Source organism: Microtus pennsylvanicus, chromosome 1 (assembly GCF_037038515.1).
Source record: "Microtus pennsylvanicus isolate mMicPen1 chromosome 1, mMicPen1.hap1, whole genome shotgun sequence".
In the NCBI taxonomy this organism is placed as follows: domain Eukaryota; kingdom Metazoa; phylum Chordata; class Mammalia; order Rodentia; family Cricetidae; genus Microtus; species Microtus pennsylvanicus.
Window position 1 is genome coordinate 136,725,771 of NC_134579.1, and position 140,628 is coordinate 136,866,398.

General features: G+C 50.5%; 5 protein-coding genes and 1 long non-coding RNA gene across 12 annotated transcripts in view; 1 reads left to right on the forward strand and 5 right to left on the reverse strand.

Moving 5' to 3' along the window:
• Positions 1-18,472: 18,472 nt before the first annotated feature.
• Positions 18,473-26,347, reverse strand: Dyrk1b (dual specificity tyrosine phosphorylation regulated kinase 1B). Of its 5 annotated transcripts, XM_075987325.1 has the most exons (12): positions 25,413-25,650; positions 24,223-24,386; positions 23,421-23,540; positions 23,135-23,323; positions 22,713-22,860; positions 21,254-21,540; positions 20,571-20,717; positions 20,349-20,489; positions 20,033-20,068; positions 19,753-19,948; positions 19,293-19,393; positions 18,697-19,209 (listed from the first exon to the last, which is right to left on the reverse strand). In XM_075987325.1, the coding sequence occupies exons 1-12, from the start codon at positions 25,489-25,491 to the stop codon at positions 18,838-18,840; spliced, it is 1,980 nt and encodes a 659-aa protein (XP_075843440.1). In that variant the 5' UTR covers positions 25,492-25,650; the 3' UTR covers positions 18,697-18,837. The 5 variants fall into 5 exon arrangements, with proteins under 5 accessions (XP_075843443.1, XP_075843440.1, XP_075843442.1 ...); XM_075987328.1 differs by lacking the exons at positions 20,033-20,068; positions 25,413-25,650 and adding an exon at positions 26,185-26,347 and having other exon boundaries at positions 18,473-19,209; XM_075987327.1 differs by lacking the exon at positions 25,413-25,650 and adding an exon at positions 26,185-26,323 and having other exon boundaries at positions 19,753-20,068.
• A 209-nt stretch (positions 26,348-26,556) lies between these two features.
• On the reverse strand, positions 26,557-35,490 carry Fbl (fibrillarin). The gene is made up of 9 exons (XM_075987329.1): positions 35,399-35,490; positions 30,917-31,108; positions 30,711-30,818; positions 30,521-30,615; positions 29,600-29,770; positions 28,379-28,511; positions 27,334-27,446; positions 26,766-26,911; positions 26,557-26,667 (listed from the first exon to the last, which is right to left on the reverse strand). The coding sequence occupies exons 1-9, from the start codon at positions 35,406-35,408 to the stop codon at positions 26,643-26,645; spliced, it is 993 nt and encodes a 330-aa protein (XP_075843444.1). The 5' UTR covers positions 35,409-35,490; the 3' UTR covers positions 26,557-26,642.
• Positions 35,491-41,912: 6,422 nt separating this feature from the next.
• LOC142854237 (IgGFc-binding protein-like) lies at positions 41,913-73,774 on the reverse strand. Its single transcript, XM_075979562.1, has 18 exons — positions 73,720-73,774; positions 70,581-70,930; positions 68,608-69,178; positions 66,174-66,778; positions 63,841-64,402; positions 61,676-62,268; positions 58,102-58,687; positions 57,796-57,995; positions 54,720-54,861; positions 53,168-53,505; positions 52,355-52,928; positions 51,439-52,055; positions 50,562-51,099; positions 49,448-50,016; positions 48,345-48,918; positions 47,002-47,201; positions 44,016-44,390; positions 41,913-42,188 (listed from the first exon to the last, which is right to left on the reverse strand). The coding sequence occupies exons 1-18, from the start codon at positions 73,772-73,774 to the stop codon at positions 41,913-41,915; spliced, it is 7,725 nt and encodes a 2,574-aa protein (XP_075835677.1).
• Positions 73,775-81,413: 7,639 nt separating this feature from the next.
• Positions 81,414-117,766, reverse strand: LOC142858117 (IgGFc-binding protein-like). Its single transcript, XM_075987333.1, has 20 exons — positions 117,754-117,766; positions 117,371-117,433; positions 113,227-113,576; positions 109,538-110,108; positions 108,307-108,911; positions 104,067-104,634; positions 102,289-102,881; positions 99,032-99,617; positions 98,740-98,939; positions 97,466-97,607; positions 96,208-96,545; positions 95,105-95,678; positions 94,189-94,805; positions 93,159-93,705; positions 91,608-92,179; positions 90,701-91,274; positions 86,928-87,127; positions 83,958-84,341; positions 81,661-81,932; positions 81,414-81,551 (listed from the first exon to the last, which is right to left on the reverse strand). The coding sequence occupies exons 2-20, from the start codon at positions 117,423-117,425 to the stop codon at positions 81,542-81,544; spliced, it is 7,758 nt and encodes a 2,585-aa protein (XP_075843448.1). The 5' UTR covers positions 117,426-117,433; positions 117,754-117,766; the 3' UTR covers positions 81,414-81,541.
• Positions 117,767-130,916: 13,150 nt separating this feature from the next.
• Positions 130,917-135,125, reverse strand: LOC142841447 (uncharacterized). Of its 3 annotated transcripts, none has more exons than XR_012909074.1 (4): positions 134,863-135,125; positions 134,258-134,387; positions 133,850-133,931; positions 130,917-133,601 (listed from the first exon to the last, which is right to left on the reverse strand). It is a non-coding gene; the product is annotated as an uncharacterized LOC142841447 (long non-coding RNA). The 3 variants fall into 3 exon arrangements; XR_012909073.1 differs by having other exon boundaries at positions 130,917-133,604; XR_012909070.1 differs by having other exon boundaries at positions 130,917-133,931.
• A 40-nt stretch (positions 135,126-135,165) lies between these two features.
• Psmc4 (proteasome 26S subunit, ATPase 4) overlaps positions 135,166-140,628 on the forward strand; it is a 9,324-nt gene continuing 3,861 nt past the window's right edge. Inside the window, exons 1-5 of the mRNA XM_075987339.1 lie at positions 135,166-135,418; positions 136,200-136,298; positions 136,423-136,609; positions 137,974-138,230; positions 138,320-138,413. Of these exons, the coding sequence (XP_075843454.1) occupies positions 135,383-135,418; positions 136,200-136,298; positions 136,423-136,609; positions 137,974-138,230; positions 138,320-138,413 (673 nt within the window). The 5' untranslated portion in view covers positions 135,166-135,382. The remainder of the gene's footprint in view (positions 135,419-136,199; positions 136,299-136,422; positions 136,610-137,973; positions 138,231-138,319; positions 138,414-140,628) is intronic.

Here is a 140,628-nt window from a genome sequence, read left to right on the forward strand (position 1 = left end):
ATGTTTTACCAAGTCCTCTAGTTGAATTCATTGCCCAGTAAGTCTGGGAATCACTGATCTCCCTTTGAAATTGACTAGATACAAGACACTGCTTTGAACATTTGCCTCTGTGAATTCACCGACTTACATAACAACACTGTAAACCAGGAGTCCCGTCATCCCTGTCTCCTGTCCGCTGGGCTTGTGCTATGTCCATATGCCTACACCTTCTCTCTCTCTCTCTTCCGACACGGGGTTTCTCTGTGTAGCCTTGGCTGTCCTGGAACTCACTCTGTAGAGAGGCTGGCCACAGAGTGGCGGAGATCCGCCTGCCAGTGCCCACTGAGTGCTGGGATTAAAGGCAAGTCCCACCACCGCCCGGCCACCCGCCTATTTGCCTTTTCTAAGATAAAGCATGTCTCAGCCTGAGGCTCTTAGGGCGTGAGCACCTAACAGACTGCTAGCAACACAGAGCCCACACCTGCATCCACCTGCGTGTACACCCTTTTCTGAACAAGGGGGTCATTTTTTCCTGCCCTTCATCACCGTCATAATTAGATTCTGTTCAATTGTCTTTTTCTTACGTCTTTGTATGAGACCAGAAAGGCCTAGCCAGCCTGAACTGGTGGGTCTGGGTATATGAGGGATAAGGGGGGAATAAAAGTGTCCACAAGTGAACACTTATTAGGGAGCATCTTCTAGTTACTAACAATTCTGCAAAAGCTGAGAATGCACACGACTAAAGTCAGATGCATCATGGGACATATGCAGTAGAAGAATTATCATATAACCTTAATCTATTAATCAAATGGGCGTGCTGGTGCCAACTTTTAATCCTAGCACTTGGGAAGCAGAGGCAAGAGGACCTCAGAGTTCAAGGTCAGCCTAGTTTATAGAGTTTCTGAACAGCCAGGACTAGGCTGAGAGACTCTGTCTAAAAAAGAAAGAAAAAAAGAGCCAGGCAGTGGTGAACACACCTTTAATCCCAGCATTTGGGAGGCAGGTGGTTCTCTGTGAGTTTGAGGTCAGCCACCTCTACAGAACAAGTTCCAGGACAGGTTCCAAAGCTACACAGAAAAACCCTGTCTCAAAAAACAAAAACAACAACTAAAAATGACAACTAATTCACACCCTTTAGTAGCTAACATCTCCTTCCTTTAGACCTCATTTAAAGAGCCCCCAGGCTACACTCTAGGAATCTTGAGTAGCTTTAAAAATATTTATTGTTTTTATTTTTTTTTAATTTTTAAATTTTTTTCCCATGATTTTTTTGGGCTCTACATTTTTCTCTGCTTCCCTCCCTGCCTCTCTCCCCTCTCCCCTTCAATCCTCCCCCAAGGTCCCAAATTTACTCAGGAGATCTTGTCCTTTTCTTTCTACTTCCCATGTAGATTAGATCTATCTAAGTCTCTCTTAGTGACCATATTGTCTAAATTCTCTGGGATTGTGGTTTGTAGGCTGGCTTTTTTTGCTTTATGTTTAAAAACCACCTATGAGTGAGTACATGTGATAATTGTTTTTCTGTGTCTGGGTTACCTTACTCTAGTTCCATCCATTTTCCTGCAAAATTCAAGCTGTCGTTATTTTCTTCTGCTGTATAGTACTCCATTGTGTAAATGTACCACTTTTTTTTAATCCATTCTTCCATCGAGGGGCATTTAGGTTGTTTCCAGGTTCTAGCTATGACAAACAAAGCTGCTATGAACATAGTTGAGCATGTGTCCTTGTGGCACGATTGAGCATCCTTTGGATAGAAACTCAAAAGTGGTATTGTTGGGTCTTGAGGAAGGTTGTTTCCTAATTTTCTGAGAAATCGCCACACTGACATCCAATGGGGTTGTACCAGCTTGCATTCTCACCGGCAATGCAGAAGTGTTCCCTTTTCCCCACAACCTCTCCAGCATAAGTTGTCATCAGTGTTTTTGATCTTGGCCATTCTTACAGGTGTAAGATGGAATCTCAGAGTTGTTTTGATTTACATTTCTCTGATGACTAAGGATGTTGAGCATTTCCTTAAGTTCATTTTAGATTTCTCTGTTGAGAGTTCTCTGTTTAGGTCTGTACTCCATTTTTTTTTTATTGGATTATGTGATCTTTTGGTGTTCAATTTCTTTAGTTCTTTGTATATTTTGGAGATCAGGCCTCTGTCTGATGTGGGGTTGGTGAAAATCTTTTCCCATTCTGTAGGCTGTCATTTTGTCTTGTTGACTGTATCCTTTGCTTTACAGAAGCCTTTCAGTTCCAGGAGGTCCCATTTATTAATTGTTTCTCTCAGTGTCTGTGCTGCTGGGGTTCTATTTAGGAAGTGGTTCCCTGTGCCAATGCGTTCAAGAGTACTTCCCACTTTCTCTTCTATAAGGTTCAGTGTGGCTGGCTTTATGTTGAGGTCTTTGATCCATTTGGACTTGAGTTTTGTGCATGGTGATAGATATGGGTCTGTTTTCATTTTTCTGAATGTTGATATCCAGTTATGCCAGCACCACTTGTTAAATATGCTTTCTTTTTTCCATTTGATATTTTTGCTTCTTTATCAAATATTAGGTGTTCGAAGATGTGTGGATTGATATCTGGGTCTTCTATTTGGTTCTATTGGTCTTCCTGTTTGTTCTTATGCCAATACCAGGCTGTTTTCAGTACTGTAGCTCTGTAGTAGAGTTTGAAGTCAGTGATTGTGATGCCTCCAGAAGTTCTTTTATTGCCCAGGATTGGTTTGGTTATCCTGGGTTTTTTGCTTTTCCAAATGAAGTTGAGTACCGTTCTTTTGAGGTCTTTGAAGAATTTTGCTGGGATTTTGATGGGCATTGCGTTGAATCTGTTAGAGCTATACATTTTTCTCCGATCCCCTCTTTCCCTCCCCTTCCTAGTCTGCCCTCTCCCATGACCCCCACACTCCCAATTTACTCAGGAGATCTTTTTGGGTTTTCTTTGCTAATTCCTACTTTTTCATATGAATTTGTTCCTTAAGGGCACAGTTTCAATAATTGCTTAAGGACGGCTTTGCTATACAATTTGAATTAGATCATGTGACTAAATCATATGCCCTGTGTTCTGATCCTTCCAACTCAACAAATGATGCCGGGATTGATTGATAAGAGGGTAATGGTGATGGAGAGAGACCGTGGATATAGGCCTTCGAATTACTCTTTACTAGTGCATTCTAATGTGTGTGTGTGCAGGTGGGCACAGGTGTGTTGACCCAGACGTGGAAATGCATGCAGAGGACACTTTTGTGGCTTTGTTCTCCGTGTGGAGACACGCACCTTTTCTTGCTGTGCCATCTCTTCCTACCCTCTTACGCCTTTTGCTTGAACACGTGTCTGTCATGTTTTGCTCCGCAGCACGTCTTTGTTGAGGCTGGGAGGGAACTGCTGTGCTTGGTTGGCATTGTTGGTAGCGGACATGGGCATGTTTGAGGAAGCCAAGCACAAAAGAAGAAGATCCAATGGACTGAGTCAATTTAAAAGCCACTTTTGTTGCATCATTTTTTTTTTGGTTTTTTTTTTTTTTGGTTTTTCGAGACAGGGTTTCTCTGTGGCTTTGGAGCCTGTCCTGGAACTACCTCTGTAGACCAGGCTGGTCTCGAACTCACAGAGATCCGCCTACCTCTGCCTCCCGAGTGCTGGGATTAAAGGCGTGCGCCACCATCGCCCGGCTGTTGCATCATTCTTAATAAGAGATTTTCACATGGAATTCCTTGTTGTAACAACATATCTAGGATTTATATTTGAATTTATATTTAAATCCCTTAGAAGCTTCAAAACCATTATTATAAGGTATAATTAATCACTTCTATACATAAGTATAATGAAATAGCTATTTTAAGCATACAGATTTTTTTTTCTTTCTTTCTGAAACAGTGTTTTTCTCAGTAGCTTTGGAGCCTGTCCTGGAAGTTGTTCTGCATACCATGCTGGCCTCAAACTCAGAGAGATCTACCTGCCTTCTTCCCTGTCAGTGCTGCCATTAAAGGTGTGTGATACCACTGCTTGACTAAGCATACAAATTTTTCTATTTTATAGTAGACATTTTTTACATTGATATCCATAATGCATGCTACATGTGTCTTTGTTAGAATGGACTGTTACGGATGAGTCATATGGTTCTCCTTGCGCACACTGACTAACAATGTAATGAACATCATCTTGTTCACATTTGTGAATATTCTGTATAAGTGGAGCAGTCTCACCAGCGAGAAAAGCACTATTTTAATGTAAAGAGTCATGGTCATTTGGTCACATCTGTATACATGATTTGTGGGATTCCAGTCTCATTTTTATTAGCATGTTCCAGGAAATGAGTTTATTCCCTCTTGTGTCCTTTCTGCAACAATTTTGGGGACATTAGTCTCTCTCTCTGTGTACATGTCTGTGTGTTTATGAGCATGTGTGAGTTTCACTTCCTAGTCCTTCTAACTGGGTTGTCATTCTGAAAAGCTAAGCTGTAGTTTTAGTCAGGAATCAAAACATTGTAATGTACTAACAAACAGTAACACCTTTGAGGAGTATTCATCCTTTCTGGTGGAGCTATGATGAAGTTCAATAGATTCTATATAACTTGTATTCACTTGTTTCTAATGTATTTCAGACTGTGGACATTCTGAGTCATTATTTCCTGCACTGGGCCTGTTTTCCTCTCTGGACCCCTGTCCATTCCCTCTGACAGCTGCCAGACCCTGACTTTATGCCCCAGGCTCCTGCAGGCTCTCTGGCCTTTGGCTCTTGCTCAGGCTTGCTGAACTCTCAAGGCTTCCAAGTTCACTTAGCGTGGACAGAAATTTCTGTCCCGCCTGGTCCTGCAGCCCTTCAGCCCCAAGGAAACACACAGAGGTCTACATTAACTATAAACTGGTTGGCCTATTAGCTCAGGCTTCTTATAACTTTTATAACTTGTATTAGCCCATAACTCTTGTCTGTGTTAGCCATTTTTGGCCTTTTGAGAATTATCCACACTAATATCCATAGCAGCCGTCCCGGTTTACAATCCCACAAACTGAAGGAGAGCTCCCTTCATCAGCATCCTTTCCAGCATCTGTTCTCAGATGAAACCAAACATTCTTAACAATTTGCATTTACCCCAATTGTTAAGGACAATGAACAAAACGTATTTCTTAGCTTTATTTATTTAGAGAACTCTGTTCAGTTGAATAGCATGTTTTCCCATGACCCCCACACTCCCAATTTACTCAGGAGATCTCTCGTCTTTTTCTCCTTCCTACGTAGAAAATTATTATTATTTTTTTCGAGACAGGGTTTCTTGTAGCTTTGGAGCCTGTCCTGGAACTAGCTCTTGTAGACCAGGCTGGCCTTGAACTCACAAAGATCCGCCTCTGCCTCCCAAGTGCTGGGATTAAAGGCATGCATCACCACAGTCCAGCAAGAAAATTAAAATTTTTTAAAAACTTAATTTCTGTGTATAATTGTTTTGTTTGCAAGTGTATATGTGAACCATGCGTGTGCCTGGTGTCCTCTGAGGTCAGAAGAGGGCACTGGAACCCTGAAACTGGAGTTAGAGGCAGCTGGGAGACACTGCGTGGGTGCTCTGTCTTCTGTGAGAGCAAGAAGTACTCTGAACTGCTGAGCAATCTCTCCAGCCCCATTTCATTGTGTGTGTGTGTGTGCGCGCGCACGCGTGTCGGCTTCTCTGTGCTATACCATGTACTCTATGTCTAGCTGGCTGGGTGAGAAATGGATTTCCTTTGGTTTGAACCTTTTGGAGCTTGTAGGTAACTGGCCCTGTGTTGAGGCCTGGAAACTGGGCAGAAGGACTGCAAACTGTGACATAGGTAGTTCCAGGACAGCACGGGCTACATAAAGAGGCCCTACAGAATTTTTTTTTTTTAAAGACAGGATTTCTCTGTGTAGCCCTAGAACCCCCTTTGTGAAGGGTCCAGAAATAAGAATATAGAAATGTAGGTACCAGAGATTAGCATGTAGAAAGAAAGACATAGAAAGTCAGAAACCCAGACAAACTACCAACAGCTTTCTCAGCAGTTTAAGGATCGATTGTCCACAGTGGGTCATTTTCTCAGCTGCTTAAGGATCTATTGACAGCAGTGGGTCATTTCATTTTACAACTGGCTGCTCTGTTTACAAGACCAAGCGTCGCTCTGCAAACTGAGAGTTAGCCCTAAGATAACACCCCTGCCATCCCCACCTGTCATTAACAACACATATGAGCTGAGTTAACTTTTAAATGATGGGGTCTACCTGACTTTTGGGTTGTACATTGTCCCATACCCTTCCCTACTGTACGGAACCGGCAGTGTCAGGGGAAGTGCAGAGCTTTGGTAAACACCACCAGGGAGTGCCAGGGAAAAGCAATAGACTAAATACAAACACCAGTAAAACTCTGGAAGTGAAAATTGTAAAAAAAAAAAAAAAAAAAAAAAAAAAAAAGGCAATTTGTATCTGAGTTTTACCTCCAGATTGTAAACATTCCTTTGTTCATGCCTAATGCTCTTGCATCTTGCTATAAAAAGGGGGAGTTCAGAAACCGGCCTCTGCCACAGCCTTACAGAAGCCATCTCTGGCTGTGGTCTCAGCTAGCTGATGAGCTTTTTGTGCCCCATGGAGATTTTTTAATTTTTAACTTTTTTCCTGGAATAGAGTTTGCTTCTGGTTTAATAGACTTTGGTGGTCTGTCCCCATCTTTGCGTGACCCCCATAGACACAACACTTTGTAGACCAGGCTGCCCTCAAACTCAGAGAGATCTGCCTGTCTCTGCCTCCTGAGTGCTGGGATTAAAGGCGTGTGCCACCACACATTTTATATATTTTGTTTTGGTTTGGTTTTTCGAGACAGGGTTTCTCAGTAGCTATGGAGCCAGTCCTGGAACTCGCTCTATAGACCAGGCTGGCTTTGAACTCACAGAAGTCCACTCTACCTGCCTCTGCCTCCTTCACTGAATAATTTCTTTAAAAAAAAATTTATGTAGTATGCAAACACGCATTTCCATCACCTAATACATGCCCTGTTGCACTGAGAGGACCAGTCACTCAGCATCACTCAGTCTTCCTGGGAAATGCAAATGTGTGGGCCCTGCTCCAGGTCAGTCCAGGGCTGTGAGGTCAGAGCATCCTTTCAGGAATGAGCACAGTGACACCTCCCACTGATTTCATTTGAGCTAGCTAAACTTGCCTGCATCTCCACTACAATTGCTGTTGGTGTCTGGGGTCTGGGTTGGGTGTTTCCCGGTTGTTAGGCTTCTCAAAACTGACATAGGCTGGAGAGATGACTCAGTGGTTAAGAGCACCACATACATTCTGAGGACCTGCATTCAGTTTCCAGCACAAACCAGGCAGCTCATAACCTCCTGGAAGTTGAGCTCCAGGGGAGCTGACACCTCTGGCCTCCATGGCTCTTGCACTGGTGCTCGCTCATGCATACCATCTCCTTCCTCAACAATGAAATAAAAGCCTACACAGATTTCAAAGTAGCAAGGAAACCAATCAAAGCAAAGTGACAGCGCCCATCAAAATACACTGCAGGACAGCAGTGGACCATAAGAGTTAAGACACTCAAGGGTGGGGCTGCTAATGGGCTAGCTCTTACCAAGGATCTAGGTTGGCTCACAACTGCCTAACTATAGTTCCAGGTGATCCAATGCCCTCTTCTGGCCTCCACACTCACATTCATAAAGACACATAAATAATAAATCCAGAAAAATAGGTGGCCAGCTCCTGAGGAACACCTGAGACTGAGATTGTCTTGTACACACACACACACACACACACACACACACACACACACACACACACACAGTGAATGTAACTGGACATATGTCAATGACTAACAGAATATCAAAGGAAAAAATGGATATTATGCATATGAGTGCTCTGCCTGCATGTATATGTGCCTCGTGGTCAGAAGAGGCTATCAGATCCCCTGAACTGGATTTACAGTTGTTAACAGTCATGTGCGTACTGGGGCCAAACCTGTGTGTCTTCTGCAAGAACAATTGTTCTTAAACACTGAGTCATTTAACCAGCTCCTAACTGGCAGGTTATTTTTTGTTGACTTTAAACTGGGTGACTGTTCCAGGGACTGGAAGGCAGGGAAAGGGATCCCGGGAGCAAGCTGGGTTCCAGTGAGAGACCCCTGATGTTAACTCATGTACATGAAAATACATGGACTTCTCCACACGTGAAGACACACAAAGATATTGACACTCATGTGCATGAAAATGGATGGACTCCTCCACACATGAAGATAAACATTGACATACATGAAAGTGCATGGACACTTCCACACGTGATACACAGATGCTGACAGAGGGCTGGAGGGTAGGGGAACTCAAGTCCAGTACAAGCTCCTGAGAGCTTCCTTGGGAAGACTGCGGGGGAAATCTCTGGATGAGACCTTTTGTTTGTTTTGAGACAGGATCTCATGTAGCCCATGGTGGCCTCAAAACTGTCATCTTGCTGTCCTAGCCTCCCAGAGGGCTGGGAGTACAGGCATGTGTCACGCCTACCCAGGAAGAGACAGACTAATGGCAAATTCAGACACCTGGAACGAGCAGCTGGGAGGAGAAACAAGAAGAATGCACTGAAAAGAACAGACACCAAAAGCAGCCACGACAGGGAGTCCAGAGTACCCTGGACCAGCGTGGCTCAGCAGAATAGCCAAAACACAAACGGCCAATGTAATCCCAATTTTATTATTAAAATTTTGTTGATTTAAAATTTACATTTTTGGGTGCGAATGTCATGTGCCACAGCACCTGTATGGACGTCAGAGATAACTTGAGGGCGCTGGTTCTCTCCTTCCATATGTGGGTCCTGGGGCTTGAACTCAGGTCCCCAGGCTTGGCAACAAGCATTGTCATCTTGCTAAGTCATTTTGCTGGCCCTAATTTTAAATTTTCTAGTAGCCACATAATAAAAATAAAAACAATATAAGTAAAGTTAATTTTAATAATATATTTTATTTAACCCAAGATATCCAAAATATTACCATATCAACATGTGAGCAATATAAAAAATTATTTTTTGTACCACATCTTCCAAATCAGGTGGGTATTTTACACTTAAAATATATCTCAATTCACACAAGCCATATTCTCAAGTGCTCCAAGCCACACTGATCCTGGTGGCCAATGACTGAACACTACAGCCAGGCCCTCACTATGCCAGGCCGTCACATCCTGGGCCCCTTAGAAGTGTGGTATCTTGGGCCCTTTCCAGATCCCAGAGAAGTCAAATGCACATTCAAGACAGAGGAAATGGGCCAGTTCTGCTAACACTTCTGTGGCTGCCCATTGCTCTCGTGCTAAGTGCCTAGTTACTGAGCGTGGCAACCATCCCTCCATCCACCACCCTAATGTCACTCACTCCACACCGAGTGCCAGGCCCCATGGTGGGTGGTTTGGGTGGTGCTGGGGACACAGCAGGCAGGCAGACAACAGTGATCACCCATGCTCCCTTTGACCAGTGTGGATGCCATGTGCTTCACAGTTACCGTGAGCGAGGGGTATCCCAGGAGGCCTGACCTGGCTAGGGTGGACAGGGACCCAGAAACTAAGCCAAATAAGGGAAGAGGCCCCAACTGTGGCAAGCAGCCATGAGCAGATGAAATGTCCTACTGCAGGAGACAGGACTGCCAAGCAACCTGGCCTGCTGTTAAGATGGATCACTTTCAGGCCGTACAGAGGCAAGGAGACAGGCCCCAAGCATAAGATTACAGGAAGATCTCCAGGGCGACATGACACCATGCTCAGAAAAGTGGGATAAAGGGGACAGAGGACTAGGAAGGTACTCAGCTGGCCAGCAGAGGAGTAACTTGGGTCAGAGAATCCTGGTGAGCCTTTCTTTAAAAAGTCCTTCCATTATCCAGGCATGGTGGCACACACTTTTAATCCCAGCACTTGGAAGGCTGAGGCAGGCTTATCTCTGTGAGTTCAAGACCAGCCTGGTCTACACAGTGAGTTTCCGCCATGTCTACATTGAGACTGTGTCAAAAACAAAAACAAACAAAAAAAAGATTCTTCTATGAAACATACGTGAGTTTGCTCTGACATCTGAGCAGGGGATGAAGCAGCAGGAAGAGATGAAGGGGGCTTTGGGGACACAGGGGTGTGAGGCTTCTGTGTGTCTGAAAGTTTCCCTAAGATGAAGGGAGTATCCTGTTTTCTTCAGGACAACTGGGGACTCTGAAAAGTTCCAGCCACTGGTGAAGGAAGGCATTGAAGCTCCTCTGAAAGGCGACCCCTCCTCTCACAGGTATCAAGGAGGGGAGTGGCTAACTGGCACCCAGGACCCAGAGAGCTGCCTTCAGATTCGGAACCTGAAAGCTTGAGCCTGGTGCAGTGGCCCAGGTCTGGGGCCCAGCCTGCCCAGAGGCAGAGGCAGGAGAATCCGGAGGCAAGGTCAGACCACACAGTGAGCCAGGCTACAGGAGACCTTGTCTTTTCTCTCCTTTTGGAGACAGGTCTCACTGGGTAGCTCCCAGTTGGCTTGGAACTCTCTGTGTAGACCAGGCAGGAACTGAATTCAGAGCTCTGCCTGACTCTGCCTCCCAATCACTAGGATTAAAGTTGACCCACCGTATCTGGTTTTTGAAAAATATTTTCTGTGTATGAAGGTTTTGCTTGCATGTATGTATGTGCCCCACATGTGTGCTGGGCCTGCAGAGGCCAGCAGAGGGCACTGCGCTCTCTGGAAGTCGAGTTATGAGCTCCATGAGGCGCCTCCATAGAGCGGCAAGTGCTCTTCTTAGCTGCAGTCATCTCTCTGCCCTCTCTCCAGCGAACAGACAGGTGATAAGTTTAAACTCCAAATGTCTCACTGAAAACCAGGAAAGGAAAGGTGAATACCCACTGGGCTGTTTCAAGGTGACTGAATCTTGGCTGTGGTGTGGCTGAGGCTCCAGGCCCGGGTTCTATTCCCAGTGTGTCTATGGGAAAACTAAGCAGTGACTGCAAGCTTACGAAGGGCTCAGGACTACAAGCTTACGAAGGGCTCAGGACTGCTTGGTCTGGAGAACCTGTCCTGGAGTAGGCAGTTATCAATGCAATTTGGGCTTCTGAGACCAGCTGGCCTCAACCTTATGACCTTCCCACCTCTGCCTCTCAAGTGCTGGGACAGGCCTGATTCACCACATCTGGTAGGCAGTCACTGTCCACCATGCAGATCACTCTGAGACAGCCCAAGTGGCCACATGACAGTCATGGACACCAACCTGCTATCCTCACAGTGGCCAACACCCAAAGAACCCGTCAGCTATCCAGATGCTGCGACACTGGTGCAAGCCAGGTGACATCTGGAGATGCTTAGTGGGACAGCTGGCATGTGTGTAAGGGACAGGAGCTGCAGCGTAGATGTGTTTCAAGAGGCCTTGCAGGCCTGACTGTGACAGACCGCCTTCCCCTCCCACTCTAGGGCCTTGCAGTAATGCAGCAGTTCCTGGAGGCTCTTATCCTTGTGGCTAAACACTATCCAACTTCTTCAGTTAACTCTTCCTTACACCAGTTATACTGGGCCGGAAAGGGGGTTGGGGACGGGAAAGAATCGCAGTGGATGAGGTTGAGTGACAGAGGGAGGTGAAAGCTCCAGCGGACAGGCTGGGTGGGCTGGTGAGCATGCAAGGGCCACTCTGAGAGAGGGTAGGGTGAGGCAACAGGTAGAAATTAGGGCCCAAGGACCAGCAGGGGCAGAGGCTGTTTACCAGGCCTCAGGGCCAGGAGAAGACAATACCAGTAGAGGCAGGAAATGATGGCCCAGGGGTGAGGAGAGCCCTACATGGGAGAAACTGGGGAAACAGGGATTTGCTGGATGCTGTCTCTGGGACCAGCAAAGGGACAGAGTGTGGTTGCAGGGAGAAGCCTCAAAGTGCAGGCCTGGCCATGTTGCCAGGTTCCGCAACACAAACTCCGCAGAGTAGCCAGTTCACTGTAAAGAAAGGACAAAGGAAACAGGAGCCTGTGTGGACCCTGGGTGCCGACCTGGGTCAGAGACACGCACACGGGAACACAGCTGTGCTTGTGTGGGCTACAGATGCGTGATGTTAGCTGACAGCAGGACAGGAGGCAGCAGCACATCCCAAGTCTAGACCCGAGTCTAACACCGCTCTCCTGTAGAAGGGCTCAGAGTTGCCTGAGGAAAGACCGAGAGCTTGCAGCGTGATGCAGCACAGAGAGGAAGCTCAAGAAGAGGAGGCAGAGAGAACGCAGCAACTTGAACAAAACACACGGAATCACAAACAGTGCTCTAGACCAGATGGTAAATGGATACCCTGAGTTCATGCTGACAGACTGTTGTAGAAACAGACAAAAGGAAGACAAATACAAGAATTCTCATTAGAACGCCACAGTGGTTGCTACAGGCCAGGTCCCTGGGAAGCACCAACAGCATCTTCCTGAGTTTGTTAGTTACTGCGGACTATGCCCTGGAAGGTGTGAACGCAGCTCAGGTGCATGTGTTGGAAGCTTGGCCGCCTGGCCTTCACTGTGATGAGGTCACAGGGTGTGCTCTTCAATAGAACTAAGTTCTTGTGAGACCCCAGTTAGTTCTCCTCACTGTCTGGCTCCCTACCTCACCATTGACCCCTTTCCCACATGGTCCTTGCCATGATGACTTCTACCTCAAATCATGAAAAAAGGGGGGCATCTGGTCTTGGAGTTTCAGTTTCCCAAACTTAGCTCTTCTCTTTATACATTACCCAGTCGCAGGCATTTCGTTAGAGCAACAGAAAGCAGACTACTGCGCTCTAGTTGTAACACACGGGTACAAATCCTCGTGACAGCTTCTTCCTTCGGGAACTGGAGCTTAATGCTCCTCACTCTGAGCGTGGACTGAAGTCAGTGACCACTTCTTACAAAAAGGATGGAAGAGGAGAACAGGAATCCTACAGCTGGGAAATCTGCAGACTGAGGTCATGGACGACACCACCTCAGCAGACTCCAGAATTTAAATCCCAACCTAGCCATGAGAAGAATACCTAACAGACAGACAGAGCAGCATGCTGTGAGCTCCTGACCACCATCTTTAGAAACCGTCACAACGGAAGGATACTGCGATATGGCCTCCTGGGCTGGGTCCTGAACAGAAAAAGGGAGAGGTGTGACTAGGTCATGAGTGAAGTGAGTGCCAGTCAACGGGGGGAGGGGTGTCTTATGAAAGACACCGACACCAGGGGAGCCAGGCACGCCAGGGGACAGCCTCTGCATGACCCCGACATTTTCCCACAAGGCTAAAGTGATGGATAGTAAGTTCCCCCTCTACTGACTTGGCTACAGTGGTCCTGTGCCCTCATTTGACTTCTGTAGACCTTACCCACGTCTCCTGGTGCAGACTGGTCCAGGTGTGGCCCCTGGGTTTCCGCAGCCCCCTGCCACCATGCCTTGCCCAAGCTTGTTTTCCTTGCTCAGCCTCGAGCACTTGCAGGCGGGATGCCGCCCCGACTGGTGAGGTGTGAGCTCAGAGGCCGGCCCTGCCATCACTGTTTGACTCACAGGGATGCAGGTAAGAAAGAAGAACTGGGCCAGGAACGCTCCTGACCTAATCTTGAGCCCTTCTCAGCTCAGAGCCTGCTAGACTCTACTTTGCTCCAGGGTAAGTGTTTCTCACCCACTTCTCAGGTCCACACACCTGAGGCAACATCAACAGTTCATTCCACACACCCCTTCCCCCAAAACATGGCCAAATCCTCAACCTATTACACCAGCTGTCAGCACACTAACTGTGAGGCTTGGGGTGCCTGCCGAGCTCGGCGCCCTCTGAAGAGGACACACATCACAACAGGAGCCCTCCAGCGGCAGCAGGTCTAACTGGGCTGTAGTGCTGGCCCCTGCATTTCAACTCCTGCTGGCCACATTGTGACCAAGAATGGAGGAGCTGTAGGGAGCTGAGCAGGAAGGCCACATAGGGCTGGGGCAAGAGTTCCCTCCAGGGCAGCCAGCCACCTGCGCAGAGGGGAAGCAGTAAGTGCTGAGAAGTGGGGGGAGCCTCGGCCTGGCAGCCGAGAGCCCAGGCGCCGTCACAGGTCCTGACTCTACTCACAGGAGGGCCTTCAATTCTCTTGCTGTCACTGCTCATGACCAACCCATGAGGCAGGGTGTTCTGAATTCAACACTACTCAGACTTGGCAACCGCTCACCACTCCGTGCCCTGGCCCCCACTAGTCAGCTCACAGAGATTACTGTGGCCGTCCAGGCTGGGCCCCTGCTCTTATTCTCATCTCCACTTCCATCTTCCCCATTCTGATCTCCAGGGCTCTCATGTTAGCAACATGGTGACCGTTCTCACACGCGCCTACCCGACTGCTCTTCCACATTCAGCGGCCAGCACGCTTCCTCCTTCCTCCTCCACTCAGGCTGCTCCGGACTCATGCAAGCCAACACCTTGCATCTGACACCTGACCTCTTCTGCTACCACCATGACCAAGCCACAGACACCAGCGCTGACTAGACTGTCTGTCCCACTGGAACGTTCCATGCCTCTAATGCACGGCTCTCAGAGGCCTTTGAACACCGCACTGCTCCCCGCTAACTGAAAGGAATGATGCTTTCCATGACGCTTGGCATCCAAGTCAAGGCCTCCCATGGCTGCTCAGGGACCTTGCCCTTGTCCATTTCCCGACAGGGATGTCCTTCCTTAAAGAACACACGGCTTCCTCCCTTTTGGCCTAGTCCTCTAATGCTTTCCTTACCGTTTCTGTCCCCCAACCAGTGTCCATAGCTCATCTCCCTGGCATTTCACTGAAATCTACCTTGTCCCGGGATGCAGGCTTTGGAACAACAGGGTCTCTTGTTACTGCTGTAGCACTGGCACCCCCCTCCCCGCCCCAACAGTGCTCACAAAGTGGCAAGCACCTGTGACAGGATAAATCAACAAGCAGTGAACAGGAACCGGGTTCAACCAGGACTTCATGCTTCCTAGTAACAGGAGGCTCCGTCTGACTTGGCTCGACAAGCCGCTGGATTCCCTGGGAGCGAGTCAGAAGCAAGCGGACTCCACGGCGCTAGTGCCACCAAGGACTCGCTGGCCTCTCCATCTTGCCAAGGAAGCGGGCTAGAACTACATTCCTAAAATGTGGTTAACAATGCTTTCATTCACCTGCGCACCATCTCTTCAACATCTATGAAGAACTTAGTTCTCATAAACTCCTTGCTGTTATTAATGCTTGAGTACCCAGGACAGACTAAGGCTAAGGAACCCACAATGCTTCAGGGATCTCTCGTGCCTTGATTCTTTATCTGTACGATGGTCACAACAACACTATTTAGCTGAGAGAGATTCAAGTAGCGATCCCATAGTTAGATGACATCACCATTGAATGATTTGGAAAACACTGCTTTACCTCAGTTAGCTATTGCTAGTAGCAAATCATCCTAAAACAGTGTCATAAAATTCCAATTGTTTATTTCATGATTCTGGAATATGAAAAAGGTTCAGGGGGTGTGGCCTGAGGAGGACTCAAGTCTGTTCCAGGGTAGTGCCAGTTGGGTCAGAAGGTCCACGAGGTCATGCACAAATCTGGCCCAGCTGCAGTAGGTGGGGCAAAGACTGGACCTCTCTCTCTAAAGACGGTCAGGGTACCAGGGTGAACAGAGAGGCTGACAGACCCGTGAAGGCCACTGGGCTCAAGTTACTGGCCCAGTCATTACTCCAGAGGAAGGAGACTTCCCCATCTCGAGTATAGACAGCAGAATGAAGGCTGTCTTTAAGTGTAGCCATGGTAACACCTGTCTGGAACCTTTTAAATATACAGCTGGGCCTAGAGAGTTGGCTCAGTGGTTAAGAGCACTTCCTGCTCTCCCACAGGACCCGGGTTCAGTTCCTAGCATCCACACAGTGGTCCACAGCTATCCCTAACTCCAGTTTCAGGGAATCCAATGCCCTCTTTAGCACCAGACATGCTCATGGTTCAGACATACCTAAAGGCAAAATACTCATACACATAAAATAAATGAATCTAAAACAAAAGAAACAGAATCCCAACACAGCTAACCTTGCTTTCTGTCCTGCTGTTTAAATTCTCCTGCAACTCTCTGTATACAGTCAGTGGGGACTCACGGTCCTCCTGAGAAGGACAAGGTATGCCCTCAGCCTCTGGGTGTCAATCATCACATACATACTTTTCTGGATGGAGCCGATGCCAACCCTATGGGCTGGAATCTCTTACTTGGAGCCAAAAGCACCTATCAAGTTTTCCTTCGATGCTCTTGATCCTGGTCACTTCCCATAGCTGTGCTATCTGAGTTCTTTCATGGCAGAGACATACCCTTTCTCCTCTGTTGTTTCCACATTGTGTACTGCAGAAGCAAAATCCCTGCTGACTGCCTTGAGCTCTCAGAAAGGTTCAGCTATTCAGAAGGGGATGAGTGGAGTCCAGATCTACGCCCTGCTGGTGCCACATATTCTTCTGTGTGGGAGAAAAAGCATAAAGTGACCCAAATGCTTGCTTCCAAGGAGTTCAAGGGCTCCTGGAAGGGGAGGCGGTTGGTGACAAGATACATTTCAGCGTGTGCCAGCAATATGCCTGACCCAAGGAAAAACTTAAAGAAGGAAAATGGACAGGGCCGTCAGAAAGATGATTCAGAAGAGTGGTCAGGCTGTGCTGTCTAGAGACAAATGATGCAGGCAAAGAGAACAGCACGCACCACGGTCCTGAGGCTAGCTAGTGTGGCTGGAGCAGAGGCGGGTGATGAAGGGCCCGCAGGTCATGAAAGGACTGGGCTTTCACCCTGAGTGAGATGGCATCTAGGAGGCTTCTCAGCAGGGAGGGACAAGTAGGTGCTCAGAGTTTCTTTGGTTACATGGGGAACGATGAAGGCAGGAAGACCAATGAAGATGTCATGGACGTTCACCAGTGTGAACTCTGAGTACCCTCCCTGGAGACACCCAAGGAGGTATCAGGTAGTCAGCCAGCCTGGAGCAGTTCTCAACTACAAACAGAAATGGCATCCCACACCCATTCTACATTCCTCACAGGGCCTACATGATTTGGTCCTGCTGAGGCTTCCAGGCTCAAATACACTTTGCTAAATTAATTTGGACTGGTAAACACACACACACACACACACACACACACACACACACACACACACACACACAACCTGAGCCCATCTCCTCCTAGTCGTGTGACCCTAGACAAGAAGTAACTTAACTTCCATCTGCCCTCACTAGGCCTAAACTCGGAGAGGTCACCGCAGTTCTGGTCTTCTAGGACTGTTCAGTCAAAGTCTTTTACTGGGAGGCTGGGTGTGTAGAACACTTGCCTAGCATCTGGGGTTCCTTGGGTACCATCTCCGGCACCACAAACACACACACACAAACAAACCAAACCGAGACTATTAATGGGGCAGGAGACCTCCCTTCCCGGGCCCTCTCTATCTCATCCTTCTACTCAGCCTGTCAACGCAATCTTCTAGAAAGTTCACCTGTCCTTCCCTGGCCTCCTCAGCACCGCCCCTGCCCAGTTACACCGCAGACAGCTCTTGCCTAGGGGCCTGCCACAAGCCGCCAGACCCGAGTCTTTTACTGCAGCCTATTTATCATGTTTCAGAAAAACTGGGCTGTACTACTTCCTCTCATTGTGCCTCAGCCCCTTCGAAAAAGTCCAGCTCTCTACATAACCAAAGACCCCCAATAAATCTTAACCGGCATTCTCAAAAAGATCACTGTCACCAGTGACCCACAAGCGACCAGGACCTTGCTCACCGCGGCTTCTGCGTGTGCCCTCCATAGCCCCGCCCAGGCCCTGCAAAGTGGATTGACAACTTCCAGCACCACCACCCCCCGCCCCGCCCCTGCACACTATCCAATCACTGACCCGCCAACATCCGGGCCCTAATGCCGAAAGCTCAGCCAACACCAGGCCCCAGCCACGTGCGCAGAGACTTCTGGGTTTTGTAGTTCCCCAAGAAACGTGAGCCGAGCTAGCTTAGCAGAACTCCATCTCCCAGGAGTCACCGCGCCCGCCCATTGTGAGTGCTAAACAGTTTGAACCAGGTGGTTCTTCCAAGACTGACTGGGAGACAGCTGGTTCTAAATTGCCATGAAACAAAATTCACTTACCTGAAAGTCAGGGAGCGTCTTTTTGCCCGAGAATCTCAATATTCTGCAATGACTCCAGAATGGGGCTGGACACAGGTGGGGTAAAATCTGTCCCCATGGCCTGTCTGGATAGTACCAAGGAAGGCCTGTGGAGTACACCCAGAGCCTACTGGGTGCCTGCCTGACACAAAAAGCCACTCCTTGATGGACTCTATGAGAGCCCTGACAGACGAGTGCAGGACATTACTATTTCCAGCAATAGGCCAGAAAGCGGCCTTTTATCCTGGAAAAGGCAAATGTGGGCCAGGATCGTTGTATCCAGGATGTGTCTATGGTTCTAAAGCCCGCCAACTTCCCGCTGCCCAGTGCCTGCACCAAGTATGATGTCCCCAGGAGGGATATACCCACGCCACAAAGCACCCTTTCCCACACAACCTTCCCCACCATGCCTCTGAGGGTCAGGAGAGGGAGCCAAGGCCCTGCAAACGCTCAGGCAGGCATGTGAGAAAGCTCTTTACTGGGGGGTACAGCAAGGAGGAGCAAGGCCATCTCCCCCTACCTGCCCCCACCCCCTCCTAGGGCCCTAGGGTGAGGGGCAATCTCCCCTCTACCGGACCACCACTGTCTTTGGTACAATAAATAGAAAACAAGGGGGGAGAGGGGGCCAAGGGTCCAGTCTTAGTGGGGAGGGTGCGGCCAAAACCCCTCTCCCTTGACCCCCTGCCCTGGGCCCCAATCAGTGCAGGCCTCACCCACCCCAGCTGGGTAGCAGCAAGTCCAGTCAAGGGGAGAGATGAGGATGGGAGCCCAGGGCCCCCAGATGGGGGGGTATGGCTTCAGGAGGGGCCCCAGGGAGGGGGCAGGGTCATGAGCTGGCTGCTGTGCTCTGGGGTACGCCATGGAGACCCAGGCGAGGCCCCAGAGTGGCAGGGTCATCAGGGGGTGGGAGAGGTGGTCGACCTCCCGTCATCCGAGTCCGGAGGGCTGAGGCAGCCGGGTGCTGGGGGGCAGGTGCTGGATGAGGTGGAGAGCATTCTGGAGGACTGCCTGCCAGGCTCACATCCATCAGCTCCGGGGGTGGTGGTGATGTTGGTGATGGGGGACGTCCAAGGCATCGGGGTTGGGGGGGTAACTGGGCCCCAGTCCCTGGCAATGTCGAGGCAGAGGTAGGGGCTGGATGTGTCTTGTGGGGCACATCACCCCCTGCCCAGGGGCGCAGAGGCTGGGAGGGTATAACCTGAAAACAAAGGAATGGGGAGTGTTGAGATCCTGGAGCCCCAGGCACCTGCACCCCTCTCCAAGGACTCAGAGCTCCAGTACCTGGGGGCTGTTCATCTCACAGTCGGTGATGGGGGGCCCAGGCCCCCCACAGTATCGGTAGCGGTAGGCCCTGTTGTCACTGGAGGAGCCACTGGAGCCTCCTGGAAACACCGGGATGGAGAAAAGAGGGCAGAGGCGCTAAGATGTGTGGAGTCTGTTCAACACCTAGACCCCAAGATTGACCTTTGAGACCAGAGTCCTTGTGAAGGCTCTAAAAGCCTAATTTTGAAATCTAGGATCTGAGATTGTGTGGGAGGCTAGAGTCAGTTTTAGGGGCTAAATCCCAAGCCTGGATTCAGAGATTCTATTGGTCACGTGGGACTGTCCCACTGGGACTGTCCCACCCACCCCCTTACTCTGGAGCTCAGAATCTGGTAGCTCTAAGGCTCTAGGACAGAGGACCAGTAGCAAGGCCTCCAAGGCTGGGCCCTGCAGCACACATCTGACACTGGGCACCCACCAGAGCTGGAGATGGAGCTGGCGGTGCTAGAGGAGGGGCAGGTGTCGAGGCCCGCCGGCGAGGTGGAGGCACTGCTGCCCGCCGGGCCCGTGTTGGTGGCCTCGTCGGCCGTGCGGCGGAAGAAGCCGTGCTGCAGAGCGCCCAGCGGGCTGATGCGGGCGGCGGGCTCATATTCCAGCATGCGCAGCACCAGGTCCTGGAAGCGGAGGTAGTCGGCGGGGCTGTGGCCCGGCTCCCCCGCCCGCCGGCCCCCGGGCCCGCCCGTCTGCACGCCCAGCACCTCCTGCAGCCGCCGTGTCCCGGGGCCCTGGTAATCCTGGCAGGGAGGGGGTGGGAGGGGGGGCAAGAGAGTGGCCGTCAGTGGGCAGGAGGGGCAGGGAGACACACATGGGGAAACAGAGGCACAAGAGAGGAAGAGGAAAAGAGAAGCTAACAAGAGCTGTGGGGTGGATGGTAATGGGGTGGGCAGGGGAGGAAGGAAAGGACAGACAAGGGGGAAGAGAAAGACAGGGAAAGACACAGGGAGAGGGGGGAGCCCCAAGTGTGAGTGAGGGGCCACCCAGGGAGGGAGAAGTGGCACAGGGCAGGGGCCGCACCTTCCTGAGTTCCTTTGTCCTTCGCAGGGTCCAGCCACCCCCAGGCAGCCGCTCAAAGTACTTGCGAGCCTTGGGTGCCTGTTCCAGCATGGGTGCAGGCGGGATGCCCAGCACCTCGACAATTCTGCTCATCTGGTCCACCTGCGGGCAGGCGGCGGTCAGGGGCGCCGGGTGGCCAGGCTCCACCCCTCCACCTCCAGCACACCCCTTCCAGGGGCACACCTCATTGGAGCCACTGAAGAGGGGCTCTCCGGTGTGCATCTCCACAAGGATGCAGCCCAGGGACCACATGTCGATGGCCAGGTCATAGGGTGTGCCCAGGAGCACCTCGGGTGAGCGGTAGAAGCGGCTCTGGATATACTGGTAGATCTGGGGAAGGGGGCAGTAGTCAGGGCACTAGCTCCCCTGCTGGTTTCACTGAATACTCAACTCAAGACAAGCCCCTGCTTGAGAACAGGATGGAGCCTCTAGGCTCTCAGCAAGGCTGCACAAACCAGACACTGTCTTGCTGAGCTTCCAGTCTTCATTGGCCTGCCTTAACCCTGGCTCCATTCCCAGCTCTGGCCCCTTTTAAGAGAGGCTGGCTATCCCATACTGAATTATACTAATAGTGTAACCCCTGTCTGCTTACACAAGGTCTTCTACCTGTGACCTGAAGAGCACAAGTAGGCAGAGCAGAGCTCAGGCTCAGATCTCACTCAGCTTTACTACTCTGAGGAGCTGCCTGCCCCTCGGGGTCACCCTCTTTCTTCCTTGCTTGGGTCTCCTCTGCCCTTCATCTCTGACTCCCTCCCTCCAGGGGGCCTCCAATGTCATCTCTCAGATATCAGCTCCCAGGACCAAAACAAAGCCACCCCATGCCATCCCACCCAAGGCACTGGCCCTGCCCAAAGTCAGAGCCGCACCCGCTGGCCAAGCTGGCAGGAGCTGCCAAAGTCCACGATCTTGATGGCACTGCGCTTAGGATTGCAGAGCAGGATGTTCTCAGGCTTGAGGTCGCAGTGGATGATGCTGAGCTCAGGTGTGGCCAGAAAGAGCAGCGCTGTGCAGAGCTGCTGCGCCAGCTTCCGAGTCAGGTTCAGTGAGACACCTCGGAAGTGTGTGTTGCGCAGGAGGTCGTACAGGTTGTAGGACAGCAGCTCAAACACCAGGCACAGATGATTCCGGAACATGAAGTGTCGCTTCAGGTGCACTGTGGGGAACCACAGGCAACAGCTTAGACGACAGGTGACAGGGCAGATGGCCTGGGGCCACACAGCAACCACCTCTGCTAAACCGCAGCGAGCCCTCAGGAGTTTGTGCCCTGGGCTCAGCGGACTGGCAAAGCATGCTAATTCTCCTGGGGCTCTCACACCTCCTGATTTTTACCAAAAGGAAGGTTTCTGCCAGCAGGGAATAGTAAACACGACTGTAATCCCGGCACTTGGGAAACTAAGTCAGAGGATGGCTGAGTTCAGGGCCAGCCTGAAATTGTAAATAAAAAAACAGAAAAACCCCAAAGGGTGGTATAACTTGAGGGTTATATTAGCATAGGGCAAGGATGACCAAAGAAGGGTTGGAGCATGTTTGCCTAGCAAGCACAAGGCCCTAGGTTCAAGCTCCAGCACCGCAAAGGGAAAATCAAACGCACTATCACCTTCTAATAGAGCTGCAAAACAATTCCAGGCTTCCTCATTTCACATTACAGCACGGAGCCAGGCCTGGTGGTGCAGGCATAGAGACCAAGGTCTTCAGATGCAGAAAGAGTGGAGCTCAAGGCCTGTCCGGATAACTTAGTGAAATTCTGTCTCAAAATAACTTAGTAAAAAGGGGTCTGGAGATGTAGTTCTGGGATGAAGCCCCTGCCTTGTGTGTATGAAGCACTGGGTTTGAACCCTAGGATGGCAAAACAAAACCCCAAGAAGTACCACCACCACTAAGAGCCCAAATGAACAAACGAACCTGCCTTCCTTTTAGCGGTATCTATCTTTGTGGCAAGGGACACTGGTTGTCCTTTTAAGAGTCTATTAGTCCCTTTCCAGAGGAATGGGACACTTCTCGAGAGTCAGAGTTCCAGAGACCACTGTTTCTCAAATTATTAATTCTGTTGTGTATAAACTATCACTTCATGTACGTGACAGCACTGAGTGCCTCAGTTTCCTATCTCCAACATGTGCACAAAACTGCCCTCTCCGTCACTGGCAGGGGTGAGGTAATTCATGTGGAGTGTTTGCAACAATCTGGCCCTAGTGAGCACTGGATCAACACTGACCACTGCTGATGAGGTAAGCAGAAGAGCAAAGCCATGACCAAAGCATGGCCACTGCGGTGGAGAAGCCCAAAGACCCTTACTGGTGCTATCTCCCACAGGCGCCCCGCACTCACCTATGTAGTACTTCATTTCTGTGTCATGCTGGTTCATCAGCTCCAGCAGCCGCAGCTCAATCTGTGCCTGGTTCAGGAAGGCCTTTTTGTTCTTGATGATCTTGATGGCCACCAGCTCCTGGGTCTGGTGGTCATAGGCTTTCACCACCTGTAGAGACATGAAGAGTTACCCGGGGAGGTGGGAGGACCACCAGCCACAACTTTCCAACTAACAACTCACAGCCCAGGGCTCACATCCTTTGTACTGGATACAAAATAACATAGTTCCCTTATGTGGAGTCTTGTTTTTTATACTTCTACAGAAACTGAAACAGAGGGATACTAAGTGGCCTGAGAGACTGGCCAAGTGAACACTGGGGGTAGAGAAAATGTAATGTGGGTGAGGTGCATCCAGACAGTGGATGAGTGGCGGAGTCCCACACCTGGCCAAAGGAGCCTTTGCCAATAAGAGAGTCAATCTCATAGCGCTCTAGCCAGCGCTCGCCACTGCGCACAATGTAGTCATGGTTGTCGTCGTCATAACCGTGGTTCAGGACCTTCTTCTCCTTTTTGGTGCTCGAGTCCTGGGGTGGTGCCTGTTGGGCCCGCCGCTTCTTCTTCGCATAGTATACCTGCTCAGGCAACCAGGAAACCGGACCCCTGAGTGACCCCAGCAAGCAGCCAGGCCCCTGGATTTCCAGCACCCAGCAGGGAATCCCATCCCCCCACCTCATTGATGTGCTTGTAGGTCTTGATGAGGTCCACTGAGAGCTTGCGCAGTGGGGCTGAGGCTGCGTCCCGGAAGGCCAGGGGTAGTCTCCGAGGCAGTAGCCGCACATCAGGCAGTACCTGTGGTGGAGACAGGCAGACACTGAATACAGGCCTTCACCTCCAACTTTCAGGGAGAGAACTGTAGGGCCTGTCACACATTGGGGTCCCCCAGATATCTGTTCATTGTGTGATGAAGTGAATGATTTACCGCCCACCCAGCCCCTGGTCAGCTTATCTGCTCTCTATATTTTCTTCTGAATCTCAGTGAACACCCTGAATGAGAAACTTGGGGTCTTTGTACCCGAGAGCAGTTTTGGGGACCCAGGCCATTGATTTCCCTGTAGCTCCATGTCCTCACCCTCAGATGAGTTCCTAAAGCTCTTGGACCAGGATTAGACTTCTTGGGTTTCCCACTATCCTCAGCTCACTTTCCTTCCCATCCCCTTGATTTCCCTTCCAGGTTTTTCACTCCAGACCTCTGGCTCGGTGTGGACACTAAGACCTGTGTTCTGGGCTGTTGTGTGCCAGTGACAGTTCTGAGCCTGACAAACATTAACCACTCCGTGAGAGACAGAGGGTCACAGAGAAGCGCAGTGATTTGGTTCCCCATAGCATGAGTTAAGTGTGGACTTTCCACCCTACCTGAAACCCTGCCAGTATCACCAGGTCTGCAGCATCCTCAGAGATCAGGCTGTCTGAACCCTTTCATCCCCAGTCTCTTTCGCCCCCCAGGCAGGTGAGAAGCCAGGTGAATGCCTACCTGTGTGTGTTCCTGGGACCCCGGAAAGCCAGAGAAGGGACCATGGCCTGGTGGGACGGCCATGGTGGGCTCAGAGGGCCGCAGGGGTGTGAGGCCTGGAGCGGGAGCCCGGCCGGGGGGCGCCTTCTCGCATCCTGCACCTCGGCTGCCACCGCCGCTGAGACCTGAGAGCAGGTAGGAAGTAGGGAGACAATATGGAACAAGAGGGTATGTGGATCAGAGTCAAGCAAAGAGGTGGGCATGAAGAACACAGGGCAAGGGGGAGGCACCAGGTAGCAATGCAGAGGGACAGAAACAAGTGGTGTAGCAGTGTTCCTCAACACATCATCAGTCAAATAAATGAGATAACATAATGACAAAATATAAAAGGGAATGGTTAGAGTCACACAGGGGTGGGAGAGAGTGCATACAGGGCCAGGGCAGGAAGGACAGAGAAAGGCCAGTAATTGGGAGAGCAAAAAAGAAGACAGAGACCCAGCAGAGTCTGGGCAGTAGAATTCATTTTTCTCTCAATTTCTGCTGGTGCCCATTTGGAGTTCCTCAGAAAAAGACCCAACCTTCACATGGTCTTCCCTCAACATCAGGGTCTTCTGGGCCACAGTGAGGGCCCCATTTCGAATCGAGTCTAGAGAACTCCAGGATCCCTCACACCATAACAGTCCTTGTGGAGTGCCCAGCAAAGATCAAGGTTATCTGAGAACTCCTTTATGTGTGAGTGCTATGGGTGTTTCAACCACCAGGGCACACTTTCCCCTGGGACAGCTCCCTAGGAGTCTCCCGCACCAGGGACTCCTTTCCCACTAGGACTTTCCCACATAACCCAAGACCCCTACTCCTAGGAAAACAAGAGGGAGATGTTCGTTCTCGACAGTTTAAGAGTCACTGTCTTTTTCTCCCTTGCACTGGGATCCTTGCTATCCCCTTTATCAGATATTTCTAAACCGGGTCATTCCGCAATTGAGCCTGTTCCTAGAAGGGCCCAACAGCCAAATCCCTAAATAACACACAAGACGTCGCTCCCTCAAAGTGTCCTCCAGAACAAAGTCTTCTCCCTAAGAGCCTTCCCCCGTCAGATCCCTTCTACCCTATGACTCGCTACTCCAGGTCCCCTTTACTGGGGCTTCACCGACAAACAACCTCTTCCCCGGCCCTCCCACACTAGGACCGACTCTCCCAGCTCCCACCCCTACCCGGGTCAGGGCTGGCGCTGGGCCCACGGGGGGCTGGGGAGCGATGGGGCCCCCAGTGCGGTGGGCGAACGGCCAGCATGGCGGTGGTGGCGGCGGTGATGAGAAGGTGGCCGCCTGTCCCCAGCCTGGCCAGTCCCGCGGCGGTGAGGGCAAGCGGGACAGGCGGCCCGGTGGGTGACAACAGCCGCCGCCGCCACCGCCGCCAGGGGGGCGGGGAGAGGAGGGGACGAGGGTCAGATCGGGGCACGCGGGGGAAGGGGACAGCAGGTGGACGGGGGAGGGGCGGGTTAACCCTCGCCCTACGGCCCAGCCCCGCCCCGCGTGGCCACCCGCCCCCAGGGACCCTGGCGTCCCGCCCCCCACCCGGCAAGCCCGCCCCGGCCGGTGGAGTCCCGGCGGGCGGGGCCCAACTGAGTTCGGCAGGCCGCACCTCCCATGGCAACAACCAAGCCATTGGTTGTTGCCGCCAAGAGTTTAGCCAATCAGCACTCAGGGCAGCTGTTGCTAGGCGACAGTGAAGCGGCCAGCACAGCCGAGCCCAAACAAAGGGCGGGAGTGGGGCCGGGCTGCCCCCTCCCAGACTCCCTCTCAAGACGGCTCCCTCGGGCTGGGCCCCTTCCAGGAATCCGGCCGTAGAAAGCCGGGCTCCGCTGCACTGGCCCGAAGCCCCCTCCTTTCCCTTGCTAAGTCTCGCGGGGATGGGCAGGGCGGATCCCGGTCTGCCCCCCACCCAAGCGTGCCACCCCGCCCCACCCGTCACCGGTACCGTTACCTGAGGGCGTGGGTAAGGGGACTCAAACTGCTCGGGGAGCCCGAGCTCAGACCTGCCCACTGGCTGAGGGTGTCCGGCGGACGCGGCAAGCCAGGGCCCGATTACCCAGTAATGCAACCAGCAAAATGGCGACCACAACAAACCGGCCCCCCTGTCCCGGCTCCGCCCCCACACCGCTCACGTGACTTAAGAGATCACTGTGCGCCTGCGCCTTCAGAGCGCTGAGCCGCGCACATGCGTAGCAGATATCAATGGAGCATGCACCATGTGACCGGATGAAACTTTCCAAGGCACCCCCCCACAAGAGCACACAAAGTTGGTCAAGGGCGCATGCGTCTTTTGGCCACTGAGCAAACAGTACCAGACAGGGGAGACAGATGAGTCTTTTAATAGAAAAAAAAAAATACACGTGCAACAGTAGCAACACACATTTCTTCGAATCCAGACAGCTCGGAGTTTCAGTTCTTCACCTTGGGAGGTGGCCTGTGAGGAAATCAGAGGGGGTCCAGCTGTCAACATTTTCGGCTCCCAAGGCCCAGGGGAGCTCAGGCTGCAAGGGAGAAGTCTAGTTTGGTACTTACCTGTACACACCTACAACCACAGCGTGGTCCCGTTCGTAGGGCTCAAGTGTCAGCTGCTCCTGGGGCTTCATATTCTCCTGTTGCATCTTCTTCACTTCAGATGCAAACACAGCTTCTGCCGAGGCTGTGGAGTCAATGCAGTTCGCCTACAGAGAGAGGAGAAAGGACGAGGTTAGAGATTTGGAGACCCAGGGCTGGGCAATTATAAAACTCCATTACAGAAATTTTAATTTGGCTTGGACTGGAAACAGGATGTCCCACTTATCTAAGGCAGTGTTTTAACTCCGGAATTTTCTTTCATGTCCTGGTAACAGTAGAACAAATGCCCCAAGAGGCTAATTTTGAACACAGTGAAGAAATACAATGTTTCTAAAAATGCACTTTGTACTTATTTTCTCTGTATCAGAAATCTGTTCTAAGCACTTCACATATATCAAATCTACTTCAAACCTTAAAGAGGGTTGACCAATAAACGAAGAAACAGAGTCTCGTAGGCTAAGTAGCATGCTCAGACACAGAGATCAAGCACCCACTGTTGCTGCCCCAACTTACATTCCAAGCCTCATACCTTAATGGAAATCACAAAGTGTCCTCCATTCCTCAGGAAGGTGTGGGCATTCAGGGCCACAATCCGGGTTTGGTCTGGCTGTGCCACATCGGCAAAGATCACATCCACCATGGCTAAGGAACAAGGGACAGCAGTTACCAAGTAGAAGCCACCAGAGAGCTACCCAGAGCCTCCCAATATGGGGCCTGTGCTCCATCACCACCAGGTTCCTGGGAGTCTCCTGCCTCCAGTCTCACTCCCCACCACACCCTCCCTCCAAAGCACCCCAAAGGCGGGGCCAGAACCCAGACACATCACTCATCCACTCCTCTTGTAAAGCATGGTTGCCACCTACTCTGTGGCCAGCCCTGGGCTGGGCGTGGGGGACACAGAGACGAGTCAGACCCTGCCCTCGAGATGCTCCCGGGTCTGGGGGGAGACAGACATGTCATCAAAAAGACAAGTAAAGGTGAGCAGTTAAAGGCAAGACGTGGGCAGGGCTGTCAAATGAGGGAAGGACCAGAGAAGGGGCCAAGTGAACTGAGAAAATGCAAAGAAAAAAAGGAGGTGGGAAAAACCACTCCCCCCCAAACCAAATCAAACCAAAACAAAAAAGTGCAATGAAAAGGCAATGTTTTTAGGCAGTATGATTTAAACATGAACACATAAACCAAGTGATGGAATGAAAACATCTTTAAGGATTTGGAAAGCAGATGGTTAAGTATCAAGTACCTCTGGGGGAATTCATGAGGCTTTCCATTTTTATACTAGACCTTTGAGGTATTAAAAAAAAAAGAGCCATTGGGTCATACTTGCCATGCTCAGGGCTGGAATGTCATCAGATAATATAAAGAAAGGCAGGAGACAGGGCAGTGTAAAAAGGCATCAAGTGTTGGAGGGGAGCAGAAGTGCATGGGACTCAGGGAGGGAGATCAGAGATGACCAGCACAATCTCCACCTGCAGCTCCTTACTCTAACTCCATCTGAATTTAGGCTCCACTGGCCTCTTCCGGGAAATATGCAGTGGCTTATCCTACCTTCCCTGGGCCGCCCCCAGGCCCCTCACCGATAAGCATGCGGTATTTGTGTGGGTGTCGGGCATCTTCAATCACAGGAATAATGTTGGTCCTCTTCTTGGCCAAGTTGATGAGGTCCCGGCCAGAACGGTGGGAGAACTCAACTGCATAGACCAGACCATCCTAAAATAAACCAACAGCGATGAGCACACACTTGTTCTCCATTACGGGCTCATATGTCACTTGTAGCAGGCCCTCAGACCGTTATCACTCAGCCCATGGTCCAGATGAGTAAATGGGCCTGGAGATGAGTCTCCTGCCATGGTTATCCACAACCAATAAAGGTACAAGATCCTAATTTATCTGGCCCAAGAGCCCAGGCTCCCAACACAGGCTAAAGTCCAGAGCAGAGGACAGAGCCAAGGGCATTTGCAATGGGCCAGCACTCACAGCAAGCATACAATTTTCCAAACAACCTTATTCTCCATAGTGCTCACCTCTGGCTCAGAGCTCAGTGTCTCACTGAAGCCACACACTATTAAATACCAATAGAAGTCTGAGTTTTGTTGCGGTTTGTATTTAGACAAGGTCTGACTATGTGGCGCAAGCTAGGACTACAACAGTGTGTGCTTTCACCCACCAAATTAAAGAGTCCGTAATTCAGCCAACAGCAAGAGGCTGTGAAGTGGGACATCCAAGAAGAGGCAGGTGCTCTCTGCACTGCCATCACCACAGAAAACACATGCCCACCAGCAGAAACCAAGGGCTGTGGATGTAGGCGTATCTGCCTAACATCCAAGAGGCCCTGGGGTCAACCCCAATATGGGGGGTTGGGGAGAGAACAAACTAGGTTTGGGGGCCATGAGTATTTTGTGTCTATGTATGTAGAAGCCAGAGAACAATGTAGGTGTTATTCTCCAGGACTCCTCCCATCCTATTTCTGAGACAAGATCTCTCACTGGTGTAGAGCTTATCCATAGACGGCAGCCGATGTCCAGCAAGCTCCACGGCTGCTGCTGCCCCTAGGGCTGTTACAGGGGTACACACACCACCACACTTTCACATGAATTCCGAGGATCAAAATCAGGTCCTCATGCGCGTGTGATAAGCACTTTAGTGACTAAGCTACCCTTCCAGCCCTGGGACATCAACTTTTCAAGAGGGCAACCAAAATAGTTTGGTATCTATGTTCCCAGCTCTGGGTCATTTTAACAGTGCAGGTAAACAGTCAGGCTCGGCTCCCTCCATCTCCACCACCCCCACCCACTCACCGGGCCAACAATGTCAGAGACGTGAGAGACGGTGGTGCCTGAGGCTGCCCCGAGGTAGAGCACCTTGGCTCCTGGCTTGATGTGGATCTGGTCTACACCGCCCAGGATTGCTGCTGCCAGCTTGGAACGGAAAGGGTTCCAGGCTCGGTATTCAATTTTGTCATCTCCCTCCTGACCCAGGAGAGATGGGAACAGAAGTCAGTGCTGGGTTCCTGTGCAGGATACCACCCCATAACCGTAGGGCCCTCAAAAGAAATGTTGCAGCCCAATCACTGTAAAAGAACCAAAAGCAGATGTACAATAGGGACAAGAACAGAACACAGACAGTAAACACAGAGGTGACAGAAAGACCTGGGCACTAGGCATTACTTCCTGCTCTAGCTGTTTCAGGTGTTGGAGACAACCTTGACTAGGACATGGATCCTGCCCCGAGCAGTAAGTGCCCACTGAACCAACACACAAACTACCTCAGGAGACAGTGACAGGCTAGAGAGACCAAGCCAGGAGAGAGGAAGGCAAACTAGAATGGACCAGGAAGGGCTAGGGACGTTTGAACTACACCTAGAAGTGAGCAGGTAGGCCTCTGGCCAGCTATAGAGAAAAGGACGTAGGAGAACTATGGCTGGGGTTGTGAGGATACGAGAGTCCTGTCAGGACCAGGAGGAAGACAGGGAGCCGGTACAGTATGGAGCTGGGGAACAATAGGGCAAGGCCAGGGAATTGGGAGGGGAGCTGGGAACTGAAGAACTGGAGGCTATGATGGGCGGGAAATCTCAAGGCGCATGGGACAGTGTGCATGGCCTAACTTATACACTAACACCCCAGCCCCCCACTGTCACAAGTAGGACACAACAGCAAGCCTGAACTGCAGGTGGCACCATCAGCTAGAGCTGGTACTTAAAACAAGGGTGTAGAACTCACTGAAATAGAGACTCTCTTCTCCCCATACACAGACTCTCCAGGGACCAGATTCTTTGTGACAAGGGCATCCTCCTTTCCGCGACAGATAAAGACGCCTGGTGAAGGTAGCAGAGAAGAATGGGGCTGAGGACTCAGAATGCGGCCACGGTCCACTTCTAGCTGCAGCTGCTGCCCTGCCCACCACACTCACCTTCATGACGATGTGGTTCCACCATCACATTCTTCCCTGACTGGTTTCCTCTCTTGCCTCCCCGGCCACCACCTCGACCCCGGCCGCCCCCAGACTGGAAGCCTCCACCTGCAAGAGAAAGCTGCAGGTGGAGAGGGAGGTCCCTTCTCTCCCCTCCCTGCACCCTTCAGGAGCCTGCTCCACCTCCCCATGTCAACCTCACTCACCTCGTCCACCACCTCCTCCTCCACCTCCTCGTCCCCTGAAGCCTCCACCTCCACCTCCACCTCGACCTCGGCCTCCGCCAAAGCCTCCTCGACCTCCGCCAAAGCCTCCTCGTCCGCCTCGGCCTCCTCTACCACCTCTGTCACCACCAAAGCCTCCTCTGCCACCAAAGCCACCCCCACGGGGGCTGAAACCTGTAGTAGAAACAAAAACAGGGAAATGAAGGTTAAGACGTTTAACCTAACTTACCCGGCAGTTCTACAGAAGAGACATCAGCAAAGCACATGGCTGTAAGCTCCCGGAGGAAATGTCCACTGCAGCCAACAATGCACACCAAGGCCACCCAATGTCCCACCAGCAGAATGGACACATAAACCAAGTAACAGTAATCAACAATGTAAATGATCTTCAGTTGTGCAGCACAGATGAACAAACCAGACCCCCCCAAAAGCAGAGAAACAAATTCCTATACAACTACACCCAACGACACACACTGCTCTTCTGAAATAGGCTATCGAACCCCAGGCTGGCTTTGAAGTCACCATGTAGCTGCTGATCCTCCTGCTGCCACCTCCCAAGTGCTGGATTTACAGGTGTGCACCCCTGGACCAGGCACCTTATCTATCCTTATGAAGCATACCAGCAAGGGACCACTAAAAGCAAAACACGCCATAGACGATCTAACGGGATAGGGTTGAGAAAGAATGCAGACATTCTGGGCTTCTTGGTGGGACAGCCTTTGTATCGGTGAGCCCTGCACATGTGCTGAGTGCAACGGGACCTCCTATGCCCTCCCAGCATCTTCCCATGAGTCTGCGTGCATATGGGGGTGAGGGGAGCTCCAGCTCCTAATCTGATGCTCAGTTTCTCCCTTCTTTCAAGATTGTAACATTCCTGGGGGGGGGGTGTTAAAAAATCCCCAAATTTAAGGATGGGCAATGGCCTAGATGGGCAGATTAGAGCTCATCAGAAATCAGGCACGGGAGCACAGATTTGTGATTCCCGTACCCCAGGAGGCAGAGACAGAAGACTCTAGCCTCCTCCCTTCCCCCTGATCAACACACACACACCCGAAAAGAACAAACCAGCTCCAGGGTGAAGCAGCACTGTCCACTCAGCAGCGAACAGTGGGTGGGACTAACAGGTGTCTGATGCTGTTGCTGCGTTTGCTATTTTGCTTTTCTATGATGGAAACTTTTGAGTACTATGGGCAGGGGCACAAGAGTTGATCTGAAAACATGGTTTGAGATTAGTATTGGCTTAAAACTATCTCACTTGATCTAAGACGTCAGATATAAATCTGCTTAAGTTTTGTCACTGTGCCTTGAGACCACACCTATCACCAGCTTCAAACAATTTTTTTTTGTTGTTTTTTGAGACAAAGTCTCACTACGTATCCCTGACTAACCTGGAGTGATGTACACCGGGCTGGCTTCAAACTCAAGAGATCCACCTGTCTCTGCTTCCTGAGTGCTGGGATTTATTTAATGGTATTAAAAACAAACAAACAAGAAACAAAAAACAAACCTTTGCTGATTCTCTTCTTACTTTTTTGTTTGCTTGCTTTTTGCTCTCTTTCTATGACACTTAAGGGGCTAGATACTGAGCTCTAATGTGTCAGGCCAGGGTTCAACTCCCCAGAATCCACAGCAATAAAAATACCTTGAAACTTGGTATCTATTCCTAATTTACTTTATTTTGGGGGGGGGGGTCCTCTGGGTAACAGCTGGCTGTCCTGGAATTCCCTTTGTAGAACATGCTGGCCTCAAACTTACACAGATCCACCTGCCTCTGAGTGCTGGGATTAAAGCTGTGCACCACTACCGCTAGGCCCTAATTTAATTTTTAAAGTTAACAGTTTCCTCTTCAAAACTCTCAAACAATCCCAAGCCTTACACCAGATTCCATCCTGCTGCTTCCAACCTCCCACTTCACAATCCACAATAAACTCAGAATTCTTCTCTTTACAAAGAATCTCCGAGCCAGATGGTGGTGAACACCTTTAATACCAGCACTCTGGAGGCAGAGGCAGGCAGATCTCTGTGAGTTCAAGGCCAGCCTCATCTACAGAGTGAGTTCCTGGATAGCCAGGGCGACACAACGAAACCCTGTCTTGAAAAACCAAAACCAAAAATAAATAAAATCTGAGAAGGGCATTTTTTTTAAAGTTTTCCAGAAGACCATAATTTATAGACCCAAACCATCATGCTGAAAACACGTCCCCTACCCCGACTTCAGGCTCTCTGCTGGGCCCTACTCAGCTTTGAAATCCCTCACTTGAGTTGTTCTCACTTTCCAGCTCCTGCAAACAGGGCTGTGCCCATGCTACTTGGGTTTCTGATGAAATGGTGCTGACGCTACCTTGTTATCTCGTCATATTGCATTGGATACTGCCTGGCACGCTCACAGGCCGGTACAAGTTCCAAATGCACGATTCGCAATTATTCTGGTTACCGCAACATCCCAGCACCCTGCACAACATGAAGCTCAATAAACACCAGCAAGGCTCTGGTATATCCCCAGCTCTGTTGACGCAAGTCTCTAGGTCCCTCTTCACAGAGAAACCACTGGAAAACCACCCTGTTCATTCAAGAGTGGATGGTGAAGGGGGAGTCCTGGTTCCTCCTCTCCCAGCCACCCAGGAGGACCGCCATGCCATTGTTGTTCAGGACCCTAATGGAGGCAAGGTGCATGGGAGTCTGTTGTAAAATCAGGTGACTTTGTACCCACAAAAGCACTTAAAAGAGAAGCCACCCACCAGGGCCTGACAGAACAGAGGCCTGGTAAGTTGTGGGAATCTTCATGGGGAGCAGTGGGCCAGGGTCAACTCTCAGTCCCAGATACTCAACGAGTATCTTGGTCTATTTCAGGTCCTGGAGTTTTTAAGGAAAGGAACAAAAAGGACTCATTACTCAGAAAGACTCCATGCCCAAATATAGTCCGCTGTTTTAGAATCTGCTTCCCCCCAGTGGCCCTCCCACCTCAGAACCCCTAGCCAGGTGAGGGATCCCAGGCCTGCAACCCCACTGCTGGGGAGAGTGAAGCAGACGGCTGAGTGTGAGGAGAGCCCGGGCTACACAAGATCCCATTTCAAAACAACAAAGGACCTTGTTGGAAGGTCCACTAGAGCCTACAGCATACCTCTGATTAAAAATCTCCCCCGGCCGGGCGTGGTGACAGGAGAGACAAGCAGCTCTGTGAGTTTGAGGCCGGCCTGGTCTACAAAGTGAGTTCCAGGACAGCTAGGGCTGTTACACAGAGAAACCCTGTCTCAAAGAACCAAAAACCAACCAAACAAAAACAACTCCCCCAAAGCTGCTTCCGCCACTCAAGGCTCAAACTGTCAAGGCAGAGTCCACAGCTAGAAATTTCTACAACTTTTCATTCTATCATTTGCCAGAGCAAGGCTGGAGGGAAAAGCACAGACCACAGAACGGCAGTAGAACACACAGACTAGCAATCCCTCCACCCTACTTCACCAGACTCCCAGATATTCCACAGGTGGGACCGGGAGCATGGGTGATTATCCCCTGCAGCGACTCTCATCTGTCCACAGGAACATGTGTGCACACATCAGACAAAAGCCTACAGTAGTGAAAACTGATCCTTGGGCAACGGTGACAAGCTCACGTTATCATTACTGTAGCACAGACTGGTGTCAAGCCTCAGCTTCCCGAGTACCGGGATTGACAAGCATTGCTATTGCCCAGAGTAACATTTTGCCAAAAGTCCCTTATCCAGTAAGAATCCAAGAAAGAAAAATCAAACCTTCATCATCATCCACCACGTAGTGGATTCATTAGAAAAAGGCGGGAAATAAACGAATACATTTTTGTCGGGCTAGGTGGCACACGCCTTTAATCCCAGCACTCGGGAGGCAGAGAGGTGGTGGAGCTCTGAGGTCGAGCCAACCTGGTCTACAGAGAGTTCTAGGCCAGCCAGAAGCACATGGTGAGACGCTGTCTCAAAAGTTAAACCAAAACCAACCCACTCCGCTAAGGCCGGGCTCGTACCGTTTCTCAACACAGAGCAGGTACACTCAAGTCCCCAGATCGTCGACTCCAGCAAGTCTAGGACCCCGCCCCTCCCGGAAGCGCGGCATTCAAGACCCTCACCTCACCTACCCGGAGGTCCTCATCCCCCCCGCCCTCCCGGGGAAGTTGGGCTGGGGATCAAGGTAGCGGTGACGGTAGGTGACAGTGGGTGACAGGGAAGGCTTGAAGTGGGGAGAAGGGCCCCTGGCCTCAGGCGGAGCCGTTCCATTTGCGACCCAAGTCAGATCCCCCGAAGCCACGCGCAGAGAGCGACCCGAGCCCCAGCTCTGGGCTGGGGTCAGGAGGGCCGCGCCGGCCGGCCGGGAGCCGCGAGCCTGTAGGCCTGCCTCTGGGAGCCGAGCCACCGGCCACATTCCCCGGGTCCCGAGCAACCGCGGTGCCCGCCCGCCGCTCCTGGAGCCCCGCTCCTGCCCGTGCTGCGGTCTCTACCTGGCTTCATCACTGCGTTCTGATCGCGCGGCTCCGGCAATCAGCGGCGTCCCTCACTCCACGAGTCTCAGGCTTTCGCACGTGGAAAGGAGCGCATGCGCGCGACGACGTAGGACGCGTGACGGAAGGACGTAGCCCCACCCCTTACACGCGCCCTTCCCCGGAAGTGTACGTCTTGGGCGGGAATTCTGGAGACTGGACTCTGCCTTGTTGCTCCGCTTCTGTCTCTTTCCCAGAGCTCTAAATTCTATCGCAAATCCGCTGCGGCTTTCCCCCTCATTAGCATTCCAAGAATAAAAGGTTGTACTCAAACTGTGCTTTTTAATTTTTTCGAAGATTTGTTTATCTTTATTTTATCCTTAGAAGTGTTTTGCCCGCAAGTACGTCTGTACACCATGCTCATGCAGTGCCCGCAGAGGTCAGAAGAGGGCGTCGGATCCTCTGGAACTGGAGTTACAGGCAGTTGTGGGCTGCCAGGTGGGTGTGGGACCCGAACCTACATCTTCTGTAAGAGCAATATGTACTCTTCACAGCTGAACTATCTCCAGCACAGCCTGTGTTTCTTGTTTTTTTGTTGTTGATGTTTGTATTTTGAGACAGGGTTTTGCAATGCGGCCCAGGCTGGCCCGGAACTGGGAATCTCTGTCTCCAGGTTGTACCTCGCTTTTCCTGTCTCTTTGTACTCTAAAAGCCCTCCTTCACTCACTTGCCCCAAGAACAGGCACCTCATTGCTTCTGTACCCTACCGCTGGCCAGTTTCTGGGAATCTTCAGTCACCCTAATGTTGCCGCAGCTGTCTCTGAGGCCACTGCCCCGCTGTCAGTGCCCTTACTACTGCTGGTTTGCAGTTGGCTCTGCGGTCTGTCCCTCCTCTTCAAGTCCTGGATTCTTTCCACCCCACGGATAATGATCAAAACCAAAGACGGAGTTGCAGAAGTTCCGAGGTTAATATTGCACCACCAGGGGGCAGCACAGGAACGACCTTCTCTCCAGGAAAAGCGTCCCAACAGCTATGTCACACAGCACAGCCTTCCAGGGAACCGAAAGGACCGTTTGCACTCATCACACACTTTTTTGTTGGGTTATCGGGGAAAGAGTTTACCCTCTGGCCTAGGTGAAGTGGCCGCCATGCAAATAAGCAATAGTTAGGGCTGGAAAAGTGCCTCCGAGCAGTAACTGTCTTTGAGAATTAAGTGGTTGTAGCGGTCTGACTTGGATGGTTGTCATTCATTCAAAGCTGCCAAATACCAAGGAAAGGCTGATTGTCATGGTGACAAATCACCTAGCCTCCAACACCCTTTTGTTTTTTTTTTCTTTTTTAAGACAAATTAAAGTGGATTCTTAACATGAAATCCTATCATAGACACTGACAATGCTTAAACGCACGCACACACACACAGACACACACACAGACACACACACACACACTGCATGGGCTCATGCAGAGGCCAGCTGATGTCCTGCTCTCCGCCTTATTGTCTTCACTGGCTCTGAGGACCAGAAAGCCTCTTGTTTCACCACTGCCTCCCCAGCCTTGGGCTTCCAGGCACACAGATGACCACTCAGTTTTGTTTTTTTTTTTTTGTTTTATTTTTTTTTTTACACGGGTGCTGGAATTTGAACCCAAGTCCTTATCCTTTCTCAACAAGATCTCTTACCTGCCCAAGCTCCTAGTGTTTTAATTATTTAATTTAAGATCGTTATTGATAAACAGGTCACATAGTATAATTTTCCCATTTATACAATTCAGTGACTCTTCGTGTGGTGTATTCATAGGAATTTCAAAACACTTGGCAATTCCAACATGCCTAAAACGTGTTGTGCTCATATTCAGCCCTTTAGCCTCTTCTCCGTTGCGTTCCTGATGCTCCTCCTGCTTCCATCTCCTTTTTGGTGTGACTCGTGTGCAGGTAGCCACAGCTTCTGTGTGTTGTCAAGTTCCATGGTCACAGCATGTCCAGGAGACAGTATTTCACAGCGTTCTTCACCGTCATGCAGCTCTTAGGATCTTTCCAGCCCTCTTCCTCAGCGTTGCCTGGGCCTTGGTTAGGATTGAACACTCCTCGGTCACTCACTCTCGGCACGTATGAGTGACTTCTGAGTCCACTCACGAGTCACGGCAGTATTGTCAGCACTGCGGAGGGATGATTCTTCGTCCAAGGCTGAGTGCAGCACAAATACTTAGAAGGCAGTTTTAGATGTCCACTTAGCCCAACCAGCAGTAGACCCCCCCCCCCCCGGCCTCTTTCAGAGTCTGCCATCTCCTCAGCCTGGACTTTTAATAAGGCTCACAGTGCTAGGCACGAATTCCTTCCTGTGGAGCAAGCTGTAGAGCCAATCAAACAGTGGTTAGCTGCCCCCCAAACAGTCATGCTGCTGTTGTGCCAACGGGCATAGCTTGCCTCGTCAGTTGGTCTGGTAACAGGCAGGACCCACAGTTGGGTGAAACAGTTGATGACTTTTCTGCCCCAGCAGGCTACAGAGCACATTCTGGTACCATTAAACTAGTTAGCCAGCAGGGAGGAAGCTTCCAGTTCAGTTCCAGCTTGATCTGTTTGTATTCTGCAACCGAAGTATGTGGTGCCTTCGGCGATATGAGTCTATCATCTAGTTTTGGTGGACAACCGTGAGAAACGGCCATAAACTGTATTGTTTGGAGGGCTTCCCTGATGAAAGACTCATTGGCGTTTTATGCATGGCACTGAGATTTTCATTTAGTGACTTCGGCTTCTAGGAGTATGCAGACACGTCAATTCATGTTTTTAGTTTTTAATTTTTTATAAATAATGTTTTCAGTTAGTGTTCATGCTTTTGGTTAATCATCCCTCATACCCCATCTCTTCCCCATCCCCATCTTAACACTTCCCACACCTCATATCCCTCCCCTTTTTAGCCTCACCTGTGTGTTCCTACTTCCCTTTAGGGTCTCTCCCTCGTCATGGTTCTTTTCTTGCTTTCTGACCTCTGTTTTTTCTCATTCCAGTTTGAACACAGAATCCTGAAAACATTCAGATCTAAGGTCCACAAATGAGAGAGCGTATGAGGCATCTAACTTTCTGTGTCCAGGTTGCTCACCCCGTAGGATATTTTCCAGTCCTATCAATTTGTGAGTTCTGAAGTACAGTAATTTTAGTATCTGTGCTGGGTAGTTTTATATAACCTGACACAAGCTATAGTTATCTGTAAGGAGGGAACTTCAATGGAGACATTGCCTCCATAAGGCAAGTCTGCAGGGCATTTTCTTCATTAGTGCTGGGGGGGGGCAGCCCATTGTAGGTGGTACCACCTCTCCACTAGTGGTCCTGGGTGCTGTAAGAAAGCAGTCTGAGCAAGCCATGACAAGCAAGCCAGTAAGTAGCACAGCTCCATGGCCTCTACATCAGCTGCTGCCTCCAGGTTCCTGCGTTGCTTAAGTTCCTGTCCCGACTTCCCGAATGATGAACTGTTATATGGAAGGATTAGTGAAATAAACTCTTTCCTCCCCAACTTGCTTTTGGTCATGGGGTTTCATTCCTGCCATAAAAACCCTAAGACAGAATACAGGGAGCTTTCATGTTCTTACAGAAATGTACCTATGGAAATTGAATACTTTTAATGTTTTCCTCCTATAATTCCTCAGCATGTAAATATCAAAAATATCAAGTTGGTATATCTTTGTATTGAATTAAATTTTTTTTTTTTGTTTTTGATGGGGCATCACTGAAGCCCTCAATGGTCTGGAACTCACTGTATTCCACAGCTCCCCTCCCCCTCCCCCTCCCCCTGCTCTTTTGTTCTTTTTGCCTCCTCTTTCAATTACATCCTGAGCCTTGGTGGTGGGGTGTGGCTATAGGTCTCAGCACCGCATTAGAACTTTGAAGTCTTAAAGAGACCTTGGACTTTTAGAATGCTGAAATTTATAAAGACTTAAGTGTTTGAGAGTTGAATCCTGATATTAACCCAAGAATCTGGGGGACAAGAATTGAAAGGTTAAGCTAAAGTGCTCTGTTTGTGTAGCAGGTGGATGAGGGATAGTAGGTCCTGGAAGAGCCCACTGTGGGTGGGACAATTCCTAGGCTAGCGGTCCTGCACTGTAGAAGAAAGGTAGCTGAGCATGGGCCTGAAAAGGAGCCAGCAGGCAGTGTCCCTCCGATATTTCTACTTCAGGTTCTTCCTTGAGTTCCCGGCTCCCCTCAGTGATTGGTGGCGACCTGTGAAATGAAGTCAGTCCTCCGCCATCCTTGATTGCTTTTGGCTGTGGTGTCTGACACAGTGGCAGAGTGAAAATGAAATCTAGGGTTAGATCCTCGTTCTCCTCGGCGCCGTTGCTAAACCTTTGTCTCTGCCTCCTGGCTAAGCCGATGATATTGAAAGCTACCAGGCTCTGCTTCCATTCTCGTGATCCTTCTCTGGGACTTTAGCTTGTCCCCACGCTGCAGCCAGTCAGAATCTCAGTCGTGTGTATCCATGTCCCACCCATCACGCCGTCTCTCTGCTTGACTACCTAATGTCCATGTCCCATTGAGTCACTAGACGGTTTAGATCTTCATCAGGCCCTACCCACTTGTCACCACACTGCCCTCAGCCGCCGTCACTCTCAGTCACACACACACCTTCTTCATTCATAGCCTCCAACCAAAACGCCAACTACAAGACCTACAACGCTCCAGCTGCTCCGCCCTGGTATCCTAGGCGGCTGGATGTAGAAGACGCTGCCTGGTTCCTAATAAAACTCTCGAAAGAAATTTTTATACTTACTATATTCTTGGCTCCATTTTTCTTGGGCCCATTCCAGTCAGATTTGCCCCTCCATCATGCCACCAGAAACTCAGTAAGGACTCGAACCGGCTGTATCATCTTGTTCTGACGTGTAATACAATAGAACGGGAGCTTAATATGCTCTTTCAGCCTGGCGCTCGGCACCATTCTCGGTTCTCTGGGCTGGTTTGAGTGGGAATGGTCCCCAGAAACTTGGGTCTTTGAACACTTGGTTCCCAGCAGGAGGCATTAGTTGAAGAAGTTTGGATGGGAGAGACTTGGTGGCAGAAGTCCCTCACAAGGTTTTGAAAAGTAAGGGCTTTGCCCAGCTTCCTGTTTTTTCTCTGTGTGTATTTGCAGTTGAGATGTGACTCTCAATTTCGTGCTCTGGCCTCCTGTTGCTGTGCTTCTCCCGCTATTGTGGACTCCCCTTCAGAGCCATGAGCCAAAGCACAATCTTTTTCCTATAAGTCACCTTTGGTCATGGTGGTTTTTTTTTTGTTTTTTTGTTTTTTTTTGTTTTTTCGAGACAGGGTTCCTCTGTGGTTTTGGAGCCTGTCCTGGAACTAGCTCTTGTAGACCAGGCTGGTCTCGAACTCACAGAGATCCGCCTGCCTCTGCCTCCCAAGTGCTGGGATTAAAGGCGTGTGCCACCACCGCCCGGCTGGTCATGGTGTTTTATCATAGTGTGATATTTTGAAAGAAAATGGCCCCCAAAGGGAGTGGCACTATTAGGAGGTGTGGTCTTGTTTGAGGAAGTGTGTCACTGTGGGCTTTGAGGCTTCCTGTCCTCAGGATACCACACAATGTAACTGTCAGTGGACTTCCTCATGCCTGCAAGATGTAGGACACTCAGCTATTTCTCCAGCATCATGTCTGCCTGCATGCTGCCATGCTCTTTGCCATGATGGACTGAACCCCTGAACTGTAAGTGAGTCACCACAATGAGATGTTATCCTTTATAAGAGTTGTCCTAGTCCCGGTGTCTCTTCATGGCAGTAGGACCCCTAACGACAACCCACAGCAACTGTGGAGTAACTGGTTCATTTCCCTAGCACCATCTCTGTTCATTTGCTTGTTGACTGAACTCAGGAACTAAATCCTCACTCCAACTCTGAGAAAATATGAGCCTTTGTTCTATTTCTATTTACAGGTGATGGGACCAAGTCAGGGAGGAAGCAGGCAACTCACCAGGCTTGTCAATGGTAAGGCCAGAATCTCCCTGCCTCCCTCCCTCCCTCCCTCTCTCCCTCCCTCCCTCCCTCTCTCCCTCCACCTCTTCCCCGATCCTGTCCTCCATCATTATTTCACCATCCACTCCTCTAGTCCCCTGTCTCTATGACTCCCGATCTCCCCAGTGCTTCCCCACTCTGGCCATCTGCTCCTTCACCTGCCGCGCCCCACACATGAGCCCCTGTCCTCTCCTAGTAGACACCCGTCATAGACGTCATCATCATCCATGTCTCCCACTGTGGGGAGGAAGCTGGGGCGACAGCAGGAGGCAGACACACTGGCACACAGCTTGGGTCAAGACATTTACTCAATGCTTTCAGATGTGGCCTCAGTGGCTCAGCAAGGGGGAGGGACAGGGAAGGGACACACAGGGCATCCTTCAATCACTGTAGCTTCTGGAAGATGCAGCTCTTGAAGTGTCCATCGCCAGTGCTGACTGATCAGCTGGAACTGCAAGAGACAGACACTTAGCACTTCATGCTGCAGACTAAGTACCCACCCGCCCACACTACCTCCTCCCCCGGTCCCCTTCCATTCTCCATCCTCACCATGAGGAGAAGTCCTGTGCTCTCCACTTCTCCATCGGCGTCTTCCCCTGAGATTTACGCACATCATTACTCTGATACCCATCGAAGTTTCCACAGGCCCCACACAGCAAGGCCGCATGGTCATCACCGACCATCACATCCAGATGCCCATCTGTTCCAAGCCAGACCTGGACCCCTGCCTTCTGGCGGACAAGCATGGAGCCATAGGACAGCCTCCTCACAGACACAGATGTTAACACGCTAGTTGGGAGATTCACTCGGAGACCGTTCACCTGGTGTGGGGGAGGGGAGATGGAGAAGTGAGACCTAAGTGACAGAAGAGCCGAGGGACCACCACGCTGGCATCCTCATCACAGTAATGATTCAAGCAAAGGTACAGGCAGGCGCGGGAAGGGATGGGGCCTGGAGAGGAGCCATACATGAGGGATGCACAGGTGGGAAGACAGCTGGAGCTGTGTCCACACAAGCTCACTGTGCAAGCTTAACCCCACTGCAATGTGACTCAACTTGACTTACTAATGCTTTCAGAATCTCTGGGTTAATATTTGCCAGTGGACAGAAGACTGGATCAATGGATCCTCCCCAGATTCCAAAGCTGGGGAAGAGCTCCTTGGATCAGATGGATAAGTAAGCAATTGAGCAAACCTGGGGTCTCTGCAAGTTCTAGTTTTTAGAATGATATAATGATCCAGCATGTCCTGGTTGATGCATCTTCCCCATGCACCGTTTCCTCATGTCCTCTCATTGTAACCATTCTCGGCTATCGGCACAACCATGTGCTGGGCTCTTAGAGGGATCTCAGCTATCGGTACAACCATGTGCTGAGCTCCTAGAGGGATCTCGGTACAACCATGTGCTGAGCTCCTAGAGGGATCTCGGTACAACCATGTGCTGAGCTCCTAGAGGGATCTTGGTACAACCATGTGCTGAGCTCCTAGAGGGATCTCGGCTATCGGTACAACCATGTGCTGAGCTCCTAGAGGGATCTCGGTACAGCCATGTGCTGAGCTCCTAGAGGGATCTCGGTACAGCCATGTGCTGAGCTCCTAGAGGGATCTCGGCTATCGGTACAACCATGTGCTGAGCTCCTAGAGGGATCTCGGTACAACCATGTGCTGAGCTCCTAGAGGGATCTCGGTACAACCATATACTGGGTTCCTAGAGGGAATCGCAGAACCTAGAAATTGACTTGAGGAATCCCAATACTTCCTGTGATGCCAGCTTGGCAAATCATAACATTCCACCCCCAATACGAGAAGTGGGCAGGCGGTCCAGGCTAGTTCAGTGAGATGCAGTCCTAGGCTTGTGCTGGGTCAGTTTCTGCTCAGTTTTGGTGAGGCAGGTGGCACGTCCTTCATGAAACCAAAACTATCTAGGAATGAAGTTGTAAGCCAGGCGTAGGGACACTCTTCTTTAATCCCAGCACTAAGGAGGTAGACCTGGATGGATCTCTGTGAGTTCAAGGCCAATCTGATCTACAGAGTGAGTTCCAGGACAGCCAAGACTACACAGATACATACATCTGGTCTCAAGAAATTAAAAAAAATAGGGCTGGAGAGATGGCTCAGCGGTTAAAAGCATTGCCTGCTATTCCAAAGGTCCTGAGTTCAATTCCCAGCAACCACATGGTGGCTCACAACCATCTGTAATGAGGTCAGGTGCTCTCTTCTGGCCTGAAGGCATATATTGTATGCTAAATAAATAAATATTTTAAAAAAAGAAATTAAAAAAATAGACATTGGCTTCAGGGACAAGTCTGAAACCTAGAGGTGTGAACTGACAGGGTATCTGGGGTTTCCCAGATATGGACCCGGTCCACTCATTTCCCCCAGGGCAGTTTGTGTTTGTTTCCTGCCATTGGTAACCAGCAGAGGCTTGATTAAGACCAACAACAAAGCTATGCAGTTACTTAGTGTAAGAACTCAGGCCAAGGAGAGGGGCCCAGGCTGACCTCGGAGACAGGTACAAATCCAGAAAAAGTGCAGAGACCTAGATGAGGGAAACACCACAAAACCACTGGATAGTCAGGATGAAGGATACCGTGATAGGAAGAAGGAAAGCCCAGGGAAGATGTCCGTGCCCTCTGTGCCCAGGCTTACCCACACGCCGTTGGTTCGGGTCACAGTCACAAGTCCATCCTGGAAGAAGATGTGGACTTTGTCCACGATCTTGTCATTGCCATGGACATCAGCAACCACACGGTACCAGGGCACAGTTTTCTCGAGTCCGGGGCAGCGAGAAGAAAGCTCATAGACACCAGGGGAGCTGATGGCATTGTGAACCCCATCGAAGGTGATAAGGTTGCCTTTCACAGAGAGGGAGCAAAGACCTTTGGCTGGCCAGCAGTTCCGGACTCCCGCGCGTATCTCACAGACTTGGCCAGGTGAGCAGCCAGTTGGATAGCATGTCAGGCCGGTGCTTGGGGAGCAGAAGCAGAGTTCGCTGCAGTCTGAGGTCATCAGTGAAGAGTTTATCTGTGCACAGAAAGGGGTGGGTGGTGTGCATTCACACAGGGAGCCTGTGGAAGCTCCTAGTGAGAGACAGTGTGTGTCCTCTCCCCAATGGTAGGCTCAGTGATTTGTCAATAAAACCACAGAGGCCAGCCTGTGACAAACTCATGTGTTGACTCAAGAGCCTTGACAGTGTACCCCATCACTAGCCTGTCTCAGATTATGCCGTTACTATGAGAACAAGCCTGGGCTAGTCCTTTGGAGGATGAACCACTGTATGATGCAGACAATGATTCCCGCCTAGGCCACTTGCCATGGTTTGAACATGGCTTGTTCCCCTGACCCATGCAGGACTTCAGTCCTCAAGGTTTTGTATTAATGGTGTGAAGAGATTGGAGACTTCATCCGACTATGGAGTTAAAAGTCAGGACTCTGGGTAGGTTGGGAAAGTATGAATAATCCTAGATGCTCTTGAAAAACTAGTATTAGCCTATGGCAGATGTCATTGTAACTGGAAGGGCATCTAGGGCAGAATGACTATTCGTGAGGCACGCAACCACCTGGAAAGAGAAGCCGGGGTGAAGTGTGTCACAAGCAGATCCAGTCACAAGGAGGCTGGGTAAGTTTGATTTATCCAATTAGCAGGAAATGTTCTTTTCAAATGAATATAAACAGTAGTTATTTTAGGGGGAAATGACTAGGGCTGAGCATTGTGGAAAACACCTTTAATCCCAGCACTCGGGGCAGAGGAAGGCAGATGTCTGCGAGTTTGAAACCAGCCTGGTCTGCATAGCGAGTTCCAGGACAGTCAAGACTATGTAGTCAGACCATGTCTCAAAAACAAAAATTCTTTTTCTTTGTTTCTGGTTTGCCAGAAGTTTGGCTGTGCAGATTCAGGCTCAGAGACCAGTGAGACAAGGCCATAAGGACGATATACATGGCTAAGTTTTGTAAAGAAAGAACCCATTCTCCCTGGCGAGGCTGAATGAGAAGGGAAGGGCCAAAGTACTCAGGATGAAGTGATGAGTATCTCATCACAGTCCTTGCCTCTAAGTCAGAAATAGGAGATGTGTGGCCTTGGGAAGCTGGCCGCATTGGTAAAGTCTCTAGGATGGCATATCCAAGATAGAGGTCTTATGACTCTTTAAGGAGAGAGAGTACATGTTGACGGGGACATGCAGCTGTTTCCATGATGACAACATGCAGCCGGGGGGCTTCCCCAGAGCCTGCGCCATGCACCTTGGTCTTCCAGTCTCCAAAGCTGCGAGTCACACAAACCTCTGTTATCCACGAAGTAGTCCTCCCTAGGCATTGGTTTACAGGGACAAAAGGCCAGTGGCCTACAGCAGCATCTTCCTCTGTCCTGTTAGCTGACAGATAACTCAGGACTGGAGGACTCCTACCTCAAACTTCAGTGACAGGACTAGACACACAAAAGAGGCCATTGTTTTTAATCTATTCATTTTGTAGTAATATAGTAACTAATTACATGAAGATATTTACCACTATAGAAAAAAACTAACTGGAGGAGAAAGGTAGGTGCTGGGGACATCTCCGAGTCTCCAGGGCCCATGGCAAGGCAGTGCCTCTCCCTGAACTGGGATCTCTTTTCTGATCATCTTATCCTGATTTTTCCCCCCAGACCCAAGACCCTTGACCCCCTTGCCCTGAGCTCCATCCTCAGGCCTCAGTCTTGCCATTCCCTCCCTGGAGAGCTCATCAGATGTTAGGGATAGAAAACGGTGTCTGCTTCCTCAGGGGCCCTGGGTCAGAAAGGGTAATGGTTACAGATGGTGGGAATGAAGTAACCGGTGAAATCTGGACAGAGTCAACTGATAATGATATCGAATAACCGGGAATTTCCCGGATTTGATCTATTATCGGTCACATAATCAGTCTATTTCCTTCTTCTCACAGCACCCACGCTTAATGAGCCTGGGGTACAGGAGCCGCTGTGTTTGCAAGAGAGTGGTTAGCAGGAAGTAACAGGCACACACTCCCGAAGAGCAGGCAGCAGAGCAGGCTTGGCATCAGTGGGTGAGCCTCAGGAAAGGGCACCCACACACACGTTTACACTCCTTCTAAAGCTTAATTAATTAAAAGAACAAAAAATTGAGAAAAGCCGGGCGGTGGTGGCGCACGCCTTTAATCCCAGCACTCAGGAGGCAGAGGCAGGCGGATCTCTGGGAGTTTGAGGCCAGCCTGGTCTACAAGAGCTAGTTCCAGGACAGGCTCCAAAACCACAGAGAAACCCTGTCTCGAAAAACCAAAAAAAAAAAAAAATTGAGAAAAAAACCAAAAAAATGTTGAAAATTTGGCAAGAAAAACCTCAGTGTAGTTATCACAGCAGAGGCATCCATCCCCCTGGGGCCAGGAGCCTCTGAGGTACTGGATTGGAGGATGCTGAATCCATTCTATACGGTGGTGTAGTTTTTGCATGTAACATACCATGTCCTACTATACACCTTAAACCATGCAATGCTACATAAACAGTGGGGTACTGACTAGGAGGGGACACTTGTCACACAGCTGGGGACAGGTGGTGGTCCCCCATGACCGCATCCTTGAGCAGAAACCCAGAGCACAGTAACTCTGATTGTCCCTCCAGCTTCTCCTGCTTGGAGTCCCTGCTCACCGGTATATAGTGGCCATTGAAGGTGCAGCCACAGTGTTGGGCTGGAACGCACACACCCTGAGAGAGCAGAAAGTGATCGTCACACTCAAATCCTTCAAAGCACTGAGTGGTGCATTGGGTGAGGCCAGCGAGAGCAGCACAGGAATCCTGGCAGGAGCGTGTGCAGACAGAGTAGTGGCTGTGGGCAGGAGACCGGAGAGCTGTAGGGAGAGGAGGCAAGGGGGGTCACACCTGCTGCAGGACACTGACTAACTTGACGTACTGACCTCCCAGCCCTGGCCAGGATGGTGCTGAAGTTGCAAATGCTGAAGGCAGTCCCCGGTGCTGTCTTACAAAGCTTACATCCAGGTTTGTAGACAGCAACAGCTGCCATGCTGCATTGTGGGAGATCAGGTAGGGGGGTTGTGAAGGTGAAAAATCTGGGACAGTCCGGCCTGGAAAACTGAAATGGCTGGGGTAGGATGGGAAGGTATGGAGGAAGGTAGGGCATTGACTAGATAGCATCAGGAGGCTCGAGCTAGTCAGGGTGAAATGGGGAGGCTCTGACAGTGTGGAGTTGGTGTTGGGGGGCAGGCAGAGTATCGAGTTGAGATAGAAGGTGTAAGCAAAGGATCGGGATGGCACAAGAATGGGCTTGAGAATGGGGCAAGAGAAAGACACAGAGATATCAAAAATAAGGCACCAGGCTCCGACTAAGTGTGGCAGGTGGCCACTGGGACAGGAGAGAAGGATCAGGCTTGGGGTGAAGTCTGACTTTAGCTGGAAATGCAGCAGATGACCAGAGCACAGGGTGCACGGACCTAGCCTCCTGTTTTAGCTACAGACGGTGCCCACAGTCAAAGCCCGACTGATTCAGTGCTGTTAGATGGCGCCCGGGCACTAGGTCCTGCCTAGGAAACTGAAGGAGAAACCGCTCTTCGCTGGAGCACCAGGGACCATTGCTTTGGCATGGGGCATCTGAGGGGACCTGCTCCTACCTTGTAATTTGGAAAGAAGTGTATTGTTTTGGATTGGGGACCCATTGCCTGTGGCCTTGAACACTGAACACACAAGAGGCTACTTGGTCTGAGGGAGGGGTCAGTGAGCCACAGCTCAGGACTCTTGTGGGCTCTTAATCCATCCAACTCCCTTCCAGGTCACTGCAGGAAGCTGAGAACGGCCCTGGGAAGAGGTGGGTTTGAGGTCTGGGGAAAGTGGACTCTTGACTAGAGTCTGAGACCCCCGGGTCAGAAGTAGAGCGGAAAGCCACAGAGGATGCTGGGGCAGGGCTGGAGGAGGCCCTGTCACAGGCAGGGATTTCTCCATAGCCCAGAAGGTTCCAAGAGGGGTCCCCAGACACTCACGGCAGAAGTCTTCTGTCCTCCAGGGCTGCACGGTTGCACCAGCTGCCTGACAGGCTGCGGTATAGGCTGCCAGGCTTTGACAGAGGTATTTTTTGCTGCCCTTATGGGCACACAGGTCAAATACACATTGGCGGAAGTATTCCAAGGGACTCAGAACCTGGTGGCAGGCCGCGAAGGGGCCTTTGGCGTCCTGCATCTTCCCACAGGCTTCGTTTTTCTCATGCGCCTCTCTCTCCTTGGCTGAGCATACAGGACAGCCTTGGGCCCCACAGCCTTCACCACAGCCCAGCGGGGAGCCTGGAGCTCGCCAGGCAGCTCCAAAGGCCTCAGCACTGGGGGCTAAGGCTCCACTGGGCAATGCAAAGTCGTCACTCCGGTTCCCATTGAAGTTCCCAGAGAGGCCACAGATACGTCCACGGAAGGAACTAGGGATGGACAGAAGGATATGGCTATCACCATCGAAGAGAACCTTCAGCCCTCTCTTTGTCTGGAAGAACATGTTTCGGCTTTCAACAGTTATAAACATGGAGCCTACAACCACGGGCAGGTTCACGGCTTCACCGTCCACAGTCACCTGAGTGGAAAGGTCAGTCAGGTTAGAGGTCAGAGCATGCCACTTTAAAGGAGGCCCTTATTGTTCTGCCATAGAACTTCGTCTCTCTCAGACCCTCACGGCAGAGCTAGGGACTTTTTAGAGTGGAGTGAGATTAATTCAGGCTACCATGGTAGGGATGTCTCCAGTAGGTTACAGGTTGGGACCTTCAATTCCTAAAACACCTGGTTCTGTGGTGATCTCAGGACTCTTTTTTTGGGATTGTTTGTTGTTTGTTTGTTTTTTGAGACCAGGTTTCTCTGTAGCTTTGGAGCTTGTCCTGGAACTAGCTCCTGTAGACCAGGCTGGCCTCGAACTCACAGAGATCCGCCTGCCTCTGCCTCCGAGTGCTGGGATTAAAGGTGTGCGCCACCACCGCCCAGCCCGCTGTCAGGACTCTTTAAGTTGTCAGTGTTCCCTAAGACCTTCCAACGTAGGGGCCTGACTCCAGATGACCCTATATGGGCCTGTGTCCCTCTATCAGAACATGAACAGGTTTGTGTCTACTCACCTGTGGCCCTTGAGCCAGGACCACAACATGGCCTGCCACGATAACCACCACTCGCTGGGTTTCACCTGCCAAGTTCTTCTCAAGCACAATGGAGAACTCCTCATCTCCAGGTTTCGGGTGGCAGACTTGTGCCAAGATGTAGGAGCAGGAGCCATGAAGGTCATACACCAGTCCGTCGGGCGTGGCATAATGAATGCCATTAAAAACCACCATTAGCTTAGAGCTTCTGGGATGGCAGGCACGGATGCCATCCACTAACCGGCACTCCTCATGGATACCACAGGACTCTATCTGGCAGATGACCTGCCCGTCTGACTTACACACACAGAGCCACTCGCACTCAGGGCCTGGGTAGAATGTGGCACCCAGCTGGTAGTAGCGTCCATTGTAGAGGCAGCCACACTGGCCCACGGGCACACAGGTGTCACCACTGAGCACAAAGCCAGAATCACAGGCACAGCCTTCCCGGCAGGTGGTTTCACAGCCCTCGGGGGCCGAGAGGCTTGGGCAGCTCACAGGGCAGGAGTCACCACAGAGCTGGTAGTGACTGTTGGCAGGACACTGGAGGGCTGTGGGGACAGAGCAAGGGAGAGTCAGGCAGAGGCAGTGGTGGCAGCAGTGTGACCCTGCCAGTGTGTATGTGATTGGGTGCCATAGACAGGGTGCCCCTGACTCAGCAGATCTGCCTGAATGTGCTGCCCCCACCTCCTGACTCAGTCTGCTTGGATCTGCCCAGGACAGGTCCTGATTCCAGCTGAGAAGTCTGACATCTGACCAGTGTGTGGCAGGCAGTGTAGGGTCTCACTGGGCATAGCTCCCTTGGCCTCTGACACGCACTCCTTGCTGAGTAACTGTCAATGGTCATATCCAAGTCCACTAGCAAAATGTCCCTTCCAGAGTGGTCTGCACCCAGGCTGTGTGACTTTGAGTGTGTAGCTGGGTTCTTCCCTACCCCACTGGTGGTTTTCAGTATCAGTGCCAGGATGTATCTCTGACAGGAGGTGGTGGAGCTGGGCCTTGAGCTTCACTAGAACAACAGGGCTCTTGTCTTAGAGCCCCTGTAAAGAGTTGGGGGAGACCCTGTCTTTGTGGAGCTCCAAGGGTCAGTACTCACGACAGAAGTCTGGCTTTCTCCACTCTCCAAGTTGGGCTCCAGCAGCCTGACAAGCTGCCACATAGGTGGCCACGGCAGGACAGAGACCTCCTGGATGGCGCTGAACTTGACAGGCATCCAGCAAGCAAGCCTCGAAGTACCGCGTGGGTGGCAGGAGGCTGTGGCAGGGTGCTAGTGGACCTGCGGGGTCTGAGATGATGCCGCAGGCGTTGGGGCCACGGAAGGGTTTCCGTTGCTCAGGTGTGCAGGGTTTTGGGCACTGCTCCTTCATGCACTGGTCACAGCCTGGGGCTCCGCCCACCTTCCAGCTCTCAGGTTTCCCCACAGCTGTCTCATCGTCATTGGGATTTTTGTTGTAGTTCCCGCATAGGCCACAAAGGGCGCCCGCATAGGCTGCAGGCACACGCAGGCGCAGGAAATTGCCTTTGAAAGCCAGAGAGAGCCCCCAGGTGGTGTTTACCACCAAGCCCGTGCCGCTCATGTGAACAAGCAGTCTTGAGTCCAGCTGGAAAGGCAGCATTATCAGCTCTCCATCCACCTGCGGATGTGGGAGGGCGGCGTGAATTGAGTGCTGTCTATACAGGCTCCAATCCAGCCTACACCATTCTGTATTAGTGATCTTCAACATATGATTGCTGGTTATCAATAGTAAAGACACAAGTGACATTTGTTCTCTGTGCTACTGTGAAGCAGATACTTTCAGCACTCCTCCCTACAGAGGAATAACAGAAGGCTGAGTCTGGGGAAGCCTTTACTTCCAGCCGTCCTGGTCTCACAGTGTAGGCTGAACCCAGCATCATGGTCCTGCCAAGCTGGGAATGGTCTATCCCTCATCTCCCCTGTCCAGCAGAGGCTTCGTTTCCCACAGCCCACTCACCTGTAGCTGCCTTGGCCAGCGGGCACTAAGGGTCAGGCTGAGGCCGTAGATATTCAGAGTGACACTGCGGGTGTAGCTGACCGCCTGGCTGCCCCTGTGCTCATTGACCACAGTGACATTGAAGTATTCAGTCCCTGCGGGTGGTGCATGGCAGGGTGCGCTCAGCAGGTACTCGCAGGTGCCTTGGAAGTCAAACCAGTGCCCATCGAGGGTGATGTAATGGGGATCGCCCCAGGCTTGGCACTCAGCTATGCTTGTGGGTTGGCAGCTGAGCTGGCCGGAGGGCAACAAGGCACACTTCTCATCTGGCCTGCAGCTGGCAGACATGCACACCAGGGATTCACCTCCAGGTTCACAGCGACACCTCTTAGAGCAACTGGTATCAGTCCAAAACTCGGTGCCTGCTTCATGGTATGTGCCATTGACCCAGCAGCCACAGCCACTGTCCAGGGGAACGCACTGCCCAGCACTTAGCACGAAGCCCTGGTCACACTGGCACCCCTCCACACAGGGCCCGCCACATGCAGCTGGGGTTGTGTGGCGTGCAGGGGGTGGGCAGCTGGCTGGGCAGGGTGGGCCACAGAGCTCATAGTGGCTGTTGTCAGGGCAGGGCATCTCTGTGGGTGGAAGAAGGGCGGGAGAGAAATGAAGAATGGTGTTGGAGTGCCCTCTGGGCACAGAGTGGCATGAGTCATCAGCAGAGACAGAAGGGGACAGGGAGACTACCAGATCCAGTGATGCAGTCCGGGAGGGAAGCCGAGACAAAGTAGAGCAGATGTCGTGAGAGGCAGACAGAGATGATGAACTGGGGACACACAGAGACAGCCAGGAGACAGCGACAAACAGAAGCCAGCAGAAAGACCCAAAGGGTGGGAGTGGAGCCAGCCCAGCCCTTGCCCTGGTCCCCACCACTCACCACAGCCAGCCTGAGTCCTCCAGTCCTTTATTTGGATGCCAGCGGCCTGGCAGGCAGCAGCATAGGCAGCCAGTGACTGGCATAGAATGTCTTTGACTTGACCACCCATGCAGACATCCAGCACGCAGCCCTTGAAGAAGTTCTCAGGAGGCACACGGGCATGGCAGCTGGTGAAGGGGCCCACTGTGTCAGGGGCCAGAGGTCCACAGTAGCCAGGGCCCTCATATTCCTCTACTCGGTCCTCTGGGCACACTGGACAGGAACCCTGACATTCATTCCAGCAAAGAGGGTCCCACCCTGGAATCTGCCAGCTGCCACCCCAGGTGGGTATTGAGGGTGCCGTTGTGCCGTTAGGGAAGACTTGGTCATTTTGGGGGTTTTTGTCCATGTTTCCACAGAGCCCACACACTGCGCCATAATAGCTACTTGACAGTACAACTTCTACCCTCCAGTTCCAGTCATAGATGACTTGAAGCCCGAAGTCTGTCACCACAATAGCCTTGGAGCCCCCGTGGACCACTGAAATCCGCCCACCAGCCAGGTAGACAGGCAAGGCCGTCAGAACTCCATTCACCTAGAGAGAGGGAGCTAGTGGGGTCAAGGGAGCAGCGTGTGCGGATGGAGCTCTGCTGTCCCCGTTCCTTCCCTCCTCCTGCCACGGCTTCCTCCTGACTGACATGGTCACCACCAGCTCTTACCACTGGCTCTCAGGTACGAGCCCTGGCATCCGCATCTATTTTCAACCTCTCGTTTCGTCGAGATTCCCACTCCAGGCTCCGTCGGGAGCCTGAACAGCCATCTTACTGAACGTACCTGGACTCTGCCAATCTCCTTCTTGTGGATGGCGATGCTGGTGTTGTAGGTAGTCACAGTGACCCTCTTCACATTGGACACAGCAGGGCTGCCCTGGCTCTCATGCTTGGTGATGACCGTGAAGGGAGTCAGCCCTCCAGTGCTGACCCCAGGACAGACACTCCCTGCCAGCAGGTAACTGCAGGTCCCGTGGAAGTTAGTGTTCAGGCCATCAAAGGAATGATAGTGAGGGTCTCCCCACGCCAGGCATTTGGCTTCATAATTGGGTATGCACACACCCTTGCCACCTTTCTCTGTGCATGTTTCCTGTGACCGACAGGTAACACCTTGGCACGGGTCTGTGGAAACAGGAGACACGTTCTTGAGTGGCTGCCCACCACAAGCATACCTGTTCCCAGAATCTAACTCAGAACGTGCCAGGGATATTGACTCTGAACGTTGCTATAGGGGAGACCAGATTTCCAACAACTAAGTTGACACCTAAGTCCTAGGTCCTCGGGTTGCTGTGGAAGAAAAAGTCAGAGAGATAAGCTCTGCAGTCAAGAGCACTTGTTGCTCTTGCAGAAGACCTGGAATTGGTCCATAGCATTCTGGAGGACCACAGCCATCTGTAACTCCAGTTCCAGGGGACCAAACACCTCTACTCTAGTTCTTTGTTCTTCGGCTCAAGATCTCAGGCTTGGGATTTCCTGGTGAGATTTCTGGGTCCTGGGCCTCAACCTTTCACACTGGGACTCAGTCCCCAGCCTAAATCTCATGGCATGAGGTGTTAGTTCCATTCACGGGCCGTGGTGTGTTCTGTCTTAGGAATCTCATTACTTGGATACAGCGAGTGTCCATGTCCAAGGCTCCATGCTGGTGTCTCTATCCATGTCTCCACTTATGGGACACACATACACACTTAACAATTAGTTAGCTGAGCCTCGGGCCTTAGTCTGGGACTATGGACAGACTAAAGCTTCTGCAAGCTTTGGTTTGGAATCAGTAGACAACAGCTGGGAGAATGTCTGCAGGGTCAACCAGCCTGCTTTGAATCTGCCCTGAAGTTTAAAGTTCTGTTCCTCAGTATCATATAACGTAAGCAGAATCATCCTCTAGATCATCCACAGCTATCTGTGTGCCCTGTAAGTATAAGACGCACCCCCAAAGGGCTGTGGAAAGGACCCCACAGCTGTTTGTATTAGGGAGGCATAGCAGTGGCACCTGAGAAAGTTATGGAGCGAAAACAACCAGTCCTCCACAGTCAATAACACCACGACTTTGCCTAGTGGGGCTCCCCAGTGGTCCACCTGTTAAACACCAGCTGTCATTGCTGTCCAGTCCCACTGTTCTGTGCAGACCTCCACCATCAAAATCTTACCCTGAGGGTCCCGCAGCCTCAAATCCCTTAAGGCTCCTTGACACCCAGACTGGGTAACCTCTGCCCTTGGCTCCGAAGTCTGACACCTCAATCTACAGGTCTTTGCACCTCTCACCATGAAGTCATTTTCCCCTCAGCTCCCAGCCCCTGTCCTGTGTCCCCCCACACCAGCCCGGCTCCACTGTACAGCACCTTTGGTGACGCAGGTCAGGAAGCCTCCGGAGGGCTCGCACACCTGTCCTGGATTGCAGCTGTGATTCTTGCACACCATGCCTTCTCCTGAATGGCACACACACTGCTGCTGGCAACTTTCAATGAGAACAGACTCCTCTGGCTGTGGGGACAGAGAGCATGCCATCAGTAACCAGAGGGGTGAGGACTCCGGCATGCCCAGCGTCCCGGGCAAAGAGAGCACTGGGCTAACAAAGTGGCGACTCTGCAGCGTGGTCCGTGGTCCGTTGTCAGTGAAACTGAGGCACAGGTGACCGTGAGGCCCAGCTCATCCAGCTGCTCATTCACCATCCGTGTAGTTGCCCATTCATTCCAAAATGGGCACTGTTTAGGAGAAGCAGAGTTGAACAGTCAATGAAAACAAAGCAAGCGGGCAGAATGGTGCGTGCCATTATCTTATCGCTAGGGAGGCAGAGGCAAGAGGATGGCTGAAAGTTTGAGACCAGTCTGGACTGCATAGTGAGTCACTTAGGGCCACATACCAAGGCCATCAAAACAAAACAGCAAAGGCTCTGGTGCAGACTGCTCATTCCAGACCCAAGACAAGATGACTTAATATCTTTATGTCCCGCTTTCCTCATCTGCAGGCTGTAGAAATAATAGGACAGGATGAGGACAATACGACGGAGTTCATAAAATGCTTAAAGTACAGGTGAAAGCAGAGAGACGCCTGTTCAGTAATCCAGGCCCCTTCATAAAGGGGCAACGGTGAAGCAAGACTGGGGAAAAAGCAATTCTTGTTAAAGCTGAGTGATGCGCAGGGGTACAGTGATAGATGTCACAATCTATGTGCTCAATGAGCCCGGTGAAATATTTCACTCTTCTCGTAACATTACGTTTGATTTCATGATGAAAAGTGTCTGTGTGATGTGTATATGTACACAGGCCCGTGGACAGTGCCACCCACGCACTAGCTTTTATTATTATTGTTCACGGGAAGAGAAGTACAGGGTGGGTACTGCTCTCAGAATCTTCACAGTTCTATAAAAAAGGCAGAGTTTCAGCACACACACAGACACACGCAAACACACAGACAAAGACACACACACAAACACCCCACACACAGACGAACACACAAACACACATGAACACCCTTCCCCACAGACAAACACACACAAACACATACAGACACACACACAAATACCTCCCCACAGGCACACACACACAAACATCCCACACACAGAGACAAACACACACATACACAGACAAAAACACCCAAACACACACAAGCACATACAAACACATACACAAACACCCCACACAGGCAGACACACACAAACACCCCAACAGACACACACAGACACACACACAGACACACATACAGACACACAAACACACACAAACACCCCCCCCACAAACACATACAACACACCCACACCTACAAGTTAAGGCAGCGCTCTATGTGGGGGAGTAGGAGGAGGAAGCACAGGCAACAAGCAGCTGCTATAACATAAAATCTCCTCTCTGGTCATAGGACAGAGGAGAGGACACATCTCTCCTTGGGGCACTGGCAGCTGTCATAAACTGGGACTGGAGTAATGGCTCAGTGATTAAGAGCACTGGCTGCTCTTCTGAAGGACTGGGGTTTGATTCCCAGCATCCACACGGCAGCTCACAGTCCCAAAGGATCTGATGCCCTCTTCTGGCTTCTTTGCTGACACCCGCCAGGAACACACATGGTGCGCAGACATACAAGGAAACAGAATGCTTACATAAAAACTAAAAATAAATCTTAAAGACTATTATAATCTAAGATATTGGAGGATCAGGTAATCCGGTTCCCCGCTCGTCAGCTATCGGACTCTCTTGCTGTTGTAGCTTCCCTGAGCAGAAGGACTGCTACTCAAACGAGCCAGCCAGATCAGGCTCATGTCAGCAGCTGTGGTTTTGAGCACTCTACGGGTCTGCGGAGAAGGTTAGAGCTGGTTGTTCTGGCCCCTGAAGGTGCAGCTTTAGCCAAGACTTGGTTTTTACCAGCCCTTTCCCTATCACAGATCTTTGTGAACTCTCGGTGACCCTATACTCATTTCTACACTGGGGGCAAAGTGCTTCCCCTGCTGGCCTGGTGGTGACTGTCACTGGCTGGTGCTGAAGAGGCGAAGCTGTGATTGGTGCAAACACCCCGCTAGGCAGTGTGAGCATGCTGTCCAGCTCCTCTAGCGAATTAGCCGCGAGAGCTGGCAACATGAAGAAAGCAGCGAGACAGATGACAGAGTGCGGTGGCAGCAGAGACAATGGAGTGGCGGTGGCGGCCCAGCAAGCCTAGGTGTAAATGCTGCAAGCTTGACCGCTGAAGGAGAGATCAGCCAAATTAGCAGAGGGCTGGACTGCAAAAGCAGCAGAGCGGCTGATTGACAGCTGAAGGATGGGAGCTAACAGCTGCAGTGGGGATAGAGGACGTGGCAGGATTAGGAAGGATGAAGGAAGAGATCCAGAGAACTCCCATACCCCAGGCTAGGGTGGAGCACTGACCGCTGCCAAGGGCTAAGGAACCCTTTACCTCTTAGGCCTTTACCAGAACCGTCATACTTCAAAGCTAAAGGTCTTGTTACCCAAGCTTGAGCCAGAGCTGTGGCACAAGAGCCTGCCACCCACTCTTGCCTGCTTGCTGCTCTCAAGCACCTGCAGAGACAAAGTGCCCAGGACCACCACTTGAGAAGCTTTTCCTTTTTTCCACATCTTTATCTCAGTAGAGCAGGACTTCACCAAGCTGACTGACAACGGGAGAGCCACCTTGGCCCAGGCATGGTACCAAAAGGTTAAGTCTTGACTTCAGGAGCCAGGAGAGAGTTTAAAACATCACAATTCATAGTGACGTTTGGAAAGGTCTTTACCACTGCCGTGAGGAGGGTAGACCAGAAGGAGGAGAATTAAGGACGGGACGAGGACATGGTGTACCCAGTCAGGGTGAGGGGAGGGGACAGATGTGGGCAGAGAGATAGTCAGGAGGTTGGGTGGTGGGAAGGCTATAGTGCTGGTGGGTAGGGGTTGGTTCAGGAGAAAGTTCCAGGTTCTGTCCTGGTGGCTGGGTTCCTACCTCATAGTAGACACCATCGTGGTGGCAGCCACATTTCTCCATGGGCACACAGCCTGCGATGCTCTGCAGGTAGTCGGGGTCACATTCACAGCCCTCAGAGCACGTGTCCAGGCACTCTATCGGAGTGGTGATGGTTGAGCATCCCAGGGAGCAGGTGTCTGCGCAGACCTCATAGTGGCTGTGGGCGGGGCACTCCATTGCTGTGAGAAGGGGGCGCTGATGAGGGTGCCAGGGTGGGGGCTGGGGTCCTACCCCTTCTATTCCCCAAGTTTCCCTTTTCCCAGCCCTCAGTGTCCCATCACTCACGACAGAAGGTTTTGGTCCTCCACGGCTTGACGTGCCCTCCAGCTGCCTGGCAGGCGCTCACGTAGGCGTGAATGCTGCTGCAGAGAATGCTCAGGTTACTGCCACCCAGGCAGAGATCAAAGACACAGTCTTTCAAGGGATCCTGGGGGTCAATCAGCTTGTGGCAGTCGGCCAGTGGCCCTGTGAGGTTGGTGAGCAGCCCGCAGAACTGGTTATCATGATATTTTTTCTCCATGTCTGGGGAACACTTTGGTTTGCAGTCCTGTCCCGGTTTGCAGGCAGGCTGGGGCCTGTGGGAAGAGCCTGGCACGGTCTTCTGCCAGGAGTTACCCAGATCACTGGGATTGATAGCCTGTGAGCCATCCGGCTTCTGGAAGTCATTCTTGGGGTCTTCATTGTAGTCTCCACACATGCCACACATGTGTTTATAGTAGTTATGGGGAATGGTGACACGCACGTTGCTGTTGAGATCATAGGACACATGCAGGCCAAATCTGGTCTTGATGACCACATCTAAGCCATGCTGGAAGGCCTGAACACTGCCTTCATCCAGAATCACAGGCATCTTTGTGGTCACGCCATTCACCTGGAAAGTGGGGAATGCCGAGGTTCAGAGGGCACGCTTTGAGGCAGTCAGTCACTAAATATTCCTAGTCTGTCCCTAGATGTCCCTGTCTTGACATTGAAATCTGGAGTGACCCCATGTTTCGGGGCCTTAGCTTCCATATTTGTGAAATATGTATAATAACAGTGTCTTATCCTAGCCAGGATCTTTAAATATGACCACAATTGGGAAAGGGTCTTTGTTGGTGTCATTAAATGTTACAGTCTTGACATGAGGACACCATGGATCAGAGTGGCCTCTAAATGACAAGTGTCCAAGGAGGTAGTGGAGTAGGACAGAGCCCACAGTGGGGGCGGCATGGGAAGACCCAGCAGTCGGGATGGAGGGTTGACTCTGTAAGCCGAGGGACATCCTAGAGCCACCAAAAGCTGAGGAGGCAAGAAAGCTCCTCCTCTGCAGCCTCTGGAGGGGTGTGGCCTTGTTGCCATCTCAACTTAAACATATGTGATATTTAAAAAGTTGTTAAGTTACATTTTCTTTAGGTATTTACTTGTGAGAGGGAGCACAGTCATGGACATCGAAGGACAGGTTTTGAGAACCGGTTCTTTCCTTCCACCACGTGGGTCTCAGAGATTGAACTTAGGTTGTTAAGCTTGCTGGTCAGTGCCTTTACCCGGTGGGTAGGCTCACCAGCCCAACGTGTTGCTTTAAGTCAGCAAGCTTGTGGCATTTTGTCACAGCAGCCACCAGGGAACTGTTACAGGTCTCAGAGGGGTAGTGACCTCACCAGCCTGGGTGAGGGGATCCTTCCTTACCAGGTGACATGGTGACTGAGCCTGGAGGCACACGCTGGTCTGAAGCTCAGCGCACCCTTTACCCCGCTGAGCCCTTGGGCAGAGATTCACCTGTGTTTCTGCTTCCTGTCTGTCTAGGGGAATCGGGCGCTTTGTCTGCAGAGTGTCATCTAGGAACTCTGATACACAAAGTGTGCAAAGGCTTGGGCCGTGGACTGCACCCCAGGGAGCCCCTCCCATGGCCGGGCTGTGTTTGCAAGTGGACAGTCAAGGGCACTCAGAGTTGCTGCTGTCCCTGTGACTGGATGCAGTCAGGCTCCATCCCTCACCTGAAGATCGCCTGAGGGCTCTGGTTTTAGCCAGGTCTGGAGGTGCACACCCGGTCACCACATATGTGCCTGTCCTCACATACACCCCGCACACTGGGTTTACAGAGCTGTGAGGAGTCGGGGAGGGGGCAGGGGAAAGACATGCTCAGGCATGTCTAGAGTGTCCTAGACATCAACAGCCATTCCTCCCTAGCAGGCTGTCCATGAATAAGGACAAGTAATTTAACATCTGGGCTCAGTTTCTCCCTCTGCAGTGAGGGACAGTCATAGGGATGCTAGGGTTTGGTGAGACACAAATAATGGACAGAGACTGTCCCTACGTGTCTGGAGCTGCTTACTTGTCAGGTGCTAATCTGAGAGCTTGGGGCTCGTTAGGGAAGATGCTCCACTCTGTAGCCCATGCCCAGGGCATGTGACAGCTCTTGTACCTAGTGCTACCAGAACAACAGCTTGTGCTGCATGTCAGCGGGGGATACTCCCATGTATCTCAAGTGTCAGTCTCCATGTAAGACCCAATGCTTCCATTTCAGAAAAGCAACAGGTATGGGACAGGATCCAGTATGCTGTTTCTTAGCAACACACATCCTGTTCTTGCTACAGATTTTAACAGTCATGGGACCTTGTCTTCCAAACAAATGTACCTAATCATGGTGCCTTCTACAGCTACAATCTTGCGTTAAATTGATGGTGAGGGTGCCAGGTGCTTAGTAGCCAATGGGCCCTGGGGGCAGCATGCAAAATGGGTAGTTATTTTACTGTTGTTGCTATGGTTGTTAAGGGACAACGAGGTCACAGATTGTCCTTTGTCCTTGAAACTTACTTATCTCTGAACTTTTCTATGCTGTGACTGTATCAAGTGCTCCTAATAGGTAGGAAACCAAGGAGGTGGCTAGGGCAGTGTTGGATAGAAATTTCCTGTGAATACATTTCATCCTTGAGGGAAGCTCAGGAGAACTCAGAAGTTCTAATGGAAAGCTCTATAAGACTAAGAACATAATAAGGACTAGCAACTCACAAGTCACAGAAAGGTCCTAAAACTTAGCAGATTCACAAGGTCTCTCTTCCCCAAAGTTCTATAGGCAGCAGGGGCTGCTTGGCTTGGAGATTCTCCCACTTGCAGAACTAACTAAAGATGGTACAGAAAGCTCCAGGGTTTCCGCTTTCCTCAGTCATCACCCGTGCTTGAGTGGACTTTTGTTTTCCCAGCTTCCTTTTGGTTGTTTATGCTCCTTGAGTTTATATTCCTTTATATAATTCAATAAATTGTTGGTTCACCACATTAAACTTGGGTGGTAATTTTACACTGGTGTGTCCTTGGTTCCATCTAGGAGTGAGCAGTGGTGTGTGTGTGTGTGTGTGTGTGTATTGGGGAATCAACTGTGTCCACCCAAGAGTAAACATCTTTGATCTTGATGGCCCCTCTCTCTGTAGCAATACACTGCCCTCCTCACGATCACTATGAGCTGTATAATGAGGCTGTCCATTGACCGGTGGAGACCTGCTGGTGCCTAGAGGCTGCGGCTCAGAATGCCATAAGGCCTGTGTCTGTGATGCAGTGAGTAGTGTGTGTATCTGTGTCTCCCCAGACATGGTGTCATACAACAGGCAGGACGAGGGATGGTGTGAGCACACTGTAGGATGAGGAGAGGGTCAGTTAAGGATGGAGCAGAAGGAGAGACAAAGCCACACGGCGAAAAGCTCCAGGTCCCTGAGGCCTCCTTACTCTAGGCTTTCTATCAATATTTCCTCTTGTTGAGGTCATACTTTCTCCAATACTCTCTTGGGCCTCTTAACACCCCCTTTGGGACTGAGCACCATCTATGCCATTCCTCACACATCAATCCTCAAGACCCATATCTCCTCTAGGGCCCCACTTCCTCTCTAACCTTGACCTTCCATTGATTCTGCTCCAGCTGCAGGGTGTAGTTGGCCACCTGGACGGTGATCATCTTGGTCACGGCGACTTGCTCGTTGCCCCGGACCACATTCTCCTGCAGTACTGTGAACGGTTTCAGGCCGGGTCGGGTCCAGCAGGTTTGAGCCAGCACATACACAGAGGTACCCATAAAGTCAAAGTGACGGCCATCAAAGGTAGTGTAATGGATAGATCCTGACACCCGGCAGGTGGCCGAGTCCACAGCCACACACCTGAGGATGCCATAAGACACCTTACAGATCTCCTGTGGGCTGCAATACGAGGCCTGACAGGACACCAGGCCCCCCTCATGACAGTGGCAAATGGAATTGCATTCAGGTCCAGGATAGAAGTCATCTCCCACATGGTGGTAAACGCCCTGGTATAGGCAACCGCAGGAGGACAGCGGTATACACGTCTCACCACTAAGGACAAAGCCTTCATCACAGACACAGGCTTCATGGCAGTCTGTGCCGCAGCCTCCAGGCACTGGCAGGTCTCCACAGGTCAATGGACAGCCTCGTTGACACAGCTCATAGTGACTGTGAGGAGGGCAGTTCATTGCTGCGGAGAGAGGGGCCATCAAGATCAAAGATTTTACTCTTGGGTGGATACAGTTCACTCCCCAATACACACACACACACACACACACACACACACACACACACACACGCACGCACACACGCGGCTCTATTTCTAGAAACCACCATGTTCAGTAGGTCAAGGGAACACCCACTTCTCATCACAGTTTCTGAGCCTCAGAAATAAGATTCAGTTCTGATGTAATAGTGGGTTGTGGTCAATCTGTAGTATCTTAAATGATACTGCTAACATTGGGCATAAATGCTAATACATGCTACGTATTTTAAATAAGCTTATGCATGCGTGTATATACAATCTATGCAGTATGTGAGTAGGTTTAGCATTAGCTTCTTCATTTTACACTAAGAAAAGATTAGGTTAGTAATTTCAAATATTAAGTGCTGGGCTGGAGAGATGGCTCAGTGGTTAAGAGCATTGCCTGCTCCTCCAAAGGTCCTGAGTTCAACTCCCAGCAACCACATAGTGGCTCACAATCATCTGCAATGAGGTCTGGTGCCCTCTTCTGGCCTGCAGGCACACACGTACAAAGAATATTGTGTACATAATAAATAAATAAATAAATATTTAAAAAAAAACAAATATTAAGTGCTACTTAGTAATTAAAGATAACTACTTATACTATGGTGAAAGCATTTCATATTACAGCAAACAAACAAACATGAGTCTGGAGATATGACTCAACTGTTAAGAGCACTTGCTGTTCTTGCAGGGAACCTGGGTTTGGCTCACAACATGCATATAGTGGTTCACAAGGCTCTCTAAGTTCAGTTCCAGGGGATCGGATGCCCTCTTCTGACCTCCTTGGTCACTGTATACCCCTCAGTGCATAGACATATATGTGGGCAAAACACGCACACACATAAAATAAAAATAAATAAACCTTAAAAAACCTTAAATAAACTTTAAAAAACTCAACCAACCAACCAAATCAAACCATTTCTTATTTCCCTCCCTAAACCCTAGTCACTCAAACATATCTGTCAAGCACCTCCACGAAAGCAAAAGGAAGCTCCCAGCCAAACAGCCTGGCCTGAGCTCGCTGGCAGAACTTGCCAAACTTGTGCCAAGCTCTGTGGTCATACCTTAGCGCCACAATAAAATCGAAACTGAAAAAGATGTCCAAACCCCAAACCCACTGAAACTAAGCCAAAAGAACACCCCCCACCCTGTGTGATTGCAGCGCCCCGTGCTACGATACTGTGGGCTCTAGAAACATTGGTCGTTTCAATGGAAGTAAAGTAAATGAAGGAAGAGGGAAGATTCTGTCTCTGGGTCACAGCAGCCTCATTTCAGACATTCCTATTGTCATTGGCTGACAGCTGTCCCTGGCGATCAAACTTGGGATGGCCAGGTGTAGCTGGTTGTAAGTGCTGTTGTCTATGACTTCTTAGTGTCATGTTGCTATCCCCCAGTTCCATGGCATAAGCACAGCCCCTTCCTCATAAGACGTTGTAAGGGGTTAATACAATGTTACTTGTATATTAATGAACAAACACCAGATCCAGCCCCCTGGTGGCCACTTCTGGTACTCACGGCAAAGTTTCTCACTCCTCCAGGGATACACAGTGACCCCTTCAGCCTGGCAGATGGCGGTGTATGTGGCCAGTGTATCACACAGAGGCTTAGTCTGGCCCGGCATGCGGCAGCTATCATAGATGCATTCTATGAGGGCACTGTTGAAGGCGGGCACTTTCCAACATTCCCTGAACTGACTGTCCTTGTCACGGAGGATCTTGCACTTCTTTCTGTTCTTCATCACTACCTCGCTGCTCATATTAGGACACAGAAGTTGTTCGTCTGTTCTGCAGCCAGGCTTCATTGTCACCAGCCACTTCTTCCCGAAGTCTCGAGGGTCAAGGGCTTCCCCTTTACTCTGCAGACCCAGGTCATCACGAGGGTTCCCGTTGAAGTCCCCACAGAGGCCACACACAGCTTTAGCATAGTTGCTGGGCATCTTGGCAGTCACATGAGTGTCCCAGTTGAAACTAACGGTCAGGCCGAAGTTTGTGCGCAGGACAGCGTATTTGCCTTTGCGGAATGCCACGACTTTTCCCCCTGCGGCTTGGAAGGGCAGGTAGTGAATGATGCCGTCCATCTGGGCAGACATACAGGAGGACCGTCAGGTCAGGGTACCTGCTTCGCCCATCTCCACAGTGCTGATAGCACTCCCAACCTCTCCATTTAGTCTGCTCTCAAGACCTTGGTGTTTAGTTGTTTTAATACACGCTGTTAACTAATAGTCAAGCCTTAGTACAATGTCATCAACACCTGTTAATAGTTGTGCCCTCTCTTTATCTAGAGCCATTCCATACCAAACACTGGGGATATAGAGCCTGGTATATGGAAAGTTGTGCTTCCCACTTTTGATTTGTCCACTGTCCCTCTCCCCAGGGCACTGGCCATTACCCAAACTTCCTTCAGATAATTATATGCTATTGTGTGTGAATATCCAACAACTCATTTACACACACACACACACACATTTTAGACAAGGTCTTTCTGTAGCTTTGGCTGTCTTGTAGCCCATAGTCTGTCACTATGTAGACCAAGCTGGCCTCAAACTCACAGAGATCCTCCTGTCTCTGCCTCCCAAACGCTGGGATTAAAGGCGTGTGCCACTACACCAGGTACTGTCTGTCTGTTTGTCTATCTATCTATCTATTGAGACAGGGTATCACTGGAACTAATTGGTCTGGAACTCAATATGTAAACCACCAGACTGAAACTCAAGGATCTGTCTGTCTCTGCCTCCTGAGTGAGTGCTGGAGTTGGTATGAGTCACCAAACCTGGCTTTTACCTTTTTTTTCCCCCTTGTGGGCAAGAGCTGTCTGTAGACTTGACTTTACCTGTAGCAAGACTCAAGAATGGCAGAGATGCTATCTTTGATCACAGGATGGGACTTACAGTGGATTTGCAAACCCTGTTTGGGAAGGCTTGAAGCAGGACACTTGGCCTCTAGGTATGGATTTGTGTGTGAAGGGTTTTTCTTTATCCCTTGCTGAGCCAGCTGGTCCAGGGCTCTGGGTTTTCAGTCCTACCAAGTTATGAATAGTACAACCAACAGCTGGGAAAGGAGTGATGGGGTAGGACCCACCGGGGGAGAAAGAAGGTGCAGAGACGAGGCTACAGCCAGGCAGGCCGGCTTTTCTTTTGCTTGCTGAATTTTCTGAGACAAGATCTCAATATGTGTAGCCTTGGTGCTGTGTCTGGGTGGACAGACATTGGCTCAGTCTGAGGGGCTGAATGAGGACCTCCATTTATTCCCTAACCTAATGCTCGTTTTGCTCCGGACATTTCATGTTCCATGGTACCTTGCTCTGTGGACCATTCCTAAGAAAATGCATCAGTCTCTCATTCCAAAGTTTCTAAAGAACAAACCTAGGGACCACTAATACCTGCTGAGCATGAAGACCTCTTTTAAAGACCCTGCAGACGTGGATTCATCAAATCTCCACAACCACCCAGGAAATGGTGGCTCCTGGTGGCAAAGAAAGACAGGCTGGGGGACAGTCCACAGAACAGCTATCCCAAGAAGGGATAGCAGGGGCCTAAGTCTGGGGTCTGGACCTTAGCCATAAGATAGTTGAATGATGGTGCTGGAGAGATGGCTCAGCGGTTAAGATCATTGCCTGTTCTTCCAGAGGTCCTGAGTTCAAATCCCAGCAACTACATGGTGGTTCACAACCATCTATAATGAGATCTGGTGCCCTCTTCTGGCTTGCCTTCAAGCAAAATACTATATACATAATAAGTAAATCTTTAAAAAAAAGATAGTTGAATGAATCCCACTCCATCCGTCTTCACCCCAACCACTAATCTTTCAGCGGATTTTTGCCCTTCCCAGTCCCATGGCCGCTGCACGCACCAGCACTTTGCCTGGGTAGTCCCGAGGCACCTCCAACTTCACTCCATAGACCTCCAGCTGCACGGAGTGTACAAAGCTCACACTCTGACTTCCCCGACGTTCGTTTTCCATAACCACTTTGAAGTCGGGGAGGGAGGGGTGCTGGCCACACGCGGTGGTGAGCATATAGGAGCAGGTGCCCATGAAATTGTAGCTCCGCATATCCAAGCTCCTGTAGTGAGGGTCTCCGGACGCCTGGCAGCTGCGGAAGTATTCCGGGTAGCAACCCAAGAAGCCATCCTGTACCCCACAGTGCTCCCCAGGCAGACATCCTGCTGTGTCCCTGCAGATCACCTTCAGGGTGGCCGCATCACAGGTGCAGCGTTGCCGACATAGGTCATCAGCAAACACTTCCTGACCCGGGGCCAGCAGGCGGCCCTGGTAGGTACAGCCACAGGATGACACGGGCACACAGTGGCCACGATTGACCACAAAGCCTGGAAGGCACACGCAGCCCTCCACACATGGGCGCCCAGAGCAGTTAGTCGGTAAGGCTTCTGAGTTGCAGGAAGCTGGGCAGGCAGGGCTGCAGAGTTCATAGTGGCTGTTGGCTGGGCAGATCAAGGCTGGAAGGTTGGGGAGAAAGGGTTGGGTCACGCTAAGGTGGGGGCTCCCCCAGACAATGCTGCCTTCTCAGAGCTCCCCAACCCTCAGTTAATGGCACTCAAAACTTCTCGATGGATGCCCAGGGCCCAATGGGCTCCCCCACTTCATCCCTGAAACAAATCAGTGGGCAAATCCCGTGACTTTCACTGTCCGAGCCCACCCAGAATCTGTTTCCACAGCCCATGAACCCCAGCAGCCTCCCGCCTGGTGCCCTGGTCCCTTGTACCAAATCTGTTCCTCACAGCAGTCAGAGGGACTGGGAATGCAGGATCAGACCATGTACCCCACCCCCACCCTCCCATGACTCCATCTGGGGGCGGGGAGCAGAGTCTTCCCTAGGCCCAGGGGTTTCCCTCATCATCTCTTTGCCCACCATTCCCCTCTTGAATCACTCTGCCCCAACCTCAGTGGACTGGTGCCTGGTCCTGAGAGTCCCATCTCAGGCCTTTGCACTAACCATCCCTCTGCCATTGTTACCCTTCCCTCAGACAGATGCTGCAGGAGCCCAGACAGCCTGGACGCCAGCGCCAGCTCTCTCCTTGCCTGTGTGTCCATGAGCAAATGGCTCTGGGCTGTGAGTACCACAGACTTGCCAGGACTAAATGGGATGGCACGACCCTGGTTTCCCTGGTTAGACGGACTGTATGAGGGGTGCTCCACGCCATCGTTGTGATGGCTGGACTCCGTTGCCTGGCTGCGCTCTGGGATCTAGGGCCACTGCTTTCCAAAGTCATCCCCGAGCTTCCCGATACTGTCACAGGACCTCGCTTTCTTTGTCCTTTGAAGGTATTTCATAGTTGATCCGTCTGTCCCTCCCCTTCCAGGACATGGATTCTGCTGGAGTGGGGACACAGCCTGACTCAGTCACGCTGAGTCTTTAGCAGCCGACCACAGAGCCCGAGAGATGGAGCGGTGGGGAGGGGCAAGGACTCATTGATTTTTCCTTTGTCTTAAGTTTGGACAGACTCAGAGAGGGAGGCCTCCTAGACAATGGGGTATTGTAGTGATGCAGGCAAGTCCAAACAGTGTCTTTGTCTCCCCCTGGACTAACCACCCTTCTGAAGTCCTAGTCTTAAGCCCTGGGTCTGAGGCCCCTTCGTCCCTCACCATCCTTTATGATTCAGCAGCATTTCCCCAACCTGTCTACAGGCCACAGATGCTAGTGTGGCCTCCACAGCGCCAGCGCAGGAGAGGCTGTTGTGAAGACCCGGCATGTTTGCTGACTGACTGAATGACTGCGTTAATGGATGGGTCCCTGGCAGGTAGTCATCTGGGGCCTAGTCCAGGGGCAGGGGCATCACCAGGGGTGTAACACGCAGAGAATGAACACTGGTTTTTATCTTGTAACTTGGCAGCTACCTTTCCTGCCAAACCTCTGTGATTCCCTGGGTCAGGAGCCCACATCCTTCTTCTCGCCCTTCCTGTCTATTCTGGTCCCTCCCATAGATTTCAAATCGGAACTTCTTTTTCTAGGAACCTCCCCCCATAACTGCACAGAGACCTTCGCTGGCATCACGGATCCCTCTAGAATGCCCGCTGTCTCATCCTGTACCCCTCTCCACCTACTCTCCAGCTTTCCCTCAGTGCCCTCTCATGCCAACCATTGGATCCCGTCCCTGTTCCGAACTGTGAGCCTTGGGCCCGCTGTAGCAGAGCGGGGGTGTCTCGTCCATCAGTGTTCTCGTTATTGCCTGTCACTAGGCGGAAGCACAATCAGAGCTCAGTTACTACGCAGATTCAGTGGTCCCTGGGCCCTCGCCAAGACCTCCCTACCCTGGCTGTAACTCACGGCAGTTGGTTCGTGACCGCCATTCCCGCACAGAGATGCCCAGGTCAACACAGGCTCTGGCATAGGCGCTGAGGCCATGGCACAGGGTGAGGCGCTCCCCTCCAGTCACACACATGTCGTACACACACTCTTCCAGGAAAGGCTGGGGGTCCAGGAAGCCGTGACAGTCTGCAAAAGGGCCCATGGGCAGAGTTAGCATGCCACATAAAAGGTCTCCCTTAAAGAGCTCGGACTGGCTTGTTGTGCAGGAGGGACAATTGCTGTAACAGCCATCATCACATAGGAGGTCCCCATTATCCAGCTTCCAGCTCTTGGTGAAGTTCAGGACATCAGAAGCTTGCTTCCCGTCAGGCATGCGGAAGTCGTCAGCAGGGTCTCCATTATAGTTGCCACACAGCCCCCACACCTGGTCTTGGAAGCGCTTGGGCAGGCTCACTGTCAGCTGGTAATCCCAGTCAAAGGTGACCAGCAGCCCAAAGTCCAGCTCGATCATGCCTCGAGTTCCACTCTGGTACACACGCAGGCGACCTTCTCCCAGGGAGGCCGGGAGGCTTGAGTACTGGTAGTCGATCTGCAGAGAGGGGGGCGGAGGTCAGACCCCTGTGTAGTGTCCCCTTCAGCCCTCACCTCCTCCACTCAAGTCTCCAGCTCTAGGCATACAGGGCGCCTTCCTTCCTTCTGACCCTAGGGATGCTGACCCTAGGGATGCTGACCCTAGGGATCTTGCTCTTGCACCTCTAGTGGCCTGAAGTGTTCTTCCCCAAGATGCAGATGTGCACGAAGACCCCATCCCGCCCCATGAACGTGTGCTGAAACCCGCCATATTGCTGGCCCTGCAGAAAGGGATGATGTGACCCCAGATGGAGGCTGTTGGGGTTCATCTGAAGAAGGAGCACGGACTCCCCACTTAAAGAAACATTTTGTGTAACAGAAAGTGCTCAAGGGAACCCAAGCCACACCTCCAAAAGCAGTTTTAAAGTGCGGTTTGGTCACCTTGCTGGCCACCTTGCGATACGATACTCCCGTGTGACAGAGGAGGTCACTTTGTTCAAGACCCAAGGTGCTAATAGAATTGCCTAAGGCATCCACTCCACAACTGGGTCCTTACAGCCCTTGCAGGGTCTTACCAGCATAATGCTTCGCTGTGCTGAGTCTAAATGAGGCTTTTAAAAAATATTTATTTATTTCTTTTTATGTGTACGAGTGTTTTCTAAATAGATGTGAACCACAAACATACACAGAAATGCACAGAGGTCAGAAGGCAGCATCAGATCCCTCGGAAATGGGCTTAAGAGGCATGGGTGCTGGGAACCGAACCACAGTCATTTTTAAGTTCAACAAATGCTCTTAGCCACTGAGCCATCTCTCTAGCCCTCTTTCTTCTTTGGCCCCATTTTGCCTCTTAATTTTCACTCCCCTCCTCAGATGCTCTCTCTGCCTCTACAGATGAACAGCACCGTTTGACAGGGGACCAAAATGACTCCTATCAACAGCAGTGAGGTGACCTCACAAGATAAGTCACCGCATTGAGATCACCCCCAGATCAGAAAGACTGTCCACAGTGGCCAGGCCACACCTTTGGGTGGAAGTAATCACTTCATGGGAATCAGATTGCTCCCCTCAAGAGCAGACGGCAATATCAGTGTCTCCAGAACTGGTCTAGAACCAGAGTTGAAAAGATGAACATTCAAACCACGCCTAAGCACCAGTGCCTGCTCTCTCTTGGCTGAGCACGCTCAGCAAAGAAGCTCTTCTGTTTCCCGACTCTATAAGCTTGCAAAGTTCTTGCCATTCCTCTCAAGAGAGACTGCAAGGTTAAGTCTAATTGTTCTACCCCAAGAGGCCACGTGGAGTAAATCACCCTCCACCCATCTCTTCCCTTGGTATGTTTGGATCATAGTTAGGGCCAAGGGTTTAGCCCCCCCCCTTTTTTAAGGACCTGTAGTTTAAACCCGAAGCCATGGGGAACTCACCCGGGCAATGCCTATTTCTCCATAGGACAGGGACACAGTATGGTTGTAGGCATGCACGGTGACGAAACGCACGTAGGAGACTTTGCTGGTGCTCCGGTGCTCATTCTTGGCTTCTACTTTAAAGGCCAGCAGGGAATTCTTGGTGCTGTGCAGCTCAGCCAAGGTGTAGGAGCACGTGCCCATCATGTCATAGCGGCGGCCATCGAAGGTGGTGTAATGGGGATCACCCTGGGCACGGCAGACAGCTGTGGACTCTGCCACACAGCTGGCCTTTCCACTCACCATCTGGCAGCGCTGCCCAGATGTACACCGCATGCCTTGGCAGGAAGTCTCTGCTGCGGAGAGCTGAGCTGGGGAGGGAAGAGTCAGAAACAGAGTTGGAGATGTTCATGAGGTCAGAACCCCAGAGCCCTCCTTCAGTGTGGACTATGGGCAGTTGGCTCATGACCGCCCATTTTACAGGCATGGAAACAAAGGTTTGAGGTCTCATGGAGAGGGATTCTCTGGGTTTCTTGACACCCCATGGCTTCCTATTTCACTGTTTTTCACAGCTTGACCCAGAGGAATGGCAGGCGGTGGAGAGGGAGCAGGAGCAGCCATTGGAACATTCAACCGTTCACAGTTCCGTTTCCCTTGTCCTGATCTTCCCATCCAGCTGGAATGGCTGAAGGATAGGAACTGGAAGACAGGGCAGGGCGGTGTGGAAAGTGCTTTCTGTGTAAGCAGGGGAACCTGAGTTCTGGTTCCAGCCCCATGAAGAGCTGGGGTGATGGCACTGGGTCAGCTCAGTGAGCGGGAGGGAGCAGGACAGTCAGATCCCAGGGCTGGCTGGTCGGCCAGCTTAGCTGACTGAGAGCTCCCGTTCAGAATCCCAAAAACAGACAGACAAGATGGTAGGGATGAGAAGAGGACACCTGACATTGACCTCTGGGCTCTACACATGTGTGCTGGGGTATGCATGCCCGGGTGTGATACCTGCTTGCACACAGGTACACATGCATATGTGTATGCAAGTATTTGCCTGGGTGTGCAAACCTGAATGCACACATGCATGCCTGGGTGTTTATACCTGCTCTCACAGATACACACATGCATGCCTGGGTGTGTATACATATAGATACACACATGTTGTAAGTACCCCTTGAAGTGGGGTGGCAGTTTACCAGGATAAGGAACCCCGGATCTAGGTTCCCAGTCTGAGGAAGACCATCTGGGAAGAAATAGCCCTTCCTGGTCAGCTTCCAGCCCTCAAGAGCTCTCCCCTCTGACCCTCCTGGCAACAGCTCACCCTGCACCACCCCGATCTTTCACCACAAGCTGATCTAAGGAATTTACACACTTTCATTTGTTCCACTCCCACCACAGGCCTGTTGTGGTGTTGTGGTGTGTGTGTGTGTGTGTGTGTGTGTGTGTGTGTGTGTGTGATTATCCCTGCTTCAGAGTCACAGAAACTGAAGCCTAGAGAGGTGGAGTGACAGACTGAATGTCACACAGGAACAGCTGGGTTTAACCCCAGGCCCTCTGATGGCATCTTCTGAATGGGCTGAGCCTGCCGTCTCACTCAGGACCAGATCCTGTCCCTTCACTCTGCCAAAGCACACGAAGCACCCATGGGGCTGGAAGGCAGACACGCCCTCCCGGGTCCTCAGTGTTACTACTTTGGAGCCCCTGGCTTTGGGCATCAGCGCTCCTGCATGAGGCGCAGCACTGTGGTTAGCAGCAGGTGCAACTGCAGCAGTCGCTAAGGTAGCAAAATGCTGAGCAACCCCTTCCCAAAGAGCCCTCCGCCCTGGCTCCCTTCGTCTCCCTAGGACTCTCTATAACCTCCCCACAAACCAACCCACAAAGGTGGATGCTGGAACAGTGGGGAATTCTCACAGTGCCCTGCTTTTGCGTCACTGTGGGTGGTAAGTATTTTGAATCGTGTCCCTGGCAAAAAAAGGGGGGGGGGAATTAAGGAAGGATGCAAGGGCTGCTAATGGTCAGAGGTGGACGGGCCAGTTGATCCTGGGACCCAGAGAGGAACAAGCAGGAAAGGTGGGGAAAAGGTGGTCAAGAGAGGCATGGGCGGTGAGCACAAGGCCCTCGGTGTCCAGGGCTCCACAAGCGCACAACAGTGCCAGTTCTTCCAGGCTGGACTTGGCACCTAATTTCCAGTCTGCCACGGTGTGGTCAGAGTGGACCAGCACAGAATGCTAGAAGCTATTGTGGCTGACCATGATGTTGACCATGACTGACTCTCCAGGCTTCACTGTGACCTTCTGGGAGGTGCCATCGGCCTGGCTGAGGATGGTGACAGAGGTGGTGTTCTCTGACAGACTGGAGATGAAGACGCAGAGAGAGGCTGTGCTGTACCCGGGCCCGGAATTCTGAGGAAGGCTGTGAAGAATTCTTCCCCACCCACCAGTGTTCCTGGGTTGCACTGTGGCCTCCTGGGTCAACCCTTAAGAAAACGCAGTTGTGGGTCCACTTAGCTATTCCTCCCCATTTCAAGCCTGTGCCCGAGACCCTCTTGACATAATTCTCCCCCTCTGCTCCTATTTCCTTCCTTACCCGTGCAGCATTTGTTCATCTCTAATCCTGCTCCACTTTTGCTGCCCCGATGCCTGAGAACTTTGCACAGGGCTCTTGAACTCGAATACGGCAGGGCCAGACGAGGACTCGAAATGTATGGAATAGTCTAGGTGGCCAGTGTGGACCCTGGAGCACTGTGCTCCACCTAGAATAAGTTGTTGCTGTTTTCTTTCACTGACTGGGATTGTGGTATGGTGTCCCAGTTTTCATGCCTCCCCTTCTACCTTCCAGACGAAACTGGTTGGCTAGCTGAGGCTTACAGTCTGACTGGACTCTGTTGCCAGTGGGGTTTCTGTCTTACTAGGTCTCGGTGGTGTGTACAAGAGGAAGGAAGGGAAAATGAGGGTTGTGGAAGTATAGATGAAGTCTCCTAAAAGTAGAAACAGGTAGACTTCAACACTCCAAACATGGGGAAGGGAATCCTACCTATTTATTCCCAGGCTGCCACTTCCATGTCAGCTAGCCTGGGGGATACTGGCATGATCGATGGAAGGGTATAAGTGAGAGATGCTGACCCAGGCAGGCAAGTTTCCCAAGGACATGGACAGGGCTCAATCTGACTTACCCCACAGGAGGGCTGCTCTGGCCCAGAGCGCCCACCAGCTCCACAGGGATCCCATACCTGCAGCAGGGAGAGACGGAGACTCCTATAAGGCTATCCTGGTGGAGACTGTCATGGAGGTGGCAGAAGGGGACAGTCCTGGAGCAGGGCTACCTGGGTGCAGGAAGGCTGAGGAGGGAATGAAGTTGGGCAGGTGTGTGGATCAGGTGTGTGGACGGGGTGGGCAACTTCTAGCCAGATGTAGGGAGTAAGCTAGGGAGTTCAGAGTCCGGGAAAACAGGGAGAGTAATTGGATATCCCGATGTCCCGAGGATGCCTCAAGGGAAAACATAAGAGGTCTGGAAAGAGGGGCCAGAGGAGAATAGCTGTCCTTCTAGGGAGAAACCTGCTCCTTCTCACCTGCAGGTCCCTGGAGCTGCAGGAGCAGACCGTGGACTGAGCTATATAGTGGAGTTTCTTGTTCCCTCAGGCCACACCGCTGGCCACATGCCAGGCAGACAGTGCCAGCTTCCTAGAGGAGGCTGCTGATAGCAAGCCCGGTGGAATAGTGAGTCCTGACGGTCTGTGGAGGGATGAACCTGTAGCTTGTGCTCCAGGAGGGCTGAGATTAGCTGGCGCCTGCACCCAGGGGATACGGGAAAATTTGATTCAGAAAGAGTGGTGTCCTTAGGGGGACAGCTGGGGACTAGCGTGCCAGTGCCCTGGGTTTCTTGAGCAATGTAGTGGGGATGGAGGGTGAGCATTGATTGTGTTTGTTGGCTTGCTGGCCAGATTCCCATCTTTGGCCTCTACCTATAACAATATAAAGGTCCATATCCGGGTTCTGGCTCCTTGCAGTCCCCATGGGCTGATCCCTGGTCTGAAGCCACCCACATCTTGTTTCTAAATCCTAGTGAGGGAAACTGTCTAGGGATGTATGATCTGCGGCCTTGACTTGGGTTCTTGTGTAGGACATGAGGTTTTCAGCCCAGAGAATTATTTGGTTTGGTATTTGAGATACTCCCCTGCTTCATCTCTCTCCATGGAGAAAGGACTAATTCGGGGATGGATCTATGCCTTATCATCTCCGACGTTAGAATTTTCCTGAGCTGTCATAAGGGGCTTTCAGGATGCAAAAGTAACAGAGGGCATATAGACTTTCTGGATGTGATCCACGTCTCCCGAAAGGCTGGCACAACCCATACTCTGTTGGTTTAATCTGAAAGGTCTCCCACAGGCTATTGTGTTTTAACACGTGGTTGCAGCAACTGGTACTGTTTGATGAGGTTGTGGGATACAAGGTTTGAGGCACGAGGCCTCGCAAATTAAAACAAGCTACTAGGGACAGGCCTCGGAGGTTATACATGCCTCTGTTTCTGTCCTGCTCTGATGCTTGTTTGCTTGATGTAACCAACCACCCACGCTCCCGCATGGACGGAGATGCTCTAGCTGGAATGCCCTGCGCACCACGGTAGACTGCACCCTCTCAAACCATGAGCCCAAACGTTTTCTTCCTCTCTCATTACTTCTCTTAGGCATTTTTTTTTTAAATCACAACCGTAACAGAAGTAACAGATGAGAAAATTGGTGCAGAGAAGAGGGGTCGTTAGTGTAACTAAATCTGACATTATGGTCCTTGTATCTCTGGAACCAGTTTGTTACAAAGACAGCCGTGGAAGGATTTGGAGGCAGATGCGGATGCTGGAGAAGCCCCAGAGGGTGAAAACAGAACACTCAGGACTAATGTGGAAAATCAAAGGCCCAAATGCCAATAGAAATGTGGACAATGGAGACCGTATTTAAGAGCTTTCAGGCAGGAACAAGGACTTGGGAACAGTGGTAAAGACCATTTATGCTACATTCTGGCTAAGACTCTTACTCCATGCTGCCCATGAACAGTTTAATTGGGCGAGGCTGAATCTAACAGAAACGGAGTGATTCGTTCGGTAGAGGGATTATCGCTGGCTGGCTCTAGTCAGGCACGAGGCGGGAAGGGAGCGAGGAAGTGGGAACCATGTGTAGCTTGGCGCTCGAGAACATTTGAAGCCTCAGACAAGGTGAAAGCGAATAGAGCAGATGGAATTATTTTAAAAACCAGAGAAGCTTCTCACATAGGAAAGCCATAGGAGGCTCCCTTGGCGTGGTTGGTTTCCAGGGTATGAAATGCATGGAAAGGATCTTTTTTAAAAAGAGAAAAGTACATACAGCCAAAGGGGCATCTGGCTTGAAGTGTGCATGTAGGGAAATGTTTCTCTGGTTCCGAGGCACAGGGACTAAGAGCCAGGGTCTCTTGGGGAATATTATTTTAGGTTGTGTTGCTTTTGTTCAAGCTTCATTTGTTTAACTCTGTGAAGCTGTGTCTAAAACGCCTACGGTCTAATAAAGAGCAGAATGGATATAGTGAGGCAGGAGAGGGGAATGGGTGGGGCTGCTCACCTGGGTCCATCGATTTTTCAGCCAGTGGCAAGTCACCAGTGGCACGGCAATGGGACAGGGCAGAAGGAAACATTAGTGGGGGCTTTCAAGGGTATGTCCTCAGTGACCTTGTTTCCTCAACCAGGCCCTGCCTCTTAGTCTCCGTCACCTACCAATAACTCCATAAAATCATAAATGCGCTAACAGACTAACCCAGTGATAAAGTCATAAATTGCTTAGGGAGCTGAAGCCAGGAAGGCAGATGTGAAGTGAAGAAAATGGTGGCGGTATCCTGTAGCCTTGTCTCTGACACACACACACTCTTAAAGGATTCAGATTTCTTGCTGGGCAGAAGTGGTGCACACCTTTAATCCCAGCACTGGAGAGACAGAGGCAGACAGATCTCTGTGAGTTTGAGGCCAGCCTGGTCTAGAGAGTGAATTCCAGAACAGACAGGGCTAAGCAGAGAAACCCCATCTCTCAAAAAACAAAAACAAAAAAGAGCTTAAATTTCATAAAGTCAAAACACAGCATATTGACATAAAACAGGAACCTGATTCTTTATTTGGAACAAGGAGGTTTTCTTAAGATATTGATCTGTTCTTGGTAACATTTATAAGAACTGGCTTAAAGAACAAGTGTTTCATGCTTATCAAGATAATTACTTGTGTTTTCTGTTGTTTATCAGCCTTTTTAACTGTGTAGGACTCGTTTTCAAACACGTTCATTGCGAGTGGTAAGAGGAGCTTGAATGAAGGCCACTACCTCCTCCTCAGGATGAGTGCACGTTTCCTGGGGGCAGGGGGGTGTCAACCAAAACTTGGGGGGTCAAAGCTGAAGAGGGTAAGGGACCAAGAAGACAGCCAGTGTTTTGGCCCTTGCCCTGCAAGGTCATCCAGGGCCGAGGAGGACACGATGTCTCTAAAATGGCCCTAAAACTCTGATGTCACCTGTCCTATTGATCAGAGAGGCCGTGGAGTCACCAGGCCTTAGATGTCAACGGTGTCCATCCTGGAAAGAGGAGAGTCACCAAGGGAAGAAATGTCCCCTAGGTGTCCAAGAAAAGCCACATGGTCAGCAAGACCCTGGCACACCAGCACAGCTGAGAGAAGAAAAGCCATGGGTCTAATCAGGGGGCACCCCTGAGAGTAACCCTACTGGGTCTCTATTATCCTAACAGTAAAAGGTGGATTGTTGCCAGCTTCATGGTCTCCAGCACCCAGCAGGAAAGGACAACTCCAGAGGGCAGCGAGGGCCAGTGAGGGGCAGGGGCAGTGCTTCCTGCCAGCCCAGACTGCCTGAGCAACCCTCAGGGTGAAAGGGATAAGCAACTCCCACAAGTGCTCGCTCCCTTTCTTTCTCTCTCTCTCTTTCTTATGTAACAGAAAGTAAAGTTAACTGATAATAGTAAGGGATCTACAAGTACCCGACCAGGATTCTGACCTTGGCCTGGTTGAGCGGAGTGCCCCAGGCCCTCTGAGGATGGCACTCAGACCAGGGGTTACAGCCCACTAAGTCCTCCAGTGGCGGTCAAGCATTCAGGACATTACTAATTTGGTTCTCCTGTCCTTCAGAAAACCCTAGTTTTAGAAAGTCCTCATGGTGAGTGCTCTTCAGAGCAGGAAACCAATTGAGAACTTATATATCTTCTTTAAAAGGAACCTCAAGGGCCGACGTCAAATGAAAACCTATTGGCTCATATCCTAACTCCTGAGTTGTAGTGACATCTTGTTTGTAATCTAACAAATAAAGCTTGCCTGAGAGATCAGAGAAGCAGTGCAGCCAGCCACTAGAGAGACCTTATGCCTCTACCAACGCTCAGACCAAAGGGGTGATCCTGCCTCTAGGAATCCTCTCTGTGAAACCTCAGACTGAGTGCCCAGACTGAATCCTCAGACTGTATCTGAGCTCCTGTCTCCTCCCGCCTTATATTCCTCTCTCTGACCAGCCATATCCCTTCCTGTCTCCACCTCCCTAGTGCTGGGATTAAAGGCATGTGACTCCCAAGTACTGGGATTAAAGGTGTAAGCCATTGCTACCTGGCTCTCTTGCTGTCTTAGACTGAATCAATTTTGTGTAGCCCAGAGTGGCACTGAACTCACAGAGATCCGTCTGCCTCTGTCTCCTGAGTGCTGGAAATAAAGGTGTGTGCCACCACTGCCTGGCCTCTATGGCTAGCTAGTGGCTCTGCACTCTGATCTTGAGGCAAGCTTTATTTGTTACAGCACAAACAAGACATCACTATACTACATTTGGGGCTTCTCTCCCAGGGTGTGTCTGGACAATATTTGTGCCCACATGTACCCGCGCCTCACTAAACAAATGCTGCCTAGACTGCTTTGAGCATGCTTTTAAGATGCTGTATTTTTTCTGTTAAAAACTAATTTATCTGGCCACTCTCTGTTTAGGACCTCCTCAGCTGGGGATATTCTCTGGGAGGAATGTCACTCCCGCTAGGTCTGCCATCCTCATCCTCACGCTCAATCTACAGTCTCCATTTTATTCCAGTCTTCAAAATATATCCATTAACTTTCAGTCCAGGGACCCTCCGGATTTAACTGAGTAGCCAGCAATACTGAGTAGCTATACTCAATGGTCACAGCTCAATCCATCTCCCATCCTAGTTCCTTTTGCTTTATGAGGGCTTACAGGAAAACAAAACAAAACAAGAACTAAACATTTGGCTACTCCTGTGGTACAGAAGACTTTTAATTCCTGTTATCTTCCCTCCTGGGTATTCCTGTCCCCGGGTCCCTTTTTCTCACTGCTAGAATTTCCTAATCATTCTGTGGATGGCTATGGCCACTGCGGGCCTTTCTATTCTCTACAGTTCTGGTCCCTGCTTCCTCTAATGGCTACCCTGGTTTGGTTCTTCCAGAATTTAGTAGATTCAATTTCAGATGTCATACGACGAAGATATTGCTGCATCTTTCCTGGGCCAGATCTCAAAGCACCATTTTCTACACTAGATCAAACGGGACAGCATTTCTGTGGGACTTGCCGGCCAACAAAACAAGCAGGTATTTTATATCAATGATTTCTGCAGCTGCCTTGCTTCCTAACGTAGCCAGCGCAAGACTGGGGCCATAGGCAGGGTCTATGTCTTAGGAAGTGCTGAAGGGAGAGGCCTCTACTTTGCCCTCCTAGAAAAATATGAGGCTCCATATTGGCTGAGAGAGGAATGAGACCAGGTAGGCAGGGGTTAGACATGGTGGAAGAAATCGCAGCTGTGGCTTTTGATTGTCAAAAATATCCCTTGATGATTGAACATCCTTGATGTTACAATTAGGTCTTCCCACTGTATCAAAAACAGAGACTTTGGGGGAATTTCCCAGTTGCCACATATGCACGCCAGGGGAGGGTTTGCATGGTCAAAAGATCCTGGCTTCATTATAATATCATTTGCATTGCAACTTTGTCTTCTTGCCTCCCCAGACTTTTCAAGGGAATCATGGGAAGAAATACTTTTAAAGGGTGGACTGGTGCACCATGATTTGGGAGAGAAAAAAGGTCATCTTATTCTCATAAATCTATCTCCTACATATTCCTATCTCATATCACTTATCTCCAACATACTCATAAAAAACAGCCAATCTGCCGTCTCTTGCTGCTGCTCGCCCGCCTCGGGTCCGCCCAGTCTAAGCACTCAGATGTGTGCTCACTTTGCTTTGCCCGATATACTTCAGCTTAAAGGGTTAATGTTTCTCAGCTGAATTCTTCCCTTCGCGGAGAAGAATGAACTCTGCAGTGCAGTAACAGAGTCGCTGCCCTCAGGCCACCTCTGAACATGTGTTCCAGGTTGAGCCATGAGCATGCAACAGTTTGAGTGGCATTTCCTGCCCAAACAGTAACACCATCTGCAGCTTCTTTTCTCTCTGCTGCTCTAAACAGGCCCTGCTCTCCTTTGTAGAGGACTTTCCAGCCTGCCCCGCCCAGCAGTAACAATGTACCCAACAATGTACCCAGGTAGAAGAGATAAGACTCCCAGCCCTTGCTCTTCCTGGCATGCTGGCATCCTTCCTCCCTGGTTCCTTAGCCACAGGCATCCAGAAAGATCTACTCCCATCCTTTTAATTAGCATACTAACCCCCAAGCTTTCCCAACACACTCCTCCAATCATGATGCTTCTCCGAATTCCAGTAGGTCCCCTGAACACTGTGGCTCCTCAGTGCCTGGCTTTCCTCTCGTCCAGTGATCATGTCCTCAAGCCAAGCTGTCAATCCCATTATCACACTTATGCTTTATGGTGGGAATCCAGTGGTGGGGATAACCCTAGAGGTCCCAGCCTGTTCATCTCTAGGCGGCATCAGTTCCTGACCTACAGACGGCCCAGAGACTCAGCTCCAGGCACCTCACTTTCTGCCCACCAGCTTCTGCATCTCCGCCTTATTCTCTTTAGTACCAGTACTCCAAACATCCTTCTGTCCCAACCTCCATTAGCTGGCCGTAAACTCATGGTCCTGCACCTCTTTGTGACTGCGCTGCCCTCAGCACCCATCCAGATCCCCACCCCAAATCACACACCTTCACTCACATCCTCAAACTGTAAACTGACTCCAGCTCTCGGACTCTGTGCCAGCCCTCTAGAAGCCCGATATGGAAGGATAAAATACAGGGCCGCTCTGGCTACTTTGTAGCAAAGCTCCTTGAAAGGAACTTTTGTACTTCCTGTCTTTGTTTCATAGCTGCTTCTGGGACTCTTTCCAACCAAGCTTTCCCGCCCATCAGCTGACCAAAACCCGAGAGGCCTTTCCTGCTATCTTAAAGCAGCAGCCTTTGCCGTGTTCTTCTGCCTAGTCTTCTTGTTTTCCTCCTAGCTTTCAATGGCCTCCATCAGCTTCGCTGTTCATTTGCCTTGTTGACTGAACTCAGGAACTAAATCCTCACTCCAACTCTGAGAAAATCCGAGCCTTCGTTCTATTTCTATTTACAGGTGATGGGACCAAGTCAGGAAGGAATCTGGCGACTCACCAGGCTTGTCAATGGTAAGGCCAGAATCTATCTGTCTCCCTCCCTCCCTCCCTCCCTCCTCCACCTCTTCCCCGATCCTGTCCTCCATCATTATTTCACCATCCACTCCTCTAGTCCCCTGTCTCTATGACTCCCGATCTCCCCAGTGCTTCCCCACTCTGGCCATCTACTCCTTCACCTGCCGCGCCCCACACATGAGCCCCGTCCTCTCCTAGTAGACACCCGTCATAGACGTCATCATCATCCATGTCTCCCACTGTGGGGAGGAAGCTGGGGCGACAGCAGGAGGCAGACACACTGGCACACAGCTTGGGTCAAGACATTTACTCAATGCTTTCAGATGTGGCCTCAGTGGCTCAGCAAGGGGGAGGGACAGGGAAGGGACACACAGGGCATCCTTCAATCACCGTAGCTTCTGGAAGATGCAGCTCTTGAAGTGTCCATCGCCAGTGCTGACTGATCAGCTGGAACTGCAAGAGACAGACACTTACCACTTCATGCTGCAGACTAAGTACCCACCCACCCACACTGCCTCCTCCCCCAGTCCCCTAAAGTCTGGCGTCCACTCTCCAGCCTCACCATGGGGAGAAGTCCTGTGCTTCCCATTTCTCCATTGATGTGTTCTCCTGAGAGCCAAACTTATCATTGGCCTGGTCCCCATCGAAGTTTCCACAGGCCCCACACAGGATGCCCTCATGGTCATCACCGACCATCACATCCAGATGCCCATCTATTCCAAGCCGGACCTGGACCCCTCCCTCCTGGTGGATGAGCATGGAGCCATCAGGGAGCCTCTTCACAGACACAGACGTTAACACGCTAGCTGGGAGATCCACTCGGAGACCGTTCACCTGGTGTGGGGGAGGGGAGATGGAGAAGTGAGACCTAAGTGACGGCCAGGCGCGGGAAGGGATGGGGCCTGGAGAGGAGCGGTACATGAGGGATGCACAGATGGGAAGACAGCTGGAGCTGAGCATGCTTATGCTGCTCTAATACAAAATTAATTAATATGTACGCTCATGCCCTGATACAAACGTGGAGGTCAGTCGGGAGTTAGTTGTGGGTTCCAGGGATCAAATTCAGGTCCCATTAGGCTTGGTGGCTCGTTTCCTCACTAAACCATTTCACCTGCCCAATAGCAACTTACGAGTTTGGGGAGGATATCTTTCTGATACATTGATTAGGATAGGAAGAGGAGGAGTGGGGCATGGATCAAAGTTTCTCCACAACTTTCCAAGGTCTAGTGCAAAACATTCTGTACCAGACAGAGAAGCAAACCAGGAATTCCAGATGTGAAATATTAAATCATAATGTTCAAAGGGAACGACCCTCCGGGTTGTCTGCAAGTAACTGGGTCTCCAGCAAATGCAACCACATCAGCTCCTCTTCTGGGCTTGTGTCTGAATGAAGGTGACGATCCCGGCAGTGTAATAACCATGCGGGAAAATTCCAGTTTCTTGTCAGAGGCTGCAGACTCAGCAGCCTTGTGACTGTCTCCCAGCGTCTGTTTGTTCTCCCCAATGGGTTAAGCTTTCTTATGTTAGATTCCCCGGTGAAACTCTTTGGAAAGAGATGTTCCCACTCTTTCTCAAATCCCTTGAGTCGCTCCCTCATGGAATTGCGAATGTAGGTACATAGGTAGGAAAGACAGACAGATCTCAGAAAACAGAAGGGTGGTGGGTGGGAGGGAGGAAGGGTCAAAGAATGAGTAGGTGCAGACGTTGGAAGCGAGGAGGGGAACAAGGGATGACTGCAGCAGAGGGCACACAGAAGCAGCGGGTGGACAGTCTTGCTGGCTACAAACTCTGCAGTAAGAATTGGTTGAGTCGTTTCAGTGACCCAGCATGGTGCCTTGAGAAGGCTGAGCTTATTCACAAAAGTCAGGATTTCCTGGTACCTCCAGGCTGTCAGGCTGTGGTCTAGGTACTGGCAGGAAGTGGTGATCTGGACTGCTTTCTCATGATGGTAACAGTGGGAGCCATTTTTGTCCATGACATGCAGCCAGTGCCAATGTAACCAGCATCACTGGAAACTTGAAGTGATGCTTATATGAACTTCCCTAAAGATACTTCCCAGGCTTTGTCATGACTGTTGTTGGAGGATTTAAGGACTCCGTGATTCCAGTAGGGGACCCTTGGGAGCGAGTGCCTGGGTCTATAGGATTGTGCTAGGTGGCTCCTTCCTCTTGCTGGTTTGGCCTCATGTCCTTTTCACTGTGTTCTTTTTTAGTTATTAGCATAACTATATGCCGAGTCCTCTGAGGGAATCATGGCGCCTCTCTGAGAATGGCTCAGGGGGAATCCTGATATGTGACCCCAGTCTGGCCCATTATAGCACGCTATGCTTCAGATCTCAGTGACTAATTCCAGTATTGGGCACATGGCATACACCAGCCTCGTGAGATGCATCACAGGGACTTTCGTTAGATCACTTTGTACTAAGGTAGCAAAGGTGGCAGACTACAGGCCTGAGGCAGACGCTGGTCATCTTTGCTCTCCGGGAATGAAGCTGAACAATTGGTCAGCAAGTCTGAAACCTAAAGGTGTGAACTGACAGGGTAGGTAGCTGGGGTTTCCCAGATATGGACCCGGTCCATTCATTTCCCCCAGGGCAGTTTGTGTTTGTTTCCTGCCATTGGTAACCAGCAGAGGCTTGATTAAGACCAACAACAAAGCTATGCAGTTACTTAGTGTAAGAACTCAGGCCAAGGAGAGGGGCCCAGGCTGACCTCAGAGACAGGTACAAATCCAGAAAATGTGCAGAGACCTAGATGAGGGAAACACCACAAAACCACTGGATAGCCAGGATGAAGGATACCGTGATAGGAAGAAGGAAAGCCCAGGGAAGACGTCCGTGCCCTCTGTGCCCAGGCTTACCCACACGCCGTTGCTTCGGGTCACAGTCACAAGTCCATCCTGGAAGAAGATGTGGACTTTGTCCACGATCTTGTCATTGCCATCACAAGACTGGACATCAGCAACCACACGGTACCAGGGCACAGGCTTCTGGATTCCCGGGCAGAGAGAAGAAACCTCATAGACACCAGGGGAGCTGATGGCATTGTGAGCCCCATCAAAGGTGGTGAGGTTGGCCCCCACAGTGATGGAGCAAACACCTTGGGCAGGCTGGCAGCTCCGGACTCCGTCTTGGAGCTTACAGACTTGGCCAGATGGGCAGCTGGTTGGGTGGCATGACAGGCCGGTGCTTCCGGAGCAGCAACAGAGCTGGCTGCAGTCTGAGGTCAACAGTGAGGAGTTCACCTGTGCACAGAAAGGGGTGGATGGTGTGCATTCACACGGGCGAGAGATGCTGTGTGTCCTCTCCCCAACGGTAGTCTGAATGGCCCTCAGAGGTCAGGCAATTCATCCGGTCACCACTCTGTCTCTGCCTCAGATTGTACCCAGTTATTGTAGGAACAAGCCAGAGTTAGGCCAACCGGAGAATGAGAGACCACATGGCGATAATGTTACCGACTCTAGGCTATTTGTTATGGCTTGAATATGGCTTGTCTACCTGAACCCATTCAGGAGTTTATTCCTCAAAGTGGTTTGTATGAAGAGATTGGAAACATAATTTTTAGAAGTGAGGACTCCGCGGGGTGATTAGATTAATAGAGTCACCAAAGTAGAACTCCCAGGATTGACACGTGGTGGCCTTTAAAGGCTAGGGAGGGGCTACACCTTGACAGAGGCAGACACACGCTTCTGCTATGGCCTCATGGAGAGGGGGCTTCATGAGCGCCCACATCACGATTGCTCTTTAGACTTCTAGCCTCCAAAACTGTGAGCTTTATAAGCCCATTTCCTCCATGAAGTAGCTTGCATTAGCTGTTTTCTTACAGCGACAGAGTAAATTCATGAGCCTAGAAACCAAGCAAATGTCACGGGACCCATCAAGTGAGTATAACACCCAAAAGCTAAGTGAGGAGAGAGCAGAATCCTTGGCTCAGACTGGAAACACATGGCTATAAGAACCAAATAAAAGGGGCCTAAGTGACCCATTAGACGTGATCTGTAACGCTGTAAGAGCTAACTATATGTGTAAGGGTGGGCAGTGCACCCCCACAGGGTACAGGTAGTGACAGCACAGATACATGCATTCCCATGTAAGAGAAACCATTCTGACCTTAGAACCTAGCATGTAGGCCCTGAAACCTGCCAAAATGGAAACAAAGACCTAATCCATTGAAGTCCTGGTCCATAGTTCCAGAAAATTCCCTAAATGTACTGACCTTGCTTTCTGGCTTCTGCAGTTCTGCTTCTTGCTAACTGAAGTGTGACAACCAGGATGTGGTTTTAGTACACAAAAGAGACGAAGGACTGTAAGACTCGGGGCTGCATGATTTGGACAAGTTCCCCAATGCAGATGCGGCTGACAGTAAAGACTCTGATTTCAGCTTTGTGCGTGTCTGCATGGTCGCCCCTGAAGGACTCACCCCAGTCACACATCGACCTCCCCTGTGTCTCATCCCTCACCAGCTGCTCCTTCTCCATGCCCCTCTCAGGCTCCCTTGGCTCTCAGAGCCCCGACTCTGGTCCTAGGCTCTGCAGACAGTTTCTCTTCTACCGCCTTTCACTCTCTGGTGAGGTCATCAGACCCAGAGAGAAGTAACTGCTGTAGCCGACTTTACTGGAACAGCTGGTGAACTATGGTTAAAATCTACAGATTAGATAACAGTGTGGAGTCAACATTACTTTCCTGGTTTTGATAATTGTCGTCTGTCATATAAATAAATTTCCTCATTTTTAAATGTGAGATTAGGAGGTGCAGGTAGATGCTCTGGAATAAGCTAGAAGGTAAAAGAAGGGGATCAGCACTGGGATGGGGCGCACAGCTGATTGTGAGAGCACTGGGAGGCTGCCAAGCTAACCTAGGGGACCCTGGACGACTGCCAGGAAACAGTAAGACCCGAAGGAAGAAGAGTTTGGCTCCCTTTGCAAATGGCAGACATTGTCTAGGCAGAGTCTCTGTAAAATGGGAGGAACAGCCAGCATATCTATCTTGCTGGACTGCTACGATTAAAGATAAATTAACATTTCAAACAAACTTGGCCACACAAGGAGCTTCCGAGAAGCATCAACAAGGATAAATTAACTATTAAATCCCAGATCACACTGTTGAATGTTGGCAGCTGAGCCACCCACTGCACTGCTATAGATTCTATTCTCGTTGAATGTGATGTACGGGAGGATGATCCTGTGCTCACTGGGTACCAACTGTCCTGAGCATCAAATGTGTATGGAGCCAGGATGCTGACCCAACCATTCTGCAGGTGAAGAAGTTCAGAGAGGGAAGGGTAGTGGAGGAATGCTCCCACACCAAAAGATAGCAATTCCCAATTCCCGGGACCAAGCATGCTACCTTAAATGGAAATGTGTGTTTGCGGTGTGATAAATGTTGTTTAGATGGAGAATTATCCTGATTGTCTAGGTGGGGAATCCCGTGGACACTCATAAAAGGACTATACAGGGAGATGTCAGGTCACCCAGAGAAGTGATGGCAGATGCTGGAGTGGTGTGGCCAAGCCCAGGAATGACCAAAGCCACCAGAGGGTGGAAGAAAAAGGAGTAGATTTTCCTCCAGAACCTCTTAAGACAGTGTCAGCCTTCCGTCGCATTGACTTTAGTGCAGTGAGCCTGATCCTTGACTCTTGGTCTCCAGAACTGTGGGGAATTAAGTTCTCTTGCTTTGACCTGCTCAGTCTGGGGTGACTCAATACAGCAGACACAGCTGGGGAAAGGTGATGGTCCCCATGTCCCGTCCTTGAACAGAGACCCAGAGCACAGTAACTCTGAACAGCCCTCCAGCTTCTCCACCCGCACTGCCTGCTTAGAGTCCCTGCTCACCGGCATATAGTGGCCATCGTAGGTGCAGCCGCATTGTTGGGCAGGAACGCACACACCCTGGGAGAGCAGGAAGTGATCATCACACTCACATCCTTCAAAGCAGCGAGAGCTGCATTGGGTGAGGCCAGCGAGAGCAGCGCAGGAGCCCTTGCAGGAGCTTGTGCAGACAGAGTAGTGGCTGTGAGCAGGACACTGGAGAGCTGTAGGGAGAGGAGGCAAGGGGGTCACATGTGCTTTAGGATGCTGATGGCCTGCATTTACTGAATCTTAGGTCTGGGATGAGTGATTATTGTAATCTGGATGTGAGGTAGCCCCTCTCCTCATTCACAGAAAAAAGAGTGGGTCTCCAGCTGCTGTATGCAATGACTGAGAGGCCTCTGACCTAGTCAATGGATTCATGATTTGCACAGCGTACCCGCAGACTCAACAGCCTTTGGTGAGACACATACTTAATTGTATGTAGTTTACTAGGGTTCTATCTTGTCTCTGGTTTTCCTTTTCTTTCTGATTCTTGGCTACCATGAAATGGGCAACTCTGCTGGTCATTGCTGTGGGACCATGATCTCTACCCTGTCACTTGTAGTTTAAATAAACGCTGATTGGCCAGTAGCCAGGCAGGAAGTAGAGGCGGGGCAACCAGGCAGGAAGTAGAGGCGGGGCAAGGAGAATTCCGGGAAGAGAAAGATTCAGTCTAAAGTTGTCACCCAGACACAGAGGAAGCCAGACACAGAGCAAGCAAGATGTGACTGCCTCGCCAATAAAGGTACTTGCCATCTGGCTAACACAGACAAGTATTATAGACTAATATAATTTATAAGAGTTAATAAGAAGCCTGAGATACTAGCTCATCAGTTTATAATTAATGTAGACCTCTGTGTGATTTCTTTGGGATTTAACGACTGCGGGAACTGGGTAGGACAGAAACCTTAGTCAACAGGTCATGCCCTCTCTTCCATGATCAGCCTCAGCACAGGCCCCCTTGACAGACAAGTCACCCCCACACAAAAACCTGTGAGCCCACAAACCAGAGCAAAGCCACCCTCCTCTTCAGATGTCCAGGTACTTCTCATGGCTACAAGGAACTAACACAAAAATTGTTAAGAAGATGTAAGGCTGATGTTGCGACTCTGGCAATGTGACTCACATGGGAGGTGTTTGGAGAAGTGGGCTAGAGAAACCTGGAGCTCTGTGAGTGGAGTTCATAGGAATTCTAGTGTGAGCTCAGAACAGATAGTATGTTTGAGAGGTGTCGGGCGGAAAGCTCCACCTGACAGAGGACATACCAAAGCTGCAGAGCCTTCCGCCTATAGCATAGTGCTCCTGGCCGGTTTTGTCAGGTTTATAGTCAGTATCGAGAACAAAATCAGAGCATAAATATTTGACAAATGGTTTCTAATGAGATCAGAGGTTCTAGAATGAAACCAGGAACAATGAACTTGGAGAACAAGGACCATGGTCTGAGGATGTCTTGGGAGTCATCAAGACCGGGCTATCATAATCTGAAAAGGGGGAAGTGTGAACTTGAAAGACCTTTCCCTTGAGGAAAGAGAGCAACTGGGACACCTTATTCACTCAGGGCCACCTAGATGCTTGTTTACCCAGAGTTAATTTCACTACGCTCCCAGGCACTCCAAGACGACTCAGACAACTGTCTGAGCTGGTGATAGACACTGAAGTCATCTGCATGGAGGTGAGTTTGTGAAAATGTGGAGTGCAAGAGTTATGGGGGTCATGGCTTCCACCCACATTTAAAAAATATCCTTGAGAGGCCAGGCCATGGGTAGCGAGGATGGGATCTGTATGTGGACCCCTGAGCGGGTGAGGCAAGAGCTGTGAGGATGAAGCTGAAGATCCAGGGAGTTAGAGAAAACAGGGATGTGGGGCATGTGGAGGAAAGCAGCAGGAAAGAAGTATGAGAGAAAACTGGGCAGGAGTAGAGGCACTCAGGAGGCAGAGGCAGTCTGATCTCTGAGTTTGAGGCCAGGATGGTCTACAGAATGAGTTCCAGGACAGTCAGAGCTATAGAGAAACCCTGCCTTAAAAAACTAAAAAATGAAGAGGAAGAAGGAGGAACGAGAAGAAGAAGAAGAAGAAGAAGAAGAAGAAGAAGAAGAAGAAGAAGAAGAAGAAGAAGAAGAAGAAGAAGAAGAAGAAGAAGAAGAAGAAGACAGAAGCCATGAGGCCTGTAGCTGACAAGGCCTATAGACTATGGGCTCCCTCCCACATTCTTTGGAGCTCACACCGTGTCAATATTTCCCCTACTAGGTTTTGATCTTACTTTGATTCCATCTTTCCCTTATAAGTGTCCAATCTTCCTTTTTAGTACAGGAATGTGCACCCCATTATACCAATGGATGTTGGAAATGTGTAATTGTACTTTGTTTGCTTGCAGAAGCGCACATCTAAGGGTCTACATTGAGTCTTGTTTAGACTCTGGATTCGGACATTTAAGCAATGTGGGAACTATAAAGACTTTGGGGAGTTTTGGAGATGACACAGTTTTCGTTATGACATGGATATGAGTCTGCTGGTATCAGGGGTAGAATGTTTGGAGATGAATTGTTTCCCCAAAGACTCATACAGTCTTCTTGGTGGTCTAGTGATTGACTGGTACTTGAGTCACAAATGTCTGACCTTATCAATGGCCAATCCACTGATGGATATATGGTTTTATGTGTTACTGAGGAATAATGGAGATTTTTGGAGGTTGGGCTTGGTTGAAGAAAGTATATCAGCTAGACTGAGCCTTTCAAGAATATCTGTTGCCTGCTTCCGGCTTTGATCTCTGTGCTGTCTGGTCACCTCTATCTGTTTCTGCCATAACCCCATCCTACCTCAGGCTCAAGTGTGCATTCAGTCATGCTGAACACAAATGACTGACACCTTGAGCCAATGTAAATCCTCAAAAATGGTTGCTTTCAAGCATTTGCCACAGCACAAAACCTACCACAATGCTGCAGGGGACACAGCGCTGAGGACCTGAGCGTGTGTCCAGTGGGATGGACAGCTCGAGTGGCCATGGCTGGTGGCTGGTTGAGAACATCAGATACAGGCTTGAATGGGATGGGGAGTCATAGGCCGAGGCTTGAAGCAGGAGAGTAGAAAGATAGGCATAACTCTGGGTTCTAACTAAGCAATATCAGAGTGGTGTGGCTGTCATCGGATGGGCACTGGGATAGAGAAGAAAGATCGGGTTTGGCATAAAATGCTGTGCTCAGATTTAAGGATCACCAGGAAATAACCCAGGAGGCCGAGGCCATGGAAGTCCAGAGCTGGAGATGGTGTCTAGTGTTATCACTGGGACAGTTGCTATGCTGTGGAGGGGTTGATGGCACTGTGTTTAGTTCCTGCCCTCAGGAGACTGAGGAGAAATGACTCTGCCATGAAACAAACATCAGCCTTGTCATGCAGAGTCTGGCATGGCTTGTCCCTGTCCTGCAAACTGGAAAGAGGTGTGTGGTCCAGGATTGGGGGTCTATCTGTTGCCACCGTGTCTGTGGGAGGGGTCAGTGAGCCACAGCTCAGGACTCTTGTGGGCTCTTAATCCATCCAACTCCCTTCCAGGTCACTGCAGGAAGCTGAGAACGGCCCTGGGAAGAGGTGGGTGTGAGCTCTGGGGAGAGTGGACTCTTGACTAGAGTCTGAGACCCCCCGGGTCAGAAGTAGAGTGGAAAGCCACAGAGGATGCTGGGGCACGGCTGAAGGAGGCCCTGTCACAGGCAGGGATTTCTCCATAGCCCAGAAGGTTCCAAGAGGGGTCCCCAGACACTCACGGCAGAAGTCTTCTGTCCTCCAGGGCTGCACGGTTGCACCAGCTGCCTGACAGGCTGCGGTATAGGCTGCCAGGCTTTGACAGAGGTATGTTTTGTTGCCCTTATTGGCACACATGTCATACACACATTGGCGGAAGTATTCCAAGGGACTCAGAACCTGGTGGCAGGCTGCGAAGGGGCCTTTGGCGTCCTGCATCTTCCCACAGGCTTCGTTTTTCTCATATTCTTTTGTCTCCTCTGCCAAGCACACAGGACATCCTTGGTCCCCACAGCCCTCACCACAGTCTGGGGAGGAGCCTGGAGCTCGCCAGGCTTCTCCAAAGGCCTCAGTACTGGGGGCTAAGTCTCCATTGGGCAACACAAAGTCGTCACTCCAGTTCCCATTGAAGTTCCCACAGAGGCCACAGATCTGTCCACGGAAGGAACTAGGGATGGACATGAGGACATGGGCATCGCCGTCAAAGAGAACCTTCAGCCCATTCTTGGTCTGCAGAATCATATTCCGGCCTTCAGCAGTCACGGTCACACGGTCTACAGTCACGGGTAGGACCACAGCTTCGTCATCCACTGTCACCTGGGTGGAAGAGTCAGTTAGGATGAGGGGACAGCAACTCAGTTTAAGGCACGTCCTCAATTTCCTGCACAGAGCATTGTCTGTCTCAGATCTTCTTTGAAGAACTAAGTCCCTTTGGGGCTAAAATCAGGTCCTGTTAAACTCCCAGGATGGGGCCATGACTACAATAGACTCTGAGGTGGAAACTTTCACCCACAAACCCAGAACTGTCAGGGCAGGGCTGTGCTGTTCCCATACTTTGGAACTCTCCAAGCTCTACTGAAACTCTAGAGGGTGAGACCAAGGTGGGGACCTGTCCCTACCAGAACTCTGGAAAGGTTTATGTCTACTCACCTGTGGGCCATGAGCCAGGGCCACAACATGGCCTGCCACGGTAACCACCACTCGCTGGGGTTCACCTGCCAGGTTTTTCTCAAGCACAATGGAGAACTCCTCATCTCCAGGTTTCGGGTCACAGACACTGGCCAAGACATAGGAGCAGGAGCCATGAAGATCATACACCCGTCCATCAAGAGTGACATAATGGATGCCCCCATTGGCCAGGCATTGGCCACAACCAGAGGGATAGCAGGCCTGAACACCGTTCTCTATCCGGCACTCCTCATAGGGCTTGCAGTCTAAGCCTTCCTTGCAGGTAACCTGCCCATCTGCCCCACACTCACAGAGCCGCTCGCACTCAGGGCCTGGGTAGAATGTGGCACCCAGCTGGTAGTAGCGTCCATTGTAGAGGCAGCCACACTGGCCCACGGGCACACAGGTGTCACCACTGAGCACAAAGCCAGAATCACAGGCACAGCCTTCCCGGCAGGTGGTTTCACAGCCCTCTGGGGCCAAGAGGCTTGGGCAGCTCACAGGGCAGGAGTCACCACAGAGCTGGTAGTGACTGTTGGCAGGACACTGGAAGGCTGTGGGGACAGAGCAAGGGAGAGTCAGGTAGAGGCAGTGGTGGCAGCAGGAGGCCTAGTGTGTAAGAGCCTTCCTGAGATGAGCCGGGGCTGCTGGATTGCTATGGGACGTGACGTAGGACATATGACAGGGGCACTGATTTGGGAGCTCAGGTGTGGGGGTGTGACCTCGTCTTCCTGAGGAGGGTGTGCCATGCTGACATCTAAGGCAAATGCCATCTAAGACAAGGGACTGTCTGAAGATGCAACTACATGCATCTGACCAGAACAGACCAGAACCGACCATGGCTGCATCGGGGTTGCCTGACTAGGGACCCATGTGTGTGGGAGACCAATCACCTGACTGAAGAGAAGGAAGATGGTGCCGACATGACTGGAGCACCCGCTGGTCTCTCAGACATCCTCCGTCTCAGGGTGTGACCCTGCCAGTGTGTATGTGATTGGGTGCCATAGACAGGGTGCCCCTGACTCAGCAGATCTGCCTGAATGTGCTGCCCCCACCTCCTGACTCAGTCTGCTTGGATCTGCCCAGGACAGGTCCTGATTCCAGCTGAGGAGTCTGACATCTGACCAGTGTGTGGCAGGCAGTGTAGGGTCTCACTGGGCTCTCTGACTACTCTTGTGTGTGTGGCAGTGGTCCAGTGTGGGAGATGGTCCAGGGGCTTCCGACTGGGCATAGCTCCCTTGGCCTCTGACACGCACTCCTTGCTGAGTAACTGTCAATGGTCATATCCAAGTCCACTAGCAAAATGTCCCTTCCAGAGTGGTCTGCACCCAGGCTGTGTGACTTTGAGTGTGTAGCTGGGTTCTTCCCTACCCCACTGGTGGTTTTCAGTATCAGTGCCAGGATGTATCTCTGACAGGAGGTGGTGGAGCTGGGCCTTGAGCTTCACTAGAACAACAGGGCTCTTGTCTTAGAGCCCCTGGAAAGAGTTGGGGGAGACCCTGTCTTTGTGGAGCTGCAAGGGTCAGTACTCACGACAGAAGTCTGGCTTTCTCCACTCTCCAAGTTGGGCTCCAGCAGCCTGACAAGCTGCCACATAGGTGGCCACGGCAGGACAGAGACCTCCTGGATGGCCCTCAGCTTGACAGGCATCCAGCAAGCAAGCCTCGAAGTACTGCGAGGGTGGCAGGAGGCTGTGGCAGGGTGCTAGTGGACCTGCGGGGTCTGAGATGATGCCGCAGGCGTTGGGGCCACTAAAGGATTCCTGTTCCTTAGGTGTGCAGGTCTCTGGGCAAGGCTCAGACTCGCATTGGTCCTCACAGCCTGGGGCTCCGCCCACCTTCCAGCCCTCAGGTTTTCCATCCACAGCTGTCAGGTCATCATTGGGATTTTTGTTGTAGTTCCCACACAAGCCACAGAGGGTGCCTGCATAGGCTGCAGGCACGTGCAGGCGGACAAAACTGTAGCCATCGAAAGTCAGGGAGAGCCCTGCTGCGGTTTTCACCACTACATCTGCTCCACTTAGGTAAATGCTCAGTCGCTCGTCCAGGTAGAAGGGCAAAGCAACGAACTCTCCGTTCACCTACAGGGGGGAGAGAGGTGAGAGGCGCCGAGAGTTTTGAGTGTTTCCACCACTTATAAGATAACGGATTCAAAGTAGGTTACTGCCCCTGCTATTTTAAGAGTAAAGACACGTGGAGTCATGGACTTTTTGTTTTTGTTTATATTGTTTGTTGCCTCCTGTAACAAGGAACGACTAGTGTAGGCTAGGCTTCTACAAGTCTCTGCAACCCTCCTACCGCAGTCTCTAAGAGCTGAGTTAACAAAAGTGAACCACCCCATCAGACCATGTCTCTGGTTCTCTGTGCTACCGTGAAGCAGGTACTTTCAACACTCCTCCCTACAGAGGAATAACGGAAGGCTGAGTCTGGGGAAGCCTTTATTTCCAGCCGTCCTGGTCTCACAGTGTAGGCTGAACCCAGCATCATGGTCCTGCCAAGCTGAGAATGGTCTATCCCTCATCTCTCCTGTCCAGCAGAGGCTTCGTGTCCCACAGCCCACTCACCTGTAGCTGCCTTGGCCAGCTGGCACTAAGGGTCAGGCTGAGGCCGTAGATATTCAGAGTGACACTGCGGGTGTAGCTGACCGCCTGGCTGCCCCTGTGCTCATTGACCACAGTGACATTGAAGTATTCAGTCCCTGTGGGTGGTGCATGGCAGGGTGCGCTCAGCAGGTACTCGCAGGTGCCTTGGAAGTCAAACCGGTGCCCGTCAAGGGTGATGTAATGGGGATCGCCCCAGGCTTGGCACTCAGCTATGCTTGCTGGTTGGCAGCCGAGCTGGCCGGAGGGCAACAAGGCACACTCCTCACCCAGCCCACAGCTGGCAGACGTGCAATTCAGAGATTCACTTCCAGGTTCGCAGCGGCACCTCTCAGAGCAGCTGGCATCAGTCCAAAACTCGGTGCCTGCTTCATGGTATGTGCCATTGACCCAGCAGCCACAGCCACTGTCCAGGGAAACGCACTGCCCAGCACTTAGCACGAAGCCCTGGTCACACTGGCACCCCTCCACACAGGGCCCGCCACATGCAGCTGGGGTTGTGTGGCGTGCAGGGGATGGGCAGCTGGCTGGGCAGGGTGGGCCACAGAGCTCATAGTGGCTGTTGTCAGGGCAGGTCATCTCTGTGGGTGGAAGAAGGGCGGGAGAGAAATGAAGAATGGTGTTGGAGTGCCCTCTGGGCACAGAGTGGCAAGAGTCATCAGCAGAGACAGAAGGGGACAGGGAGACTACCAGATCCAGTGACGCAGTCCGGGAGGGAATCCGAGACAAAGTAGAGCAGATGGCGTGAGAGGCAGACAGAGATGATGAACTGGGGACACACAGAGACAGCCAGGAGACAGCGACAAACAGAAGCCAGCAGAAAGACCCAAAGGGTGGAAGTGGAGCCAGCCCAGCCCTTGCCCTGGTCCCCACCACTCACCACAGCCAGCCTGAGTCCTCCAGTCCTTTATTTGGATGCCAGCGGCCTGGCAGGCAGCAGCATAGGCAGCCAGTGACTGGCATAGAATGTCTTTGATGCCATCGCCCATGCAGACATCCAGCACGCAGCCCTTGAAGAAGTTCTCAGGAGGCACACGGGCATGGCAGCTGGTGAAGGGGCCCCCTGCACCAGGAGCCAGAGGTCCACAGTAGCCAGGGCCCTCATACTCCTCCAATTTGTTCTCTGGGCACACTGGACAGGAACCCTGACATTCATTCCAGCAAAGAGGGTCCCACCCTGGAATCTGCCAGCTGCCACCCCAGGTGGGTATTGAGGATGCCGTTGTGCCGTTAGGGAAGACTTGGTCATTTTGGGGGTTTTTGTCCATGTTTCCACAGAGCCCACACACTGCATCATGGTAGCTACTGGGCAGTGTGACCTCTACCCTCATGTTCCAGTCATAGGTGACCTGAAGCCCGAAGTCTGTCACCAGAATAGCCTTGAAGCCTCCGTGGACCACTGAAACCCGTCCACCAGCCAGGTAGACAGGCAAGACCATCAGAACTCCATTCACCTGGAGAGAGAGGGAGACCAGTGGGGTCAATTTCCTTTCCCTCTGCTCTTCTCTCTGAGTCTCTGTTCTAGATGTTTCCTTCCCCAGAAATGTGTCTGGGATCAAATCTAGGCCCACCCCATTGGGGGTCCAATGACCTTTCCACAGGGTCGCCTAAGACCATCGGAAAACACAGATATTCACATTATGATTCATAACAGTATCAAAATTACAGTTATGAAGTAGCAATGAAAATAATTTTATGGTTGGGGTCACCACCCCTTCAGGGACTGTATGAATGTGTCAGAGCAGTAAGAAGAGAGAGAACCACTGGTCTACATGAAGGCCAACATCTTGAGTCTACTGTGAACGCTAGCAAGAGGGCTACGCTTAATTCCCAAGAAAGGGCTGCCCTCTCTTGTAATTTCCCCAGTGTGGTTCCATGTCTATGTGAAAACAGACTTTCCAGCTCCTAACTGCTGTTAGTTACACCAGGGTTCATTTGGCCTCATGCCCCTGGGTGTTCCTGGGACCATCATCTTTAACATACCCGAACTTTGCCAATCTCGTTCTTGTGGATGGTGATGTTGGTGTTGTAGGCAGTCACAGTGACCAGTCTCACATAGGACACAGCCGGGTTGCCCCGGTTCTCATTCTTGGTTGTGACAGTGAAGGGAGTCAGGCCCTCGGCACTGACCCCAGGACAGGCAGTTCCTGCCAGCAGGTAGCTGCAGGTGCCCATGAAGTCAAAGTTCCAGCCATCGAAGGAGTGGTAGTGAGGGTCACCCCACAGCCAACATGTGGAATTATAGTTGGGCACACACACGGCCTGACCACCTTGATCCTTGCAGGTCTCCTGAGGCCGGCAAGTGACATTGTGGCATGGGTCTGTGGGGAGAGGAGAGAAACACTGAGGCTCGCCACAAGCATGGCTGCTCCCAGCATCCCCCTAGGTCTCTGCTAGGGACACCAGCTCTTGCCTGTTGATGCAGGTGTGACCAGTGTCCTGATACCTGAGCCCTAGGCCCTGAAGTTGCTGTGTAAGACCAGACCCTGAGAAGCCAGCACTAGGAGTCCAGAAATTTCATGCCTGTGGTTCTCACGTTAAGTCTCTGGGTTTGGATATCCCACAGTGCGAAACTCCATTCCTGGGTGTTCCATCGAGCACCAGGATCTCACTTCTGGGGTTTGTCCTCAAGGCCTCCCCCTCCCAAGTCTCCACTAGTGCCCCTCTCTCTGTGACTCCAGCTTGGTGCCCAGGCGTCCAGCCTTGACACTCGCTCCTCTGTCTTGTTGCCTGTTTGAAATCAGCCTGGAAGCCTCGACAGCAGAGGGCGCTATGGAGTCTGTGGGGAGAGAGGCCCCCTGTTCTGATAACCTGCTCTGCTGAGCCACTGGCCTGTGACCGATGGGACCCTGGCTCTCTAGCTGGTCGCCTGGAAGCACTAGGTGGCTGCTTCCAGCTGATTTCTCCAGTACTCCAGGGGGTGGGGTGGGGTTCACTCCTGCATCTCCACCCTGCAGGATCCTCTGCCACCCAGTGGCTGCAGGGCGCCTTCTCCAGTGAGATCCCTGTGCAGATCTCCACCATCAAAATCTTGCCCTGAGTGTCCTGCAATCTTAAATCCCTTAAGGTTCCTTGACACCCAGACTGGGTAACCTCTGCCCTTGGCTCCTGGAATCCCCTCCCAAAGTCTGGTACCTCAATCTACAGGTCTTTGCACCTCTTACCATGAAGTCATGTCCCCCTCAGCTCCCAGCCCCTGTCCTGTGTCCTCACACACCAGCCCGGCTCCACTGTACAGCACCTTTGGTGACACAGGTCAGGAAGCCTCCGGAGGGCTCGCACACCTGTCCTGGATTGCAGCTGTGATTCTTGCACACCATGCCTTCTCCTGAATGGCACACACACTGCTGCTGGCAACTTTCAATGAGAACCGACTCCTCTGGCTGTGGGGGCAGAGAGCATGCCATCAGTAACCAGAGGGGTGTGGACTCCCTCAGGCATGTCCAGCGTTCCGGGCAAAAAAAGCACTGGGCTAACAAAGTGGCCACTCTGCAGCATGGTCCATTGTCAGTGAAACTGAGGCACAGGTGACCGCGAGGCCCAGCTCATCCAGCTGCTCATTCACCATCCGTGTAGTTGCCCATTCATTCCACAGTGTACACTTAATTGATCGTCGCTGCTCAGGAGGAGCGGAGTTAAGGAGCCAGAGCAAAGGTTCCGGAGCTCTGCTGTTCCTGAGCTGGACGACTGCACAACACTGCTTAGCTTCTTTGTGCCTCACCTTCTTCACCTGTAAGTGACAGCTAGACACAGGACCAGTCCAAGGAAGGAGAACTGGGATTGGAGAAGGAGCTCTTCAGTAATGCAGTCTGCTTTGGGAAGGTGAAGATAGATGAAGCTAGGCTTGCAGGGAGCTCGGTTTTAAAGCCAAGTGATAAACAGGAATATAGTGATTCGAACCAGTGTTCTCTCAACAAATGCACATTTGAGAATTTCCATAATATGAAGGCAGGCTATATATACACGTGTGTGTGTGTGCGTGTGACGTATGTACATGATAAGATGGGTTCATGATAACAGCATGCACAACATCTGCTCCCAGGAGCCCTCAATCCTGCAAAGGAGCCAGACTTAAGCAAACACACACTCAAGTCAGAGGGCCCCTGTGGGAGAGAACAGGGAAAGCAGAGGGAGTGAGCACCTGATGTCACAAACAAAATCTCAGCCTCCAGACCTGGAAGAACACCTCTGCTCAGATCTGGGATTAAAAGTTAAGTCTTATCTGGGGAGGCAGTGAAGGATTTAAAACTTCAGGACCCATGATCCTATTTCAAAAGATCTCTCCACAGTCATGGGGAGGGTATAGCAAAAAAATCAAAAGTGGGGACTGGGAAAGGACAACATGGACCAAAGTAGGGTTGCGGGGGTGGGGGAGGACGGGGGATGATAGGGAACGGAGGTGAGCAGAGAGATGTTAAAGAGGCTGCAGGGTGGAAAGGCTACAGTGCTAAGGAGCAGCGGGAGGGGGTGTCCAGGAAGATGCCCTGGGTTCTGTACAGATGGATGGATTCTTACCTCATAGTAGACCCCATTGTGGTAGCAGCCACATTCCTGGACGGGCACACAGGCTTTTCCATTGTACAGGAAGCCGGAGTCACATTCACAGCCCTCAGCACACACTTCTGGGCACTTGGGTGGGGCACTGAGAGCCCAGCAGCCCAGGGAGCAGGTGTCTGCACAGACCTCATAGTGGCTGTGAGGGGGGCACTCCAATGCTGCAAGGAGAAAATGCAGGGTTGGGTGGGGATTCTACTCCTTTTCTGCCCTGGCCTCCCTGTTCCCTACTCCTCCATGTCCTGTAACTCACGACAGAAAGTTTCGGTCCTCCATGGTTCCACTTGCCCTCCAGCTGCCTGGCAGGCGCTCACATAGGCATGGATGTTGTTGCAGAGAATGCTCAGGTTCCCCTCACTCTGGCAGAGATCAAAGACACAGTCTTCCAAGAGACCCTTGGGGTCTATCAGCTTGTGGCAGGCAGCCAGTGGCCCCGAGGTGCTGGTGAGCAGCCCGCAGAACTCCACCCCATAGTACTTGTCCTCCAACTCAGGGCTACAGCCAGTTCCACAGCTGTCCCCTGTGCAGGGAGGAGTCGCTGGCGCACAGGGGGAGTCAGGCACAACTTCCTCCCAAGAGTTCCCAAAGTCAGTGGGGTCGGATGCCAGTGAGCCATTTGGCTTCTGGAAGTCATCCTTGGGGTCCCCGTTGTAGTCTCCACACAGACCACACATCTGCTGGTAGTAGTTGGATGGGATAGTGACCTGCACGTAGTACATGAGGTCATAGAGCACACGCAGGCCAAAATCAGTTTCAATCACAACATCAGATCCGTGCTGGGAGACATGGATCTTGCCCCCATCCAGATCCACTGGGAGCTTCATATCCACACCGTCCACCTGGGAGACAGAGAATGCCAAGCTTCAGAGGACACACTTTGAGGCAGCTGTCCCTAAATGTTCCTACCTAACACTGAAATCCTGTGTGATCTCATTTCTCTAGGCCTCAGTTTCTATATTTGTAAACTATATATAGTAATAGTGTCTTGTAGTGGGTGGAAAGGTGGTTTCCAAAAGGTAAGTTCACCCAGCAGTTAAGAATGTTTATTGCTACTCTATCAGAGGACCAGGGTTCAAGCCTCAGCACCCACATCCAGCAGCTCACAACTCCTGTCACTCCAGCTCCAGTGGACCTGACACCCCTTCTGCCCTCTGCGGTCACCCACAGCACACAGCATACTCACAGAGACATACATAAATAAAAAGATATGTCTGCCACAGCACACAGCATACTCACAGAGACATACATAAATAAAAAGATATGTCTGCCAAGAACCTCAGAAAGCAACCATACTTGAAGAAAGATCAGCAGGTGTAATTAGAGTTACTGTCTTGAAGTGAGATAATTCTAGACTAGGCTGGACCGACAAGTGTCCTATGAAGGGAGAAGAGAAGAGAAAAGAAGAGGAGGGGCGGGAAGAGGGAAGATCCAGGCAGAGACGTGGATGTTGAGGACACTCCAAGCAAAGGGACAGCTGAGCCACCCAAAGCTAGAGGAGCAAGAAGGTCCCCCTTCCTCCTCTAGAGGAGCGTGGCCTTGCTGCTGCCTTGATTCTGGACTTTTGACATCTAGAATGGTGAGAGTATAAGTGTGTTATTTTAAGTCAGCAAACTTGTGGCATTTTGTCACAGCAGCCACCAGGGAACTGTTACAGGTCTCTGAGGGGTAGTGACCTCACCAGCCTGGGTGAGGGGATCCTTCCTTACCAGGTGACATAGTGACTGAGCCTGGAGGCACACGCTGGTCTGAAGCTCAGCGCATCCTTTACCCCTCTGAGCCCTTGGGCAGGGATTCACCTGTGTTTCTGCTTCCTGTCTGTCTAGGGGGATCGGGCGCTTTGTCTGCAGAGTGTCATCTAGGAACTCTGATACACAAAGTGTGCGAAGGCTTGGGCTGTGGACTGCACCTCGTTTGCAAGTGGACAGTCAAGGGCACTCAGAGTTGCTGCTGTCCCTGTGACTGGATGCAAAATCAGGCTCCATCCCTCACCTGAAGATCACCTGAGGGCTCTGGCTCCAGCCAGGCCAGGAGGTGCACACCCGGTCACTATATATGTGCCTGTCCTCACACACACACCCTGCACACTGGGTTTACAGAGCTGTGAGGAGTCAGGGAGGGGGTAGGGGAAAGACATGCTCAGGCATGTCTAGAGTGTTCTAAAGATATCAACAGCCATTCCTCCCTAGCAGGCTGTCCATGAATAAGGACAAGTAATTTAACATCTGGGCTCAGTTTCTCCCTCTGCACTGAGGGACAGTCACAGGGATGCTAGGGTTTGGTGAGACGCGAATAATGGACAGAGACTGTCCCCACGTGTCTGGAGCTGCTTACTTGTCAGGTGCTAATCTGAGAGCTTGGGGCTCGTTAGGGAAGATGCTGCACTCTGTAGCCCATGCCCAGGGCATGCGACAGCTCTTGTACCTAGTGCTACCAGAACAACGGCTGTGTGCTGCATGTCAGCGGGGGATACTCCCATGTATCTCAAATGCTGGTCTCCGTGTGAGATCCAGTTCTTCCTATTCAGAAAAGCATGTAGCAAGGGTAAAGTTCATGGATTCTGTTCACTGTTGCATGAACGATCTCTGCAAGGGTCATATTATTTGGCTCCCAGCCAGGGGCACTATTTTGGGAGGTTCTGGAAATTCTAGAAGGTGGGACCTAGCTGAAGGATGTAGGTCATTGGAGGCAGGACTTCATGACATCCTGCCCCTGGTCCTTTCATTTCTTCCTCTGCTGTGTCCTGTACGCGGCTCTCCTCCCCCACATGTCTGCACAGCCATTATGTCCTTCTCAAGCTCAGGGACAGACAAACATGCACTAAACTCTCGGAAACCCTGAACGACAATGAGTATCTCCTCCCTGAAGCAGCTCTTTCAGGCCTCTGCAACAGAAAAAAAAAACCAAAAAACTAACACTAAATTCTCTCAGGGACCTCGGGACAGTGGTGGGAACTCTCCCTCTTAAAAAGGAAGCAAATTGCCAGGCGGTGGTGGCGCACACCTTTAATCCCAGCACTCGGGAGACAGAGGCAGGCGGATCTCTGGGAGTTTGAGGCCAGCCTGGTCTACAAGAGCTAGTTCCAGGACAGGAACCAAAATGCTATAGAGAAACCCTGTCTTGAAAATCAAAAAAAAAGAAGAAAAAAAGGAAGCAAATTATGGTGCCTCCAACTCCACAAGGCTAAAAGGAGTGTGTGTCTCTGCCAACAGCTCTAGATGACAGGATCACAGACTGGCCTATTTGAACTTTCTTCTGTGTGATTGTACCATGTTCTGTCTATGGTGAGAGCCCAGCGAGGAGCCTGGCGCAGGCACCACACTGAAGGAAGATGGAGGACAGGGGAGATGAGGCAGAAGAGCTGTAGCCATATGGTGAAAGGTCCCAGTGCCTGGCCTCGCTCTAATTGGGACCCCCATTTCCCATTTTCCCCAGGGGTCTTGCATGCTTTCCTTGTGCTGCCCACACAGGATTCTAAGGGATCCTCCTCCCATCCCCGGCCCCTGCTCTCACCTGGACCTTCCACTGACTCTGCTCCAGTCGCAGGGTGTGGTTGGCCACCAGGACCGTGATCGCCTTAGTGGCACTAGCATACCCATTGCCCCAGGGCGCGTTCTCCTGCAGGACGGTGAACTGGTCTAGGCCGGGCAGGCTTCCACAAGTTTGTGTTAGCACATACACACAGGTACCCATGAAGTCAAAGCGTTGGCCATCATAGGTGACGTAATGAGGATCTCCTGATGCCTGGCAGGTGGTAGTGCCCGCAGGCACACAGCCCAGGACTCCATTGGACGGCTGGCAAGTCTCATGTGAGCCACAGGATGAGGGCTCACAAGAAACCACACCACCTTCGTAGCAGTGGCAAAGAGAGTCGCATCCAGGTCCAGGGTAGAAGGTTTCTCCTGGTGGGTAGTAGGTGCCCTGGTGTACACAGCCGCAGGAGGCCAGAGGCACACAAGACTCACCACTGAGGGCAAAGCCGTCATCACAAACACAGCTCTCTTGGCATTCTGAGCCACAGCCTTGGGACACTTTCAGGTCTCCACAGGATATTGGGCATCCATAGGAACATTGCTCATAGTGACTGTTAGGTGGGCAGGTCGGTGCTGCAGGGAGAGGTCATCATAATCAATAACTCTTTCAGAGGACACAGTGGATGCCCCCCATATACATGTTTATACATGCATGCAGGTTACCCAGCTGCAAGATGCCTGTATTTTTAATGGGGCCAGGAGAACGACTCCTGTAACATTTTATTTGTTCCTATCAATTAATATTTGTTTCTAATACCTAGTGAGATTTGTGATCATCTCTAACAGCTCTTCAGGTTTGGTATAAATTTGGTGCAATGCGTGTTTTAAACATGTACACACATGTAATTTACACAGTGCATCTGTGGATATTGTCTTTCTTTCTCACCATTCTCCCTCCCGCCCACCCCTCCTCCTGTTCCTTGCATTTTCTTTTAACTCAGAACCTTTGATAGTCAAGCAAAGCATTCTACCATTCTCCAGCAGCATGCACACACGCACACGCGCGTGCGCACACACACATACACATGGCCGTAATAGCAGTTTTAAATGACAATACCATGTTGATCTTTGTGGAATGGATGATGGACATAAAGGATCCGCTGTCCTAGCATGCTTTGTGGTAGGTTCAACTTTTCCCACAACGAAAGGTTCTTAAAAGTCAAAGATTACCACTTTCTGGGAGTTTTGATGCTTGCAATGATCTACTCTTCAGATGGAGCAGCTAGAGGGGCATGTTCCACTCGCAGAGTTCAAATTTCCCTCCAAGGGCAGGGAACCTGGCCCCATCTACACAGCTTGGCCTCATGCTAAAGCTAGTCGAGCTGTATTTATGTGCGCAGTTGAAACATGTGCAGTACAGGGCATACCCAAGCAAAGTTTAAAACTCCGGAGATGTGTGCGTGGCTTTCCAAATCTCTGTGAAAGACAAGCAAAACTGCTTGCCCGCCCTTCCTGCACCCACACTTGAAGCAGAGAGATGTATGTGGGTTAAATGGTGAGATGGGACCAAGGAGAAATGCAGAGGGTCCAGGCTCCATCTGACTTGGGGTCACCATAAATTTTCAGCCACCAGTGTCACTGTATGCTGTTGTGACTTCCTGGTTGTCATGGAGTGTTGGCATGTAACTACGAGTTGGTACTCTTCCAAGGTATAAACAATCCCTGCCTCACCAGACATCCAAAGGATTAAGCAATGCTACTTGTATATTAATGAACAAACATCAGACCCAATCCCAGGTTGCCACTCTTGGTACTCACGGCAAAGTTCCTCGCTCCTCCAGGGATGCACAGTGCCCCCAGCAGCCTGGCATGCAGCAGCATACGCAGCCAGAGCATCACACAGTGGCTTAGACTGACCAGGCAGCAGGCAGAGGTCATAGACACAGTCACGTAGTGCACCCTGCGGGTTCAGCAACTTGTGACATTCCCTGAAGGGACCCGAAGAATCAGTAAGGATCCCACATTCCTTTTTGCTTTGTTGTTGCTCGGCCACAAGTGAATCTAGTTGGGAACAGTCACCAGGATTAGTTGCTCCACACCCAGGGATTATCTCCTCCTGCCAGCTATTTCCAAAGTCCAGAGTGCTGTTGGCTTGGCCTCCGTCCTTCAGAGCCAGATCATCATCTGGGTCCCCATTGAAGTTCCCACAGAGCCCACACACAGCCTTGGCGTAGCTGCTGGGCACCTTGGCAGTCACACGAGCATCCCAGTTGTAGGTAACGGTCAAGCCAAAGTCTGTGCGTATGACAGCATCGTTGCCCTGGCGGAACACCTCAATTTTCCCGTCTGCAGCCTGGAAGGGCAGGTACTGAAGGATGCCGTCCACCTGGGCAGAGATTCGGGCAGAGCAGCAGGTCAATGTGTCCATGTTTTCGCTTAGCTGGCTCCAGTCACCCCACCCTCCTGGGTTCTGCCTCAGGGCTTCACAACCGCTACTCCCTCTGCCTAACACATCACCCATCACTCCTTATCCTCTCCACTGGGATCCAGATCTCTCCTGCCTTTCCAATCCTGTCCTACCTGTCTCCCTGGTACTCGCTTGAAAATGTCCCCACGTGCTCACGTGTTTATATGCCACCCATAGTTGATGGCGCTGCATTAGGAGGCTTTGGAACCTTTTAGAAGTGGGCCAAGCTTGGAGAAGGACAAAGCTGGGAGGAAGGTTTGGCAGGATCTAGCCCACTGACCTCTCTCTTTGCTGTCTGGTTCACTGAGACGTGAACAAACCTCTCTTCATATTCCAGTTACTATGGAGCCAATAACCATGGCTTCCTACTCCAGCCTACTGTATCCCCTCAAATCTTCCTACCCCAGTGCACTGTATCCCCTCAAATCTTCCTACCTCAGCGTACTGTATCCCCTCAAATCTTCCTACCCCAGTGTACTGTATCCCCTCAAATCTTCCTACCCCAGCCTACTGTATCCCTCAAATCTTCCTACCCCAGCCTACTGTATCCCCTCAAATCTTCCTACCCCAGCATACTGTATCCCTCAAACCTTCCTACCCCAGTGCACTGTATCCCCTCAAATCTTCCTACCCCAGCGTACTGTATCCCTCAAATCTTCCTACCCCAGCCTACTGTATCCCCTCAAATCTTCCTACCCCAGTGTACTGTATCCCCTCAAACCTTCCTACCCCAGCCTACTGTATCCCTCAAATCTTCCTACCCCAGCCTACTGTATCCCCTCAAATCTTCCTACCCCAGTGTACTGTATCCCCTCAAACCTTCCTACCCCAGCCTACTGTATCCCTCAAATCTTCCTACCCCAGCCTACTGTATCCCCTCAAATCTTCCTACCCCAGCGTACTGTATCCCCTCAAATCTTCCTACCCCAGCATACTGTATCCCCTCAAATCTTCCTACCCCAGCGTACTGTATCCCCTCAAATCTTCCTACCCCAGTGTATTGTATCCCCTCAAACCTTCCTACCCCAGCCTACTGTATCCCTCAAATCTTCCTACCCCAGCGTACTGTATCCCCTCAAATCTTCCTACCCCAGCGTACTGTATCCCTCAAATCTTCCTACCCCAGCGTACTGTATCCCCTCAAACCTTCCTACCCCAGCTAACTGTATCCCCTCAAATCTTCCTACCCCAGCATACTGTATCCCTCAAATCTTCCTACCCCAGTGCACTGTATCCCCTCAAATCTTCCTACCCCAGCATACTGTATCCCTCAAATCTTCCTACCCCAGTGCACTGTATCCCCTCAAACCTTCCTACCCCAGCCTACTGTATCCCTTCAAATCTTCCTACCCCAGCGTACTGTATCCCTCAAATCTTCCTACCCCAGTGCACTGTATCCCCTCAAACCTTCCTACCCCAGCCTACTGTATCCCTTCAAACCTTCCTACCCCAGCCTACTGTATCCCTCAAATCTTCCTACCCCAGCCTACTGTATCCCCTCAAACCTTCCTACCTCAGTGTACTGTATCCCCTCAAACCTTCCTACCCCAGCCTACTGTATCCCCTCAAATCTTCCTACCTCAGTGTACTGTATCCCCTCAAACCTTCCTACCCCAGCCTACTGTATCCCCTCAAATCTTCCTACCCCAGCGTACTGTATCCTTCAAATCTTCCTACCCCAGCCTACTGTATCCCTTCAAATCTTCCTACCCCAGCGTACTGTATCCCTCAAATCTTCCTACCCCAGTGCACTGTATCCCCTCAAACCATGACCCCTCTCACCAGGCATTGGGTAACCCATCAGCAAGTTTTCCCGTTAGTCTAGCCTCAAGGGCTTTGCACTCCACCTGACCACCATCCACCAACGCTGCTGCTTCTGCTTTGTCCTCCTGGGCTTGCCTACAGTTCAAGTGTCTCACACAGAATGCCCTGCTACCCCTCAGCTCTGCCAGCATCTTACCCATCATTCCTCAGTCTCTGCTGTCTCTGACTTTCCAGCCCTTGCCCGCTCTGATTGCCTCCTCTTCCACAGCACTGGGCAACCGCACCCTGCTCTCAGCATGCCAACGTCCCTGCCAAACCTCTCATTGTGGCTCCCAGTGATCTAGGTCTGCATCCCACTGTCCCCTAGTCAATACCCCAGCACAGCCCTGCCCCTGGCACCTCCACCCCTACACCTCCACCCCTGCACCTCCACCCCAGCACAGCCCTGCCCCTGCACCTCCACCCATGCATGGACTTGAACTTTTGAACTCATGCTCAGTCCAGACTTGGGGCTCTTGTACTTGCTGTACCCCTGCTTGTAAGATTTTCACTCACGTCCACACCCCAGCTCTCACATAGCTGCTGATATCTCCTTTATATTCTACTTCAGGTCAAGCTGCTCTACCCAGCTGGCACTATTCATGCCCACTTTTCTGACCCACAGTTCCTCCTGCTTCTGCATGCCATCTCCCAGTGTTACTCTCGTAGGAGTGTTCTCTTCTCTCAGCGCTATTCTAGTCTCTGCGAGGCTACCCAGTCTCAGACTTCACATCTGCTGTTGCCTCTGCCTGGAAGATGCTGCCATTTACCTGGTGGCATCTTCTTTGTTCTCCAGGCTGCACCTGAGTTCAAGAGCTTGGTTCCAGCTAGCCCCTGCCTCGTCTCTGCTCACCGGCTCCAGCCCCTGCACTCAAGCTCCACCAGTGTCCTTGCTGCTTGCTGCCCACTCGAGCTCATCCCTGCCTCAGGACCTCCTCCCTCCTGGAACTCCTGTCTGTCCACTTTCCTCACCATCTGTTGCACGGCTCGCCTTGGGACAGGCAATAGACTATAATGGACTCCTGCAGGTTGGAGAAGTACTGCGCAGTTAGCAGAACTACTCTCACAGAGAACACAAGGACTGAGTTCATTTCCAGAACACATGGCGGGCAGCATATTGCCTGTAACTCCAGCCCAGAGGGATCCCTTACCTCTGGGTTCCTCTGGCGCTATGTTCACAACCCATGTCCTCCAGTTAAAAATAATAAAATCATCTTTTAAAGTGTGAACTCTGGAGCAAAACATCAGAGTTCCAAAATCTAGCTTATGGGCAACTCAAACTCACTATAGTCTTCTCAGTAACCCACATCTGTGTCTCTGTAGGCGATTTCACCTCTCTGTGTTCCCGCATTTTTTGGCCAGCTAGATCCTGGCATTCCATATGTCATCTTGCTCTAGGAACCACCATCTTTCAGAAGATGCCCAAGTCTACAACTCTGAGGTTTCGAAAGAAAGGCAACCACTGACATCTACTGGGCACCAGGGCATCTTTGAAAGAGCAGGCAAGCATGAGTTCATCAGAGCTCCACAACCACCCAGCCAATGACTGCTGCCTCCCCAGAATGAAGCCTCTCTTACTCCGTCCTTTCTCAGAGGAAAATACAAAGGCTACAGACAGTCCGAGCTGAGAAAAGATGGTGCTCCCTGGCTTCCGGGCTTCCCCCCCTTAATCACAAGATTTTAAAATAAGCCCCTCCCACCGCAACTACAGCCTCTAACCTTTCTGGGAATTCAGAGCGTCCACCCCCCCCCCCCAGACACACCAGTTCCCTGCCCAGTGGTGCTCACCATCACTCTTGCTGGGTACTCTCTGTGCACGGCCACCTCTACACCGTGGGCCACCACCCGCACAGCTCTGGTGTAGCTCACGGTCTGGCTGCCTCGATGTTCATTTTCCACCAGCACCTTAAACTCGGGCAGTGCAGCATCCTGGCCGCACGAGCCCACCAGCAGGTATGCGCAGGTACCCATAAAGTCAAAGCGCTTTCCATCAAAGCTCACGTAGTGCGGGTCTCCGGATGCCTCGCAGCTGGCGAAGTTGTCGGGATAGCAACCCAGGAGGCCGTTCAGCACACGGCAGCGCTCACCAGAAGGACATCCTGATGTGTCTTTGCAGATCACCTTTTGGGTGTCTGCGTCACAGGTGCAGCGTTGCCGACATAGGTCATCAGCAAACACTTCCTGACCTGGGGCCAGGGGGCGGCCCTGGTAGATGCAGCCGCAGGATGACTCGGGCACACACTCGCCACCACTGGCCACAAAGCCTGGAAGGCACACGCAGCCCTCCACACATGGGCGCCCAGAGCAGTTGGTCGGTACAGCTTCTGAGTTGCAGGAGGCTGGGCAGGCAGGGCTGCAAGTATCATAGCGGCTGTTGGCTGGGCAGGACAGGGCTGTGGAAGGACAGAAGTTGTGTTGGACAAGGGTGGGGCTCCCCCAGACAATGCTGCTTCTTTAGAGCTCCCCCCTTCAATTAATGGCACTCAAATCCTCTTGATGCAACCAATCAGCAGGCAAATCCCGTGACTTTCACTGTCCGAGCCCACCCAGAATCTGTTTCCACAGCCCACGAACCCCAGCAGCCTCTGCCTAGTGCCCTGGTGCCCTGGTCCCCTGTACCAAATCTGTTCCTCACAGCAGCCAGAGGGACTAGGAATGCAGGATCAGACCATGTACCTCATCCCCAACCTCCCATGGCTCCATCAGAGGTGGGGGAGCAGAGTCCTCCCCAGGCTCATGGGGTTTCCCTCATCGTCTCCCTGTTCTCACCCCTCTCACTCCCCTACCTATGCCTGTGCCTTCTCCATCTCAACCTCCAATCACTCTGAACTCTCCCTATCCAGTGATGTGTCTGTCCCAACCTTGGGCTAACTTTGGCAAAGCTTGGATGTCTTGGCCAACCTACGTCTCTGGCATTGTCCAGCATCAGGCTGAATCACAATCACGACTCAGATATTGAGCAAATGCAAGGGGATTCCCAGGCCCTCACCATGGGCTTCGCATCCTGGGTGCTACTTACGGCAGCCTGCGTGTGACCTCCAGTTCCCATCAGGGACGCCCAGTTCCGCACAGGCCTGGGCATAGGCAGCAAGGCTCCGACACAGGCTGAGGCGCTCCCCTCCAGTCACACACAGGTCAAACACACAGTCCTCCAGGAAAGGCTTGGGGTCCAGGAATTCATGGCAGGCAGAGAAGGGGCCTGTGGACAGAGTTAGCAGACCACAGAGCCGGTCTCCCTCATAGTGCTGGGTCTGGCCTGCAGTGCAGGTGGGACAATTGTTGTGGCAGCCATCATCACACAGGTAGTCCCCATCATCCAGCCTCCAGCTATTTGCAAATTCCAAGGCATCTGGAGCCTGTACCCCATCAGGTGTGAGGAAGTCGTCAGCAGGGTCTCCGTTATAGTTGCCACACAGCCCCCACACCTGGTTTTGGAAGCGCGTGGGCAGGCTCACTGTCAGCTGACTATCCCAGTTATAGGTGACCACCAGCCCAAAGTCCAGCTCGATCACGCCTTGTGTTCCACTCTGGTACACACGCAGCTGACCATCACTCAGGGAGGCGGGCAGGCGGGAGCGCTGATTGTCAATCTGCAGAGAGAACACAGAGGTCAGACCCCTATATAGTGTCCCCTTCAGCCCTCACCTCCTCCACTCAAGTCTCCAGCTCTAGGCATACAGGACGCCTTCCTTCCTTCCCTAGGGATGCTGACCCTAGGGATGCTGACCCTAGGGATGCTGACCCTAGGGATCTTGCTCTTGCACCTCTAGTGGTCTGAAGTGTTCTTCCCCAAGATGGATGTGCATGAAGACCCTGCCTCCCGGCCAATGTCTGCCAGGAGTCCCTGACTCAGTGAGGCCATCCCTGAACCCCTTCCTGTTGTCTCTTCTCCGCTACTTCCCAGTCTCATGGAGTCTAGCCTGCGCCCGCAGTGTGCTGGTTCCCCACACTCTCCATCCGTCAGAGCCACTAGAAGGCCACCTCATGGTTTCATCTCCAGTGCCTCCACCAGTGCCTGGCAGGACAGCAGACTCACGACTAGTGTGAAACCAATGTGAGGAAGGGACCTGGCAGGCCTGGTGGCAGCAAGGGGCAGCTGCAGGGAAGCAGTGAAACAATTCATGTCATGCGACAGGGAGCGAGACGGGATGCTGCGGGTAGAACTAGTCAAGACCAGCAACCGCAATGATGATGATAAATCTCCCGAGGCTGCCAGCTTCATTAAACCCTCACTGTGGCATGTCACTCAGCACGGTAAGATCTCTGCCCAGGGGCAGCTATAACACAGGCACTGGCACGTTCTGTGTGGTGTACATAGTGGCACATGGTCTTGAATGCCTCCTGTTTGCCGTCATTCTTCTCTGGGACACACCTTTGCTTCAGAAGTGTCTCATTTCTGTCCTGCACCTAGCCTCTGCCAACTACTATGAAATAAACTTATTCCCCACCCTGCCCTGTGCTGGAAGACCCCTGGAGATGGTGCAGAGAGATTAGCATCAGCAAACAATGCAAGCCAGGAGTCACTCTGGGACCAAGGAGGCTCTGGCAAAGGGTTGGGGCTGGAATTCTGCCAGCTAAGGAAGGCTCCCCAGAGAGGGGACAGTCGAGTCGAGCCTGAAAGGACCAATGAGAGCCCCAGCTATTCTGGAGGAGGTAGGAGGCTTGCAAGTGTGAGGCCAGCGGGGCAGCCCAGTGAGCCCCATCTCAAAAGGAAATGAAGAGAGCCGAATGTTGCCCAGCGGCACAGCACACAGCTAGCATTTGTAAGGGACAGAGTTCAGTAACAACATTTCAAAACTTCAATATATTTTTTGAAAAAAAAAAAGACTGACAGAAGTAGTTTCTTGTATGGAGGAGAAAAAACCCACCAACAGATAATGTCATATGCAGAAGTGGGAAGTTTCATAGTTTGCCCTTTGATGGAATTCTTTGTGAATCTCTACACCTCTGTAGATGAGGCTGGCCTCAAGCTCACAGAAGTACCTGTCTCTGCCTCCCAAGCACCGGGAGGCACAACTAATCTAGGAGGGAAACATCAAGCCAGTGATATGCAGAGACAATCATGTGAAGACAGAGGGACCGCCCAAGGTGATGAAAGGTCCTCCATCTTAAGGAGATTTTGGTTACACATCTGTGAGGACGCAGGTGAAGTGCACACTTTACAGTGTGTGGTTTGGTTTGGAGGGGAGATGTGGGTTACTGTGGATTGAAACTGGGGCTTTCCAGCTGTGGAGGTGCACTTGGCAGGCAGAGGCAGGAGAACCTCTCCGTGAGGTTCAGGCCATCCTGGTCTACACAGTGACCAGGGTTATAGACTAAATAAAAGTTAAACCGGAAGCTAGAGCATTACACACGCCGGGCAAGTGCTGTGCACGCGGTCCCTCATTTTTCCACCTGGGCACTGGACCACTGGGCTGCGGTCCCATCTCTCCTTTGCTTTTCATCCACTAAACTGCCCAGGCAGGCCTTGAATTTAGGACCCGCTCCTTGAGTAGCTTGGATTTATCCCATCCCATCAGGCTCAGCTATGAGTTTTAATATACAAAAATTTATCTGGAAATTAAACAAAACTTATTTATACATCACATTCTAGCTAACAATGTATATGTTGAAGTCATTTTGGTGATGTGATCTGATGTCTGTAATTGACTTTCAAGGACATAAAAAAAAATGAGGCTGTCAATCTGACGGGAATGGACAGATGGGTATCTGAGGTAAGCAAAGAATAGTTAAAATGTTTAGAGTCTATGCAGGGGCTGGTATATAAGTGTTCACTGCCTAGACTAAATACCCTGGCTCAAACATCTGAAATCTGAAATAATAAAAGGAATCTGACACGTCCTGAGCATTAACACATGGGTTCAGTCCCCACTGCCAGAAAGATTAATAAGATAAAAAACTGTGTGTGCAGAACATAGTGTGGAAAATCATCCTCAGGCTTTGTGCTAGAAATGTGACGGAACCTAAATGAACTTGTGTTTGCCATCACGATATGTACATGCAAATATTCCAAAAACTTAAAAAGTTCAAAATCTGAAGCATTTTTGGCTTCAAGCATCTCAAATCGGGGACTCTCAACCTGAACAGTGACTAAGGCTTGTTTAGAGACCTAACCGTCTCCATGGAGATGGTAGGGCAGGAAGATAGCTGCTGCTTGCTTTCGCTGCACAGCAAAGCATTCACCAGACTCAGCACCGAGACCCTGCAGCCAGCCGGCATGTGCCCCTTCCAGGCGGTACCAGAAGACCTAGCCCTCGGGCCCTGGGAAATCACTGCTGTCTTTCAACCTCCTTCCTCACTTGTCCCTGCTCCCCGTACAACGCCACCTCGAGGAGGTCCTACAAGCGTTAAACTCACAATGTACAAGGAAATGGATCCGGCAGCAGCGCAGGATCACCAGTGGTGATTATGTCAAGCAGGAGATCCCTACTGTTGGACAATTAGATCGTTTCTTTTTCCGTTTCTTTTTTCCCTTTCGCTTTTCCCAATAGCACCCAACTGTTTTCCTCCTGAGCCTTCGCTAAGCGTCCCTGATGTTTCTAGCAGTGGCGCTGGTGAGGGGAGGGTTTTAAGGAACTGCTACTGGTTCTCAGGTCTCACCAGTTCCCTACCGCCTCACCCACCAAAGGCCTTGAGTTTGGGGCCTGACAGGGCATGGCCTCCTGGTTTTGATTGGTGACTCATGGGTATTAAACTCTGAACACTCACCCGGGCGAAGCCAGTTTCTCCTCGAACCAGTGACACAGAGTGGCTGTAGGCGTAGACGGTCACCAAGCCCACGTAGGAGACTAGGAGGCTGCCCCGGTGCTCATTCTTGGCCTCCACACTGAAGGCCGGCAGGCTCATGTCCTCTCCAGTCAGCTCAGCAATGGTGTAGGAGCAGGTGCCCATCATGTCATAGCGGCGGCCATCGAAGGTGGTGTAATGGGGATCACCCTGGGCACGGCAGACAGCTGTGGACTCTGCCACACAGCTGGCCTTTCCACTCACCATCTGGCAGCGCTGCCCAGATGTACACCGCATGCCTTGGCAGGAAGTCTCTGCTGCGGAGAGCTGAGCTGGGGAGGGAAGAGTCAGAAACAGAGTTGGAGATGTTCTTGAGGTCAGAACCCCAGAGCCCTCCTTCAGTGTGGACTATGGGCAGTTGGCTCATGACCGCCCATTTTACAGGCATGGAAACAAAGGTTTGAGGTCTCATGGAGAGGGATTCTCTGGGTTTCTTGACACCCCATGGCTTCCTATTTCACTGTTTTTCACAGTTTGACCCAGAGGAATGGCAGGTGGTGGAGAGGGAGCAGGAGCAGCCATTGGAACATTCAACCGTTCACAGTTCCGTTTCCCTCGTCCTGGTCTTCCCATCCGGCTGGAATGGCTGAAGGATAGGAACTGGAAGACAGGGCAGGGCGATGTGGAAAGTGCTTTCTGTGTAAGCAGGGGAACCTGAGTTCTGGTTCCAGCCCCATGAAGAGCTGGGGTGATGGCACTGGGTCAGCTCAGTGAGCGGGAGGGAGCAGGACAGTCAGATCCCAGGGCTGCTGCTCGGCCAGCTTAGCTGACTGAGAGCTCCCATTCAGAATCCCAAAAACAAACAGACAAGATGGTAGGGATGAGAAGAGGACACCTGACATTGACCTCTGGGCTCTACACATGTGTGCTGGGGTATGCATGCCCGGGTGGGATACCTGCTTGCACACAGGTACACATGCATGTGTGTATGCAAGTATTTGCCTAGGTGTGCAAACCTGAATGCACACATGCATGCCTGGGTGTTTATACCTGCTCTCACAGATACACACATGCATGCCTGGGTGTGTATACATATAGATACACACATGTTGTAAGTACCCCTTGAAGTGGGGTGGCATTTTACCAGGATAAGGAACCCCGGATCTAGGTTCCCAGTCTGAGGAAGACCATCTGGGAAGAAATAGCCCTTCCTGGTCAGCTTCCAGCCCTCAAGAGCTCTCCCCTCTGACCCTCCTGGCAACAGCTCACCCTGCACCACCCCGATCTTTCACCACAAGCTGATCTAAGGAATTTACACACTTTCATTTGTTCCACTCCCACCACAGGCCTGTTGTGGGGTGTGTGTGTGTGTGTGTGTGTGTGTGTGTGTGTGTGTGTGGTGTGTGTGGTGTGTGTGTGTGTGTGTGTGTGTGTGTGTGATCATCCCTGCTTCAGAGTCACAGAAACTGAAGTCTAGAGAGGTGGAGTGACAGACTGAATGTCACACAGGAACAGCTGGGTTTAACCCCAGGCCCTCTGATGGCATCTTCTGAATGGGCTGAGCCTGCCGTCTCACTCAGGACCAGATCCTGTCCCTTCACTCTGCCAAAGCACACGAAGCACCCATGGGGCTGGAAGGCAGACATGCCCTCCCGGGTCCTCAGTGTTACTACTTTGGAGCCCCTGGCTTTGGGCATCCGCGCTCCTGCATGAGGTGCAGCACTGTGGTTAGCAGCAGGTGCAACTGCAGCAGTCGCTAAGGTAGCAAAATGCTGAGCAGCCCCTTCCCAAAGAGCCCTCCGCCCTGGCTCCCTTCGTCTCCCTAGGACCCTCTATAACCTCCCCACAAACCAATGGAGTTCACAGTAAGGGCTTCCCGAAGCAGTGCTGTGGATAGTGGTGCCTCGGGCCGCTCTTGTCGGTAAATATCTAGGATCATTTTCTCTAAGGGTAGGGAAGGGACGGAGAGGAATTAAGGAAGTGTGCCATAGAGGATAGACTTGAGATAGAAAGGTTAACTAAGCCAGGAAGCCAAAGAGGAATAGGTAGAGAAGGCATGGCTGGAAGGCCAAGGTCAGGGGTCATTTCCCATCACTCACACTTTCCACAGGCAGCTGCTGTCCCATAGCCCACAGCCTGAGCCAGCCCGAAGGTGAGCAGCCCAAAGCTGCTGGAAGCTTCCGCTGTGTGCATCCTGTCAGTGGTGCCAAGGTCCACTTCCGCATAGGAGAACTCACTGCCTGGCACAGCCGCCCAGGTGAGCTTGGCCCCCAAAGCCTGCCCATCCATGGTTAGCTCACTGGTAGCCTTTGTCTGTGCAACCACCAGGGCCACACCCTCAGTGCCTGGCATACTCTTGATCACATAGGCAGAGCAGTAGGCTGCCACATCTGGGATCAGGACCAGGTAAGGGTCATAGGTCATTTGACCCTTTATGGCCCCTGTGCCAAACAGCACAACCTGGATACCCACATCTGCGGACAGGTAGAGTGGCCGGGTTGGCCGGATCTCGAACTCAGCCACATCGCCCTTCTGGAGGCCTCGGGAACCAATGGTTCCCCCATGGTTGTACGTCAGTTTTGTGGTCTGGCTGGCTACAACATAGGCTAGATCATAGCGGGACTGGAAGGTCAGAGGGGGAACCACATACTGGGTTCCCCAAGCAGATGTGGGGAGCAGTTGCTCCACCACATGGTTGCAGTTTGTGTGCTTCTGGACACAACTGTGGCCAGAAAGAACAGCCACTGGGCTGCTGGCTGTGACCCTTGACCCAGAGAGATCTGCTGTGCTCTGTAGCTGGGCTGCTTCATATGGTTCCAGAGTCACATTTACAATACTACCAGCTGCGTGGAAAGTATTGCGGAATGTCACTGCTGCCTTCAAGCTGATAGTAACTGAGGCACCGGCTCTGCCAGCCACCACAGCAAACTCTTTTACATGTTGGGCAGAGATGCCTGGGGGTGTGAGTACAAAGTACTCTGTGCCCAGGGCTCCAACAGGCCAGAGCAATGTTAGCTCCGCTGTTCCAGGCTTAGCATTTAAAGCCTGCACAGAGATGCGGTGGTCAGAGTGGACCACCACAGCACGCTGGAAAGTGCTGCTGCCAGTCATTTCTGCATTGCCATTGATGTTGACCATGACTGACTCTCCAGGCTTCACTGTGACCTTCTGGGAGGTGCCATCGGCCTGGCTGAGGATGGTGACAGAGGTGGTGTTCTCTGACAGACTGGAGATGAAGACGCAGAGAGAGGCTGTGCTGTACCCGGGCTCGGAATTCTGCAGGAAGGCCGTGAGGAATTCTTCCCCACCAGTGTTCCTGGGGTCCACTGTGGCCTCCTGGCTCAACCCTTAAGAAAACGCAGTTGTGGGTCCACTTAGCTATTCCTCCCCACTTCAAGCCTGTGCCCGAGACCCTCTTGACATAATTCTCCCCCTCTGCTCCTATTTCTTTCCTTACCCGTGCAGCATTTGTTCATCTGTAATCCTTCCATGCCTTTGCTGCCCCAATGCCTGAGAACTTTGCACAGGGCTCTTGAACTCAAATGCCTCAGGGCCAGACGAGGACTAGACACGTGTGAGATAGTCTAGGTAGCAGGACTGGGACCTGGAGCACCGTGCTCCACCTGACACAGCTTTTGCTGGTTGTTAATGTGAAAGATTGGAACCTTTCGCCTGTTTTAAGGAAAGCTATCTGGCTAGCTCAAGTTCTTAATGAACTTTCCACCCAGTCTGTGTGGATTCTGTCTGAATATGACTCGGGGATTTATGTGAAGTGGGTGAAGGGGGAGAGGGATTGTAGAAGTGTGGACAGAGCGTCTGAGAACTAGAGGGTAGTGGGCTTCTCAGTGTCCATGTGTGCATGTGTGTGTGTGTGTGTGTGTGTGTGTGTGTGTGTGTGAGAGAGAGAGAGAGAGAGAGAGAGAGAGAGAGAGAGAGAGAGAGAGAGAGGAATTCTATATCTCTTTCACCACCTAAGGGCTTCTCGCATTTCTGCTAGCCTCTGTCTCTTTTAAGTTAGCCTTGGAGTGGCACTGGGAAGCGGTTTGTGGAGGGGTCAAAGCTTGAGGGTGCTGACCCGGGCAAGTAGACTTTCCCCAGATATAAATGGGGGCTTGATCTGACTTACCCCACAGGAGAGTCGCTCCGGCCCAGAGGGCCCACCAGCTCCACAGGGATCCCATGCCTGCAGCTGGGAGAGAGGGAGGGGAGATGATACTGTCCAGTTGGAGACCGTTCCCGATAGGACAGAAGGGGACAGTCTCTGGAGAAGGGTTACCAGGGCGTAAGGAGGGCTCAAATGGGAAAAGAAGTTGAATAGATAGGACCAGATGGTTCTGGAGTGGGGGACAAGGCTGGGAAGAGAGGAGAGGAAGTCAGGATCAAGTGCAATAAGTAGGGTATTGAATATCCAGGGGTCAGAAGGTAGAGGTAAAAGAGGCAGTCTAGAATTCGGATCCAGAATAGGGCGCTAGTTGTCCCTCTTCTGCAGGAAATCCCAGCCCTTCTCACCTGCGGGTCCCGGAGCTGCAGGACCAGATTGCAAGCTAGGCTATATAGTGGAGATTCCTGGCCCCGTGGGCCACACCCTGGGTCACCTGACAAGCTCATTATGCCAACTTCCTGGAGGAGGATGCTGATCTCAGACCAGGTGGAATGGGGAGCCCTGAAGACCTGCCAAGGGTGGAGGACGAGGCTGTAGCCTGTGTTCTGAGAGTGGTGTGAGAACAGCTGGTGGCTACACCCTGGGAGCTTATGGATCAATTCAGTCCTGGAAGGGCGTTGTCCTCATGGAGACAGCTGGGGAGCAGCATGTTGAGATCCTGGCTCCCTGGGCAGGGCTAGGGTGGTGGGCAGGGTCTGAAATCGAGATGGGAGGTGGTGACTGGTCATATTTGCTGGCTCACTGGCCAGATTACTTTCTTTGACCCCTGCCAGAAACAACAGTAAAGGACCCATATCCGGGTCCTAGTTCCTTGCAGTTCCGAGCTGAGCCTTGGTTCCTCACCGTCTTCTTTCCAGTCATCAGTGGAGGACAGGGGGCTGGGAGTGAACACGGGGCTGAGGCCTCACCTAGACCTGTGATATGTATCATCACATCCTTGCCCCATTAGGGTCCCCTGGGCTTCCCCCCTATGATGTGGAAGCATGGAGAACTCGCTTTGCTGGGCTCCTTGATGTTCTGAGGTGCTCTTTATCCGCTTGTGGCAGAAAGGGGGTGGAGTGGGGCCCTGGAACTCAGGCTGTATGCAACAGATGCCAGAGGTCTCTATTTCCTGGTTCCACAAGACCATGAGGGTTTCACTTCCTAGAGAATTATTTGGTTTGGGATTTTTTACTTTCTGTGGTTTTGCCATCCCCTCTCCTTTCTTCTTTCTTCTTTCTTTCTTCTTTCTTTTGTACCCTGAGAAGGGACCGGCTGGACAGGTTTTGAGTGCCTCTCCATTACCCTGCAATTGGTCTGAGATGAGGCATGGGGGCCAGATGGCATAGTGAGAGTCAAGGTGGTGTGGATTTTCTGGGCTGGAGTCAGATGTCTCATACTGGCCTGGCCCATGTCATCCTCTCCTGATCCCTACTTTGCAGATCGATGTTTGCTGAGGAGTCTCCTCAGGAAACAGCAGCTGCGAAGCCTAGTGTCCTCTGTCAACACCCCCTCCCAACTCCTTCTCCCTTATCATTGAGACCTGGGCTTCTGTGCAGCCTGGCTGGGTGGGGGATCTTCTCTGTTCAGGGCTGTGACTTTCCCTCTAACAGCCCGTGGCAGGTTTTCAGAGGGGAAGATAAAGCCTAGGTATTAATGATGGGGCCCTCAGAGTCAACAGAAGTGGAGAGAGTCGGTGGGAGGCTGGATGGAAGGCGGAGAGAACTAGAAATAAGTGCGTGCAGGGCCGGGAGTGGGAGACCGAGAGTGAGGACTGTGGGAGGACAGAGGCATAGTACCCTCGGGAAGCCCCCGAGGGCTGGGAGAGAACACGACAGAGTCCCCGAGGGAGAAATGGAGTGGGAAGAGATGACACCAGGACTCTCAAGGGAGAACGTGATAGCAAACCAAGATGTCACCCACTCTTTGTGGTTACCTCTTTTCTTCCTTGAGACATAAAGAATGTCTCAGAGAAATAAGATGAGGAGGAAAACATTAGGGTGAGATTTCAGAGATAATGCTGACCCCCTTTCTGCACACTCCTCTAAGCCTTAATGTATCCCCTGGCTGAAACCAAAGAGAAACCTGTCCCTTTGGGCACTGCTCTCTGCAGCTGGAACCTGGAAATGGGTGGTGGAGCAAGTCTTATGAACACTGTAACTTGAAACCCGTTAGGACCTTGTCTCTTTCCCCTTCCAGAGAGTGTGTGTGTACACTTACATGTATGTGTATAATGACACACTCCTGTGCCCTACCCCAGATTATTTATGTTCTCATGAGTCTTACTAACAACCCCGGAAATAACCCACAAGAACACTTCCTTATGGTCAAAGAAATCACATTCATCCTGCCAATTGTAGCTTTCTTCTGACCCCAAGCAAAGGCTCATCTGAACCTTTGGGCCTCTCCATATCTATGAGGCAGGCCACACCACTCCAGACCGTGGGGACCCCTCTGACTGGTGTAGGCTCTACAAGCCAGGCCACAGGGCAAATGATTTTCTGTCCAGCTAAGATCAGGTTTTGCCGGAAGTTTCTAACTCTACTTCTTCACACTCTGATCCCAATGACTTGCACCTGCACAGAAACTGCTCTATGTTCTCAAATGATTTGTTACTTGACGCATGGTTCTAGTTCCTTCTCTGTAATACCAAACATCAGTGTTTCTTCATTGAAACTGTCTTGGCTTCCACAGCACTTTCTGGATTTTGTGATACTTTGGTCTGTTTCCTACATGTACACCTTCAACGCCGGTGACTTGTAGATTCTTTTTATGATCTTTCTAGAATTCTCCAGAATATAACCCTGCTCCCCCATGTCATCCAACAGAGCATCCTACACGATGAACACTTTCTCTCCTTTGCCTGTGGTAGACAACTGAGCTATTGAGCTCACGAGGCTACTGAGCCTTTGAGATATGACGAGTGTGGTGGAGGAGCTGGATGTTTTTGTTTGCCCGGCCAGGTGTCTACACCAGCTACCACACAGCCCTAGAGCTGTTACTAGCACAGGCTCCGTGCCATCTACACATCAGGATGTTTATCTGCTCGGCCATCCACACACCTAATCAGTTACTCCCATACTCCCTTTTCATTCCTTTAGTTTCCTTATAGACAACCAGTCTGATGTGATCCAAGAGTCTATTTTTCAAATATCTGATTACAATAATAGACTATTAATAAGTAAATAAACCATAAATGTATATAGCTCATTAAATCACCTCAAATAAATACACCTTTATAATCTTCAGGTGAAGTCTAATAAGCCAGACAAAGTCTTCAGCAAGAACATTCCAGCATTGCAGAAACCCTCTTCATGCTCCCTTCCAAATACTTCTTACTCCTTACCTCTTGAAAGCTGGTGACTGTTTCTAAGATCATAGGTTATTTTGTTCTTGAATTCTGTGTAAATGAAATCATGTTTGTCTTGTTTTGTGATTGCCTACTTTCAATTAATGACTTCTTTGCCCAAGTAATTATAGTTCATTTTCAATGTTATATAATAGCCAGTTATATGAAAACATACTTACTTATCTATGAGCACTTGGATTGTTTTTATTTAGCTAATGTATTTTGTGCATGTGCACAATTTCCTTGGAAAGTAGCATGAAGTTCCTAGTTGTAATTTTTCCAGGTTACTAAATTAAGATTTAGATGCTGTCAATATTTTTCAAAACTAAGGGACTAATTTCAACTTGCACAATATGTATAACCTTTATGGCTGCTCAGAGCTACAGCACTACTTTCTAAAAGTGCACTGGTATGGATCTGAGATTCTAAAAATTTATTTTTTGCACATATGTGTCTGGGTATATGACACCACATGTCGGCAAGAGTCCCCAGCATTCAGAAGAAGACATCAGATGCCCTGGAAATGGAGTTACAGAGGGCTGTGAGACACCATTGGGAATCAGGAGCCAAACCCAGCTCCTCTGGAAGAGCAGTCACTGCTCTCAGACTGAGCCATCTCTCCAGACCCTCACTGTGGTTTTAGTTTGAATTTCTTTGTCAGTAAGCTGAACACATTTTCATGTGTTCACTGACCATTTGTATCTCTTTCTTGTGATTCAGACTTATTAAGCTTTCTCCCCAATATTATTGTCTGACTGATTAGTATGGACTCTTTATATATTCTGAACTTAAACTGTTGGTTATTTATTCTGCAAATATTCCCGCTTCTCTGTGTCTTGGCTTTAATATTCTTAAGAATGAAAAAGAATCTTAATTTTAATAGAGTCCATTTTGGAAATGGCCTTTTCTTGTGACAATATTGAGTCCCAATCATGAACATTATTTTCCCATTTATTTAGATATTGATTTTATCAGTATTTTGAAATTTCTTAGAATACAAATCTTCTACTTATTCTGTTAGATTTACTAATGAATCTTAACTTTTACTGGTGCAATTATAAATGATAGTATGCTTTAAATTTCAGATTCCAGTGACACGGTTTTTGTCAAGTTGGGCCTTCTTGTTTTTCTCGAAGCCTAATACCCCTTCCTTTTTTCATATTCTTGCTGCCTTCTGAAGGTTCAGAGCTCAGAGAGCTGGCTCTCTCTTTTCACCTTTTCCCATGGCTCCTGGGGATCAGACCCAGGTCATCAGGCTTATGTGGCAAAGGTGTTTGCCCCGAAACCATCTCACTAGTCCTTGCTCAGCCCTTTACCATGAACTGTCAAATGCCTCTCTGCAGCTATTGAAATGACTTACGGTGTTGTCATTCATTCTGCCAATGTGTTTGCCATGTTTACTGTGTTACATATGTTAAAACAACCTTGCATCTCTGAAATCCCATGTGGTCACACTATTTAGAATAATTCATTCAATCGATGTCTGATTCTGTTTGCTAATCTTCTGTTTAGAATTTTTTGCATCTATGTTCATCAGGGATATTAGTATTCCTTTCTCTTTTCCTTTTGTTTGTTTGAGACAAGCTCTTCCTCCATAGCCCCAGCTGTCCTGGAACTCACTATGTAGACCAGTCTGGCCTCAAATTCAGAGCTTTGATTCCCCAAGTGCTGGAATTAAAGGCGTGTGTCACCGCAGCAGGCTGAGCTGCCTTTCTTTCTATTGTGATCTGTGAAGATCAGTTTTCATTGCCAACTGGATTGGACTTAGAATCACCTAGAAAATAGAACTCTGGGCATATATTGGTGTTTTGCCATGAATGTTGGATTCCCTGGAACTGGAATTATAGACAGTTGTGAGCTTCTATGTGAGTGCTGGGAGCTGAACCTGGGTCCTCTGGAAGAACAGTCAGTGCTCTTAACCACTGGATCATCTCTCCAGCCCACTAAACAGTGTTTTAACTATTCCTTTTTATTCAGTCTGGGACCCCACTGATGTAGGATACCCCTCTGTATGCTGTGAATATGTTTTATTATTATTGGTTAATAAAGAAGCTGCTTTGGCCTATGGCAAGGCAGAATATAGCTAAGCGGGAAATCCAAGCAGATAGGGAGAAAGAAGGTGGCATTGGAGAAGATGCCAGAACATTATCAGTAAGCCACGGGGCATGTGGCGATATACAGATTGGGTTAATTTATATGTAGCTAGCCAGGAAGAAGCCTGAGCCATCAGCCAAATAATGGTCATTAATATTATGCCTCTGAGTGATTATTTTATAAGCAGCTGTGGGAACTGGTGAACAGGAGAGAAACTGGTGCAGAGGGACCGGATGGGACAGAGAAGAGACTTCCAGGTACACTGCACCATAAATGCTGATGGCACCATGAACTGATTAGAAAGGAACAGAGAAAGTGAGCTGGACACCAGTACTCACGTCCTTGTGTGTTGACTGTGGCTGCAATGTGACGGGCCACCTCACGGTGCCAATAACATGCCTTCACACTACGACAAACTATTCCCTTAAACTGTGAGCTAAAATAACGCAATGTGACGAGCCACCTCATGGTGCCAATAACATGCCTTCACACTACGACAAACTATTCCCTTAAACTGTGAGCTAAAATAACGCAATGTGACGGGCCACCTCACGGTGCCAATAACATGCCTCCACACTACAACAAACTATTCCCTTAAACTGTGAGCTAAAATAACGCAATGTGACGGGCCACCTTATGGTGCCAATAACATGCCTCCACACTACGACAAACTATTCCCTTAAACTGTGAGCTAAAATAACGCAATGTGACGAGCCACCTCATGGTGCCAATAACATGCCTTCACACTACGACAAACTATTCCCTTAAACTGTGAGCTAAAATAACGCAATGTGACGGGCCACCTCACGGTGCCAATAACATGCCTTCACACTACGACAAACTATTCCCTTAAACTGTGAGCTAAAATAACGCAATGTGACGAGCCACCTCATGGTGCCAATAACATGCCTCCACACTACAACAAACTATTCCCTTAAACTGTGAGCTAAAATAACGCAATGTGACGAGCCACCTCATGGTGCCAATAACATGCCTTCACACTACGACAAACTATTCCCTTAAACTGTGAGCTAAAATAAACTCTTTTATGAGTTGCTTTTATCACAGCAATGAAAAAAGTAACTAGCACACATTTGGAACCTAGAATCGGGGCTGGTGGTTTTCTGGAGGAATGCGGAAGAGTTTAGAAGGCCTAAAGAAACCTTAGACGGAGTCGGGCGGTGATGGTGCACACCTTTAATCCCAGGAGGCAGAGGTAGGCAGATCTTTGAATTCCAGGCTAGCCTGGTCTACAGAGTGAGTTCTAGGGCAGCCAGGGCTGTTACACAGAGAAACCCTTTTCCAAAAATAAAGACACCTAAAGCTAGAAACAGAGCTTAACAGGATATCCGGTAGGTGTTGGAATGACGACAAAGGCAAGCAGTGGACCCTGTGCTCGAGAGACTTTAGAGTGAGAACAAAGACTCAGCCAGAGCTGGAACAGAGACCCATGTGTTACAGTCTGTTAAAAAAGTTTGTGTCTGGGAAACTTCAGTGAGGCTGAATTCAAAAGGGAACTTCGAGACAGCATTCAGTCTGTGGTACGATTACTGCGCTCTGCTCTTAGCCAGGCCGACAGTGAGAAAGACGAGCAGAGGGGGCACAATGGCGTGAAGAGTGTGCTCTTGGGTAGCGAAGGGAAAGCAGCCATGATAGGGAAATTAGCACAACTAAAGAGAAACCTCGAACGTTTCACTGTGGTAATAGGAAGGCCGCTTTTAGGGCCTTATGAACTAACTTATGAACAAGCTCCTGCTTGTAAAAATGAAAATTCATTTGAGAGACTGAACTGAGACCATAGCCAAAGAGGTCCTCTGCTCAAAAGCAGCCAGCTAAGGAAGGAAGTGTTCTCCCAGGTTCAGCTGCCAAGGTACACAGACTACAGTTGCAGTGGAAAAGAGCCAGATATTATCTCAAGGTAGCAGTGGAACTTGGCCAACACTGTCCAAATGGTACTGGCTTGGCATGCATTCAAAACACGAGATCGGGGTGGAGAGATGGCTCAACCGTTAAAGGCTAGGCTCACAACCAATATATATGATGGGATCATAGAACCTTGCCTCAAGGTTCCAGAAAGCTGCTAAGTTCAGGCTATAAGTGTTGCAGATCTGAGGGGAAAATTTTTCCTAATGCAAGTGTTGCAGCTTTGAGGGAAAGGTATCCTGGCAGTCAGAAGCCAAGGAATATCAGAGTCACAAATCACAACAAACCTCACAGGAGAAATATATTGGGAAAGACACAAGACGGTGGCTGCCTCTGCTTGGATGAGAAGCAGCAGAGAATTGAGTGGGAGGCAGCCTTGTATAGGATTTCTTAGGAGTGGAGTTTTCCAGGGTGGGGATTGGTGATATTTCAAGTCCTAAATTTGGGGTGAGCTCAGGGATTGGTGGGTTTTCAAAACCCAGAAGTGAGCTCGGACTTTTTACCCTATACAAGCAATGTGTGACAGTGTCCGATTCAATGCAAAAAGTTTCATTATGTAGGGTTGTGAATGTGAAACCTAAGTTGCAATGTGGACGTTGGAGATGCTAGGACCATGGAAGGTCTCTCAAGGAAAGCTGTAGGCATGGGATGGAACTATCCCGATAGAGGGGGTGGGTATCACATTGGCTACAAGTATCGGAGCTTGAGAAACAGGGTCATCACCTACAACTGTTGGAACTGAGATGATGCTAAAAGCCCAAGAAGGCAAGCATGAAGCTGTAAGATTTGGCATTTGCTCTACTGGATTTCTATCTTGCTAGCCCCAGGCCCCTCTTTTAGGACAGGACTATTTACCATGTTGTTGTATACTGAAAGTGGAGAAATTTCTCTAAAACAATGTTCAGAGTTGAGGAATTATCTAGTCTTAGCATACGCCCTGTCTTTTTACTATTCTGAGTCAATGTCAGAGATTGCTAAGCTTTTGGAGACTTTTATTGGCAATCTAAATTTATTGGCATTGTGAGATAAACATGAGATTTTAGGAGTTAAATAAAATGTTATGATTTAATGGTGATGGTTTTTGGGTGAAAGTTGACAAGGAAAGGACTTGTGACAATTGTCTTCACTGTCAGATGGACTAGATTCAGAATCAACTAGAGATGCGCTTTCTCCACAACAGGACACACTCCCTCAGACCGTGAGTCCAAATAAAGCTTCCTTTCCTGAAGGTGCTTTTGTCAAGTACTTCTTTAAACAACAACAAGAAAAGTAACTAGACGTTGTGTCCATGTCTTCATGCTGGCCTTATAGGATGTGTTAGAAAACTAATTTTCAGACCAATACTGTTGCTCATACTAATCTACAATGCTCCTTTGTAGTCTCTCTTTTGCCCTTCACTTTATTTATTTGGGCTGCATTTCTTAGTCCAAGTAGTTGTTTGTCTTATTTACAGTGCTTGAAGAAACCAAAGGAAGAGGCATTAGGAATCTATTGTTGTGTCCAGATTAGGACCCCCAGAGAGAGGCCACCAGAGAGGCTCAGACTGTAATAAGCAAGGTTTAATCAGCATAATACAAACATGTTTGGAACCCTTGTCTCCAAAAGACCCTGTTACAGCGAGATAGACAAAGGAGTTGTATCTCCTCTGTGGGGTAAGCTTTTAGAGGCGTAACTACAAAGAGGTGTTTTTGAAGCTGCTTTGGCAGGGGTGCAAGGACTTTCTGCTCTATCTCATCCTGCTGTGTCAGCTTTCTCCTTGTTCTTAGAGCAAGGCCACTGTTCCTGAGTTAGGCCATCTTTGTCAGCCTGTACTGGCTGGCTAGGCTAAGTGACCTTGTGCTCAGAATCTCCGGGGTGGGAGAGGGGAAGGCCACTATCTTCCTGGGAAAGCATTCTGCTAGGAAATTTCTTCTCATCCCTTTGGGAATAAGGGGTAAGGGTCCTACACTACTTGATGTTTACACATTCAGAAATCAAGTATCAACCAAAGTCCCAACAAGTCCATGTCAGCTTTGCTTTAACAGTGAACAATCAATACAATGTTGATTTATCCATTTATTTATTTAGGTTTTTGTTTTTTGAGACAGGGTTTCTCTGTGTAACAGTTTTGGCTGTCCTGGAACTAGCTTTGTAGATCCGACTACCTTCGCCTCCCAAGTGCTGGGATTAAAGGCATGCACTACCACCACCTGGCTACAGTGTCAATTTATACTAAACAATAAAAGGAATGAACTGTTAACACACAACAATATAGGCAAATCCCAGAATAATTCTACTGAGTGAAAGAACACATGCTATTTAGTTATATAATTTCTTCGGTGTAGTTTCAAAGACAGAGGAAGAGCAGAAATGAATATAAAGATTATATATTTATATATAATTAAAGAACATTAAAGTGTAGAAGAGACATTTATTATCTTAATTCTGGTGATGGTTTTATGAATGTATAAAAATTGTACACTTTAAATACGTGGCAGTATATTGGGCCAGTAAGACAGACGTGCCAGCAAGTCTGACAACCTGGCTTCCACCCCCAAGTCCCACATGGTAGAAGGCAAGAACAGACTCCCAGGAGCTCTCTTCAGGCCTGCACACACAATCCAACCGGTTCCTTAATAAAAAGCAGCAGAATCTGAAATATGTACTATTTATTATAGATTGGGTCTAGCTACTTCATAAAGGCATTGTTTAAGGAAGTGAATAGGTATAAGCATACTGAGTTATATGGACAGTCTGGGCTGAAAGGGGGGAAAGAATAAGAAGGCCTATCACAGGGTATAGATAAGCAGTGTCAATACCGCTACAATGTCAGGCCTTCCTGAGTGCAATCTACATAGAAATTCTAGCAGGGTTTTGGTATATCATGGAAACATATATATTGTACACATATGTGTGGAGAAAACCCAGGCTAAGAGTGTGAGCGGTTCTTAGAAGTTTTCTTTAACTTTGAAAATTTAAACTAAAAAGATTTCTGAAAAAGATTTATCCTTTTCATTTTAATTTTTTTTGAGACAGGGTCTCACAATCTGCTATGTAGATCACACATGTGCCTGCCTCTGCTTCCCGAGTGCTGGGATTGAAGGTGTGTTCCATACCCCCTGGCCTTAGTTTTCCTTTCTAAAGTATTATTTGTGAATACTTCACTAAATCCTTTAAATTATAGGATAGCCCATAACGAAGGTCTCAAAGTTTATTAACCTAGGCTGAACAGATGGCTTGGTGTTAAAATACTACCTATTCTTCCAGAGGACCCGGGTTCTGTGGTAGCCCACATGTGACTCAGTTTCCACCTGGAGTCCATTCTGGCTTACAAGTTGGCTACTACAGGGTTCAACTCCCAGGACCCACATGGTGGCTCACAACCAACTGTAACTCCAGTCCCAGGTGGTCAGACACCATCTTCTGACCTCCTTGGGCACTGTATGCACACAGTGTACAGACATACCTACAGGGAAAACACACACTCATGAAATGAAAAAATAAAATGGAAAAAAGTGTTTAAGTTTACTTAACCTTAAATACTCAGTTGTTTTCCTCAAGTTTAACATTTCTTCCTTTTGCTGTTATTCTTTCTCTCTTCTGAGAGGTCAAACCCTTCTTCCATCTCTCTCCTAGCACTGGGAAGTCCTTCCTTCCTTCCTTGACCTTTAGAGCAATACTGGGGACAAGATGAGTCATGAGGACTCATGACACCTGACTGAAGCACACAGATGCTTCTCTCTTAACCTGCATGGTGTTTGTTAAGTTTTACACAGTTTAAAATGTCAACTGAAAGACTTAGAGGCACCTTAGCACTACTGCACCCCCCCCTTCCTGGGAACCAGGACCCTGGTAACCAACCACGCGTGCACGAGAGCTTTGAGTACTTTCCATCTCCATTGTATAGACCCGGACCCTGGAACTGGGGTGAGACGACCTTGTAACCGTCATAACATTGATCAAGGCTCCTCCTTGTAACCATAACATTGATCAAGGTTCCTCCTTGTAACCATGACATTGATCAAGGCTTCTCCTTGTAACCATAACATTGATCAAGGTTCCTCCTTGTAACCATGACATTGATCAAGGCTCCTCCTTGTAACTGTTACAACATTGATTAAGTAGAGTTAGCTGACCGTTAAACGAACTAGTCAAAATAGTAGACAAATGATTTTGGGGCTTTCCCTTTGATTTTGTACTCTCCCCTCCCTGATTTTGTGTGTTTTTCCTTTAAAAGAGCTTGTAATAGACAAAGCGGTCATCCTTCTCCTCTCGAGGCTGGGGGACCTCTGCCGCGGCAGAATAAAAATTCCTCTTGCTATTGCATCAACCGAGTTGTGAATGTCTCTTGGGGCGACCTCCTCCTTGGTGGGGCTTCAGGGCCCAACACAACATTTTAATTAGGAGCCTGGGTTCCCCAACATTTTGAAGGTGTGCTGCGTATCAACACAGGTAGGCAACCACTCTACCCCCAAACTTCCAGCACTCAGCTTTGGACTTCTCTTGCAACATCAGACCTGGGAACAATGAACCAACATTCTGGCATGTTAAGACAGCCTTAACTGGAGCTGGGTGCTGAGTGCTTCCTGTTGATGAGAACTGCCTTCTCAATCAGCCTGGCAATCTTCATTTACTTGCTTGCCTGCTCCTGTCCACTGAGCCTCTCCCAGAGCCCCAAGTCCCAGCTATGAGACTATGAGACTGGTCAAGGTTTCTTTCTTTCTTTCTTTCTTTCTTTCTTTCTTTCTTTCTTTCTTTCCTTCCTTCCTTCCTTCCTTCCTTCCTTCCTTCCTTCCTTCCTTCCGTTTTTGTTTTGGAGCTTTAGGGCTTGTCCTGGAACTTGCTTTGTAGACCAGGCTGGCCTTAAACTCACAGAGATCTGCCTGTCTCTGTGCACCACTACCGCCCGGCTCCTGGTCAGGGTTTTAGATGGTGGCAGAACAGAGAGAAATCTGAAGAGATGAAGCTAAGTGAGTTTTCTTGATTCTCATTTCCTGATGTGTTAAACAGCCCCCAAGGGCGTCTCTGGTGAGTGGAATGAAGGATCCTAATAATACAGTACAGGGAAAGGTGGTCTAGCTTGAAAACCTCCCGAGAGCACTGAATCTCCTAAACCTTGAGGAAGACTGCCTTACCTGTGTAAGATGTCCACACACCAATATAACTACCAGATGGTGGTAAGGCTCTGGGCACTGGCGCTAGTGCTATCTCTGTTATTTACTTGCTGAGTGCTTGGCAAGTAACTTCACTTCCTGCACCTGGTTTCTCACACAGGACCTGAGGGCATAGGAAAACTAGAGTTTTCACTTCAAGTACCACTCTGAGGATTAAATCTGATGGGATGTATAAAGCAATCCTTAGTGTAAGCAGTGTGGTGGTGCACACCTTTAATCCCAGCACTCACAAAGCAGAGGCAGATGGATCTCTGAGTTTGAGGCCAGCCTGGTCTACAGAGTGAGCTCCAAGCCAGTCAACAGACACATGGAGTGATCTCAAAAGACAAAACCAAAACAAATTTCACAACTACTGCTTACTTCTGCCATCAACTTTCTAAGGTTGCTGTGAAAGATAAGAAAATGAGGTAAAGTATGTAACAGGATCCCCAACCTTAGCACAACTGACTCCATGATGGAAGTGCCATTCAGGCTGTAAAACCTAGCACACAGACAACACCACCTGCCAAAACTGAAACTAAGCCCTAGTCCATCTAAGACCATGGTTCTGGGGAAATCTCTAAATGTATAACCTTTCTTTTTTGGCCTCTGAGTTTTGCTTCTGGCCGACGGTTCTTCTAACTGAAGTGCGCCAAGCAGGAAATGGCGTTGCACTTGAAAGCTCACCCTGAGAAAGGTGCGGAGCTACACTGGGGTGTTGAACACCCAGTGTGAAGACTTCCTATTGACTTAAGCCCATATCCAAGCATTCTTCTCTGGTGGATATGCCACAACAGTACCGGTCAAGAGCCACACAGAACTGGCCAAGATAGTTGGAAACTGGAGTGACTTGAATCAAATGACAGATCATGGGTTTTGTTTTAGGTCATAGATTTTAAGTCATAAGGAAAGTTATGGAATGTCTTTTAGACGTAAGATGAAAAATGGAATTAAAAAGTTATCCATTTTATTCTTGTTCTTTTCCTTTTGTGGAAAATAAAAAATGTTTGCCCTATAACCAGGGAGGCTGGGCCAGGTATGACTAACCTCTGAGTTCCCTGAGCATAGAGCTGGCACTGGGCAGGAACCACTGGTGTTGTGTACTATTACTTTAACTACGTAAAGACGTGCTACATTTGTTTATGCTGCATTTGTTCAACTATATAAAGAGGTATTGCTGTTTTACCTTGCCTGGCATAGGCACCTGGTTAGTAATAAAAAGCGGAATGGCCAATAGCTAGGCAGTAGAGGGAAAGACAGGGCTGCTGGGCAGAGAGAATAAACAGGAGGAGGAATCTATGCTGGAGAGAGATTATGAAGGACAAAGACAGGGAGATGCCTGGGGGTTAGCCAGACAGGCAGCTGCCAGACAGACAGACACAGAGTAGGACACACACAAAGAAAGAAAGGTAAAGTCCCCAAGGCAAAACGTAGATGTAGAGTTAAATTAAGTTACAAGAGCTGGGGGGACAGGCATAAGGCTGAACATTCATAATGAAGTCTCCGCGTCATGATTCGGGGGCTGGCTGGCAGCCACACTGGTTCTCTTTGTGAACCAGCGGAAGGGATTTCTCACCACACTCTAGTTTCCTCATTTGTAAATGTTTATGAAGATCAGGAGATCATGGGTTGGAATTTGTCTGGCCAAAAGTAAGTGTACAGTGTTCAGTGTGACAATCGACATGACAATCTACATGCTAAGTAGGAAACCATTCTGGTCAGTGTGCAAAACTGGCTACTGGTATGACAACAAAGCTACAAACAGTTCTGTGCACCTATGACCTCCAATTCTGCTCATTTAAAAATTCCGTGTTGTGTATGTGAACATGTCATCGTGCATGGGTGTGTGTAGAGGCTAAAGGGCAACCTTGGGCGTCATCCTCAGGAATGCCATCTGCCTCCTTTAGGTCTCTAATTGGCCTGGGCGCACTAATTAGGCTACACAGGCAGGCCAGTGAGCTCTCAGGACTCTCCTTCTCCATCTCCTCAGCACAGGGACCGTGTGGGTTCAAGGAACAAATTTAGGTCTTCATGCTTGTGTTCTACTGACCGAGCCAGCCCTTCAGCCACCAATTCCACTCTTGGGTATATTCCTCAAATAAATGTGTATGTTTACTGAAAGAAATGTCCTTGGATATACCCCACTGGAAACCACTCAAAAGTAAAAAGAACTATTTTTACACACAACAGAATCTCACCAACATAATGATAAGTTTATAAAAGGGTAAACACAATATACTGGGGAGGTCTGAAGAAAATTCAAATCAACGTCATCTTTGTCAGGGCAAGTAAACGCTTTTACTGGGGGAAAGAGAGTATGGGGTGTCGTGGGAGCTGCTAATGCTTGGTTGCATGATCTGGGTAATACTATACGGTGCAATGTGCATTGTATTGGTGAACGGCCATATGATGCATGAGCTCACTGAGAAGTGGCCAAATGGAGTTGGCCCTCTGTTTCAGACCCAAACATGTTTGTCTCAATTTGTCCTCCTCAAAGCCATGTCCAAGGGGAAGTTGTCCCTCTAACTCTGTAACGAGGTGAAAGGAAAACAGCAAGATGTAGGAGGAGAGAGTCACTTGCCGGTTTGCTACTTGTTGGTTCCCGGCTGCTCAACCCTGAAATAATCACACAGAAACTATATTATTTAAAACATTGCTTGGTCCATTAGCTCTAGCTTCTTACTGGCTAACACTTATATCTTAATTTAACCCATTCTAGTAATCTGTGTATCACCATGTGGTTGTGGCTTACCGGGTAAGGTTCTATCTGGCTCTAGCAGGGCTACATGGCTTCTCTCTGACTCCACCTCCTTTCTCCCAGCATTCTGTTTAGTTTTCCCCACCTAGATCTGTTCCCCTATAGCTGTTATAAGCCCAAAGCAGTTCCTTTATTAACCAATGATATTCACAGAATACAGAGGGGAATCCTACATCAGTAAGAAGTGTACTTAAAAACATTGTGTCCAAGAGGAGGACTGGAGAGATGGCTCAGTGATTAAGAGCACTTTCTGCTCTTCCAGAGGACCTGGGTTCAATTCCTGGTACCACCCAGTGGCTCACAACTACCTGTAACTCTAGTTCCAGAGTTTCCATCAGCTCTTCTGACCTCCAAGGGCTTCTGTGCACACACAGTGCACACACATACACATAAATAAAAATAAAAGTCTGATATCCAGGACTTAGGTGGTAGAAGGTGAGAGCTGACCTACAAGTTTAGTATATGCACCCCACCCTCAGAATAAAGAAATGTAAAATAACAGCAGTGACAAACCCTTGTGTCCTTGTGAACAACTGGAAGGTACACAACTTCCATCAGAGGCGCTGCTGGAAGCTTATCAATGGTATAAAAATGGCTGGAGCAGGAAGCGGGAGCCGACTCAAGGCCACGGTGAGAGCCCTCTACCCAGCTGGAACGCTCGATCAAGCAGCAGTGGCCCCTTCCACCAGCTTTGTTGTTATCTGCCTGCCGCCTGCATTTGTTCTTTTCCTTGGAAGCCTCACCCGAGAGGACACTTTTTCCAGCCAGGTGTCTCCAGTGAGCTTGGCTGCCTCAGCGGAGCTTCCCGAATCATTTCTGATGGATGACTGTGAGTGTCCAATCTGATAGTATTATCTGTTGTATCCTGCTTACATCTGTTCTTCTTGGAGGATACTCTGATCCACCCGGGACTTTCCAGGGGGGATTCCAGCTGCCTTGATGCAGCGCCTTTAGTCATCTCTGCTGAATGTTGTAAACTCACAATTTGATGATGTTTTGTTGTCTGTCTGCTACTTCCTATTTTTATTTTGATATATACAAATATATAGCTGATTTTTCTTTTGCCTCCAAAAAATGGTGAATTTCCATTTCTTGGTGGAGTCTGCACCCATTTCCCTGAAACATATATGTCTTTCCCTCATATAGTGTGGGTCTCTCTGTACCTGTAACACCACAAAAAGGAGAGAACACTGGGGTGCCCCTCTTACCTCCGCCGATCTACAATTCAGTTATATCTGTACCAGTGGACCAAGACAGAGGCCTGCTTCCAGAAGGGACACATAAACACCACTAAACCAATAGGAAGCAGTGAAAATCACCTTGGGGGAGGGGAGGACGGGGGTACATCTTAAACCCAAATAAAAACCCAACCTCCCTTAATGGTCGGAGGTCTCTCTCCCTCAGATATCTGCGTTGCTAGCCAATAAACTTCACTTTCTCTTTGAGCTGAACTGGTTTCTTGCTTTTCAATTCCTCAGGTGATGGAGGAAAGGCCAGGGTCACGGCTATCGTAGGTCATTCTCCATACCATACAGAACGTACAGGGAGTTCAATTTGTGCAGACCTATGTAACTGCTACCCACTTATACGCTAATAAAAAGTTGACTCAACAAAACCTGTAGCTGTTGTGAAGAGTGGCAGTGTATGTCCCCGGGACCATGAGCACAGACAGATCTAGGCTCCAGCCACGCTTTGCCATTCCTGCCAGCTGCTCAAGCTACTTCAAGGCTTGACACCGCTTTCCTTCTCTGTGAAAGAGAACATAATGCATATCAAGACTTTTAGCTGGGCTTGCTTAGCGAATCAAAGATCCCAAGCTCCACTACCAAGCACCAGGAAGGCAAATAGCACTAATAAAGGCAGTGCCAGACTCCTCTGCCCTCTTCTGGCCTCCGCGTGTACTGCATCCATGTGCACGAACTCCCGCTCCGATATACATGTACACACGGAATTAAAAATAAAATCCTTTCCAGAAAGACTACTTTCTATTATTTTAAATTATGTATTAATGTGTGATTCTGCAAGTGGGGATGTGTACTCGAGTGCAGGTGTCCGCAGAAGCCAGAGGAGTCGGTTCTATGTGTTAGCGAGCGGCCCCACGTCGGCGCTGGGACCCGAACTCGGATCTTCTAGAAAAGCATCAAGTTCTCTTAAGCGCTGAGCCATCTCTCCGCCCCGCGCCCCCAATGACGAAGAAAGAGAAGAAAAGATTCGACAGGACCTGCAGCTGCCTCACGTCTCTAGTTTTGGTGCGATCTGATTGGCTCCTCAGCGTTCTGGGGCCTTTGCGTCTCTCTGCAGGTGGCGCCCAGAGACAATTCTTCCGGAGAACCGAACTCGTGCTTTTCTGTCACCTCCGGTCTGTTTTAACTTAACTCAACCTGAGAATCCCTCTAACAAAACTCCGGAGGCTTTCTTCAAGAGCGACGCAGCCGCGCCACCTACAGGAGAAAAATCCCTACGACGCGCGAGCTGCCGCAGAGCGAGATGGCGCCGAGTGAGCGCAGCTGCGCACGCGCAGACTGTCTCGCGCGCCCGCGGGCAGCGCAAAGCCCAGGGACGCACCTTGGGGGCGGAGCCCAGGACCCGGTCTTTCCCGCCCTTCCAGCTATTCCGCCCATCCTGCCAGGCCTCGATCATGCCTTAAACTACGTTTCCCAAGATTCTCTATGCGAAGTACTTCCGCTGGCGTCAGCGGAAGCCGTGACTAGCCGGGCTGCACGGAGGCCGGCTTGGTCACTATGGAGGAGATAGGCATTTTGGTGGAGAAGGTTCAGGTGCGGTGAGAATCTGGCTTTCTGTGCGCGAGCTAGGCCCGAGTGGCGGTGCTGAGCGCCTTCCAGGAACCAGGCTCGGGGCTGGGTGCTTTCAGAGGCCTCGGTATAGACCCTTGAGTGGTCCCGAGGCCTGGCTGGGTAGCCGAGTTGTCAGGAGGGCGGTGGAGCTCAACAAGCAGAGTGGGAGAGGAAAGTGGCGTTAAGCTTAAAGACTTTCTTTAAAAGACAGATTTGTAAGCCTGGATAGCAGTGCTCAGTAGCTTTTCGGTTTGGGAGTTGGACCTGGTGGAGAATGATGTAATGGGACCCTGTGGCCTAGGTATGTCCGTGGCCCAGTGGCTTGGACGGGGAGATGTTAAGTATTATTTGTGGCTTGGCTGAGTGACCTTTGGCCTTAATGCAAGTTGGGAGTCTGACATGAAAGCTTTTGGGGGGAAACTGAGTAATGAGAATCTGAATGCGACCTGACCTTAAAAACCATGTGGCTTTTAGAACCTCTTGAGGGGACCTGGATGCAGGGATCTGGTATGGAGTTGTAACCCCTGCATCCTAGCTAGGGGCATTATAATAGCCGATGGGAGGAGATGTTGAAATAAAAAGTTTAAGGGGCCTGATACGAGAAACATGCATTGGGGATCGAGCAGTTCCCGTGTTTATTTCGAGAAATTGAATTACGTCGTGTACGAGAGGCAGAGTGAGTTGGCGAATGGGAAGACAGCTCCAGCTGATTTCATGAGATGATTCTCTGCTTCCAATGCCAGGTTTTCCTTTTCTTTTACAGGATGACATCCCAGCACTGTCTGTGTCTCGGCCCCAGACTGGCCTGTCCTTTCTGGGGCCTGAGCCTGAGGACCTGGAGGACCTATACAGCCGCTACAAGGTGTGTTCAACCCTAACCCTAACCCGGAACCTGCATACTGCATAGGGCCCGCATCGCATACTGCCCCCGTTCCTCCACGCTGCTTGGCAAGGCCTGCAGACAGCCCTTTGCTCTGTGCTTCCAGAAGCTGCAGCAGGAGCTGGAGTTCCTGGAAGTCCAGGAGGAGTACATCAAAGACGAGCAGAAGAATCTGAAGAAAGAATTCCTACATGCCCAGGAGGAAGTAAAGCGAATCCAGAGCATCCCATTGGTCATTGGCCAGTTTCTGGAGGCTGTGGATCAGAACACAGCCATTGTGGGCTCGACCACAGGTAAGTGGGTGGGCAGGTGGGAGAACCTCCCTGGTTCTTCTGTCCAACACCTGATTCTTCCATGGGCCAGGAACTGGGAATTGTCACGTATTATAGCAAGATAGGGTGATGTAATGGCCAGAGGATTGATTAATCCAAAAGTAGATACATAATTTATTTATGGAATGTCTTTTTCTGCCTCAATTCATGTGTGCATGTATGTAAAAAATTCACTAGCCAGGTGATGGTGTACACCTTTAATCTCAGCACTGAGGAGGCAGGGGCAGGAGGATCTCTGTGAGTTTGAGGCCAGCCTGGTCTACCTAGTGTATTCTGGGACTACATAGAAAGACCTCATCTCCCACAAAGTCCAACTGTGGTTATCTACCCTGTGTGTAGTGTGCCTCTTTGTCGTCTGTTTGATTTAAACAAACTTAAGGTCACGCCACGCTGAGTTAATTTCACAATCGCTGCTGGGTTAGGAGCTGCAGCTTGAAAGCAGCGGGAGCAGGTCAGAAGACTTTGGGCTCTGTTGAGGACTCAGCGCTCAGTGGCTGCTGTTAATGAACATAAATCCATGCCCTGCCATTACCCTGGCCTGCTTCTGGCCTGAGCCGTGTGCCTAGCAAGGATCTGGATAAAGCTGTATGACCACTTGGGATTGAGCGGGCGGGCTGTGAGGGAGTAAAGAGAGAGTGTTGTGCAGGATGAAGCCCGTGTCTTCGAACGGGAGACTTAAGACAGGGGGGGCTCCCTGAGGGGCTGTGATTGGAGGGTAGGTTTGTAGGGAGGCAGCACGGAGAGTTGAGGTTGTTGTGAGAGTGGTCCAGCTTCATAGTCAGGTCTTGCTGTGCGTTGTTAGTGTAACTATAGGGAGTAGACTGGGGAAGAGGGACAGAGGCTGGAAACCAGGAATTCATGCGGAGACTTAGGTAGACTGTAGGTCCGAATGAGGGCAGGGTTTAGTTGTAGAATAGGTGAGGGCAGAGGAGGGACTGGGTGAATAGATTTGGGAGGTTGGGTGGGAAGTCCTGACTGGGAACTCAAGGACAAGGGCACCCTTGACACAGATCCAGGAGCAACAGCACAGTTCAGAGAAAAATACAGGATAGTGTTGGGACACATTGAAAGATACCCAAGGACATCCTGAAGACAGCGCGTGGTACACCAGAACTAGAACTCAAGGAGACCAGTACTGTAGGCAAGGAAGTGTGAGCATGGGGCTAGATTGGAGGAGGCAAAACTGGAGGCCAGGAAGGGCTGATCCGGACCAAAGTGTGAAAACTCAGGAAGTACCGTCTGTGGGCTAAGGGGAGTGGGGAAGGAGCGATGTCATGTCTCGGCCTTTTCATCTTCTCTTTTTCCTTCCTGTCCCCTTTCCAAAGGTTCTAACTATTATGTGCGCATCCTAAGTACCATTGACCGGGAGCTGCTCAAGCCCAATGCCTCCGTGGCCTTGCACAAACACAGCAATGCGCTGGTGGACGTGCTGCCTCCCGAGGCCGACAGCAGCATCATGATGCTCACCTCAGACCAGAAGCCAGATGTGATGTACGCGGATATCGGAGGCATGGACATCCAGAAGCAGGAGGTGCGGGAGGCCGTGGAGCTCCCGCTCACACACTTCGAGCTCTACAAGCAGGTGAGGCTGAGGAGGTGAGGGCAGGGAGAGGCCTAGCGGGCTTCGGCGTTGTTGACGGGATCCCGTGGCTCATCCTTTGCCTCTCTCAGATCGGCATCGACCCTCCCCGGGGAGTCCTCATGTACGGCCCACCTGGCTGTGGGAAGACAATGTTGGCAAAGGCTGTGGCACATCACACGACAGGTGAGCCACTCAGTGTCTTTCCCCCGTGCTCATGTGCCCTGGACTCCTCACTTGGTTCCGTGGGGAATGACATAGCGTGATGTCTGTAAATAGAGGCTATGGGGGTAGGTGGTGGGGTTCTTATGGGATGTCTAGTCCTAGGCAGGTGAATGGTGCCCTGGTTTTCTCCGATGAGCCAGGTGTGGTGCCGCAAGCCTTTAATCTCATCATCCAGGCAGTAGAAGCAGGTGGGTTGCTGTGTGTTCAAGGCCAGCCTGGTCTGTATAGAGAGTCCTGGCTGGCCAGTGCTAAATAGTGAGGCCCTGACTCAGTAAGGTCAAATAAATTTTAAAAAGTCTGGACATGTTAGCAGATGTCTTTACTCCTAGCTCAGGAGACTGGGGCAGTGAGATAAGAATTTGATACTATCCTGGGCTACCTAGCAAGACACTTTTCACAAAAACAAAACAAACAAACAAACAAAAAACCCAAGCAAATAACCAAAACTCTACCCTGATTCCGTAGGACAATTCCAAAGAGTTGGAGAAGTGATACAGTGTCTTTCTTTCCTTCTTTTTTAAAAAGATTTATTTATTATGTATAGTGTTCTGCCTGCATTATCCATGCAGGCCAGAAGAGGGGACCATATCTCATTATGGTCCACCTCTTATGATTATGAGCCACCATGTGGTTGCTGGGAATTGAACTCAGGACCTCTGGAAGAGCAGCCAGTGCTCTTAACCTCTGAGCCATCTCTCCAGCCCATACAGTGTATTTCTTATGGTGGGTTCAGACTCAGTGGTTCTAAAGGCGGTTGCTGGGCTGAAGCCAAAGCAGCAAGTGGTTAAGAGAGAAGACAGTCCCCCAGGGTGCACACGAGCGTGTCCTGGATGTGCTGTCCTGCATGGACTCTCAGGAAGAGGTTCCCAGAGGAAGCGGGGTGTGGGAGGAGTGTGTCAGGCACAGAGATCCGAAGAGAGAATTTAGGGCCAGAGGTGGAAAGGAACTCAATTAGTGACATCATGCCACTAGAGCAAATTCATGCTTTTGGTTTTTTCCTGAGGAGGGGCTGTGTTTGGCAGCAAAGGAGGTGAGGCTGAAGCGATCGTGAAGTTCCTGATTATAAATGGTTGAGAATAGTTTTAGTCCGAAAGAAATCCGACATCCAGTCAGAGGACTTGGTTAGGGAGCCCTATTATCCTTCTGTTGGGTGCTTAGGGATGGATAGGGAAGGGGCGGCCACACTGAGACTGAATTAGGTGTCGTTGGCCAGAGGTAATTCAGGAGCAGTTCTCACCCTGGCTTGGGCCACCCTGGAGGATAGAGGGATGAACTGGGGTAGGGGAACAGTGGATTCACTGTGGCACACCTCAGATTTCATGACAGGGACCATTCAGCAGAGACGTAAAACAGAGCACTGTGCCACTTTGATTTGGGCTGTGAGTGGATATTTGGATTCCTCGGTGTTTGTCCCCTTTAATCGTTTCTGTGGGTGTGAGCCAGGGTTTTGAAAGGTGAGATAAAAATGCTAACAGCCGCGGTAAATAAAAATCACAGTGCACGCTAGATGTCTGCAATGCTCTGCTCTTCTTGGGAAGCTGTGCACACCTTTCGGAAGTTGGCACTGGAACCACACTGGCCATTTGCTGAGTGTTTGCCACGTGCCGGTAGCTCTAGTTCCTGTGAAGTTGCAACAATCAAGAGTCCATTCCTGGGATCTGCGTCCTCAAGGGCAAGTTGGAGTTAGTTTAAGGTGGAGAAGATTTAAGGCAGGCGGAGGTGGTGCACACCTTTAATCCCAGCTCTCAGAAGGCTGGTGCAGGAAGGTGGATCTTTGAGTTCAAGGCCAGCATGGTCTCCAGAGTAAGTTTCAGAACATCCAGAACATCGAGGGCTACACAGAGAAAAGAAACTCAAAAAAAAAAAAAGAGGGAAAAATTGTACTGTATTATAATTGCCTTGGGCAGGAGCTAGTTGGCTGGAAACATGATATAAACTTGAAGAAAGGTCATGGGTAGGAAAAGAACCCTAGAGAGGTTGGGGTGCAGCATAGATGGAGGGTCACGAGGGTGGAGAGGGTGAGGGAAGGTCCTGTCCTAGCAAGGAGCAGTCACTTGAGCTCGCTGCTCTCTGAGGTGGGCTTAGGTGAGGTCTTCTGACAGCAGAGAGGCAGATAGAAGAGGTGCTTCAGGACAGTGAAGATTTAATTCTGGAAATGCAAACAGTTCTGAGGTAG

Coding starts and splice junctions, on each gene's coding strand:
- Fbl (XM_075987329.1), bottom strand. Junction 27,447..28,378: donor CAAATACCGCATGCTTATCG/GTGAGGGGCCTG, acceptor CTTGTTCCTTAG/CCATGGTGGATGTGATCTTT. Junction 26,912..27,333: donor ACTTTGTGATTTCCATTAAG/GTATGAGGCTTG, acceptor CTCTCTCTGTAG/GCGAACTGCATTGACTCCAC.
- LOC142858117 (XM_075987333.1), bottom strand. CDS start 117,425: ATGGGATCCCTGTGGAGCTGGTGGGCCCTCTGGGCCGGAGCGACTCTC. Junction 95,679..96,207: donor ACGAGATTGGCAAAGTTCGG/GTATGTTAAAGA, acceptor CTCTCTCTCCAG/GTGAATGGAGTTCTGATGGT. Junction 93,706..94,188: donor GCTGGCCAAGGCAGCTACAG/GTGAGTGGGCTG, acceptor TCCCCCCTGTAG/GTGAACGGAGAGTTCGTTGC.
- LOC142854237 (XM_075979562.1), bottom strand. CDS start 73,774: ATGGGATCCCTGTGGAGCTGGTGGGCGCTCTGGGCCAGAGCAGCCCTC. Junction 58,688..61,675: donor AGAATCAATGGAAGGTCAAG/GTTAGAGAGGAA, acceptor CCCACTTTCCAG/GTGAATGGCGTGACCACAAA. Junction 42,189..44,015: donor CCCGAACCAACGGCGTGTGG/GTAAGCCTGGGC, acceptor CCCCCACACCAG/GTGAACGGTCTCCGAGTGAA.
- Dyrk1b (XM_075987324.1), bottom strand. CDS start 25,491: ATGCTGGCCGTTCGCCCACCGCACTGGGGGCCCCATCGCTCCCCAGCC. Junction 24,387..25,412: donor CAGCGCCAGCCCTGACCCGG/GTAGGGGTGGGA, acceptor ACCTGCTCTCAG/GTCTCAGCGGCGGTGGCAGC. Junction 19,394..19,752: donor CAGCTCCATCTCCAGCTCTG/GTGGGTGCCCAG, acceptor CGGTGTTTCCAG/GAGGCTCCAGTGGCTCCTCC.